The sequence below is a fragment of the Oncorhynchus clarkii genome, chromosome 12, assembly GCF_045791955.1.
Source record: "Oncorhynchus clarkii lewisi isolate Uvic-CL-2024 chromosome 12, UVic_Ocla_1.0, whole genome shotgun sequence".
In the NCBI taxonomy this organism is placed as follows: domain Eukaryota; kingdom Metazoa; phylum Chordata; class Actinopteri; order Salmoniformes; family Salmonidae; genus Oncorhynchus; species Oncorhynchus clarkii.
In genome coordinates this window covers 72,300,825-72,445,003 of record NC_092158.1, presented here as the reverse complement: position 1 = coordinate 72,445,003, position 144,179 = coordinate 72,300,825, and the positions used below count along the sequence as shown (strand labels likewise).

General features: G+C 42.0%; 5 protein-coding genes and 1 non-coding gene across 10 annotated transcripts in view; 2 read left to right on the top strand and 4 right to left on the bottom strand.

The window, feature by feature from the left end:
- Nucleotides 1-44,274: 44,274 nt before the first annotated feature.
- Nucleotides 44,275-51,065, bottom strand: LOC139421209 (rRNA methyltransferase 2, mitochondrial-like). The gene is made up of 2 exons (XM_071171874.1): nt 50,696-51,065; nt 44,275-44,887 (listed from the first exon to the last, which is right to left on the bottom strand). Exons 1-2 carry the CDS (start codon nt 50,994-50,996, stop codon nt 44,454-44,456), a joined length of 735 nt encoding a protein of 244 aa, XP_071027975.1. The 5' UTR covers nt 50,997-51,065; the 3' UTR covers nt 44,275-44,453.
- On the top strand, nt 50,707-54,061 carry LOC139421210 (nudix (nucleoside diphosphate linked moiety X)-type motif 1). 3 transcript variants are annotated; one of them, XM_071171877.1, is made up of 4 exons: nt 50,707-50,958; nt 51,977-52,133; nt 52,365-52,510; nt 52,710-53,505. In XM_071171877.1, exons 2-4 carry the CDS (start codon nt 51,982-51,984, stop codon nt 52,880-52,882), a joined length of 471 nt encoding a protein of 156 aa, XP_071027978.1. In that variant the 5' UTR covers nt 50,707-50,958; nt 51,977-51,981; the 3' UTR covers nt 52,883-53,505. The 3 variants fall into 3 exon arrangements, with proteins under 3 accessions (XP_071027978.1, XP_071027977.1, XP_071027976.1); XM_071171876.1 differs by lacking the exon at nt 50,707-50,958 and adding an exon at nt 51,536-51,704 and having other exon boundaries at nt 52,710-54,061; XM_071171875.1 differs by lacking the exon at nt 50,707-50,958 and having other exon boundaries at nt 51,964-52,133.
- LOC139421208 (sorting nexin-8-like) lies at nt 53,499-68,288 on the bottom strand. 2 transcript variants are annotated; one of them, XM_071171872.1, is made up of 14 exons: nt 68,228-68,288; nt 66,401-66,515; nt 64,371-64,498; nt 63,517-63,646; nt 60,357-60,547; nt 59,712-59,832; nt 57,901-58,037; nt 57,712-57,792; nt 57,455-57,615; nt 57,082-57,211; nt 56,917-56,985; nt 56,419-56,568; nt 55,764-55,913; nt 53,499-55,501 (listed from the first exon to the last, which is right to left on the bottom strand). In XM_071171872.1, exons 5-14 carry the CDS (start codon nt 60,495-60,497, stop codon nt 55,412-55,414), a joined length of 1,230 nt encoding a protein of 409 aa, XP_071027973.1. In that variant the 5' UTR covers nt 60,498-60,547; nt 63,517-63,646; nt 64,371-64,498; nt 66,401-66,515; nt 68,228-68,288; the 3' UTR covers nt 53,499-55,411. The 2 variants fall into 2 exon arrangements, with proteins under 2 accessions (XP_071027973.1, XP_071027974.1); XM_071171873.1 differs by lacking the exon at nt 66,401-66,515.
- On the bottom strand, nt 56,709-56,783 carry trnaa-ugc (transfer RNA alanine (anticodon UGC)). Its single transcript has one exon. It is a non-coding gene; the product is annotated as a tRNA-Ala (tRNA).
- A 1,335-nt stretch (nt 68,289-69,623) lies between the features above and the next one.
- Nucleotides 69,624-134,506, top strand: LOC139421207 (protein tweety homolog 3-like). Of its 2 annotated transcripts, XM_071171870.1 has the most exons (15): nt 69,625-70,715; nt 92,177-92,346; nt 107,276-107,387; nt 107,627-107,847; nt 108,906-109,001; nt 111,848-111,920; nt 112,496-112,571; nt 118,976-119,031; nt 120,331-120,423; nt 121,295-121,387; nt 123,960-124,096; nt 126,163-126,339; nt 126,953-127,031; nt 127,514-127,618; nt 130,884-134,502. In XM_071171870.1, the coding sequence occupies exons 1-14, from the start codon at nt 70,590-70,592 to the stop codon at nt 127,595-127,597; spliced, it is 1,593 nt and encodes a 530-aa protein (XP_071027971.1). In that variant the 5' UTR covers nt 69,625-70,589; the 3' UTR covers nt 127,598-127,618; nt 130,884-134,502. The 2 variants fall into 2 exon arrangements, with proteins under 2 accessions (XP_071027970.1, XP_071027971.1); XM_071171869.1 differs by lacking the exon at nt 127,514-127,618 and having other exon boundaries at nt 69,624-70,715; nt 130,884-134,506.
- Nucleotides 134,507-143,810: 9,304 nt separating this feature from the next.
- Nucleotides 143,811-144,179, bottom strand: part of LOC139421202 (beta-1,3-N-acetylglucosaminyltransferase lunatic fringe-like) — an 8,148-nt gene continuing 7,779 nt past the window's right edge. Inside the window, exon 7 of the mRNA XM_071171857.1 lies at nt 143,811-144,179. This exon is cut by the window's right edge and continues 1,251 nt beyond it. The gene's annotated coding sequence lies outside the window, so the exon portion shown is untranslated.

Here is a 144,179-nt window from a genome sequence, read left to right as displayed (position 1 = left end):
AACATGTACTAAGTGTTTACCTCTCTCAGTAACAACATGTACTAAGTGTTTACCTCTCTCAGTAACAACATGTACTAAGTGGTGACCTCTCTCAGTAACGACATGTACTAAGTGTTTACCTCTCTCAGTAACAACATGTACTAAGTGTTTACCTCTCTCAGTAACATGTACTAAGTGATGATCTCTCTCAGTAACAACATGTACTAAGTGTTGACCTCTCTGAGTAACAACATGTACCAAGTGGTGGCCTCTCTCAGTAACAACATGTACTAAGTGTTTACCTCTCTCAGTAATAACATGTACTAAGTGTTGACCTCTCTCAGTAACAACATGTACTAAGTGGTGACCTCTCTCAGTAACAACATGTACTAAGTGTTTACCTCTCTCAGTAACAGCATGTACTAAGTGTTTACCTCTCTCAGTAACAACATTTACTAAGTGTTGACCTCTCTCAGTAACAACATGTACTAAGTGGTGACCTCTCTCAGTAACAACATGTACTAAGTGTTGACCTCTCTCAGTAACAACATGTACTAAGTGGTGACCTCTCTCAGTAACAACATGTACTAAGTGTTTACCTCTCTCAGTAACAACATGTACTAAGTGTTTACTTCTCTCAGTAACAACATGTACTAAGTGTTTACATCTCTCAGTAACAACATGTACTAAGTGGTGACCTCTCTCAGTAACAACATGTACTAAGTGTTTACCTCTCTCAGTAACAACATGTACTAAGTGTTTACCTATCTCAGTAACAACATGTACTAAGTGAGGACCTCTCTCAGTAACAACATGTACTAAGTGGTTACCTCTCTCAGTAACAACATGTACTAAGTGTTTACATCTCTCAGTAACAACATGTACTAAGTGTTTACCTCTCTCAGTAAAATGTACTAAGTGATGATCTCTCTCAGTAACAACATGTACTAAGTGTTGACCTCTCTCAGTAACAACATGTACCAAGTGGTGGCCTCTCTCAGTAACAACATGTACTAAGTGTTTACCTCTCTCAGTAACAACATGTACTAAGTGTTTACCTCTCTCAGTAACATGTACTAAGTGGTGATCTCTCTCAGTAACAACATGTACTAAGTGTTTACCTCTCTCAGTAACAACATGTACTAAGTGGTGACCTCTCTCAGTAACAACATGTACTAAGTGTTTACCTCTCTCAGTAACAACATGTACTAAGTGTTTACCTCTCTCAGTAACAACATGTACTAAGTGGTGACCTCTCTCAGTAACGACATGTACTAAGTGTTTACCTCTCTCAGTAACAACATGTTCTAAGTGTTTACCTCTCTCAGTAATAACATGTACTAAGTGTTGACCTCTCTCAGTAACAACATGTACTAAGTGGTGACCTCTCTCAGTAACAACGTGTACTAAGTGTTTACCTCTCTCAGTAACAACATGTACTAAGTGTTTACCTCTCTCAGTAACAACATGTACTAAGTGGTGACCTCTCTCAGTAACAACATGTACTAAGTGGTGACCTCTATCAGTAACAACATGTACTAAGTGTTTACATCTCTCAGTAACAACATGTACTAAGTGTTTACCTCTCTCAGTAACATGTACTAAGTGGTGATCTCTCTCAGTAACAACATGTACTAAGTGTTTACCTCTCTCAGTAACAACATGTACTAAGTGGTGACCTCTCTCAGTAACAACATGTACTAAGTGTTTACCTCTCTCAGTAACAACATGTACTAAGTGTTTACCTCTCTTAGTAACAACATGTACTAAGTGGTGACCTCTCTCAGTAACGACATGTACTAAGTCTTTACCTCTCTCAGTAACAACATGTTCTAAGTGTTTACCTCTCTCAGTAATAACATGTACTAAGTTGTGACCTCTCTCAGTAACAACATGTACTAAGTGGTGACCTCTCTCAGTAACAACATGTACTAAGTGTTGACCTCTCTCAGTAACAACATGTACTAAGTGTTGACCTCTCTCAGTAACAACATGTACTAAGTGGTGACCTCTCTCAGTAACAACATGTACTAAGTGTTGACCTCTCTCAGTAACAACATGTACTAAGTGTTTACCTCTCTCAGTAACAACATGTACTAAGTGTTTACATCTCTCAGTAACAACATGTACTAAGTGTTTACCTCTCTCAGTAACAACATGTCCTAAGTGGTGACCTCTCTCAGTAACAACATGTACTAAGTGTTGACCTCTCTCAGTAACAACATGTACTAAGTGTTGACCTCTCTCAGTAACAACATGTACTAAGTGGTGACCTCTCTCAGTAACAACATGTACTAAGTGTTGACCTCTCTCAGTAACAACATGTACTAAGTGGTGACCTCTCTCAGTAACAACATGTACTAAGTGTTACATCTCTCAGTAACAACATGTACTAAGTGTTTACCTCTCTCAGTAACAACATGTACTAAGTGGTGACCTCTCTCAGTAACAACATGTACTAAGTGTTTACCTCTCTCAGTAACAACATGTACTAAGTGTTTACCTCTCTCAGTAACAACATGTACTAAGTGTTTACATCTCTCAGTAACAACATGTACTAAGTGTTTACCTCTCTCAGTAACAACATGTACTAAGTGGTGACCTCTCTCAGTAACAACATGTACTAAGTGTTGACCTCTCTCAGTAACAACATGTACTAAGTGTTGACCTCTCTCAGTAACAACATGTACTAAGTGGTGACCTCTCTCAGTAACAACATGTACTAAGTGTTGACCTCTCTCAGTAACAACATGTACTAAGTGGTGACCTCTCTCAGTAACAACATGTACTAAGTGTTACCTCTCTCAGTAACAACATGTACTAAGTGTTTACCTCTCTCAGTAACAACATGTACTAAGTGTTTACCTCTCTCAGTAACAACATGTACTAAGTGGTGACCTCTCTCAGTAACAACATGTACTAAGTGTTTACCTCTTACAGTAACAACATGTACTAAGTGTTTACCTCTCTCAGTAACAACATGTACTACGTGGTGACCTCTCTCAGTAACAACATGTACTAAGTGTTGACCTCTCTCAGTAACAATATGTACTATGTGTTGGCCTCTCTCAGTAACAACATGTACTAAGTGTTTACCTCTCTCAGTAACAACATGTACTAAGTGTTTACCTCTCTCAGTAACAACATGTACTAAGTGTTTACTTCTCTCAGTAACAACATGTACTAAGTGTTTACCTCTCTCAGTAACAACATGTACTAAGTGGTGACCTCTCTCAGTAACAACATGTACTAAGTGTTTACCTCTCTCAGTAACAACATGTACTAAGTGTTTACCTATCTCAGTAACAACATGTACTAAGTGAGGACCTCTCTCAGTAACAACATGTACTAAGTGTTGACCTCTCTCAGTAACAACATGTACCAAGTGGTGACCTCTCTCAGTAACAACATGAACTAAGTGTTTACCTCTCTCAGTAACAACATGTACTAAGTGTTTACCTCTCTCAGTAACATGTACTAAGTGGTGATCTCTCTCAGTAACAACATGTACTAAGTGTTTACCTCTCTCAGTAACAACATGTACTAAGTGGTGACCTCTCTCAGTAACAACATGTACTAAGTGTTTACCTCTCTCAGTAACAACATGTACTAAGTGGTGACCTCTCTCAGTAACGACATGTACTAAGTGTTTACCTCTCTCAGTAATAACATGTACTAAGTGTTGACCTCTCTCAGTAACAACATGTACTAAGTGGTGACCTCTCTCAGTAACAACATGTACTAAGTGGTTACCTCTCTCAGTAACAACATGTACTAAGTGTTTACCTCTCTCAGTAACAACATGTACTAAGTGTTTACATCTCTCAGTAACAACATGTACTAAGTGTTTACCTCTCTCAGTAACATGTACTAAGTGGTTATCTCTCTCAGTAACAACATGTACTAAGTGGTGACCTCTATCAGTAACAACATGTACCAAGTGTTTACCTCTCTCAGTAACAACATGTACTAAGTGTTTACATCTCTCAGTAACAACATGTACTAAGTGTTTACCTCTCTCAGTAACATGTACTAAGTGGTGATCTCTCTCAGTAACAACATGTACTAAGTGTTTACCTCTCTCAGTAACAACATGTACTAAGTGGTGACCTCTCTCAGTAACAACATGTACTAAGTGTTTACCTCTCTCAGTAACAACATGTACTAAGTGTTTACCTCTCTCAGTAACAACATGTACTAAGTGGTGACCTCTCTCAGTAACGACATGTACTAAGTCTTTACCTCTCTCAGTAACAACATGTTCTAAGTGGTGACCTCTCTCAGTAACAACATGTACTAAGTGTTGACCTCTCTCAGTAACAACATGTACTAAGTGTTGACCTCTCTCAGTAACAACATGTACTAAGTGGTGACCTCTCTCAGTAACAACATGTACTAAGTGTTGACCTCTCTCAGTAACAACATGTACTAAGTGGTGACCTCTCTCAGTAACAACATGTACTAAGTGGTGACCTCTCTCAGTAACAACATGTACTAATTGGTGACCTCTCTCAGTAACAACATGTACTAAGTGTTTACCTCTTACAGTAACAACATGTACTAAGTGTTTACCTCTCTTAGTAACAACATGTACTAAGTGGTGACCTCTCTCAGTAACAACATGTACTAAGTGTTTACCTCTCTAAGTAACAACATGTACTAAGTGGTGACCTCTCTCAGTAACAACATGTACTATGTGTTGACCTCTCTCAGTAACAACATGTACTAAGTGGTGACCTCTCTCAGTAACAACATGTACTAAGTGTTGACCTCTCTCAGTAACAACATGTACTAAGTGTTGACCTCTCTCAGTAACAACATGTACTAAGTGTTTACCTCTCTCAGTAACAACATGTACTAAGTGTTTACCTCTCTCAGTAACAACATGTACTAAGTGTTTACTTCTCTCAGTAACAACATGTACTAAGTGTTTACCTCTCTCAGTAACAACATGTACTAAGTGGTGACCTCTCTCAGTAACAACATGTACTAAGTGTTTACCTCTCTCAGTAACAACATGTACTAAGTGTTTACCTCTCTCAGTAACAACATGTACTAAGTGAGGACCTCTCTCAGTAACAACATGTACTAAGTGGTTACCTCTCTCAGTAACAACATGTACTAAGTGTATACATCTCTCAGTAACAACATGTACTAAGTGTTTACCTCTCTCAGTAACATGTACTAAGTGATGATCTCTCTCAGTAACAACATGTACTAAGTGTTGACCTCTCTCAGTAACAACATGTACCAAGTGGTGACCTCTCTCAGTAACAACATGTACTAAGTGTTTACCTCTCTCAGTAACAACATGTACTAAGTGTTTACCTCTCTCAGTAACATGTACTAAGTGGTGATCTCTCTCAGTAACAACATGTACTAAGTGTTTACCTCTCTCAGTAACAACATGTACTAAGTGGTGACCTCTCTCAGTAACAACATGTACTAAGTGTTTACCTCTCTCAGTAACAACATGTACTAAGTGTTTACCTCTCTCAGTAACAACATGTACTAAGTGGTGACCTCTCTCAGTAACGACATGTACTAAGTGTTTACCTCTCTCAGTAACAACATGTTCTAAGTGTTTACCTCTCTCAGTAATAACATGTACTAAGTGGTGACCTCTCTCAGTAACAACATGTACTAAGTGGTGACCTCTCTCAGTAACAACATGTACTAAGTGTTGACCTCTCTCAGTAACAACATGTACTAAGTGTTGACCTCTCTCAATAACAACATGTACTAAGTGTTTACCTCTCTCAGTAACAACGTGTTCTAAGTGTTTACCTCTCTCAGTAACAACATGTACTAAGTGCTTACCTCTCTCAGTAACAACATGTACTAAGTGGTGACCTCTCTCAGTAACAACATGTACTAAGTGTTTACCTCTCTAAGTAACAACATGTACTAAGTGGTGACCTCTCTCAGTAACAACATGTACTAAGTGTTTACATCTCTCAGTAACAACATTTACTAAGTGTTTACCTCTCTCAGTAACATGTACTAAGTGGTGATCTCTCTCAGTAACAACATGTACTAAGTGTTGACCTCTCTCAGTAACAACATGTACTAAGTGGTGACCTCTCTCAGTAACAACATGTACTAAGTGTTTACCTCTCTCATTAACAACATGTACTAAGTGTTTACCTCTCTCAGTAACAACATGTACTAAGTGGTGACCTCTCTCAGTAACAACATGTACTAGGTGTTTACCTCTCTCAGTAACAACATGTTCTAAGTGTTTACCTCTCTCAGTAACAACATGTACTAAGTGTTTACCTCTCTCAGTAACAACATGTACTAAGTGGTGACCTCTCTCAGTAACTACATGTACTAAGTGTTGACCTCTCTCAGTAACAACATGTACTAAGTGTTGACCTCTCTCAGTAACAACATGTACTAAGTGTTGACCTCTCTCAGTAACAACATGTTCCCCGACCACAACAGCTCTCTTGTCAACCTGTACAAAAGAATGGACAAATACAGACCTAATTTCTCTGTAACACATTATTATTCTGTAAAACACATTTCCTTAATGTTTCCAGGAACATGACAATATCTCCAACCCTGGGAGAAAGGCATAGACAGCACTTTGCAATTTTACAGATGGTTCAATAGCCTTGTAACAGAGGGGATTGGTGGTGTTAAAATACGCCCATATTAACATTCTGGCTTCTGTACATCCTTCTTTGAGGCATAGCATCTATTTTCTATTCTGTAGCTTTCTCACAGGCACAGCACAACATACTTGTCAATGCATTATCCTGCCAACAACAATAACATGCAAGGTGGGAACATTATACACCAGGCCAACAGCCTATATTATTGTGCTAACACACTGTTTCTTAACACCTTCTAGGTACTAAACCTCTTTTTACACCTAGTTAGTACTGGATCATTTGGAATTGACATTGATTGGGCCATAGTTGCTGCATTATCAAACTATATTCAGCTAAAGTTATGCTAATCATATACAGTGTACAATTTTCTAAATATATATTTAAAAAAATATATGTTTCATGAAATACAAGATGCATTTTCATACTGAGAAAACTTTTATTTATTTTTATTTAACCTTTATTGAACCTTTAGACAGGTGGAAATAACAAAACAAAGGAGATGATCGTGGACTTCAGGAAACAGCAGAGGGAGCACCCCCCTAGCCACATCGACGGGACAGTAGTGGAGAAGGTGGAAAGTTTTAAGTTCCTCGGCGTACACATCACGGACGAACTTAAATGGTCCACCCACACAGACAGCGTGGTGAAGAAGGCGCAGCAGCGCCTCTTCAAACTCAGGAGGCTAAAGAATTTCGGCTTGTCACCAAAAACACTCAAACTTTTACAGATGCACAATCGAGAGCATCCTGTCGGGATGTATCACCGCCTGGTACGGCAACTGCTCCGCCCATAACCGTAAGGCTCTCAAGAGGGTAGAGAGGTCTGCACGCATCACCGGGGGCAAACTACCTGCCCTCCAGGACACCTACACCACCCGATGTCACAGGAAGGCCATAAAGCTCATCAAGGACAACAACCACCCGAGCCACTGCCTGTTCACCCCGCTATCATCCAGAAGGCGAGGTCAGTACAGGTGCATCAAAGCAGGGACCGAGAGACTGAAAAACAGCTTCTATCTCAAGGCCATCAGACTGTTAAACAGCCATCACTAACATTGAGTGGTTGATTCCAACATACTGACTCAACTCTAGCCACTTTAATAAAATTGATGTAATAAATGTATCACTAGCCACTTTAAACAATGCCACTTTATATAATGTTTACATACCCTACATTACTCATCTCATATGTATATACTGTACTCTATACCATCTACTGCATCTTGCCTATGCCATTCGGCCATCACTCATTCATATATTTTTATGTACATATTCTTATTCACTCCTTTACACTTGTAAGGTGTAATAAGGTAGTTGTTAGTTGGTTAGATTACTTGTTAGATATTACTGCATGGTCAGAACTAGAAGCACAAGCATTTCGCTACACTCGCATTAACATCTGCTAACCTTGTGTATGTGACAAATAAAATTTGATTTGATTTCATTTTTATGCATACTCAGCAAATTGGATGCAGTCTATCACAGTGCCATCCGTTTTGTCACCAAAGCCCCATATGCTACCCACCACTGCGACCTCTATGCTCTCATTGGCTGGCCCTCAATACATATTCGTCGCCAAACCCACTAGCTCCAGGACATCTATAAGTCTTTGCTAGGTAAAGCCCCGCCTTATCTCAGCTCACTGGTCACCATAGCAGCACCCACCCATAGCTCGAGCTCCAGCAGGTATATTTCACTGGTCACCCCCAAAGCCAATTCCGCCTTTGGCCACCTTTCCTTCCAGTTCTCTGCTGCCAATGACTGGAACTAATTGCAAAAATCACTGACGCTGGAGACCCATATCTCCCTCACTAACTGTCAGAGCAGCTCACAGATCACTGCACCTGTACATAGCCCATCTGTAAATAGCCCATCCAACTACCTCATCCCCATACGGTTATTTATTTATTTATTTATGCTCCTTTGCAACCCAGTATCTCTACTTGCACATTCATCTTTTGCACGTCTATCACGCCAGTGTTTAATTGCTAAATTGTAATAAATTGCCACTATGGCCTATTTATTGCCTACCTTCCTTATCTTCTTACCTCATTTGCACACACTGTATATAGACTTTTTCTCTATTGTATTATTGACGGTTTGTTTGTTTATTCCATGTGTAACTCTGTGTTGTTGTTTGTGTCGCACTGCTTTGCTTGATCTTGGCCAGGTCGCAGTTGTAAATTATAACTTGTTCTCAACTAGCCTACCTGGTTAAATAAAGGTGAAGTTAAGAACAAATTCTCATTTACAATGATGGCCTACCCCGTCCAAACCCTAACCCGGACGACACTGGGCCAATTGTGCGCAGCCCTATGGGATTCCCAATCACGGCCGGATGTGATACAGCCTGGAATCAAACCAAGGTCTGTAGAGACGCCTCTAGCACTGAGATGCAGTGCCTTGGACCGCTGCGCCACTCGGGAGCCCCGACTTAGAAATGTCCACTGTGTTCCATCCACATGTACATTTCAAGTGCTACTTTGTTTTTTTATGTGGCTTCCCTTTCATGTCTCTGTGTACATGATCAGAAGAGGAACGACAGAGAAAATATATACAAACAGAAGTCAGTGGTGTCTGGTTGCTTCCGAGGTGTATTAGCATAAGCCCATCTGATTGGAATGGGAGCCACACCACGTAGGAAGAGGCATGGGAAAGATGTGGGCTGTGCCGGTGGTGGGCGGTTGTCAGAAGATATAAATGGTAGTGCGAGTAAGAACCCTTAAGCCCTGTGCACACTGGCGGCAGTGGAGCACAAATATAATATATGCAATTCAAAGGATACACTTCCACTGACAGAGGGATTACACCTCAGACAAGCCCAGCAGATAGCCTGGAGAGCAGTACTTTCACATTATTGACCAGTGGCTCTCTCTGTTAGCTCTGTCAGTCACCGGGCAGCTTTGCCATGCATGTGACATCAGTTATAAATTGTGTGACGAGGCATCCTCATGCTAGATTCTATGCCAGATGTAGCAGGGTAGAATGTCAAGTCACGTGACTTAAATGTGTTTTATGAAGTATGACCTTTGTGTGGTTTTGCATTGCAACTCTTCATTTTCACTCATGCTGTAAAAAATGATGTCAATACGTTCTCAATATACGCAAAATTCCAATCACATATAAGTTTACAGGTATGTAGCTAAATGCTTTTTGTTGACAGATATTAATCACATTTAGAGAAAAAGACTTACCTGACTTTTCCTAACTAATTAATAGGAGTCTTATTGGAACAGACGTGTATACAACTGAGTTTCACAGCCAATATACAGAAAATACAACTTGAGATTCACCTTGAAATCCTGACAAATAATTAAGAGTTGTCTCATGTTATTAAAAGTTCAAAGCAGCTGTTTTCATCTGAAAATCAAATCATTTCTGGGTAACGATTAAGTACCTTAAGGTGATTATTTTCTATTAAAATGGTCAAAAATAAACAAAAATAGCAATTTATCAAGCAATAATTTAGCTAGGACTGACAACATCTTGCCTATGCCGCTCTGTACCATCACTCAATCATATATCTTTATGTACATATTATTTACCCCCTTACACTTGTGTCTATAAGGTAGTAGTTTTGGAATTGTTAGCTAGATTACTTGTTGGTTATTACTGCATTGTCGGAACTAGAAGCACAAGCATTTCGCTACACTCGCATTAACATCTGCTAACCATGTGTATGTGACAAATAAAATGTGATTTGATTTGATTTGATTTATGGGAGTGGTCTGAGTGGGAAACTGAAAACTAGCTGTTATATGCAGAGAGGTTAGGAACTCTTTCTTATTGGTCTATTAACTAATTTATCGCTCGGTGATGTCACCAGGCAGACAAACTCCATCCCACCAAAACAGGCTGAAATTTCAGGCAGTCTTTCCAAACAGCTCTCACACCAAAAAGAGCATTATCATAAGTTTCACATTATTATTCCAACCTAATAGTGTGCAAATGTATATAGAACACAGGAAATCACGTTTTTGACTGAACTGGGACTTTAAGCTTTGTCGTTAATTGAGTAGATACTTAGAGGGATCTTATATATCTTATATATCTAATATTAATTTGCTGCTAATATTGGTCTTTACGATCAATTATAAACTTAAACAGATTCTGTTAGTGTTGGCATCAAATAGCCAGGACTAAGATGTCTGTGGCCAGAACATATGTGATATTGTTTTTACAAAAAAATAACAAGTAGAAGTTTGTAAGACATTGAAGGAAACAGTATTTCAACTAAATGACAGGCAACCTTATAACACGACAATCTTAAATAATTGTATATTCATACTTACATTAGTGAAAATAAAGTTATTGAAATGAATCCAACCATGTCAAAATATCTTGTGACTTGAAAGGAGACATGGCAGATGGCAGTGCACCATAATGCCCGTCGTAATATGAAGTGTTTTGGAGAAGACGCACATGAGTATTTGTAAATGTTTTAGTAGATGTTTAAAAAAAAACAGCGAGTTTTTCCAGATTTTCTTAGATTCTCTGGGGAAGGGTCAATCAAAGCAACTTCATATATGAATGTTCTGCATGAGCTGTGCCTATTAAAAGTAATGCATAGTGCATTGAAAACTATAGCTGCAAAATTCTGAGAAATAACATTTTGAAAAATTAGTAGCATTGATATAATTTGATGCAGAAATGCTTAACTTCAATTTGAAGTGGGAAATATCCGACTGAATATATGCCTGTGCGCATGCATATATTGAATAGAAAATCAAAGGGTGCAGTAAGCATGCTGAATATAGAAGAGATGTATATATTCCTGACTATTTTCCACCCCCTATTTGTGAATGTGACCTTTTTTGAACTTGTTTTTCATTTCGTTGAAGAATAGGTCACCATATTCAAAGGGTAGAGACCCAGTTTATATGAATAATAGCTTTGGTACATTGTAGTTCAGTGCAAACTCCTCATTCCTTCTTTTTGACACTTTTTGTTTGGTCTTTTTAGAAGGTAGCACAGGTGCATACAAAGCTCTTTACTATTTTATTGGTTGGTCACCTTCATCGATGCTCAGTCTCAACTAAAGACTTCACAATTAACATTTTGGATTTGGTTCATGTTAGTCTAAATGACATAAGGGGCTGGCATAATAGACACTGTATTAGATGATGTCAATCCCGACAAATGAATCATAATCGTTTTCAAGTTTGCCATGTCACTTTCAATTGCCTTGCACCTCACTGCACAACTGTGATTGTCTTGGATGGGAAAGTACTGTTTCATCACCTAGATCGAGAGACGGATTGTTCCCAGAAGGGAATGCAGCCCTTTTGCTCTTACCAGCCACAGGGAGAACTAGGCTTTAGTAAAGGGGCTAGGATACTATCCTGACAAAACCTCACTGATTTTTATCCTCACAATTATTCAGACAGTTATATATTAAATATGTTTTGTTTCTCTCTGTGTACTCACCCGCCACCCCAACCCCCCACCCCTCAAGACATTAATTCATCCTAGAATAGACAGTCAAATGTTAGATGAGAAAGTTCCCCAGTAACCTAAATGTCAGGCCACCAGTGGTCTAGTTTATTCTGTGTGATATCCTAAAGCATAAAGGAATATAGACTTTAAAATTGAGGTCAAAGTGTCTCCAACTACTCTCAAAGAGGAACTTGGATATATTCTTATCTCAGAGAAGGAGTAGCTTGCACAGCCAAAGTAATGGGGGAAATGATGAAGATGAAAACTACAGTTTATGACCAAAATATACTGTAGAGGTGAGACATTTTCATTAAGATTGGTGTTTTTCATTTTAAAACCACGTAATCACATCCTCTTAAAACAATGGCAGAGCATCTGGAACATACAGTATTTAGTGTTCCTTCATAAAGTTGATAATATAACAAACATTTATCATAATGTTCTAGGAACACCATTCTTTCACTTTTGTAATCTTATGTCTGCATTCCTCTTTATCTGAAAAGAAGAATCTGTCCCTGTCTGGCGCAATATCTCATAAACAACATGTCATTTATTACGGGCTACATCACACCATAAGAAAACAGGCAACAACGTACCATCAGCTATAAACTTTAGGGAAAATGTTTATCTTCCAAAGGACATGTTACATTTGAGTTGAGACATAAATTAATGTGGTCCTAATTTAGGAACAAAAGCAGCGCAAACTGCTGTAGGACACATTGTTTCGGTCAGCTCATTAATTGGCTGACAATTAAGGGAACAATTCCCCCAGGAAGTTTTTCTTCAGTAAATGTACAGTATGTCTGCGTCATACTGCACTCTCGGATCTATTAGTCACAGTGTTGTGTGTCAAACAAAAAATGGCTTTAGCTTGAAGACTTTGTGATAAGTCAGTCATCATTTCAATTCATGCAAGTAAATTGGAGGCGCTTTTGTGGATTAAGTCAGCTAATGTGTGCAGAGTTCCTCCACTGAGAATAAACGAAACAAGAAAAGGTGAGGTGTATCAGACTATATGATTACTAATACTAGCTCCCTTTGGCAATGAATTCCTATATCCATGCCAACCTGAACAACAGTATCCAATTAACACCAAGAAAGCAAGCACAGGGAACGAGATGACATTGGCAGGAGAGTATTGAGTGTCCAATGGATCACATTGTTTTTCATTTTTGTCTTTCATTTGGAGCCAATTGAACTTCAATAACAGGGTTTCATTGCAGGGAAATTAAACCCGAAAGCACCAGAGGAGTGGAGTCTGAAAAATGATGAAATTAAATCTGTGAAATTGGTTGACAATTAAAGTAAACAGTGAGCCAAGTCCCACTCAGGCCTTGTTATGAGGAAAGGGCAGTTTGTTATGTGGAATTATAGGCAACTTAAGATCAAAGTGTTCATTCTATACAAAACACCACTACTTGACTACTCTGTGGTATTGGAATATGATAATAGTAGCATGTGAGTTCTTTCTGCAGCGATCTCCATTTTTGTTTCAGACTCCCTCAATGGGACTTTTCTATGTTCATCCCACATTTAGTTACAACCGCCTCGGTATTAACTCTGTATTTACTCCTTAAGTGAAAAGTGAAGGTGTGTCAAAACTCAAAATATGTATGAAACTTTAAGCCTGTGGTTCTCAATCCAACTCTCGAACAAAATAAGAAACAAATACAGCTGCAACCCAACTCATCAAAACAACACTAAATGAGAACAGTTTTACAATAAGCATGCAATTTCACATACTGTAGTAAATGAGAATATTACAAAATGTATTTGAGAGTTCCATGTTTCACATTCGACTATAACTGCGATCCATTGGAGGTACTGTATCACCCTCAGCCCCCTCTCAGTCAATGCCTCAGCATTAGTATGGAAATAGTGAGAGGATCCAAGGATATGACAAGCAGGAACGTCCCTGTAATTAACTCTAATCCGCTTTAGACCTGCTCGCCAATCTGTTCCCCGAGTCTGGTTGGTACATCCGGCATACAAGCTAGTCACAGCAACCTGCACATTTCAACAATGATTTGAGCATGATCCATACAACACAGAAAGCCGAGTACAAATTGTAAACATGGACAACTTGTTCACCCTTCGTATCAGTGGTGTGGAGTCTGCAATAACCAGCTCCTAGGCTTAACGAGAACAATAGCAGGATGTTCAAGATTGCACCATATATATACTACCTTGGCAACATTGGGTTCCACTGATGATTGTTAGTACATAACACTTCTGAAACGCATGTTTGTAATTAGCTGTTGTTGACAGAGACACTGGCTGCTGTTTTGTCTTCATCATATTTTTTAACACTGGCACTCGAAAGACTGTTGTTTGTTGCATTTTAAAGTACCCAGGACATAGACCTTCTCAAAGCCATATTTATATTTAATCATAGGGTTCCGTTAGAGGTGAAGGTGTGTACAAATGCTTCTCTCTTAATTACTGACTGTGAAAGCCCCGTAGCACCTAGGTGACACTGGTGTCGTTGACTGTTAGACATAATTACAATTTAGCGTCGGCAATAAAGAGGGCCTGTAAATCTGCCCAAGTTTAATTTGGTTTGAGGAAGCATGGTTGGTGGCACGTTCATAAACCCAACACATTCAAATAAAATAAAACCATTTTTTGAAATAAAATATTCCATCCCTGTTTCCTTTTTGCATTCTACAGACTAAGCATCATCACCATCATCAGTGCCTGCAGGCCATTGTTTATTTCAACCACTCTCGTGTGTGCCATCGCTGTAATAAGTATGGTTTTAGGTCAACTACTGTGGCAGTGTCTGTGTACTTTATTTTAGGACAAAGGTGATCACAACCTCTACTTTGACAGGGTGAAGAGTGCAGTGCTTGTTGGCCCACTTGGTCCTCTGAGCCCAAACAAAGTGCATGGCTGTGGAGCCTGAGATGTAGTTCCTGGATGATACATACGCAGGGTGATGCAGGCATTCATTATAAACAACCTGCTGCATTTATATTCAGCAACAGAACATTATTCACTCATCGTTTCCTCTCAAATCTGACATCACATTCATTCACGCGTTATGTTCAAAATCAGATATTGACAATTGTTTCAAGAATATTGATATTTATTTTTTCACACACCCTTAGGCATTGACGCACAGGCCTAGAGTTACAGAAAAACAAAGCGAGTGTGCTTCGAAGCGCATGCAATTCACACAGTCAAACATCACTTCATCCTCAGGAAAATCAGATGGATACATATTGACAGAAGGGAAATGTGTCCAGATTGAGTGAAGGAAGTGAAAATGAACCCCCATGCCACATGCTGCATCTGACCAAATGCAATGTGAAGGCTAACAAACACTTCTCACGTTTACTGCCTACTCTTCTTTTTTCCCATTCTCAGAAACATGGCTATTTTACAACAATGGGGAAGTACAGCTTACAATTCACAAAGTGAAATATCCTTTATACATGTTTACATGCAAATCAAGGCGGTTTTCAGCCATAGTATAGAAAAGTAGCTATATCCAGCTATATGCAAGTCATCCAACCAGAAGGGATTTGTTTGTGTTTGGCTGTCTATTTTCAACCAGCATCCTGATGATTCGTTATTCATCAATTTCCACTGTGATTGCACATCCTGTGCGACAATATAGACTGAGCTCATTTCAATTTTTGTCATGGATAATGCCACTTCATTTTCTGCCACTGAATCACAACAAAACATCCATCAAACTACCCTCATAATATCATCCCTGACAGGGCATTTAAAAACAAATGCAGAAAACACAGGATAACTCTCAATGCTTTGGAAGTGCATTTGACTCAATCTCGGCGTCAGTTATTGGACGTTAAATTCACATTCAGCACCAGCTATTCTACAAATGTATCTCCATCATTACCCAAGATTATACTGATTAACACTGACATTTCATTTCAGTTCTGTAGATGACTTGCAATTGCAATGTTTCTGTGTAACTAAACAAATGTGCACAGTACAATAAAGAGCACAGACAGGATCATTGTGTCATAAAAATCCATATCTTGGGTCTTTGTGCATGTGTCACTAACAACCGAGTACCATTGGTGCATTTTTGATTCAGCAAGCAGGAATTTCAAATAGATTTTGCAATGCTAACTATCCGGTTCTAGAGACCAGAATGAGAAACCACCCTCAGCAGGATGGGCCATGTTTGGATGAATATGTAGAATCATGGTTTCAATAAACACTGATGCAGCCATGCCGTGCAGACAGATTTGCTGTGCTACTTGTTTGAGAAAGCCAAGACCTCTATGTAAGCATAAATCAATAAGTCTGAACTAACATCTTTGCCTGGAATTATTCTTGAATGACTTGGAATAATTCTGACACCCTGACAAGAAGGAAGAGCAGTACACTGTCTTAGAAGACACACACAGAGAGATGCTCAATGGCTGGCTTGTTGCTAAAACAAGATAATAAGGAAACTGTAACATATACACCAGGAGTCAGGACGCAGGTGAGTTTAATAGTGAGTATAAGCAGATAAACAAACCAGGAGACACGTACTGAACGTGAACAAAAGCAATACTGATGGAAAACTGATGGCTAAATAAAGGGGAACAAGTAATCAAGGTAATGATGAAGTCCAGGTGTGCATAACGATGGGAAACAGGTGTGCATAATGATGGTTGCCAGGTGTGCGTAATGTGGGTTGCCAGGACCAGTGGTTAGTAGACCGGCGATGGCACTCGCCAGAAAGATGGAACGGGAGTAGGTGTGACAGAAACTCAGCCTATTGACATAATTCCTAATGTACAGTACGACACGCACAGACTCTACTGTATATGGAAGCACATACCAACTGACACAGATGTATGTCATGGTAAATAAGCACCACCATCAATTATTCCCCATATATATGTACCTAACAGATCAGGTGTTGTGCCCAATAAGAAAATGAAATATTAATCAATAACTCACAATATTGGCAACCAAAACTGGAGGCTTTTTATTTTTGATTGTATAAAATGTATATTCATAACTGAAGCCTAATATGAACAAAGGCCCAGCAGTTATCGTTTGAGGAAAACCGCTATATTTTTGTACCTACTTTTCTCCCCTCCACGATGTATTAATAGATCACAATAAAGTGCTTTGGCTCTCTCCTGATCCCTTAGATATCAATAATAGGCGGTTTAAAGTCAAATCAATAACTTAAAGCAAAAGGAATATAATTGCCTCCATGTTATCACGTAAAACAGACCCTTGAGTCCAGCTACATAATTCAGCTCAAACAAACAGTGTCCAGTTCTGTACAGTGTAGAGCCAATATAGCTAATCAAGAGGTTACTGAAGGACATATACAGTTCTTCATTTGTCTTAGTCTCGTTGCCCATTCGATCTTGAGCTTTAGCTACAATAATTTTCTACAAGAGAGAAAAAAATGAACAACCAAATTACCAGAGCCTGTTAAAGGACTAGTTCACTATTTTACAATGTTATGTTAGACGGTTCCTTACCCTGAAAGTAGTCTATGGACCAGGAGAAACTGTCATCCATGGTTCAGTTATCTTTAAACAGCCATTACGAAGTTCAGTTCACTTTAGCCACCGCTAAAAATCTATGGAAGTGACGGGGATATATGAGCATGTTTAGAAAAACAATGCTCAAATCACCTGAAATGAACTCCATATTTGGTTTGATGTTACTTAATTAAAGTTGATTTGGCCATAAACAAACAACAACATGCTCACAAGCCTCCCATCACTTCCATTGATTGTTAGTTAATGCTGGCTAAAGTTAGCTCAAGTTTGTAGAAAACTGAACCATGGATTACAATTACTCCTGCTCCCTCCCTCCAGTGCTTGATGCCACCGGTCTACTAACCACCAGTCCTGGCAACCCACATTGCGCACACCTGGCAACAATCATTGTGCACACCTGCTCCCATCACTACGCACACCTTCTCATCATTTTCTCCTTGATTACTCCCCCTTTATTTAGCCCTCAGTTGCCATTAGGTGGTATTGTTCTCTCTCACGTTCAGTACACTTCTTATGTTTGTTCTTGTTTATCCTTTCATCATTAACTCACTTGCTTCCCGGCGTATATGTTATACATAGACTACTTTCAGGGTGAGGAACCATCTAACCTCAAGTTGTAAAATAGTGAACTACTCCTTAAACAATAACACCATAGCCTAATAGTGGAAACTACCCTGTGAAAACAGGGGTGCCCTGTCAAAATGTAAAATATATGCTGCTTATTTATGAAACATCAATAATATGGACGTTCTGTCTGCAACTTGGCACTTTGATTAACTCACTTCATTTGGATCATCTCTCTGGGGCTTGCCCTCCGACCCCAGCTTCAGACTGCACTGCAGGCGGGCTCTTTGTGGCTTTGCCAGTTGTGTACTCAAAAGCTTCCTTTTTACAGTATCACTTTTGCAATGGCATCAGTTAGAGTTACATAATGCCCATCAGCAATTTATTGTAGGCATTTATGAGAAACAAATCTCATAAAAATATGAAACAATTAAATACAAAACGTTTCAAGCATTTCTTATTCTTCTTGAACTCACAATGCCTGATGTTGTTGGGCCAGACGATTCACAGGGGCAACTACATTACAATGGCAGTTTCAAGGGTAACTACAATAATAGAGCCAATTAAAGTATGAAGCAAAATGTCTCCTTACTCAGAACGTGTAACAGAAAAATGCAGCAGATTCCAAAGTAGAGAACCTAATAGACCTTCAATCTTCTCTTTACAGTGGCAACCCTAATGACTCCTTGTCGATACAAGGGAGGATCCTCTGGAGCAAAATAGAATAATTACTAAGAGACGTTCTCATCATTAAAATAGCTACCTTTGACATGGGTACCTACTTTATTGATCCCCTGGACTTGCAGACTGAACCACTTCAAAGTCTAGGCCTGGTGAAAAAGCAAGATGTGTCAATATTGTCTCTTATGGAATATTTTGGGGATTTTTCAATGAGAATTCCTGTCTCCTTGTTTAACTTTATCACGTTTTTGCCAGACTAATTATCTTCTACTTTCATGCATCGACGGAGAGAGAGCCTTTGAATTACTTGCTCAACTCTTGTCAAGCTCGGCCTATCAAGAGACAACAGCATGCATTATTCATCTCTACAAAACTCCCTGTGCCGTGTCAGAAACTACATCAACAGCCATGACTAGTCCTCTGATAACTACAGTGCCTTCAGAAAGTATTCATACCCATTAACTTTTTCCACATTTTGTGTTACTGCCTAAATTTAAAATGGATTCAATTGAGATTTTATGTCACTGGTCTACACACAATACCCCATAATCTCAAAGTGGAATTATGTTTGTACACATTTTTACAAATGAATTTAAAATGAAAAGATGAAATGTCTTGAGTCAAAAAAAATATTCAACCCCTTTGTTATGGAAAGCCTAAATAAGTCACATAATAAGTTGCATGGACTCACTCTTTGTGCAATAACAGTGTTTAACATGATTGTTTAATGACTACATCATCTCCGTACCCCACACAATTATCTGTAAGGTCCCTCAGTCAAGCAGTGAATTTCAACCACAAAGACCAGGGAGGTTTTCCAATGCCTCACAAAGGGCACCTATTAGTAGATGGGTTTTAAAAAAAGCAGACATTGAATATGCCTTTGAGCATGGTGAAGTTATTAGTTACACTTTGGAGGGTGTGTATTAATCCACCCAGTCACTACAAAGATACAGGTGTCGTTCCTAACACAGTTGCCGCAGAGGAAGGAAACCACTCTGGGATTTCAACAAGAGGCCAATGGTGACTTTAAAACAGTTACAAACTTTAATGGCTGTGGTAGGAGAAGCCTGAAGAGGAATCAACAACAATGTAGTTACTCCACAATAAATCAAATCAAATCAAATTTGTCACGTGCCAAATAAAACAGCTGTAGACCTTACCGTGAAGTGCTTACTTATAAGCTCTTAACCAACAATGCAGTTCAAGAAATAGAGTTAAGAAAATATTTACTAAATAAACTAAAGTAAAACATTAAATAAAAAGTAACACAGTAAAATAACAATAACGAGGCTACAGTTGAAGTCGGAAGTTTAGGTTGGAGTCATTAACACTCGTTTTTCAACCACTCCACACATTTATTGTTAACAAACTATAGTTTTGGCAAGTCGGTTAGGACATCTACTTTGTGCATGACACAAGTTATTTTTCCAACAATTGTTTACAGACAGATTATTTCATTTATAATTCACTGTATCACAATTCCAGTGGGTCAGAAGTTCACATACAGTAAATTGACTGATCCTTTAAACAGCTTGGAAAATTCCAGAAAATTATGTCATGGCTTTAGAAGTTTGCTAATTTACCTAATTTTAGTCAATTCAAACTCAGTGTCTCTTTGCTTGACATCATGGGAAAATCAAAAGAAATCAGCCAAGACCTCACAAAAATAATTGTAGACCATTACAACTCTGGTTCATCCTTGGGAGTAATTTCCAAACGCTTGAAGGTATCATGTTCATCTGTACAAACAATAGTACACAAGTATAATGGGACCAGGCAGCCGTCATACCGCTCAGGAAGGAGACACATTCTGTCTCCTAGAGATGAACGTACTTTGGTGCGAAAACTGCAAACCAATCCCAGAAGAACAGCAAAGGACCTTGTGAAGATGTTGGAGGAAACAGGTACAAAAGTATCGATATCTACAGTAAAATGAGTCCTATATCGACATAACCTGAAAGGCCGCTCAACAAGGAAGAAGCCACTGCTCCAAAACCACCATAAAAAAGCTAGACTATGGTTTTCAGCTGCACATGGGGACAAAGATCGTACTTGTTGGAGAAATGTCCTCTGGTCTGATGAAACAAAAATATAACTGTTTGGCCAGGATTCTCTGGAGGCTCCTGAACATCCTCAGTGTGTGCTTGTTCCATTATAGCTTCTGCTATAGCAGCACCTTCATCAACACGTTCCCTTCTTTCAGCCTGGGGTCTCTTTACTGCTCCACCGTCCTCTACAGTTCCCTGTGTGTCACTCTCAGGAGCTCTCTGTGCCTGTTCTCTCTCGATTGTTGTGCTGTTTTCCGTGGAATGCATTTGGTTAATGTGACGCCGCCACATTATGTCTGGGCTCACTTGAACCTGGTAAGTTCTGGGTTCCGTTTTTGTATGTACGGTCCCTCTTGTCCATTTCCCTCCTCTTCTGTAGTCTCGCACCATCACTTCCTGTCCTGTTTGGAGATGGTGCTCCCGGCCACCGGAGAGCATCTTGGCTTGTTTGTTCAGCACTTCATTACGCCTGTTTGGCTTCATGATGTCCAGCTGTGTGCGGATAGGCCTCCCGAACATCAGTGCGGCTGGGCTTTCATTTGTCGTGGCATGTGGGGTGTTTCGGTAGGAGGCCAGTAACTTGGCCAGTTTTGTTTGCAAAGTCCCTTCGTCTCGTTTTGCTGCACAGTCCTTGCTTTAGGGTTTGCACATAGCACTCTGCCCGCCCATTGGTGGCAGGGTGGTACGGAGCTGAGTTTGAGTGTTTGATTCCATTTACTGACATGAATCTTGTAAACTCGTCACATACAAAAGCTTGCGCGTTGTCACTTATCCGGAGCGTGCAAACATTGTTCTGAGACACTCTATCGTCTGAGCTGAGGTGGAGGAGTCAGTGCAAAGCACCTCTGGCCATTTGGAATGGGCATCAACTATAACCAGAAACATGTGCTTTTCAAAGGGACCAGCGTAGTCCACATAAATTCTCTGCCATGGCTCTGCGGGCCATTCCCATGGGTGGACTGGGACAGGAGCAGGCATGTGAAGGGTTTCCAAACATCCACTACAGTTCTTCACCATATTTTCTATCTGTTGATCCAGACCTGGCCACCAGAAGTGGCTCCTTGCGAGCAGCTTCATTTTGACAATTCCAACATGACCTTCATGTAGTTGCTGCAAAACCTGATGTTGGCATTTCTGGGGTATCATGACTCTCATTCCCCACATCAAACATCCTTGGTACGTTGTAATTTCGTTTCTCCGCTGGAAATACGGAGTCAGCTCTTTTCTGCCAGTAGCTGGCCATCCTGACATGATGTAGGTGTCCACCTTTGACAAGGTCACATCTTTCCTTGTCTCCTGTTTGATAACTGTGTTTGTGACCGGTAGTGCCTCGAGCTGAGCGGTATGGAAAATGTCCACTGCATCCACACTCCTTTGTCTTTCTCTTGTACACAGCAGTCGGGATAATCCATCTGCATTTGTGTGAAGGGACGACGGCTTAAACTCAATGTCATACATATGACTGGCAAGAACAAGGCGTATCGCTGTAACCTGGCTGCTGTCATTGCCAGAATGCCTTTCTTTGGACTGAAAATGGAAAGCAACGGCTGGTGATCTGTAACCAGTGTGAAACGCTTGCCATATAGGTATGCGTGGAATTTCTTGACGCCCCACACTAGTGCCAGTGCTTCTTTGTCGATTTGTGAGTAGTTTTTCTCTGCATCATTCAATGTTCGTGACGCAAATGCAACTGGCCTCTCAACTGGCCTCTCTGTGTGCCTTTCAGTGTGTGTGAAAGGACGGCCCCTAAGCCATAAGGGGACGCATCACAAGCCAACTTCACTGTCAGGTCAAGGTCGTAATGCATCAGGACCTGTTCAGATGTGATGAGCCGTTTTGCCTCAAGAAATGCATTTTCACACTGCTCTGTCCACCGCCATGTCCTATTCTTCTCCAGGAGCTGATTTAGAGGCTGGAGTACTGCTGAAAGGTTTGGGAGGAATCTTCTGTAGTAATTGATCAGTCCTGTAAAAGATCTCACTTCTGTGATATTTTGTGGTTGTGGTGCCTGTACCACTGCTTAAATTTTGTCCTGTGTTTTGTGCAATCCATTGCGGTCGATTTCATGTCCACAGAAGACCATTTTTTTAAATTTTCTTTGAAAAACTCACACTTCTGTAAGTTTGCCTGTAGACCATACTCTTTCAGTCTTTTCAGGACCTCTTCCAGGTTAGCCAGGTGCTCTTTGTCAGTGCGTCCTGTTATGTTCATGTCATCCAGGATATACTGGGTTCCTGGGATTCCTTGCAAAATCTGGTTAATAATTTGTTGCCAAATGACTGGGGCTGATGCAATGTGTGTGTTTATTATCAGGTACTGTTTGGAGCTTTCTTCAACCGTTAGCTGCAGGTAAGCTTGTTTCAGTTTGATTTTACTGAAGTGTTTCCCACCAGCTAGTGCAGCAAAGATGTCATCCAGACGTGGCAGGGGGTATTGGTCCACATGCAACATTGAATTCACAGTTACCTTGAAGTCCCCGCACATTCTAACAGACCCGTCTTTCTTCACAATAGGAACTATGGGTGTGGCCCATTCACTTCTGTCCACTTTCGTCAGGATCCCTGTATCCTGCAAGCGATCGATTTCCGCTTCCACCTTTGGTCTCAGGGAGTATGGAACAGATCTGGCTTTGCAGAATTTAGGGGTTGCGTCATCTCTTAGTACAAGTTTTGCTGTGAAGCCTTTTACTGTTCCCATCTGATCACTGAAAACTGTGTTGTATTTCTTCCGCAAGTGTTCCAGTGTTTGGTCTGTGCCTTTCTCTTTGGACTGGAACGTGTGGAGCATTCTCAGGTCACACCAGTTCAGCTTTATTTTTGAAAGCCATTCCCTGCCAAATAATGGGGGGCCAGTCCCAGGCACCACATACAGCTGTAACTGCTGTGTTTGCACCCCATAACGCACTCTGACCTGCAACACCCCCATTGGGCTCAATCTCTCTCCTGAGTAGGTCTTCAGTAACACATTTGTGTTCTTCAGCTTGATAGCCTTGAAGTGCTCATTGTAGACAGTAGTGTAAATTATAGACACTGAAGATCCTGTGTCCAGCTCCATTTTGAGGGGTTTGCCTTCGATATCTGATGTCATCCATATTATGCTACTGCTGGGAGAAGTCACTGTGTTTAACTCCATTGTACCAATTAATCGTTCATCTGAATCACTGCCACTGTTCTCTGCTAGTGCCTTCACAGACCCTTTACTTTTCTCAGTTTTCCTGTTGTGACTGAATTTTGAATGTGCCCCCTTCTACTGCATGTGTGACAAATTTCGTCTTTGAAACGGCAGTCCTCTGCTCTGTGACCATCTCTGTCACACCTGTTACATTTTTCGGCCACACGGGGGCGCTGTCGGCTGCGTGAAAACTTGTGCAGGGAAGTTTGTGATAGGTCAGTATTTCTTTTACTTTGCAACTCAAATGCATCTTTAGTCGCGATTTCCATAGCCACAGCAATTTCAACAGCCTTTGCAAACGTGAGATCTGATTCTGTGAGCAAACGTTTCTGAATGTGTTCATGTTTCAGTCTACAAACAAATCTAACCCTTAATGTGTCATTTAGGTTCTCTCCAAACTGGCAATGTTCCGACAGTTTCTTCAACTCTGCTACATATGTACTAACACCCTCCCCCTCATTCTGATCTCTCTTGTGGAAACGAAAACGTTCCGCGATGAGGAGTGGTTTAGGTGATAGGTGATTTTGCAATATCTCCACAATCTCTGTGAATGTTTTATTTGAGGGCTTCAGAGAGGCAGTCAGATCTCTTAGCAAACTGTACGTTTTTGGGCCAATTAAACTCAACATCGCTGGTACACTCTTGTTATCAGCAATGTCGTTTGCAATGAAGTACTGTTCCAGTCGTTCAATGTAAGTTTCCCAGTTTTCTTGCGTGTCATCAAACACATCTATTTCCCCGATGCTAGCCATTCTCTTTACCTCCGGCTCCACGGGTCTTTGATCTGCCGCCTTGTTCTCGTCAGCTCTCCCCTCGTCTTCACTGCTTGCTAGCTGTTATGCTACAGGGTCAAAATCTTCCTCTCTTACAGGGTAAAAATCTTCCTCTCTTCCTTCGAGGTTCATCTGCATTCGTGATGCACACTGCAGGTAATCATACTTGTCGCCATTGTAGTGTCTTAGCTCTTATTACTTATTTATATAATAAGAAAGACTGAATACAAGAGATTTAACTGGAGCTTCACATTTACTAAAACAAGTTACCAGAATAACATAGAACAACACTGTGCATGACCAAGGGTGCTCCATTCTTAAAGGGGACATCAGTAATTAACAGAACATAACAGCCAGAATGACCATCGTTATGTTTGGAGGAAAATGGGGGAGGCTTTCAAGCTTAAGAATACCATCCCAACTGTGAAGCACGGGGGAGGCAGCATCATGTTTTGGGTGTGCTTTGCTGCAGGAGGGACTGGTGCACTTCACAAAATAGATGGCATCATGAGGGAGGAAAATTATGTGGATATATTGAAGCAACATCTCAAGACATCAGTCAAGAAGTTAAAGCTTGGTCGCAAATGGGTCTTCCAAGTGGACAATGACCCCAAGCATACTTCCAAAGTTGTGGCAAAATGGCTTAAGGACAACAAAGTCAAGGTATTGGAGTTGCCATCACACAGCCCTGACCTCAATCCTATAGAACATTTGTGGGCAGAACTGAAAAAGCATGTGCGAGCAAGGAGGCCTACAAACCTGACTCAGTTACACCAACTCTGTCAGGAGGAATGGGCCAAAATTCCCCCAACTTATTGTCGGAAGCTTGTGGAACGCTACCTGACATGTTTGACCCAAGTTAAACAATTTAAAGGCAATGCTACCAAATACTAATTGAGTGTATGTACATTTCTGACGCCAGGGAATGTGATGAAATAAATTATTCTCTCTACTATTATTCTGATATTTCACATTCTTAAAATAAAGTGCAGATCCTAACTGACCTAAAACAGGGAATTTATACTAGGATTAAATGTCAAGAATTGTAAAAAACTGAGTTTAAATGTATTTGGCTAAGGTGTATATAAACTTCCGACTTCAACTGTATATACAGGGGTACCGGTACCGAGTCAATGTGCTGGGGTACAGGTTAGTCGCTGTAGTTTGTACATGTAGATTGGGGTTAAAGTGACTATGCATAGATAGTCACGGGGGGGGGGGGGGGTCAATGTAAATAGTCTGGGTGGCCATTTGATTAATTGTTCACAGTCTTATGGCTTGGGGGTAGAAGCTGTTAAGGAGCCCTTGGGGATAGAAGCTGTTAATTGTACCCACAAACACCAGTCTCAACGTCAACAGTGAAGAGGCGACTCCGGGATGCTGTTAACCTAAGTTCCTCTGTCCAGTGTCTGTGTTCTTTTGCCCATCTTAATCTTTTGTTTTTATTGGCCAGTCTGAGATATGGCTTTTTCTTTGCAACTCTGCATAGAAGGCAGTCGCCTCTTCACTGTTGACATTGAGTGTTTTGCAGGTACTATTTCATGAAGCTGCCAGTTGAGGGCCTGTGAGGTGTCTGTTTCTCAAACTAGACACTAATGTATTTGTCCTCTTGCTCAGTTTTGCACCGGGACCTCCCACTCCTCTTTCTATTCTGGTTAGAGCCACTTTGCGCTGTTCTGTGAAGGGAGCGGTACACAGCGTTGCACGAGATCTTCAGTTTCTTTGCAATTTCTCACATGGAATAGCCTTAATTTCTCAGAACAAGAATAAACTGACGAGTTTCAGAAGAAAGGTCTTTGTTTCTAGCCATTTTGTTTCTAATCGAATCCACAAATGCTGATGCTCTAGAAGGCCAGTTTTATTGCTTCTTTAATCAGAACTACAGTTTTCAGCTAACATAATTGCAAAAGGGTTTTCTAATGATCAGTTAGCCTTTTAAAATTACAAACTTGGATTAGCTAACACAACGTGCCATTGGAATACAGGAGTGATGGTTGCTGACAATGGGCCTCTGTACGCCTATTGAGGATAATCTGTCGTTTCCAGCTACAATAGTCATTTACAACATTAACAATATCTACACTGTATTTCTGATCAATTTGATGTTATTTTAATGGACAAAAAATGTGCGTTTCTTTCAAAATCAAGGACATTTCTAAGTGACCCCAAACTTTTGAACTGTAGATTTGACAAACATGTTTTAGAAATTTGACAAAAATGTTACAATTATTATTATTATTTTTACTTTGTCATTATGGGGTATAGTGTGTGGCTGGGTGAGAAAAAGCCACTGTACACCCATCTACATAACAACACTATATGTCTATATCTATTCAGCATTCATCTTAAAACATTTCCGGCCCTCTCTCTCTTGCTGTTGTTTCATTGTAAATGTGTTGAGGTCTCTAGACATTCATGCTCACATAATGTTCTTATGTGTTTAATGTTGCTTTGCTCCTAACGTTGTATGTTTGCCATCGTAACCATGCAAATCGTTTTTTATTCAATGAAGATGGTCTTGTATAATTAACAGGCATATATTCGGTGGAACTGAATGTATTATGATGACTTGGCCAGTAGAGCCTGGGTCTTTTACATTAGAAGGTGCAAGCTTTCCCAAGTAATCTGACTGTCAGCTCAGCTGTTGTTACCATGGCACCCCTGGCTGGTAAAGGAGGAACCACAAACTGCTGCAGACAGCAAATGCAAGAATAGAATAAGAATGGAGAAGAATGGTTGTGTTCTTTGCATAATTTGGAGACCATTTTGTGAAGACTCTCAAGAGTACAATATGCAAAGTCCAGTTCAGTGAATTCACCTCAGTAGGATAATTTTAAATACATTGACATGCCATATCTTTGAGCCAGAACTGTTCAAATTATGTACATAACACGGTTATTGTATCTAACTTTGCCACATCATTTGGATAATTGTGTCAAGATAAAGAGAGTATATAGTAGTTAATTAAGTTCAGAGAAGGGCAGGATATGAATTGAAACAGGCTATCGTAGAGATACCTTGCACATTAAAGTAAATGGAACTTAAAAAGAATAGACCAAAATAATAACTGGTTTATTTCATCAAAAATAATGCATTAACAATTATTTATTTCTGTCAAGTATGTTTGATAAATGTTTTTCCTTTAGCTATAATTCATTAAGGGAATACCATTCAATTACAGCTGTAAAGGTTTAGAATAACAAAGGCTTTTGGGACACGAGGACAGCATTAAAGAAAAAAAAAAAAAACAGAGCTATCTCAAGTCTTTGAGAATACTGCTGAAACGAGAGATTCTCCAAGCCCACTTTCTTCATCACATGTGTCTTTGAGAGACATGGTGCTGGATCCAAAGAGTTAGGGAGCTTTTCACCAGAGTTTGAGGCAGCTTGTTCGAAACCATTTATTGTGTGGAAAGTATTGGCAGCTTTTCCCCCCTCGAGGACTCAGCAAACTTCTCTTTAATGAAGGGGAATATCAAACACCATTCCCAGCGGTACTCATTGCCTGTAGAGGCTTTCACTTGTTGTTTCACAGCAGTAGAATTACAGTGGAGCTTTTTAGTCTCACCACCAGTTAGCAGTGTGCATTGCACAGCACAGAGTGTAACAAGTCTGTGGGGTCTAATTGAAGTCCGAACAACAGATTGTCTTTGCTCATCCTTCCAGATGGAGAGAAGTACAGAGCGATCTCAATGTCAGTCGCTGGAGCCAAAACCTTTGTCTAATCAAAAAGTCGACCTAACGACACCTCTCACAATGGAGGAAAACCAAGCGATGGCTTTCTGGCATCAGAACATACATACTAATTGTTCCCCCTTGACTCAGAGTAATAGTGACGTAACTAACAACATTAGTTTCAGGTTTTAATGTCACATGGACAAGTACAGTGAAATGCCTTTCTTTCTAACTCAAAACCTAACAATGCAATAATCAGTAACAATGTAATACTAGAAAAAACACATGAGAAATAAGAAGAAATAAAAAGGACACAATAAGTAAGTAGATAAGCATACAGGGTCAGTTCTAATACCATATTTATAATGTGCAGGGATACTGGAGTGATGGAGGTAGATATGTATAGGGGAACTAGCCAACAGGATATAAGATAAACAGAGTAACAGCAGCTTGTGTGTGTGTGTGTGTGTGTGTAGAGTCAGTATACAGTGGGGCAAAAAAGTATTTAGTCAGCCACCAATTGTGCAAGTTCTCCCACTTAAAAAGATGAGGGAGGCCTGTAATTTTCATCATAGGTAGACTTCAACTATGACAGACAAAATTAGAAAACAAAATCCAGAAAATAACATTGTAGGATTTTTAATGAATTTATTTGCAAATTATGGTGGAAAATAAGTATTTGGTCAATAACAAAAGTTTAACTCAATACTTTGTTATATACCCTTTGTTGGCAGTGACAGAGGTCAAACGTTTTCGGTAAGTCTTCACAAGGTTTTCACACACTGTTGCTGGTATTTTGGCCCATTCCTCCATGCAGATCTCCTCTAGAGCAGTGATGTTTTGGGGCTGTTGGTGGGCAACACGGACTTTCAACTCCCTCCAAAGATTTTCTATGGGGTTGAGATCTGGAGACTGGCTAGGCCACTCCAGGACCTTGAAATGCTTCTTACGAAGCCACTCCTTCGTTGCCCGGACGGGGTGTTTCGGGATCATTGTCATGCTGAAAGACCTAGCCACGTTTCATCTTCAATGCCCTTGCTGATGGAAGGAGGTTTTCACTCAAAATCTCACGATACATGGCCCCATTCATTCTTTCCTTTACATGGATCGGTCGTCCTGGTCCCTTTGCAGAAAAACAGCCCCAAAGCATGCTGTTTCCACCCCCATGTTTCACAGTAGGTATGGTGTTCTTTGGATGCAACTCAGCATTCTTTGTCCTCCAAACACGACGAGTTGAGTTTTTACCAAAAAGTTATATTTTGGTTTCATCTGACCATATGACATTCTCCCAATCTTCTTCTGGATCATCCAAATGCTCTCTAGCAAACTTCAGACGGGCCTGGACAGGTACTGGCTTAAGCAGGGGGACACGTCTGGAACTGCAGGATTTGAGTCCCTGGCGGCGTAGTGTGTTACTGATGGTAGGCTTTGTTCCTTTGGTCCCAGCTCTCTGCAGGTCATTCACTAGGTCCCCCCGTGTGGTTCTGGGATTTTTGCTCACCGTTCTTATGCTCATTTTGACCCCACGGGGTGAGATCTTGCGTGGAGCCCCAGATCGAGGGAGATTATCAGTGGTCTTGTATGTCTTCCATTTCCTAATAATTGCTCCCACAGTTGATTTCTTCAAACCAAGCTGCTTACCTATCACAGATTCAGTCTTCCCAGCCTGGTGCAGGTCTACAATTTTGTTTCTGGTGTCCTTTGACAGCTCTTTGGTCTTGGCCATAGTGGAGTTTGGAGTGTGACTGTTTGAGGTTGTGGACAGGTGTCTTTTATACTGATAACAAGTTCAAACAGGTGCAATTAATACAGGTAACGAGTGGAGGATAGAGGAGACTCTTAAAGAAGAAGTTACAGGTCTGTGAGAGCCAGAAATCTTGTTGCTTGTTTGTAGGTGACCAAATACTTATTTTCCACCATAATTTGCAAATAAATTATTAAAAATCCTACAATGTGATTTTCTGTAAAACAAAATCTAATTTTGTCTGTCATAGTTGAAGTGTACCTATGATGAAAATTACAGGCCTCTCTCATCTTTTTAAGTGGGAGAACTTGCACAATTGGTGGCTGACTAAATACTTTTTTGCCCCACTGTAAATGTATGTGTTAGTGTGCAGATGATGGACTGAGTGTGTGTGTGTGTATAGGGCCCTGTGAGTGGGTAAGGCCCTGTGAGTGTGCATAGAGACATTGCACAAGTAAAAGGTAAAAAAGGATACAAGGTTAACTCAGATAGTCTGTGTAGCTATTTTGTTAGCTATTTATCAGTCTTACTGCTTGGGGATAGAAGCTATTCAGGAGCCTGTTGGTGTCAGACTTGATGCACCGGTACCGCTTGCCGTGCGGAAGCATAGAGAAGAGTCTATGGCTTGGTGGTTAGAGTCTTTAATGATTTCCTGGGCCTTCCTGCCACACTGCCTGATATAGATGTCCTGGATGGCAGGGAGCACGGCCCCCGTGATGTACTGGGCTGTCTGCACCACCCTCTGTAGTGCCGTGCAATCGAGGGCGGTGCTATTGCCATATCAGGCAGTGTTGCAGCCAAATACTATCAAAGGTACAGCTGTAGAACTTCTTGAGAATTTGAGAGCCCAAGCCAAACTTTTCCAACCTCCTGAGGAGGAACAGGCGCTGTTGCATCTTCTTCATGACTGCGCACGCGTTTGGACCATTTTAAGTCTAGTGATTTGGACACAGAGGAACTTGAAGCTCTCAACCTGCTCCACTGTGGCCCCATCGATGTAGTCCACGGTCAGATAATTGGTCTTACTGACATTGAGGGAGAGGTTGTTGTTCTGGCACCACACTACCAGGTCACTGACCTCCTCCCTATAGGCTGATTCATCATCTCCAGTGATCAGGCGACCACCGTCGTGTCATCAGCAAACTTGAAGATGGTGTTGGAGTCTTGCGTGGCCAATCAGTCCTGAGTGAACAGGCAGTACAGGAGGGGACTAAGCACACAGCCCTGTAGGGCCCCTGAGTTGCGAGTCAGTGTGGTGGAGGTGATGTTGCCTACCCTCACCACCTGGGGGCGGCCCGTCAGGAAGTCTAGGATCCAGTTGCAGAGGGAGGTGTTCAGACCCTAGGTCCTAAGCTTGGTAATGAGTTTGGAGTGGACAATGGTGTTGAACGCAGAGCTGTAGTCAATGACCAGCATTCTCACATAGGTATTCCTCTTATCTATGTGGGTGAGGGCAGTGTGGAGAGCAATTGAGATTGCGTCATCTATGGATCTGTTGGGACAGTATGCAAATTGGAGTGGGTCTAGGATGTTTGTGATGGTGGAGTTAATGTGTGCCATAACCAGCCTCTCAAAGCACTTCCTGATTACAGAAGTGAGTGCTACAGGGCAGTAGTCATTGTAGTGTGAAGCCTTAGAGTTCATGGGCACGGGAATGATGGCGGTCATCTTTAAACATTACAGTCTGGGACAAGGAGAGGTTGAAAATGACCGTGAATATGCCTGCCAGCTGTTCTGGATGCTCTGAGATCGCACCCTGGAGTACCGTCGGGCCCCTCGGCCTTGCGGCTGTTGACCTGGTTAAAGACCTTTCACACATCGGCCTCGGAGAGCGAGATCACCCAACCCTCTGGGTCGGTGACGGCCCTCACACCCAGCACGATGTTGTCGTTGTCAAAGCATGCATAACATGCACAGTGTTCGTCTGGTAGAGAGGCATCGTTGGGCAGATCACAGTTGGGTCTTCGTTTGTAACCCGTATTAGCTGTAGGCCCTGCCACAGGCATCGGAGCCCGTGTAATATGATTCCACCATATATTATCCTCTTGTTCGTTATACCTCAGATTTACATCACTCTATATCATCCATAGGTTCATATCCATGCGCATTAATGAATGACTTGCCTCATAAATAATGCAGCAATATGGTCAATGCCCTGAATGTAAATAATGTTCACAACTTTTGTGCGAAGCAAAGGCAAGCTCATTTGACTTACCAGTTGTCATTGACTATCACCAACAGTGTTCTGTTAAGCTGTGATTTAAACACAAGATAAGATTTCCCACTGTTCAATGGCAACTTAATGATATATATACCAGCAGGATCAACCTGTTGAAATAACAGATTGTGCCTTTAGGCGGGATATCTGGATTCCTCAGTAAGGGCTTCAGGGTGATTCCCTTGAGTGAGACACTCTGGTTTGATTCTCATCCAGCTCATTCCTGGCATTTCTGAGTGTTTGGCAGCCCCTTCATTTCTCTTGACAATCGATTACTTTAAAGTTCAATGTAATTAGTAATTCTTAACGTTTAAGCTGAGAATAATAGTTCATCTTAACCCTAATGGAAGAATGTGCCATCTCAGACAACCTTTCCTGAGTGAATGCATGCATCATTCTCTCTAATGTAGGATAAAAGGAAACAGTTATTTGTCTACTCAACTTGTTTTGTTAAAAGTCAACCACTTTTCCTATGTTCGATTCCCCCAAACCCCCCAATCCAGATAGTCCCTTGTCAAATAGATGTTGGATTGAACACTCATCAGAGCTGTGTAAATGAAAGAGTTGCTTTGAGGGCATCAATTACATGTTACACCTACAGTGGCCTCTTGATTTCTATACTCCCAGTGCCACGAGATAGCAATTCGATGTCAACTATCTTCAAAGCTATGAACTCTGCATGGCTGGAATGGAAAGGCTAATTAGCCAATTTCCATTGAAAAGATGAAAAGACAGTCAGTGTCTATTTATCCTGTCATTCTAAACCCCTTCTTCTCACTATATGATTGGCAGCAATAAACAAATTAATTCGAAAATATATGGTGCTGTATGCTGCAGTATGGTGTTGGATGCTGCAGTATGGTGCAGTATGGAGCTGGATGCTGCAGTATGGTGCAGTATGGAGCTGGATGCTGCAGTATGGTGCTGGATGCTGCAGTATGGTGCTGGATGCTGTGGAGCAGATATGTTTTTTATGGGATGAAAAAGTTTTCAAAGATTTCATAAACATTAAGACCATGCCTTAGATTGTTAGCAAGCGAACTTCAAAGCCAAACCGAATGCCTTTTTTTGTAAGTTCCTGTGGCAATTAGACAAAACAAGAAACATCCCTGAGCAAATCATGTTTATGCCACTCTGTATATAAACACATTCAGAATATCTTATTAAACACCAGTTGATCATTTTCCCGAGGATAAAACGGGTTTGAAATTGAATTTCTCTGCATGTTTTATTTATTTTACGGCAAATCAAGATTACGTAGTAATTTGCACTTTTCCTCTTTGCAAATGAATCAAAATATCCTTGGCAGAGGCAATGCAAAAGACAGATTAAGCTTAATTAAATGCTCCATTTGGTTAAACATCAGGTGAATAAAGTAGCGATGTGCAACTTGTTTTTTTTAACTTCTTTATATTGAGCCATGTGCAGTTTGTGATGACAAACTGGTACTGCATATCCTATGGTGTTGGCACATTCTGACACATTCTGATTCTGAAGAAAAATCGGTCATTCCACATGAATATTCAAATCTGATTCAAGTGAAGTGCTGTACCTCAGAAATGCAAATCTTTAAAAAAAAAAATCACAGCTAAGCAAGACCAAAGTGTCATTTAAAACAGGTCACATGTATAATTCAAAGCTGTTGTGTAACAGCAAGAAGAGTCGTTTTCCCCCTTCATTTGTAGACCTCCCGCTGCTTTCCCTTCTGAGAGAAATGTTAGATGTCTTACCAAAAAGCCTTGTCTCCTGCTGCTAGCCTGAGAACTATCACCGAAGGTGAGTCAACAGGAATGACCAGCAGAGCACCGTGGGAGCTCTATGGTTCTCCAGACAGCCAGTCAGAACAGTTTAGCAACCAACACCCCTCCATAAACACAGGGAGGCTGTTACAACATACACTTCTCTATACTGACTCGGGCCATATAGTGGAACTTACTGTAGTGCTGTGTGTCAAACTCTGCCTTCAGCATCTTTAGAGAGATGAATGGCTACATGTAGTCCAAAAGACTCCATAGTTTACACTGTGAGTTCCTAAGTAATCCAGGAGGGCATCCAGCTATAACCAGAGAAGCAAAGTGAGGGAATTTCTCTTCAAAAGGGTTTGGATTTGATATGCAGGGATCATTTATAGCAATTAAGACTTGGCATGAAGGTATGAAGGGGATGAACATTTGTACGCTTCAGTGATTTGTGAATAATATTCTTTGGGGAAAAAAACAAGTTCCCTTAACCATCATCAGTGAATTTTAAAAACAGGAATATTTTCAACTGTACACTTACTTACAAATCAGTCAATTAGAATAAATATATTTGTTCAACTATTTTAGTGCTTGCCCTGAGAGGTCCGTTCTATATCATGTTCAAATGACATGTCATGGGCTAATTTGTAGGAGATAGTTAGAAAGTGCAGATAATAAATGTACTTGGTCCGTTTTTATGAATAAATCATCATCTCCCATGTTTTCCTTGTAGTGGGATCCAAATAATTTCCCGTCTGACAGGTAACGAAGCAAGATGCCCCAGAACTAGCCCTTGCACCATCTGTCTCACCACACGCTCTATTCCGGCAGTAACTTCTCATTTACACTGTCCACAGGCCTGCGATCCAGCCCTGCAACCCTAGAAACCAGTTACACACCTGTCCCTTGACAAGTTAATTAAATGAAAGGAATAATTGGTCCATGGCAAAGGATCCTAATAGCTCTGTCAAACTGTCATGCAATTAAAAGAGAAACTTCTAATGGGGACTGTATGGAAGTCCATGTGGCGTATAGGTACTTTATACAGTAAGAACATATCTGAGGTTTCAGATACGACCTGAATTAAAGGAGAAGCTGCCCTCCATCTCTTTATCTCCTCCCTCTCTCCAAGATGGAATTCAGTTGATCTGCCTTAGACTAGCCAGGGAGACAGCTGATGAGGAGAGCTAGCCCTTGAGTACTCCCGGACGGGTGTAATTTTGAACATTTACGCCAGAAAGAGAAATGTCTAATTGAAGAGTGAAGTCTGGACACCTGTCTGAAGCCTTTTGCCTGATTTCAAGACTTCATGGTGTAGAGAGAGCTACTTAAGCACCTACTGTTGTATGTGGGCAACCTAATGCCTGAACGGGTATGCATTTTCAATTGCATGCCTCATTGTACCCTCCCGCATTCTTCAGGAGGGCTTGCACCTAGATGTTTGCAGACAAGTCTCTCAGTGTCTCTGTGCCAACTGGTGTAGCTGAACCATCAAAACTATGAACTGTAAGTGTCAATGATAACACAAAGAAAGACAAATATACATCAAGAGATTTCTGGATAAGAGCATCTGATAAGAGCATCTGCTAAATGTGTAAAATGTCAATTTCAAGTTCATTTAACTGTCAGCGCAGTTATGAATGCTTGGCCAGTCAACCATAATTTGCGCTTGCTTATAAAATTGGATAAGTGGATAATGGCCTAAAAGTCTATTCAACAAGCTAGGGGGTGTGTGTTGGTAATGTCGTTTAACTTCATCCATTTCTTCTTCCAAGAAGTGAATGCAGCATCCTGATGCAGTGAACTGATTATTGAGTCAACTGTGTTGTTCTAATGCAGTCACATTTGATCTTACGCGTTCTTTGATGCCATACAGATGTGAGCACTGTGAATCAATGCTCCAAAAGTTTGTGTTTTTCTGCTGTGTCAGAGTAAGATGAGGTGACTAGTAAATACATACGTTTTCCTGGAAATGTACTTTTGTTTTTACATCACAAGTTTCACACTTTGTTAAGCAAAGGTAATCCATTAACAAATAGTAGCCAAGTGTCAGGATCTGCATGCAATGCTCGGTTGGCAACTTTCTTAGTCCTTCTCTAATGACCGAATCCTAACTTGACAAGCACCAATTTATCACATGTCATCCAACTCTGAACTCAAATGACTGCAGACAACATCCCTTTACATTCAGGCCCAAGCCATTTCCTGAATTTAACCACTAAAAAGAGAGGCTCCTAATCTCCCGGATGCAGGCTTTTAGCATAAAAGCAAATTAACTCATTGCTGACGAAGCCAGGTAGCTAGCTACATCTATTAACAATCCCTGTGGGAATACATTTCCACCACAATCCATGAGAAAGTTTATTGGAAATCCCTAGTGCTGCCTGAAAGAAAGGAAACACATTAGAAAGTTAACTTCAAACAGTTCCTCTGAAGCAGTGGAAGTTTGTTCACAAGCCAGATGATTAAAGAGGTGATCTCATTTCCATAATTGAATTTGAAGGAATTCATAGTCCCTCCAAAATGATTATTTTTTATTTTTTAAGCTTAATTGGCTACTATTTACATACAAGCCACCAGCTGTCTCCACAAAGGTAAATGAACCCGCAAGGCGTTATGCCTAGCCCTTTCAGCAACAGCAGTAACAAGTGCAAAGGAATTGTAGGATTGCATCTAAATATGTGTCAGCAGCACACAGTGTTTAGGGAATAATATTCAAATGTGATCTGAATACCAAACGAAGTGGACGATCAACAAGTAATGAGCAGAAATCAAAAAAGGGGCCAGCTTTTCACATTTTTCTCCATCAACGGACAAACAATTGGGATTCAAGAAGGTTTCTTCTTTATTAACGTCATTTCAGCATGGCCAGAAATGTGTTCAACAAAGTATACTCAGTCATCACTCCTAAAGAAAGTGACAGGTTGCCTAAAGGAAACCAAATAAGCAGATTTAATTAATACATTAACATGATCTATCTATTTCATTGGTGCCATAAATACATGCAAATCAAGTCATAATTAGGTTTAAAAATTCGATTTCATGGGATAATCGGACTTCTAAAAACTCAATTTTAGATTTTAATCAGATTTCAACAAGGATATTAACTCAGTGGTAATTTGAAGGGCATTTATTCATGTAGAGTATATTCAGCCTAAGCCTGAGAGCAGTTGATTAATTAAATAAAATTAAACCGTTGGAGAGCTTTTATTCAGTAGAAATGTTAAAACACTGTTAGGCACTATGCTAAAAGAATGATGTTTTGTTTCAACAATTTAGCATGATAAACCCCAATTGAAAGATACGGTCAAAGGTCTACTTGAAAAATTCATATTCTTTTCAAATTGATTTAAGAGGTTGTTGTGACCCATACAATACTTGCGTGTCTCATGCTTTTGTAACTTATAAAGGCTGTACAATTCTGAAAAGCAGCTGGTAGACATTATACTTGGGGATGGCTGAACCCAAATGCTGGCATCAGAAGTCGTGTTGTGTGTCTATTGAATAGTAGGACTATCTTTACATCAGGGTTTGTAAAGATAGCAAAATGCCCATTTATAAACTGGGAGATTTGAGCTCTGAATGCTGATTGGCTGACAGCTGTGGTACAGATGAAGTTAGATGTTTACATACACCTTAGCCAAATACATTTCAACTCAGTTTTTCACAATTCCTGACATTTAAACCGAGAAGAAATCCCTGTTTCGGGTCAGTTAGGATAACCACCTTATTTTAAGAATGTGAAATGTCAGAATAATAGTAGAGAGAATGATTTATTTCAGATTTTATTTCTTTCATCACATTCCCAGTGGGTCAGAAGTTTACATACACTCAATTAGTATTTGGTACCATTGCCTTTAAATTGTTTAACTTGTGTCAAACATTCCGGGTAGCCTTCCCACAATAAGTTGGGTGAATTTTGGCCCATTCCTCCTGACAGAGCTGGTGTAACTGAGTCAGGTTTGTAGGCCTCCTTGCTCGCACATGCTTTTTCAGTTCTGCCCACAAATGTTCTATAGGATTGAGGTCAGGGCTGTGTGATGGCCACTCCAATACCTTGACTATGTTGTACTAAAGCCATTTTGCCACAACTTTGGAAGTATGCTTGGGGTCAATGTCCATTTGGAAGACCCATTAGCGACCAAGCTTTAACTAATGTCTTGAGATGTTGCTTCAATATATCTACATAATTTTCCTCCCTCATGATGCCATCTATTTTGTGAAGTGCACCAGGTGTTCTTCAACTTGAAAGCCCCCCCCCCCCCCCCCTTTTCCTCCAAACATAACAATGGTAATTTTGGCCAAACAGTTCCATATTTGTTTCATCAGACCAGAGGACATTTCTCCAAAAAGTATGATATTTGTCCCCATGTGCAGTTACAAACTGTAGTCTGGCTTTTTTATGGCGGTTTTGGAGCAGTGGCTTCTTCCTTGCTGAGCGGCCTTTCGGATTATGTCGATCTAGGATTTTTTTTTTTACTGTGGATATAGATACTTTTGTACCCGTTTCCTCCAGCTTCTTCACAAGGTCCTTTGCGGTTGTTCTGGGATTGATTTGCACTTTTCGCACCAAAGTACATTCATCTCTAGGAGACAGAACGTGTCTCCTTCTTGAGCGGTGTGACGGCTGCATGGTCCCATGGTGTTTATACTTGCGTACTATTGTTTGTACAGATGAACGTGGTACCTTCAGGCATTTGGAAATTGCTCCCAAGGATGAACCAGACTTGTGGAGGTCTACAATTGGTTTTCTGAGGTCTTGGCTGATTTATTTTATTTTTCCCATGATGTCAAGCAAAGAGGGACTGAGTTTGAAGGTAGGCCTTGAAATACATCCACAGGTACACCTCCACTTGGCTAAAATGATGTCAATTAGCCTATCAGAAGCTTCTAAAGCCATGACATCATTTTCTGGAATTTTCCAAGCTATTTAAAGGCACTGTCAACTTAGTGTATGTAAACTTCTGACCCACTGGAATTGTGATACAGTGAATTATAAGTGAAATAATCTGTCTGTAAACAATTGTTGGAAAAAGGACTTGTGTCATACACAAAGTAGAAATTTCTGAAGTGGTTGAAAAACGAGTGTTAATGACTCTGACATAATGGAGACTACTGGAGACTTTTATCTCCCTCACCAACTTCAAACATCTGCTATCTGAGCAGCTAACCGATCGCTGCAGCTGTACATAGTCTATTGGTAAATAGCCCACCCATTTTCACCTACCTCATCCCCATACTGTTTTTATTTATTTATTTTTCTGCTCTTTTGCACACCAATATCTCTACCTTTACATAACCATCTGATCATTTATCACTCCAGTGTTAATCTGCATAATTGTAATTATTTGCCTACCTTCTCATGCCTTTTGCACACAATGTATATATAGACTCCCCTTTTTTCTACTGTGTTATTGACTTGTTAATTGTTTACTCCATGTGTAACTCTGTGTTGTCTGTTCACACTGCTATGCCTTATCTTGGCCAGGTCGCAGTTGCAAATGAGAACTTGTTCTCAACTAGCCTACCTGGTTAAATAAAGGTGAAATAAAAAATAAAAAAAATAAAAATAAAAAAAACATAAGTGTGTAAACTTCCGACTTCAACAGTATACAGTGCCTTGCGAAAGTATTCGGCCCCCTTGAACTTTGCGACCTTTTGCCACATTTCAGGCTTCAAACACAAAGATATAAAACTGTATTTTTTGTGAAGAATCAACAACAAGTGGGACACAATCATGAAGTGGAACGACATTTATTGGATATTTCAAACTTTTTTAACAAATCAAAAACTGAAAAATTGGGCGTGCAAAATTATTCAGCCCCTTTACTTTCAGTGCAGCAAACTCTCTCCAGAAGTTCAGTGAGGATCTCTGAATGATCCAATGTTGACCTAAATGACTAATGATGATAAATACAATCCACCTGTGTGTAATCAAGTCTCCGTATAAATGCACCTGCACTGTGATAGTCTCAGAGGTCCGTTAAAAGCGCAGAGAGCATCATGAAGAACAAGGAACACACCAGGCAGGTCCGAGATACTGTTGTGAAGAAGTTTAAAGCCGGATTTGGATACAAAAAGATTTCCCAAGCTTTAAACATCCCAAGGAGCACTGTGCAAGCGATAATATTGAAATGGAAGGAGTATCAGACCACTGCAAATCTACCAAGACCTGGCCATCCCTCTAAACTTTCAGCTCATACAAGGAGAAGACTGATCAGAGATGCAGCCAAGAGGCCCATGATCACTCTGGATGAACTGAAGAGATCTACAGCTGAGGTGGGAGACTCTGTCCATAGGACAACAATCAGTCGTATATTGCACAAATCTGGCCTTTATGGAAGAGTGGCAAGAAGAAAGCCATTTCTTAAAGATATCCATAAAAAGTGTCGTTTAAAGTTTGCCACAAGCCACCTGGGAGACACACCAAACATGTGGAAGAAGGTGCTCTGGTCAGATGAAACCAAAATTGAACTTTTTGGCAACAATGCAAAACGTTATGTTTGGCGTAAAAGCAACACAGCTGAACACACCATCCCCACTGTCAAACATGGCAGCATCATGGTTTGGTGGCAGCATCATGGTTTGGGCCTGCTTTTCTTCAGCAGGGACAGGGAAGATGGTTAAAATTGATGGGAAGATGGATGGAGCCAAATACAGGACCATTCTGGAAGAAAACCTGATGGAGTCTGCAAAAGACCTGAGACTGGGACAGAGATTTGTCTTCCAACAAGACAATGATCCAAAACATAAAGCAAAATCTACAATGGAATGGTTCAAAAATATACATATCCAGGTGTTAGAATGGCCAAGTCAAAGTCCAGACCTGAATCCAATCGAGAATCTGTGGAAAGAACTGAAAACTGCTGTTCACAAATGCTCTCCATCCAACCTCACTGAGCTCGAGCTGTTTTGCAAGGAGGAATGGGAAAAAAATTCAGTCTCTCGATGTGCAAAACTGATAGAGACATACCCCAAGCGACTTACAGCTGTAATCGCAGCAAAAGGTGGCGCTACAAAGTTAACTTAAGGGGGCTGAATCATTTTGCACGCCCAATTTTTCAGTTTTTGATTTGTTAAAAAAGTTTGAAATATCCAATAAATGTCGTTCCACTTCATGATTGTGTCCCACTTGTTGTTGATTCTTCACAAAAAAATACAGTTTTATATCTTTATGTTTGAAGCCTGAAATGTGGCAAAAGGTCGCAAAGTTCAAGGGGGCCGAATACTTTCGCAAGGCACTGTATCAGACCATATATGACAAAACATGTATTTTTACTGCTCTAATTACGTTGGTAACCAGTTTATAATAGCGATAAGGCACCTCGGGGGTTTGTGATATATGGCCAATATACCACAGCTAAGGGTTGTGTCCAGACACGCCGCGATGCATCGTGCATCATTTTATAAATGTTTTTATTTAACTAGGCAATTCAGTTAAGAACAAATTCTTATTTACAATGAAGGCCTACCAAAAGGCTTCCTGCGGGGACGGGGGCTGGGATTAAAAATAAAAAAATAGGACAAAACACACATCACGACAAGAGAGACAACACTACATAAATAGAGACCTAAGACAACAACATAGCAAGGCAGCAACACATGACAACACAGCATGGTAGCAACACAACATGGTAGCAGCACAAAACATGGTACAAACATTATTGGGCACAGACAACAGCACAAAGGGCAAGAAGGTAGAGACAACAATACATCACACAAAGCAGCCACAACTGTCCGGAAGAGTGTCCATGATTGAGTCTTTGAATGAAGAGATTGCGATGGACAGTTCTATCTTTTATCAAGAACAGCCCTTAGCCATGGTATATTGGCCATATACCAGACCCCCTCGTGCCTTATTTATGAATTTGAAATCATTCCCCATTAATGTCTTATAGTTGGTATAAAAAAAAACATTGCTATGAGCCACAGGTAAAGCGGTCTATCAGGGCTCTGGTAAAACTACAGGCACTTCACAACCACCTGTATTGTGGATTTACACTACATTACAGAAACTGGTGACACGCAACATGTCCCTGAAGCTGGAAATTGAGGACTTTTCAAAGACAAGAATGAAAAAGCAAAGGACTAGATACAAGGTAGCTAGCCTAAACTACACGGAGACTATGAGGAAGCTCTGGATCTTCTTACCAAGGCAATGCACCAATATTGGAACATGGAATGCCAAAACAATGTATTTATTTATGATTGTGTTAGGCCTTTCAACCTTTCGCCTCTAAACATGTCTAGTTTACTTCAGAAGTTCCTTGCACACTTTCCTGCTGGAGCAGGTGAAACCTTCACACGTGCTGTGGTTAATCGTACCACAATGACCTCTGCGTCAGCAGCAATAACAAATCGAACTTGGAGGTTACCACGGAGGTGGAAAGAAATCTGGACAGCATATCAGCTCACACAGTGTACAACGTAATCTATTATGTCCCCCTCCTACCTACACACAATGCTTGATGGTAGAGGTGACTGGCTTCAAACCACTCTATGGTGGAACTTGTATAGCCGGTGCTAGTCTCATTTATGGCAGTGAGGTTGAAGGAGTATTGAATAGAAATGCCTTGCTCATTCAGTCTGTTCTAAGGCATTTAACTGGACATTATTTGTGTCTTTGGTCATCAATGATTTGTGAAAAGTCAAGGCTTTTGAAAAACATAGTTCAAGGTCGAGTTCAGTGGTCGATACCATGAAGACGATGTTTAAAACGAGGTTGATTTGTCGCGCACATACCTAATATTTTTATGCAGGCTGATGTCCACATTACTATTCATTCTTTGTGCTGTGTAACACAAGTCATGTGGAACCCAATACGCCAACAATGAACCCTTTACAATCTAGCTGCGGATCACATACAACTGAGGAGATAACAGGGAGGTATCCATGGCTTGAAAGTCACAGCTCACTGGCTAATTGTATGAAGGTTTATAATAGCAGCATGGAGACAGGGCCCCTCCACCAATGTATGGTATCAAATATATGAAATCTTCCATGTGGATCTTTATGGTGAGGTTCTTTTCATCATATTCTCCATTTTAAGGGACATTTGTATCTGTTTCTCCTGGCCCCATCACATTTAATGGTGTTCTCAGTGCATTGCACAGTTCTGATACATTTGTTTCTTTGTTCCTAATAAAATCAGCAGAGTACTTTCAAACGCTGAGAGGCATATAATTACAGCCAAATCAACACTACCGTGGGCCTTCATCCCGTGGTATTTAGCTCTGTATATTTTTTATATATTTCACTAGGCAAGCCAGTAAAGAACAAATTCTTATTTTCAACAAAGGCCTAGGAACAGTGGGTTGTCATTCTGCCAGCTCTGGGATTCGACCTCGCAACCTTTCGGTTATTATTCCAACACTCTAACCACTAGGCTACCTGCCGCCCCCTGAGGGAAATCTCAACCAGTGGCAGTCCACTTGGCAAAAATAATTCAAAATCACATCATTTCAAGCAGAGCATTCAAATGCCAGCCTGATGATGTACTGAAGAGCACATCCCCGCTCTCTGAGAGTGAAGACCAACACTATTTATAATGCACGGCTTCAGTGGCATCAGCCTTTTCATTAGTCATGCTGTCCATGGCTCTTTCATCCAGCCTGTTTTCCCTATACAAGCCCTAAATGAGAGAATGATTACATGTTACTACATGGCTGGCAAAACAGATTATAAGCATTACAAATGGCAAACTGGAATATTTTTATCAAACAAATACCAAATGTACTTTGTAATACTTCAAACATGCCTGACAAAGGAAAAAATAAATAGTTCTGACGTGCACAGAAATTTACTTGAGGAACACGGTGGCTCTGATGATAAGGGCTTGATACATACAATACATTCTGGCCCATAGCTGTTGATATCACCTTGTCTCTCGGTAAAGATGAAAACAGCCCATACGGAGAAATGATTGGCCTGCAAATGCACAGCTTATTGATACCTCAAGGGCGCCATCTTCTGGTAGGCTAAATATTTCAGCTCAATAGAGAAATGAATAATGCATGCTTGATCCAAATTTCTTGTTGTATTTTACAGATGTGGTATGGATGTGACTTGTACTTACAAAGTATGTTTAAAATATTTCAGGGAAGGTTTCAAGAATTGTAGATGTTGAATAATGTAAATCATTGTAGAATATCCATTGATTTTAATGAGTTGGGTAAAGATATCATAGAACACTATAGATTTTTACAAAAAGTACATTCAGGAAGGAGAAATAGAGGGGCTACTCAAGAGCTTGAGCACCTAAAGACTTTCATTGCAGGTGAACAAAGCTTACGACACGCATGAAAATATACAGTCAGACTATTTTATTTTTTCTGTACGACCGGGCAAGGAAAAACAACTCTGACGACTCCTTTCGGCTGGCTTTTGGTTTGACTGTCCTGACGTCACGGAACACAGCTGAAAGCTTCTGCTGAAGCTGGTTCGCCAATGCCCCGTCCCAATACTTACAAATGAGAGAGCCACCGGTCTGCAACACCTTCGCAGCCAAGTCAATCAATGACAATGACATTGTGATGAGTTTTTCATGGTCCATCTCCTTGAAACCACTGGCATTGGGTGCCATATCACTCATAATGACATGAGCCTGGGCACCAGGGAGAAGTTCAAGCAGCTTGGCATGTGTGACTGAGTCGGTGATGTCATGATTGGACAGGAAGTGAGCTCCATCTAGAGGTGCTATATGCAGAAGGTCAATTCCAACGACAGTGCCACGGGGGAATTCTCCATCTGGAAGTAACAAAACATGCAAGAGGTCATGAAGTGTAGAACTGCGGTCATAACTCATTTTCACAGCTTCTTGTGCTAAAAGAACATTGGATAACACTGTCAAGCCTTGACAATACATTTCACTGATGGCACACTGATGTTCTACAGATGATCCTAATGCTTGGCACAGAGCTCTCCACAAGACCAACAACGAACTTAAAATGTCAAAAAACAGAACAATGAGGCATTGATTCCACCCCCAAAGGTAACATTCATATTTATTAGAACAGCGCTGAGAAGGTTCAAGGTTCGGAGGCCAGTTTGGATCAATTTGTACACTACTTCGACCAAATAAAACGTCTTGTTGCTGAACTTAAAACCTCTCCACTGTCACTACCTACAGCAGCCTCCACTCCCTCTGTGCCCTAGAATGTAGTCCCCAGTGTATCTCTTCCTCCCTCGCCTGCAGCAGACACAGCCCTGAGCATGCCTCTCTCACACGGGACACCTGCTGTACCACAGCATCTTCTAGAGGAGGAGATCAGCCTGGTGCTTCAGCATAGGGATGAGGTTTGGGAGCCGCAGTGTGCATTGAATAATGTTGAGGAGGAAAACCAGGCTTTCAGGATAGAAGTGTGTAGACTTGGAGAGGAACTGTCCAGCACAGTCAACACTGGCCACATACACAACCTGCAGAAGGAGCTACATGAGCTAAGGCAGGAATTTCTCAGCCGTAACCATCCACTCTACAAAGAGTCCCACAAAAACCAGGACAACAGCTGAATCAGAACACACCAACCAACCAACCAATGCACTGACCCAACTGACCACTCCATCCCCAACTCACAGCCTGTAATTCTCCAATCACTCCTGCCATCCTTCATAGACCTGACGAAAAACCAGACATTATATTAATGATGAACTCAAATGGGAAGTTTTTATTAGAGAATAAACTTTTCCCAAATAAAAATGTGTCAAAGTTATGGTGCCCCACAACAGAGGGAGCTTTGGAGATGTTGACTGTGGCCCAGCTTGTCTCCCCCAGCCATATCATCATTCACACAGGGACCAATGACTTGTGTCCAATAGGAGCGAGTGGCCACATCACTAAGGGGAGTGATATAAAGGGCCTCCACCATCTTCCCCTTCGCGAACATAGTAATATCTACCCTGCTCCAGAGGAGAGATTTCCACCCTGCCACCATCCAGAACGTAAATGCCAGCCTCTCTCGGGACTGTGTGCTAAGGCCCAACATACACCTGACCCACCATCCCACCCTCAGCCTGGACTGTCTTTATGACAATTCACAAAGAGACAGTCCCCACCTCTGCCAGGATGTTAAATGATGTTGCTCTGGGTGGCAAGTCCACCTCACATGAGCAACAGAACAGGCACCAACTACCTGAGACAAATCAGACGCTCCTTTAGGCCTGCATCTGGTGGCGCCTCACAGAGATTGGAGAACAGCCAGCAACACTGCCCCCCCACACCACCCTCTACCAATGAACTGAATACAGATACTCTGAGCTATGCCCAAGCCGTATGCAGTCAAAGAGGCCCCATGCAGAGTTTGGAGCATTGCCGTCCACACTGCCCTCCACACCACCCTCTTCAATTCCCCTTACAATCTCCCTCCCATGGTACCAGACCAGGCCCGCCTCAGCACAGCTCAACCTGGCCTATCACAGCACAGCTCAACCAGACCTGGCCTATCACAGCACAGCTCAACCAGACCCATCACAGCACAGCTCAACCAGACCCGGCCTATCACAGCACAGCTCAACCAGACCCGGCCTATCACAGCACAGCTCAACCAGACCCGGCCTATCACAGCACAGCTCAACCAGACCCATCACAGCACAGCTCAACCAGACCCAGCACAGCTCAACCAGACCCATCACAGCACAGCTCAACCAGACCTGGCCTATCACAGCACAGCTCAACCAGACCTGGCCCATCACAGCACAGCTCAACCAGACCTGGCCCATCACAGCACAGCTCTACCAGATCAGACCCATCACAGCACAGCTCAACCAGACCTGGCCTATCACAGCACAGCTCTACCAGACCTGGCCCACCTCAACTCAGCCCAGCTCTACACTGCACCGACCACTACCCCCTAGGGTCTAGCAAAACACTGTTGAGGGTAGTGCACCAAATGATGCAGTCCACACCATGTATCATTCACATAATCAGCCACACTGTCCTCCATACCACCCTCCTCAATTCCCCCACAACCTCCCTCCCAGGCTAGTTTTGGTTACACTCCCTACTCCCATCCCAGGGACAGGCCTGGGACAACAGGAGCCACAGCAAGGCCTCCTGTGCACACCCAGAATAGAGCATTGGCAGCCACCTCTTTTGGCGGGAGCTTAATCAGGGTGGACTGAGCTCTGCCAACACTGCTCTCCCAGTTCCCGCCCCAGCCACTGTATCCAGCGACTTGAGAGTGGTCTGTCAAATGCTGTCTACTCTGCTCTCACGTGGGTGGGCCAGAGACCTTGGCAGAGTCTCAACTCACTCAACAAATAGCTGCAGATGACCCTATGCCTGTTATCTCTTATGGGACTGAGCTGAAAACGCCTTTAAATCCCGTAGGGGTTTTGGGCTAATGCGCCTAAATGTGCAAAGTATGGTTTTAAAAAATGGACACAATTAACATTTGGGTGCAGGACTCGTGTCCTGACATTCTGGTTCTCTAGGAAACATGGTTAAATGGTTCTGTATCTGATAAAGACATTGAAGTAAATTATTATAATTTATTTAGATGTGACAGATTACAGAAAGGGGGAGGAGTGCCCATATATGTCAAATCTAATTTCATGGTGTCCCAATCTTTAAATATTTATATTCCCCATAAATGTTAGCTCCTGGTTGTAGAAGTGCACATAAACCAGAATACACACTTATTTGTTGCTGGGATTTACACCCCCAAGCTGCCATGGCAGATGCTATTGGTGCTATATCTGAGTGTTTAACACCTTTTTTTGTCCTCGGAGTTGGTCATTTTAGGGGATTTTAATCTGCATTGGCTATCCCCGGCCTCAAATCAATTTAAGAGCATATACATTGATTTGAATCTGACTCAACTGATCTCAAAACCCACACAAATAAATGTGAAAAACTCTTGTTAACTCCTCATTGATTAATTGAATTCTTACTAATAACCTCAAAAAATATATATTTTAGTATTTGCGTATATCTTGGTGATCATTGTCCCAAAGTATGTATTAGAGATACAAAACAGCAAAATACTCATCCTTGTTTAATTAAGAAGAGACATTTGAAAACATTTTCTCCTCAAGGGTTTTTAAATGACATGTTCAACTCTGATTTAGCCACCATATCCTGTATTCCTGACCCCGAGTTGGAACTACTCTGATTTTAGAGCACTCTCGTCTGAGTGTGCCAGAGTGCAGAATAACTGATTAATTTTGGAATGCTCAACACCCGTTAAATATGGCCGGTGTCAGTAAACCTCAGCAAAAAGTTGTATTTAAAATTGATGCCAGCAGGACAGTTACAGTTTCCAACTCTCTGAATACCTTAAAAACAGCCTAACCAGCTCTGCTAGGGCGAGAAAAATGGTCAGAGTGAGGTGTTCTCTCATTTATGCCTGGAAGTAGCTAGCCTGCTAGCTAACTTTAGCCAGTGAGCTTGGGCGCTTGACTGCCGCTGTGAGGTCAGAACGCTCGGATCAACACTACTCCTCAGCCAGAGCGTCCGGTGTGCACTCTGAATGCTCCGAGAGCGAAATGCTCTGAATTTACAAACGGATAATCTGAAAATGCTCTGAATTTATGAACGCCCAGAGCGCACTGAGCTCTCTCTGGCAATCCAGAGTGAATTTACAAACGCACCCCTGGTGAATCTTTGTTTTCATTTTAAAAATGTACTATCTGTGATGTGCTAGATGCCTTAAGATTGGGCTGATATGCTTGATCCATTTTCTGCTGCAGCTCTCTGCCCCCCTGATAGCTGAATCATTAACCCATATGTTTAACCTGACGATTATATCTGGTACTATCCCCAGGGTTTGGAAGAAGGCCCATGTACTCCCTCTTCACTAAGGTGGTGACCCTAGTGACCTAAATAATTATCAGCCTATTTCTAAACTTTCTTGCCTCGCTAAAATATTAGAATCCTTGATTAATTCTCAGCTAAGAACTTTCTTATCTTTGACATGTATTCTAAATGTACATCAGTCGGGTTTTAGACCAGGTCCTGCATCCCTAGTTATAAATGATGTGGTTAACTGTATGGATAAAAGGCAACATTAAGCTGCCCTCTTCATTGACCTTTTGATACTGTTGATAATTCACTGCTAATTCAGAGGCTTTCATCAAGTGGTCTTAGACCAGGCTGAATGTAACTGGTTTAAAAATGACTTGACACATAGAACTTAATGTGTATCTACTGATGGTGTTAAATCAGGTTTCTTGGATATTAAGAAAGGTGTTCGGCAAGGGTGGATTCTGGGTCCTGTACTTTTTACTGATTACATTAACAATATTGACTGTAAAAAAATATTTTACCTCTACTTGTACACCGATGATACTGTTGTGTATCCTATTGCCCCCAAGGGTGACGAGGCTCTAGCTGAGCTAACAGTCTGCCTTCATTGTATTGCAGAAAAACTTTATTGCCCTGAAATTAGTAGCCTACTGAATGCAGGTAAAACTAAGTACATGTTGTTCTCTAGAGCGCATAAAAATAACTGATGATTTAAGCATGCGTCCTTTGGATGGTTTTCATATTGATCGTGTCCCTGCTTACAGGGATAGATGAAAACTGTCTTTAAAAAGCATACTGATGAGTTAGTAAGAAGCTTCTTCTATAGAAATATAATGGGCTTCTTCTATAGAAATATAATGGGCTTCTTCTATAGAAATAGGTCCTGCCTCTCGCTAAATAGTAGACGTTCCTATTGGTCCTAGACTATGGCAACCTTTTCTATATGAACGCAGCTGCCACTTCATTAAAGCCATTAGATACAACTTATCATAGCGTACTATGCTTTATTACGGGCGACAGTTTTAGTAGTCATCACTGCATTCTCTGCCAGAAAGTTGGTTGTCCCTCTTTGATGTCCCATTGCTATGTTTTAATTTATAAAGCCGATTTACAAAAAGTCCCACTGTACCTAACATCTTGACTAAACTTTAGACATAGGAGTTAGCACACCCGGTCTCAGGGATGGTTAACTCTGGAAATGAACTAAAAGCTAACTAAAAGCTGATTTACCCTTCTTGCACCTTATTTGTGGAACAATCTTCAAAATGTTCTTAAATGTGATGTTCTGGTGCCTCTAGGTCCATTCAGAAAGCTGATTGAGGACCGTATTACTGATGAATGGGATGTTCTGGTGCCTCTAGGTCCATTCAGAAAGCTGATTGAGGGCCGTATTACTGATGAATGTGATGTTCTGGTGCCTCTAGGTCCATTCAGAAAGCTGACTGAGGACCGTATTACTGATGAATGTGATGTTCTGGTGCCTCTAGGTCCATTCAGAAAGCTGATTGAGGACCGTATTACTGGTGAATGTGTTTGTTTTTTAGGACCATGTTGTTCTTTCTGCTTGTGTTTATTTTATTTCTATTGTGCGTATTTTCTGTAGTTTATGTAATTCAGGGCTCATCTGTAAAAGAGACCTTGGTCTCCGTATGACTCCCTGATAAAATAAAGGTTAGATAAATAAATACAAATAAACATGCTAATCAAAAGAATGTCAGACGCAGGAAGATATATATTTGGCCTGGCTGTTAGGTTAATTATAACAGTATGTCATGTGTTAATCTGCCAGTTGGGTAAATAAAAGACGTACTCACTAGCCGCAGTTGAGTTGACCCTGTGAACAGCGATCTGGCTCCAAGCACCCGGTGCAGCACCACAATCTATTGCGTTGAAACCGGGTTTTAAAAGTGTGTATTTGTCATCAATCTCCAGCAGTTTGAAGCCGCTTCTACATCGGCAGTTGTGCACATGGGCAGCCTTCACAAAGGGGTCATTAAGCTGCCGAACTATCCAGCGCTGATCAGCAGTACTCTTTACTTTTAGATTATGCGCAGCCTTTTTTAGGAGATATACAGAGGTATGTAGATATGATTTTTGTAACACTGAGTACCACATTATTTAGCTAAATGTAATGACAACGATGTGCTAATGCTGCTGGCAAACAGCATTTCGTTCGATTTTGTAGTTGCACTTCCTGATCACATGAGTTTGTTGGACACGCTCGATTTAGTCAAAGACAGCCGACTCCGCGATTTAGCTCTCCCGGGAGTCCTGCAGGGCGACATTAGAATCACGCCAACCCGGTGCGCCGCGCGAGCTAAATTGAATGCAGCTAATTCATCTGTCCGAGAACGTCAATGATGCACATAATCTGCGCAGATCGATTTATTTTGGAGAAGTTATAACGGGTGGCAATTATTTTGTTTTCAAAAGTGTTAAATTATATGAGGATGCGTAATTAAAGATGTTACCGTAATACTACAGCAACTGATATCACCAGTTATGGAATTGTTTTGATATGATGTGGCATTATACTTTTGTTTCCAGTCGACAATATTTGAGGGTAACACATTTTCACAGATCTTTAACTAAAACGACCAACTTTATCCTATATTGTTTTTAGCAATGTCGAATGCTACAGGTCAGTGCCCGACACATTGAATACGAACACATGGCAGTGCACGACACATTGACTACGATCACATGGCAGGCATTGCCACAGTCAACGCGGGATTGGAGAAATTCGTTATTTATTCTGGATAACTCAAAATCTACGAAAACCATTTAAAGGACTAGATTGACAACCTAAAAATTGCTATAAAGGCAAGTTACTTGCATGGATTTTTACTTCTAGTCTACTTGAAGAATGCAATAAAAGGCTACTTTAGTTTGCTGCTGTGCACTGTTGTAATGTCTTCTTGCGTACCAGAACTCTTACAAAAGTGTTTTGGCAGAAAATAACTTTACAGAATGCTGCTGAATAATCTGAAATGTATCATTTCTAGAGATACTGTAGCTTCGATGCAACCAAGAGAGTGAGGTCATCCATGGATTGTGGTCTACTGATTATTACACACTGATTATGTATATTACAGGTACAATGTTGACCAACAAGCTGCTGACCCTGGTGCTGGTGGTGCAGCCTGGACGGGTGCTGCTGGGCATGAAGAAGAGAGGGTTCGGAGCAGGGAAGTGGAATGGGTTTGGTGGCAAAGTCCAACCTGGGGAGACTATTGAAGAGGCTGCCAGGCGGTGAGATTGGTTGCAGTCCTCGGTAGATGCATTGTAAGGTTTTCCTACTATTTGGTTGAACAATTTGCTAACATATTCCAGCACTGGGCAGCATCTGATACTACATACCCCCATAAATGTCATATTGTGATGTTACAGTAGGTATGGTCTGATTGCCTGTTATCTGAAGCTTACACACTTTCCTGCTACTTTCTCTCTACTTGCAAACGTTTTTTGTTGTTTTTTTTCCAGAGAACTGCAGGAGGAATGTGGCCTCACAGTGGATGCACTTGATAAGATTGGAAATATCAAATTTGAATTCATCGGAGAAACAGAGCTGCTTGATGTGCATGTTTTCCGAGCTGACAACTACAACGGGGAGCCAACAGAGTCGGATGGTATTCCTTCTCAATCTCATGCATTCTATGTAGGGCATGGTTTGGAGACCAGGATAAACTCATAGCCCAACAGGCTATAATCGTAGACCCCATAGTTTTCCTGGAAGAGACTGCTGACCCTATACTACGTGCCTTTTTATGGATATTTCTTAGACTGTTGTCTGACGAAGTTCACTAACTTATATCTTTTCTCTTATAGAGATGCGGCCACAGTGGTTCGACTCGGACAAGATACCCTTCAGTCAGATGTGGGTTGACGATATTCTGTGGTTTCCACTGATGCTTCAAAAGAAGAAGTTCTTGGGCTACTTCAAATTTCAGGGTCATGACTTGATCATCGAACACAAGTTGGAGGAGGTAGAAATGCTTTAAGACAGACTACTGGCCTCAGACTCATTCATACTGTATCAAAGAGCATTCCCACATGTTGTCTAACTAAAGCATCCCTGGAGAAATACTGCAGAATTCCTACTGATTCCAGCTACCCTTGTTCATATTCAGTGCCAAGAAATCCCCAGGTCTTTGTAAATTTACAAACACTTTGTTGCCAGTGACCATATGCCTGTGAATCAGTAATAATAATTCCCACTGAGCCAAAACGAAATACTGGATGTTTAAATGTTGCTGACATATGTATCCCATTCCACTATTGTGTTTATATTACATTTTTAAAGTATGTGCGAATGCAGTGTGCTCTTTAGTAAAGAATGCATCTCTTTTTTGTTACTTTATCAAACAGTTGTTTGACATCCTGTTTAATTAAATTTAGTATCAGGGTAATTTTTTTAATTGAACCTTTATTTAACTAGGCAAGTCCGTTAATAATAAATTCTTATTTACAATGATGGACCAACTGTGCACCGCCCTATGCGACTCCCAATCATGGCCTGGATTCGAACCAGGTACTATAGTGACGCCTCTTGCACTGAGATGCAGTGCCTTTAGAATGCTGCACCACTCTGGAGCCAAATAATACTAATGAGACGGGTGGGTATGTAATACTTTTTATTGAAGTGAAATTAAACATAACTACAATAGTTAATGGTCCTGTATCCACATCCTTCACCTAGTTCCAATGTTCTTTCTCAAAGATCAGATAAAGCATTTGTTCCTCTTATTATTTAAGACTTGCCAAAAAAATAAGGTTATGACAATATCTTATGTTGACACAATAATAAGAACTTGTGAGGAACCAATTAACAGTTCCACAGAGAAGACAAAAAATAATGCATTGAATAACAAAACGTATTGCCCCAGAGCTCTTTAATATAACTCAGTTCTAATTGGGAGACTCCATTTTGTTACACAGCCTCATTCATGTACTTTAATTACATGTAAAACACATGCAATTTGCACATCCTACAAGAGGGTGAATTTTGCAAGAACGGGTTACGTAAAACCTTCAAAATTGTGAGTGGAAAACTGGATTCTTCATCAGATCAAATAATGAGAAACTTTACCAACATAATCTTATGCTTTAGACATGGAATCAATGTATACTGTTGAATAAGAGGACAATAAATCATTGGGTATATTATTGAAAAAGATAAATCAGAATATTCTTGAATATTACATACACAGAAAAATATTAAATATAGTTTTCTTCAAATCTACATTAAGTCAACACTGAACCACCATTGCAGCTCAATTCAAACTGAAACATTGCAAATATGTCAGAAGCATTAACACAGAGCACATTTAATTTCTACCTGAAATAAAATATTACAGGATAATTACTTCATAATTGCACTAATGACTGTGTGGCATTGTAGCATGTTTCTTTGGTATGTTCACCATTGGTCAGGTGGAGTGTTATATCAGCCATAAATCATTAATTATTTACATTTGATCAAACTTCCTCTTGATAGATTGCTCGGCTCTTGCGTAGAAACTGAAGTAGCTTTTCACAGTACTGCAACTAAGATTCGATTGAAGCGAGGAATCTGAAGTCCTTTGCATGAATATCAACACAACAAGCTAGCAAGCCCAGTTGCACAAGTGCGGTCAGTAGGATGATTAATACTTACATTGTACTTCCCAACAAATCATTGAATAGCATGCTGCTACTACATTTACTTTTATATATATTGGTTTGCCTGTCTTTATCAGAAATGAGGCTTTGCCCTGATTAGAATCTTTCTAAACATTTACGCTAGTCATTTTAAACACAAAAGGTTATATTGCCACCACAGGGCTGCGGCAAGGAAACCTATCGTCTCTGTGTGGCAACATCTTCAATCAGCTTAATTAGTGGATTCTTACATTCTTAAATGTGTCTGCCTGCAATAAGACACTACATTATACCTCAACATAGGCGAATGATCCTCCAAGAAGTGTAGGTAAGAATTCCCTCATATGGTAAAGGCAGTGAGCTACAAAATAACACAGAAAGGTCCAGCTTTTCAACTAAATGTTCCCTATATATCAATTATGAAATCAATATTTTCCTCTCCTCATACAGCAAGGCAGCAGTACACATTCTTCAAAGCACTCTTCCACTTCCCAATGAGCTCCTTTGATCAACCTCTGACATCCCTAGTGAGGATGCACGTACAGCATAATGTATCTCGAGGTGCAGACCACATCCATTCACTGAAATCAGTGATATAGTGGTAAAAAAATAAAAAGTGGGTAAACTGATAGCCGGGTAGCAGAGAAAAAAGTAGCGCTCCCTAAACTTCAATGCATTTTTCCGCAAAAGATGGATAAACTGTCCCACAAAGAAAAAAGTGAGTAAACTACATTTACTCACCACTGATTGATACTTAAGGCACAGTTTGTAGTGTCTTTCAAGGTTTTATGAAAACAGTTCACCATCAGTCCCTTCTGAGACTTTGACTGTCTCTTGGCTTGCAAAGCAGCATATTCGTCGCTCGTTGAGAGAGAAGGGGACATGGGTGTCTACTTGGGTGTAAGAGGAGGGGATTGCATTTCATCGACACCGAAGAGACACCCAAGCTTCTGCTGGAGATCATTCCACACGGCACCCATCTAGTTATCGAACAAACAAAGTAGTCTGTTACAGTGAAAGCATCCTCTGGCCAAAATTACAAGACGATCATCTTATAATTGTGTATCTATTAAAGATTAGAATCCACACTCACTCTCACACACACACACACACACACACACACACACACACACACACACACACACACACACACACACAGCAACCTATGAACTGTGTGCTCCACTACCTCAACTCAAACCTTAGAAATCCATGCCTGACACTATATTTCCAGGTGAGTCTCACCTCTTGGTGACCTTGGACCTGTGAGTTGACGAAGGCTCCCAGGATGTGAGAGGTGATGGGCAGGTATGTGAAGATGAGCTGAGTCTCTTGGTGAAGGCAGAACAGGGAGAAGTAGTTCCGCAGTTCCATGGTCTGAATGGCGTTCTCCTGCTGTTGGGGGAGGATACAAACCATTACTTCACAAACCACAACCATATGATGGTTATCAAGAGGAACAGCCTCATTGATCATAAGACTATGCTGTCATGGCCTTGTCTGTAGAAGTCAGTGTTGAAAAACATGACATATGAGATCCATTCTAAGGGCTGAAATGCCCAAATGTCCTAAAATTGTTTAGTATGAGAAATGTGGTAGGATATACAAGGACATCAATCCTTATACCAGGGTATAAATCAACTCCCCAATGATGGCATATAGGAAAATGCTGTTCCCTCCTTCCTCTCAATGTCAGAGAGGACAGTCTCTCCGAAGGAGGGAGGGTGGGTTGGCCTGTGATGTCAGGATAATGAAGATTAAATAATGTCAACAGTGTTGATTTGACATGTGACAACCCTGAGTAAATGAGGAAGGAAGAGCGTTTTCAAGCACACTGAGTGAGTGAGTGAGTGAGAGAGTGAGAGATAGAGAAGGAGGTAGAATGAATGAGAAAGAGAACCTGCACAATGCGAGACTCCAGTTGCTCCACTGACACCTGCTCTTTGGGCTGCACTGTGGCACTCATCATCTGCCTCTTCATCATACCGTACTTCTGCAGCGCTCTCTGGTGCTCGTGCAATACTCCCTTCTCATGCCGCTCACACAGATCCTATGGGATACAACAACACACACACACTGGGTAAGAAATGACTAAATAACTACTCTATTTTTTAAAACATTATAGTCATTTAACAGACACTCTTGTCCAGCGCGGCTTACAGTAAGTAGTGAGTACATACTTTTTCGTACTGGTCCCCCGTGGGAATCGAACCCACGACCCTGGCGTTGCAAGCACCATGCTCAACCAACTGAGCCACATGGGTCAAAGATGTTTTGCTAACACTAAATTAAGTTGCTGTTATACCTGTGTAGTACATTTGTAATAATACTGGTAACATTGCATTAACATGATTCATAGTTCTTCAGTAACTGCATATTTTACATTTCTCAAACTCACTCTGTATGATTGCAGCAAATCCAAGAATAGATTCAGTTTTTCCACAACATCGTCCTCTTCTCTCCTCCCCTTAAGATATCAATGAATGAATTATGTTTTGCACGCAGGTAGTTTGGCAATAGCACTGTAGAGCAGGTGGTACGTATACAGTGAGCTGGATTGTACCTGCTGAGCACCTTTGTCGGCTAGCAGAGCAAACTCCACGGAAAGGCCTTTCAGAGACTGACGGAGAATGCCCCAGGTGCTTTGGGATGAAGCCAGAGAGGGAATGGGTGAGCTGTCGGAGCCCAGTGTACTGCAACAGAAAGCATAACTAGAGAAGCTGGACCAGTACGGTGTCTTGGCTGACAAAAACGATTTGAAGTGAAACCCGGAAAAGGAAAAGAAAACAAATCCTTTACAATTGCCAACATTTTCTTCCCCAAAACTGTTGTATGGGTGGGGTAGCTAGCATAATACATTTCCTTGGGCCAAAACACTTGCGTAGAGAGGGGCGATAGAGAAAGAGCTTTATGCCCTTAAATGCTGAGTTCTGTACCTGAGCTCCCTTCCAAACATAAGCAAATCAGTGGCGTTTTCCTTGGAGCGCTCGGCCATCTTCTCTGCCCGGTCCCGCAGCTTGTGAAAGCTGTTGTGGATATTCCTGATCAGTTCCCTGCTTGATGAAAACTGGGCCTGGATATCAGCTGGGAGATAATCCTACAGCACAGATGTACCAAGACTCACACTGCTGCGTCTCAGTAGTATATCAAATAGTCATTTGATGCACTATTTCATAATAGAAACAATACAAACCTTTGCCAGAGTTGCCATTGTATTAGTCATGAATTCATCTCCCATTTTCTTGCAAGCATCACGCATTTTCACTTGAACATCCTGAGAGTAAGAGAGAGAGAGTAAAGTTGTGTGAGCAGTACGGTCATTATCCATGGCAAGCCCTAGCAGAGATGAACCAAGGTGGTCTTTTCAGTAGCAGATACGTACCGAGCCGTTGAAGGTGAGAAAGGTCTTGACCAGTTCGTCCTCAGAGAAGAAGGGGTGTCGTGCCACTAGGTTGATGAACCGGCCCAGAGCACGCCGCCTTCCCTCTATAAAGTCCCTCTCAGACATGGAGGTCAGGACTGTAGACAGACAAGAGGTCAGTTAAAGAGCCAGCATATTCAGTTGTTCTGCTTCCGTAAAACAGAAGATATCATACCGTTTTATGTAATACAGTCAGGGTTGGCTCTTGAAGTAACTCATCAACCTGGATTACTTTTTTAAAAGTGTAATCGGATTACTTACATTCTGAAAAACAGCTAATTGCTTGACGGGATTACTTCATCTATCTATTCATCTATCTATTGATTTGATTTGATATACTTCATCTTGATAAAACTTTGTCATCATTGCTGTCATTTAGTGTACCATCAGCACTTCTCACATGCTCTCAGAGATTATATTATTCTGCTGATCACCCATTAAGGGTGGATAGCTTCTTATGTGGTTGAATGAATTGGTAAGGCTTCCAAAACATTGACACCTGGCTCACTGGTCAATGCAAATCATCTGGACTACAGAGTTCCTGCTTGCTGCTTCGAAGCAGTGCAGTTTCAAACTCTCTTTCCTTTATGAAATGCTTTCTGATTGCACAATATTTCAAAATGTAGGCCTAATCATGGGAAAAACACTATTGAATGCCACCAATGTTGATACTGTTTAAAAGAAAAAGGGTCTAAGCTTTCTGGTCTGAATTGTATTTAATATTCAACAAAGGGTACTCACGGCATTCAAGGTGGGTGTATAGGCATATAGATTAAATGTACTGTTAGATATACATTTACATCAATAATACGCTATATTTTGAGTTAGTGATCTAGCTAACCACTTCCTCAGCTGGTGAATTAGTCCCAAATAAACTAGCCTCAAAATGTAAATTAGTGCCCAAAAAGATGTAGACAAATGAATATCTATTGAACAAAAAAAATATAACAATTCTGTAACCCTATTTTCATAGTAAAATAATAACAATTGCCTAGTTGCCAAACCCCAAATCCTTGACAATCACCAGTTGAGGTTGCAAATCAAAATAGCTGGAATCATGCAGTTGTACTTGAACATGATGTTAGAATAAACCGTGTATTTCTTGAATCATACCATGTTAGTAGTCTAGTACACCTCTGAATAAAAAAACGCTGAATTGCTTTATAAGACGATAAGGCTACCATTGTTTTCTATTGCGTGACCCCACAGCAATTGTGGTGCAACCAAATCATGGGCTGGTGCCAACAAGTGACAATGTTAGTATGGAGCTCTGTGACTATGCTCTTACACATAGAATATAACATGAATTATAGGATCTTTAAGCTATGCTCTCACCCCATTTGGAAATAATCATGTTACTAAATTAAAGAATACTATATTAAATCAACAGTTTTAAGCATTTTCAAATATGTATGGATGCTAGAAGTGAAAGTAATGCAAAAGTAATCAAAAATGTAATTGGATTAGGTTACTTAGTTGGAGTAATTCAAATGATTATTTACCATGTAACTGTAATCAGTAACGGATTACATTTTTCAAGTTATCCGCCCAACCCTGAATAAAGTAATAACAATGGTATCTAATAATGGTAATATGAAGACAGAGTTCATGTCTGCTGTGGGAACACAGGTGAAGTTGGATTAATAGAATTGGAGTTTCTTTGGAGCAGCGGGACCCCCAGCTCTGATGCAGAGTGGAACACTATTATTTACAGATCAAAGCCTCACTCTCCTCCTAATAATCAAACGTTCTGACTGACATCCTCCATTTACCTCCTTTCAGCATTCTCTTAGGCGGCAGTGCAGGCACCATTCTGTAGGCAAACCTCTGCAGCAAGAGCTCGTGGAAGACATCGAAATCAGTGTACCGCCGGTAAACAGAGATCTTAAAATGCTGAAAAAGTTCAAACAAATATTATCTGTGAATAACAGAGATGTGCAAAATAACATAATGCTTCGGGTTGTGAATTCAACAAATATATTGACAATGGATGTGTTTGTCATGGGTTGGCTTTAGTTCATACTGTTTGGGAATGCTCACTGCACAGAAACAACACCTGCTCTGTTCAGCTTAGGCATCCAGTGTAAATGTTGCAATGTACTGTATGTATACATTCATTCTTAGATGGACCCTTACCAACAAGCATTAAAGCCATTCGTTTCACCAAGCCAAAAATGCAGAAATAATTGAGGAGCCAGGAACATATCCAGAGGGAATTACAGGCTTTTTGGAGTTATGATCAAAATTCCTATACAAAAATATGTTGCTTGTAATGCACAAATGTGACCTATTTGAAGTAACAAGGTAAATACATGGTAAAGTCTGCGCTTGACCTTTTCTATTAATAATTTCCTTGACTGTTCTTCTAACAAAGGCCATTTATGTTACTCTCATATGTAATTAAATGCAGCCTTCACCTGGCTGGTGATCTGGTACTCCACGTGTTTGAGGAACAGACCCTTCTTTTCAGGAATTAGCTCCACCTGGACTGTCTCCCTGGCAAGCAGCTTGCCCAGGGTCTGGGGCACCGTGAGGGGGCTCTCCTGAGTTGGCTGCATCCTCAGAGTCTGGAGGACCTTGAACTCGCCAAGTTGGGGCTTAGGGAACTCTGTCAAATCAAACATGAGTAACCAATGCTCTCATCTACTCATTTCTCTAGAAGGCAATCAGCACATCTATGCTCACAGACAAAGTGTACACATCCAGCTCGATTGAACTAATAGACATAATTTATGATTTCCTGTAGTGCAGGTTTGAATATTTAAAAAAAATCCTACACACATCCAAGTTGTGTGGGAAAAGCAAGCATGTTCCAGTGTACATTTGACATTTCACCTTAGTTGCCCTCTGATCCCTCAGACACTTGAAATCTCCCACACATTTTTTTGGCTACTTTTATTTAATCAAGGGAGCCCAATTGAGAACAGTGTCTCATTTGCAATGGTGCCTGAGGACACACTTGCGTGAATTCATTTACCAACAGAGTTTTAAACTGCCCTATCGGCACCAGGGAATCCAGGTGGAAATTGTTTGTAAGGTATTCCAGAACTGTGGTGCGTTAAAACTAAAGGCGAATTTACCAAACTTTGTGGAGACAACCGGGACCTCAAGAGTTAAGAAAACCTCGGAGCGGGATCGGTATCTCATATTGAAATATTTCAACAGGGAAGTGAGGTATGTTGGAATCTTGTGGAGCAGAGCTTTGTAAACAAGGAGTAATAAAGTAATCTACAGGATTTTCGTGAGGTCCAGCCAACCTTCTGATACATGATGCAGTGATGAGTACTAAACCTGTCAGTGAAGCGCGCTACGGTAGATAGCAACGGTTTAAGACTAGTGGCTTGCTGCAGTCTGGTAAAAGTAAAAGTATTTGCCCCCTTTCAGATTTTCTCAATTTGTGGCATATTTTTGATACTGAATGTTATCAGATCTTCAACCAAAACCTAATATTAGATAAAGGGAACCTGAGTTTACAAATAACAAAAAAAGTTATACTTATTTTATTAATTTAATTCACATAATTATGCAACACCCAATTCCCCTGCGTGAAAAAATGAATTGCCCCTTACACTCAATAACTAGTGCCACCTTTAGCTGCAATGACTGCAACCAAATACTTCCTGTTGTTGTTGATCAGTATCTCACATCGCCTGAGGCAGAAAAGCATCCCCAAACCATCACACTACCACACTACCACCACCATGCTTAACCGTTGTCATGAGGTTCTTACTGTGGAATGCAGTGTTTGGTTTTCGTCAGCATATGTTATCCAAGTTTGCCAAAAAGCCCCCGGAGACACCTGGATAATCATCAAGACTCTTGGAAGAATGTTCTATGATTGATTCAAAAGTGTAACTTTTTGGACAACATGCCTGAGTATGCCTGACGAAAACCAAAAACTGCATTCCACAGTAGGAACCTCATACCAATGGTCAAGCATGGTGGTGGTGGTGTGATGGTTTGAGGATGCTTTGCTGCCTCAGGACCTGTACGACATCCCTTAATTAAAGGAACCATGAATTGTGCTCTGTATCAGATTATTCTACAGGAGAATGTCAGGCCATCCGTCTGTATGCTGAAGCTGAAGCACAGCTGGGTAATGCATCAAGACAATGATCCAAAACACACAATTAAGTCTACATGGCTAAAAAACAATACATTTTAAGTTTTGGAATGGCCTAGTCAAAGTCCAGACCTCATCCTAATTGAGATGTTGTGGCAGGACTTGAAACAAGCAGTTCATGCTTGAAAACCCACAAATGTTGCTGAGTTACAACAGTTCTTCATGAAAGAGTGGTCCAAAATTCCTCCACAGTGACTTGAGACTGATAAACAACTACACGAAGTGTTTGGTTGGAGTCATTGCAGTTAAAAGGTGGCACAACCAGTTATTGAGTGTAAGGGGGCAACTACTTTTTCACACAGGGGAATTGGGTGTGGCATAACTTTATTTATGAAATAAATGTAATAAGTATGTAATTGTTGTGTTATTTGTTCACTCAGGTTCCCTTCATCTAATATTAGGATTTGGTTGAAGATCTGATAACATTCAGTATCAAAAATATGCAAAAGTAAAGAAAATTAGAAAGGGGTAAAAATACTTTTTCACGGCACTATATAGATACATAGTAAAGAGCACAGGTCCCAATACCAACGCCTGCGGTACACCTTTTGTAATATTGAGGAAACTAGACTTGACACCATTAGAAAGCACACATGACTCTCCCTAAACTCAAATGTCTCTTAAGTCTTTCAAACAATTATGGTGGTGTGATTCATGTGATCCTGAATGTAACCCTCCTTGACATTCCACAGAGATATGAGCAGAGTTAATAGTCCTCCTACAACCTACAACAACCAAGAAACCAGCTCTACCATAGCTCAGCAGAGAAAACCTGACATCAATTTCACAGAAAGCGGTCAGCTGCCATATTGGCAGCACTTGAAATAACACAGAGGGCCTTAAATAATCATATGAGCTTTGGAACAGAGCTCTAACTCAGGGCTGTGTTCGGAGTAATGGCTACCTCTGAAAAACAAAAGACGACGACTCCTCTCCAACTTAAGTACACTGTAACACTCAAAAACCTAGCCGCAGAATGTGAAAGTAAATTGATTCATACAATCAAGAAATACAAGTTAAGAGAGAGGGAAGAGTTCTTCCTGTAACTTTCATTCTGATTTTCACAGAGCTGTTCCAGAGGAATAAAAAATGGCAGGGAAAGGTTGTGTGTCTTTTACAGAGACATGGGAAGGGAGCTGGTGTATTCCCGGACACAATGCCCAGAGGTTAGAGGAAACCGGCCAACAAATACAACACACTATGATAAAACTAGGACCAGCTTTTAAGCACAGCACACTTGCTTATTTTGTGTGCAAATCCAATGTGTACTTTAGCTTGTCACATGCATATTCAACTTCACACAAGAAATATATAGCGAAGTGAACTTTCTCACACAAGCTGTTCATAGGGGTCACAAAGGTTTTTGACCTTAGATACTAAACAGCCAAGCTACTTATTAAGCTACACATTTACTGGTGTGTCCTCCCTTGAAAACAACTAGTTAAAAGGCTTACCTTGTATGCAGTTCTCTAAGAGTTTCGGGCTTGGTTGCTTTCCTTGCTGAGCAAGCGCGATCAACGCCAGTGCTTTATATAGGGACAACTTGCTTAGGAATCCATCAGTGTAGTCAACATGCTCAGCAATCTGAAAAAGACAAGGACATTACAGGACTCTCTTAACAGGTCATTGCTCGATCCAAGGTATAAATTCAGCAGTGGTTGACGAGAAAATGCAGAACACACTTTAGTAATGATATAAAAGAAACATCAAACTGAACCATGTGGTCTCAGCTGAAATACATCAATGAAGCGTTTCCGTGGATAACGTGTGACATGTTGTATTTTTCATGTCCCTTGTGCTCTTGAATAACACAACTTTTAAATGCCATCCCCTCAAATACCATCACTTTCCAGTAAGCTTTACTGAAGCAAATACCACTAATTAAATGGCAGCAAGGAGATAGTTAGCAGAAACCGCCCTTTCTAATAACTGGTGCTGGAACTAGTATTGTAATTACCCCCTTAGTACTTAGTGGTAAAACAAATATAGGCTTGAGAGGGTCTTTGAATAGAGTTGAATGGTTTGTATCAAAGAGCGCTAGATGTTTTTCAATACTTTTCTGTTTAGTGTCTACTTCCTATTCTGCAGAATGTCTTGTTCACTTTTCTTGGAGTTCCAAGAAGGGAAGAGGATAGAAAACCCATAGGTCTAATACATAACAAACCAGCCTGTGCTTCTGTTTCATAACAACAAAAACTTGAGCCTAAAAAAATTTAAAAAAACACAAACAGCCAGAACTCCCTTTCCACATTTGGCGGCCATTCTAGATCACAGATGTGACAACAAGTATAGAAAACATTGTGTTCACCTGGCCCTGCACAGCACTGGGGAGATCTGTTCTGCTGAGCAACCTCTGGAAGACCTCCACCTGCACTCGTTCCTCTATCTTACTCCGGATGGCCTCCTACACCTCCCTGTAGTATGGAGGCACTGATCCTGACAGAGGAGGTGCACAAACCATTAGGCATGGATTTATGTGGATGAAGACATTTTTATTAACTGCATGACTTGTGGTTAAACATCATGGCAAGATCGATTTCATTTAACCTAGACAAAATCAAATGTATTGATCGCGTACATATATTTTGCAAATGTTATCGCAGGTGCAACGAAATGCTTGTTTATAGCTCCAACAGTGCAGTAAAACCTAACAATACAGAAACACACACACTCCAAAATAAATATCAGAATGAGCAACGTCAGAGTCCGACTATATATAGATATTTTACACATTGTACAAAACATTAAGAACACCTGCTCTATCCATGACAGACTGACCAGGTGAATCCAGGTGAAAGCTATGATCCCTTTTTTGATGTCACTTGTTAAATCCACTTCAAATCCGTGTAGAGGAGACAGGTTAAAGAAGGATTTTCAAGCCTTGAGACATGGATTGTGTATGTGTACCATTCAGAGGGTGAATGAGCAAGACAAAATATTTAAGTGCCTTTGAACAGGGTGTGGTAGTAGGTGTCAGGCACACCAGTTTGTGTCGAGAACTGCAACGCTGCTGGGTTTTTCACGCTCAACAGTTTCTGTGTGTATCAAGAATGGTCCACCAGCCAAAGGACATCCAGTCAACTTGACACAACTGTGGGAAGCATTGGAGTCAACATGGGTCAGCATCAACATGGGCCAGAAGGTGTTCCTAATGTTTGGTATAGTCAGTGTATATTTATATAATGGTGTGAAACTATGGACAGTATACGAATAGAAAAAGTGTGTACAGCAGTAGTTATATATGATGAGCCTTGACTAGAATACAGTATATACATATGAAGTGGGTAAAACAGTATGTTAACATAATTAAAGTGGCCAGTGTTCAATGACTATGTACACAGGGCAGCAGTCTCTAAGGTGCAGGTAGGGCTGAATTCTGGGCTTATAAAATGATACCTAGGCTAAAAAATAAGCCTTCAACATAGGAGCCACTAATAATATAATTATTTTATAAAAATAGATTAACCTGCATTTTTGCAAAATCACTGATCTGGCTTTCAAATCAGTCTACGAAAATGCAATTTTTGTTATAATTTTTACCAGAACCATGCACATCCACTAATAATGACCAACTTCTCGTTATGGGCATTATAGAAAAATAAAGGTGTAAAATGTAACTTTTTGGGCAAAACAGCATGTTCACATAGAAATGTGCGTTATAGATCTGACATTCATGGAAAGCAAGTCTAAGAAGCGGTAGATCTATTTTATTTGCGCTATTTCTATGCTTCCTGTACTTAAGTTTAGTTTTTGCGTTTTTGTACATCAGCTTCAAAACAGCTGAACATACAATATTTTTCTTATGGAAAATATATTTCACAGTGGTTAGATGGTACAATGATGCTCTCCACTTTATTTGCTTGTTTTGTCACAAACTGAAATTAAGCAAACTATTCAAATTTTATTAACCAGGAAATGGCTGAGTGATTTCTGCATAGTGCATCTTTAACACAGATCTCATAAACAATCTCAAGCACCAGCCCACCTGCTAGTGAGTAGCCAGATAATCTTTATATTTAAAGTCTAGTCAACTTGGATCTACAGTGCATTTTGTTGTGTTACAGCCTTAATTTAAAATGTATTAAATTGAGATTTTGTGTCACTGGTCCACACACACACACAGTACCCTATAAAGTCAAATTGTAATTTGGTTTTTAGAAATGTTTACTGGTTAAAAATGAAAGGCTGAAATGTCTTGAGTGAATAAGCATTCAAACCCTGTTAATGCAAGCCTAAATAGGTTCAGGAGTAAAGATTTGCTTAACAAGTTACATAATAAGTTGCATGGATTTACTCTGTGTGCAATGATAGTGTTTAACATGAGTTTTGAATGACTACCTCATCTCTGTACCCCACACACTCTGTAAGGTCCCTCAGTCGAGCACTTAATTTCAAACACAGATTCCACCACAAAGACCAGGGAGGTTTCCCAATGTTTCTCAAAGAAGGGCACCTATTGGTAGATGGGTAAAAAAAGCAGACATTTAATATCCCTTTGAGCATGGTGAAGTTATTAAATACACTTTCGATGGTGTGTCAATACACCCAGTCACTACAAAGATACAGGTGTCCTTCCTAACTCAGTTGCCAGGGAGGAAGGAAACTGCTCAGGGATTTCACAATGAGGCCAATGGTGATTTTAAAACAGTTACAGAGTTTAATGTCTGTGATTGGACAAAACTGAGGATGGATCAACAACAATGTAGTTACTCGACAATACTAACCTAAATGAGAGTTAAAAGAAGGAAGCCTGTACTGAAAAAAAATATTAAAAAACTTGCATCCTATTTACAATAAGGCACTAAAGTATAACTGCAAAGAATGTGGCAAAGAAACAAACGTTATGTCCTGAATACAAAACAATGTCTAAGGCACCACTCCAGAATCTCCCATAAGTGTTCAATTGGGTTGAGATCTGGTGACTGAGACAACCACGGCATATGGTTTACATCGTTTTCATGCCCATCAAACCATTCAGTAGCCAATCATGCTCTGTGGGATGGGTAGCCAAAATAATGGCCTGCCCAGCATTTTTATACATGACCCTAAGCATGATAGGATGTTAATTGCTTAATTAACTCAGGAACCACCTGCTTTCAATATACTTTGTATCCCTCATTTCCATTATATGTAATTTTCATAATGAAAAAAAAATACTATCGACAACTTTCCTATGGTAGTCTGGGTACCAACTAACTTTCCACTCCTGTCATTTGCCAAGAGGCTGGTAAAAATAGTAAGAAGAAGCAAGACGGAATCCTCTGCTCTCCCCACACCCAATGTTATGTTTACAATGACATGTATTAAGTCAGAATACCTAACGTTAGAATGTTTCTAATTAAATGTATGAATTAAATGAACGCTTTTCTATTAGTCTAATTTGCATAAATATCGTGATTGGATGATAGCTGTGAGGGTTATCGAATCAGGATCAAATCTTAATGATAGACTGTTCATATGAAGAGTGCCTAAAGTCTCTTAGGCAAATGACAGGAGAGGCATGTAGTGGAATATAATCGCTAAATAGAAGACAACCAGGTTAGTCCTATGCTATGGAACGTTGAATACGTGAGTTGGACAGGTCATAGAAATATAATCTAGATTGTAATCCTTATGGGACAGTAACATCCAAACCAGGTGAGAACATAACAATGAGCAGACCAATGCAACGGTATAGCAGCCTACCCTACTGTATAAAAAAAACGAGTTTATCTGTCAAATCACCCTTAATTACACCTATATGTTCTTGTCTATTACTGTTCTGTACTGTTATGTATTTGTACATTTTACGTGGACCTCAGGAAGAGTAGTTGCTGCATGTGCAGTAGCTAATGGGGAACCTAATAAACTAAACACCCTTGCTAAACTTGTAATCTAATGCTCAGATGAGTAGCCTGCATTTTACAATTCGCAGTAAACCTACTATATTACTGTTGATCTTAAATTGACAGGTTTTATAGTTACATCACGAATCGTAGGCTGCACTATTTAGCTCTGAACACTTCACACCGCGTTCTCTTAGTCTGAATTCAATGAACAAACATACCCCCCCACAAAAAAAGAACATTACTTCGCCTGTCGCCACGTGGAACGTTTACAAAAAGTCGAAAACATATTCTTAAATCCAACATAAAGATGTGGAACATAACATGTATAGCAAATTACCTTCATTGAGCTCGCTTGCCATAGTTCAGATTGTCATGTGAGCACGACAGCACCTCCATGTGATTTCCTGAAGAAAAAAACTCGAATAATTTCCTATTTCTTAAAGTTGTAGTGAACTTTGGACTTTTGCCAGATTTCAGACCTTATGCAGCAGTACTGTATATGTCCAAACATTATTGTAGGCAAGATATGGATTACTGCAAACTGGATATTAGGAATCGCAGGTGAACAAGTGGTATTGTATATGGGCCCTCCCGTGAACAAGTGTTATTGTATATGGGCCCTCCCCCAAAAATGCTTGAAACACCTCAAATATGCCTCTGCCCTAGAATATAATTGCATTCCCATTCTCAGTCCAATTTTGGAAACCGAGCAATTATGACATAGCCTAACCGCAGTGGTGTAAAGTACTTAAGTAAAAATACTTTAAAGTACTAGTTAAGTAGTTTTTTGGGATATATGTACTTTACTGTACTATTTATATTGTTGACTATTTTTACTTCACTACATTCCTAAAGAAAATTTTGTACTTTTTACTCCATACATTTTCCCTGGCATCCAAAAGTACTAGTTACAATTTGAATGCTTAGCAGTACAGGAGAAAAGTGTGTGAATTTGACCTATCAAGAGAAAGTCCCTGGTCATCCCTACTGCCTCTGATCTGGTGGACTCACTAAACATAAATGCTTCCTTTGTAAATTATGTCTCAGTGTTGGAGTGTGTCCCTGGCTGTCAAAAATAATAATAAAAAGGAAATTGTGGCGTCTGGTTTGCTAAATATAAGTAATTTGATCTATAGCATTTACTTTTATTTTGTACTTTTACTCAAGTAGTATTTTACTGGGTTACTTTCACTTTTACTTGAGTCATGTTATATTAAGGTAGCTTTACTCAAGTATGACAATCGAGTACTTTTTCCACCTCTGCCTAACCATAACTTGATTTGAAAAAAACTCTAGCCAAATAAATCAAAGAACATCTCTGAGGACCAGTGCACCAAATCTATTTATTGGATATTGATATACAAATGTGTATATAATTACATTGGGTTCAGATGGTCTACAAGTCTATTTTGGGTTCAGATGGTCTAAAAGTTTGAAGGGTGATTGGTCTCCTCCAATAAATCCCGAAGGAGTGAAAAAAACAGTCAAGTAATTAGCATGACCCTAAATTGATAATTACAAAAATGTTGTTATTGTACAGTATGTGTCATAATGAGTTACAGGATAGAGCCCAATAGTTTGTTCATTTATCCGTTTACGCAGCAGGTCGACTTGATAACTCGCTCTTACTCAAAATATGCCTGGGTGTGTGTAGCTTCACAATCTCGCCACCGGAGGCCACTACACACAAATCATTTGCAACGAGACAGCGGCGCTGCGTGAGTAGTGGGGTTGTTGTGGGTGCGAGCGGGACTGCAAATCTGCATCGGATGGTGTCGAGGTTGCAGCGTCGTAGTCCCCTGAACAGTTCACCGAATTGTTGTTTATCTTTAGTGAATGAACGGGAATTGTCCACTTTAAACTACTTTGCAATACAGTAAAAGACTTGGTCGCAATCAAGGCATTTAGGAAAATTGAAGAAAAGACAAAGGGCGCAAATGGAACTGGAGCAACCACGGAAGGAGCACGGATATATTCGCTAGGCTAGTTAGCAAGCCAACTAGCCTGCTGCTAACTTGATACATTGGAACACGAGTAACAATCAACTGGCTATGACTGATAACGAGGAAAGGACATTCAAATTATAATCCAGAATGAATTATTGAGAATCAAATCAAATGTTTTAGCTACGCATTTTTTCTTACGAAAGTATTTGAATGGAATGGATGCGTTCTGTAGAATTGCTCAACAACAATAGTTAGCCGGCTAGCTAGCTAAGGTTACTTGCATGTTGAGTTGGGAAGCTATCCCGTTAGCAAAATAACGTTACGTCACCTGTACAGTAGTTAACCAGACGGACAGGCAACTACAATACGGTGGATGGACTGTCATCTGCGTGGGGGTGTTCGTGAAGTTAACGTTAGTTGACTGGGTAGCCTATTCCTCCTTCAGATTTTTTGACACAGTTTAGTATTACACATGACAGAAGTGAACATGGTAGTGTTATATGACAGTGGATATAGTTAGCTACACGTTTGTTAGTACCGTAGGGAAGAAGTGACAACCGATATCTCAGGTACAGTTTAACGTTGGACCACAATGCATTAGGTCTGACGTTCTGCTTTAGGACATAGAAATCTCTTTGTTTTTGCTGGGCCGCTTGCTAACAATAACTTTATGACGCGGGCTCAGTCCATTATTTCATTTTTGACTGACCACACCGATCACAGTTTCCCTAAAGCGTCCACAGCCCTCATACCATGGCAGCGGTTGTCAACTACTCACCGCCGTGGTGGGTCAACCTGCTACACCGACTCCCTCATTTCAACCTTCAATTCGAACAGACGAGCAGCGATTTTCGCCCGGAGGACTCGTCATATCAACAGGTAACTTTATGACATACACTTACTTGAACTGTGTATGTGTGTCTTGTGAATCAGAAGCAATAAATGTCTGTCAAACATTATACCTTTGTAAACAAAGGAGTTGCCAGTGGGTTGCTGTTGTTTGATGTATGATAATATTCTGGGATGATGCAATTGATTGAGGATTTTGGGGAGTTTAACAAATGGGGCAGGCATCAGCACAGACCAATGCAATGTTATACCCCGGTGCATTGACAATTCCTATTAAACTTGTTTGGTGCAGAGCCTTTGCAAGAGTACTCAAGACTCCTTATTAACTGTGGTTCCCTAGGCGTGGTACAGTACATAGACCTAGTCCCTACTGAGACTGGAGGGGTGACTGACAACTACTTTTGCAGGCTATATTTCTCAAACTGTTGTCAGGTTGATTTCCCATTGCAGAAACAGCCACTGTTACCTTCTGACAAGACATGACATGTATGGATTTGAGGGATGGGTGGAGGTGGATTAAAGACAGTGGTCTTTAAACCGAGTTATAACAGGGATCCCATATTTCATAAATTGCAGCATAATCATAGCTATTCAGCTAGGTCTGGTTCTCCTAATTTAGTTTCTGTGAGGGGGAGCATAATGCCCATTTACTGTGTGGCCGTTATGGCTTTGGCCTGTGCAACAGCAAACAAACTATGGACATTTTAAGTTAGCTAAAATGGGGATTTCCAAAATGAGCTTGTCTGCCTCCAAAGTGTATGGAGGAGGATGAGATTAACAGATGGCTTCCCCTTCCCTGTCAGCTGCTGTGGGTATCACAACGACAGTTGTCACAACAGGCTCAAAAAAAGGGCTGTGTCTCCTGGCACTGTGTGTGACTGTCTGTTGAGTGCTCAGGGAGAAGGGAAAGGGAGATTGCCAGAGCTGCTCATTCACAGCTTCTAGGACCAAGATAACCTGTCAGTTATCAGACTTAATACTGGGCCGTGGGCCTGCTGACCCAACACTTCATCCAGCCTACACGTCTCAAGATAACCCCAGATTAAGTCATACTGATGGAATTGAATTTACTATCCCCGACCTACAGAAGTTATTTCTCAAATTTCTTGAGATGACTCTGTCCTAACCAAAGGAAGCTGTGGGCCATGTCAGTGTGAATGCGACTCAGTCATGTCTGTAATGTGCCATGTGTTCGCTGATGATTAGTCTGTTAGGCATTATTTGCATTCTTTTCTGCATTCTTGTCACACTAACTCTGTTCCTCAGGAGACAGAGCCCGGCATCAATAGGTCATTAAGAGCTTGATGTATGACCTTTGACCTTAGGTTGTGATCCCCAAGGTCATCTGGCTGCCCGATTTTGACATTTTAGTCACTTAGCAAACGCTCTTATCCAGAGTGACTTAAAGTTCATCTTAAAGAAGAATTTCACTATTTAGAACCATAATCTGTATTTTTTTTTATGTAAATGGAATGTTAATGAAGGTTCCAGACAGTTTTATTTGCAATTTCACTTGATTTTGAGAAACTTATCCCACCAGCAACTTCCCGAGCTGATGCTCCAAATACGTCCTACAAACGCCAAAGCTCTCAGTATCCTGATGCAGGTCTTTAGATGTTGTACACATGACATTTTGTCATACTGAACTTTATCCACAACTTTATAATATATTTTTTTAACATGAGCGATAATTTCTAGCATGCACATATTGGCGTGCATGCGTTTACCTCCTTGTTCCCCTCGCTTCTGCCTAAACCTCAGTGACTACTGCACACCTATAAGTTAAGGGGCGTGTTTCATAAACACACTAGCCAGTCCACAACAACGTGTCCACTGTAAACGCAGAGCTGCTAGCTAGCTGCTGGTCGCTAATCTACCAACCAAGATTTGTTGTTTTTTACTATGCTACCAACACGTCTGACAAGAAAATATGAGGAAATGTTTGAATTTGCAGGCGAGCCTTTTTTATTTGAAGTGGCATACACAGACGAAGATCTTCAACAGATTGAGGATGATCGAGAAAGGGGAGGGTGAGACGGAGCAGGCAGGGGCTCAGGCAGATATTCAACCAGCAGCTGAGATGGGACTGAGGACCTCTGGGAACTGGTGGTATACCGCTGAAGGCGGTGGTGTCTTTGCTGCACGGAGTTGGACCTGCTTATACCAGCTTTGGAAAATCTATACTGAACAACAATATAAACATGTCAAAATGTTTACTAAGTTACAGTTCATATAAGAAAATCAGTCAATTGAAATAAATACATTTGGCCCTAATCTATGGATTTCACATGACTAGGCAGCAGCGTAGCCATGGGTGGCCAATCAATCAGAAAGAGTTTTTACCCACAAAGGGACTCTATTAAAGACAGAAACACTCCTCAGTTTCATCAGCTGTTTGTTTGGGTGGCTGGTCTCAGATGATCCCGCAGGGGAAGAAGCTGGATTTGGAGGTCCTGGGCTGTCGTGGTTACACGTGGTCTGCGGTTGTGAGGCCGGTTGGATGTGTGGTTGTGAAGCCGGTTGGACATACGGCCAAATTCTCTAAAACAATGTTGGAGGTAGCTTATGGTAGAGAAATAAACATTAAATTCTCTGTCAACAGCTCTGGTGGACATTCCTGTAGTCAGCATGCCAATTGCACCCTCCCTCAAAACTTGAGCTGTGTGGCATTGTGTTATGTGACAAAACTGCACATTTTAGAGTGGCCCTTTATTTTCCCAAGCACAAGGGGCACCTGTTCAATTCATCATATGCACAAAAAGCTTATTTCTCTCTAATTCTGTCCACAAATTTGTTTTACATCCCTGTTAGTGAGCATTTCTCCTTTGCCAAGATCATCCATCAACCTGACAGGTGTGGCATATCAAGAAGCTGATTAAACAGCATGATCATTACACAGGTGCACCTTGACGGGATCCTGAGGCCCATTGTCGTTCCATTCTTCTGCCGCCATCACCTTATGTTTCAGCATGATAATGCACGGCCCCATGTCGAAAGGATCTGTACACAATTCCTGAAAGCTGAAAATGTCCCCAGTTCTGGCCTGCATACTCACCAGACATGTCACCCATGCTCTGGATTAGAGGTCGACCGATTTATGATTTTTCAACGGCGATACTGATTATTGGAGGACCAAAAAAAGCCGATACCGATTAATCGACCAATTTGTATTTTATTTGTAATAATGACAATGACAACAATACTGAATGAACACTTATTTTAACTTAATATAATACATCAATAAAATCAATTTAGCCTCAAGTAAATAATGAAACATGTTCAATTTGGTTTAAATAATGCAAAAACAAAGTGTTGAAGAAAGTAAAAGTGCAATATGTGCTATGTAAGAAAGCTAACGTTTCAGTTCCTTGCTCAGAACATGAGAACATATGAAAGCTGGTGGTTCCTTTTAACATAAATCTTCAATATTCCCAGGTAAGAAGTTTTAGGTTGTAGTTATTATAGGAATTATAGGACTATTTCCCTCTATACCGTTTGTATTTCATTAACCTTTGACTATTGGATGTTCTTATAGGCACTTGAGTATTGCCAGTGTAACAGTATAGCTTCCGTCCCTCCAGTTAGCGTGCGTTAACTAGCTAGCCATTTCACTTCAGTTACACCAGCTTCATCTTGGGAGTTGATAGGCTTGAAGTCATAAACAGCGCAAGGCTTGACGCACAACGAAGAGCTACTGGCAAAACGCACTAAAGTTCTGTTTGAATGAATGTTTACGCGCCTGCTTCTGCCTACCACCGCTCAGTCAGATACTTAGATATTTGTATGCTCAGTCAGATTATATGCAACGCAGGACACGCTAGATAATATCTAGTAATATCATCAACTAGTGATTATGATTGATTGTTTTTTATAAGTTTAATGCTAGCTAGCAACTTATCGGCCCTAATTAATCGGCCATTCCGATTAATCGGTCGACCTCTACTCTGGATCGACGTGTATGACATTGTGTTCCAGTTCCCGCCAATATCCAGCAACTTCAATGGCAACAGCTGTTGAAGAGGATTGGGACAGCATTCCACAGGTCACAATCAACAGCCTGGTCAACTCTATGCGAAAGGAGATGTGTCGTGCTGCATGAGGCAAATGGTCATCACACCAGGTACTGACTGGTTTTCTGATCCAAGCACCCACCTTTTTTTTTTTCTTGGTATCTGACCAACAAAGATTACTGGGAATACAGATGTGAAATCCATAGATTAGGGCCTAATTATTTGATTTTAAACGACTGATTTCTTTATATGTACTGTAATTCAGTAAAATCTTTGAAATTGTTGCATTTATATTTGTTCAGTATACATCTCCTCTGTCTAAATGTTCTTATGTGCTGCAGCAGATTGTTAGATGCGCGGGGGTGTAGAGCGCTATAGACTATGGCACTAGTAAAAATCATGTTTTATGTGTGGACTTTCTTTTAAACAAAACATGTTTTCATTGCTTGCTAGTAATTATATAAATCGATCTTTTTAAAAAACGTTTGGATGTGTCTGACCATTCACTCCTAATTTGACAGCAGTCAACAAGGTTGTTCTGGCTCTGAGGAAGCTGATTTAGTTGATCTCGTCACGAACGAGCATCATTTATTTCCCCTTATAAATTGTTTAGGGCGTTCATGTTTCCACGTATATCTAGTAATTCATTTCTTCTAAATGTATATACTGTTGCTTCCTCTTTTGCCAGTGTCATGGTATTTACTGTGCGCAAGGCTAATAATTATGTGTCGCGGAAACGTTTGGTCTCATTGCATTGTCTCATTTCAGTTTCATATTTAATTGCAGTAATTTACCATTTTGCAATCCTCCCAGTGGTTGGAATGTTTGTTTATTTCCATATTGTAATGCGTCCTGTGTTTTCAGGTTGTGCGTGTCTCGGAACTCCATGTCTTGTCGGTTTTCTCTGTGCATAATGGGAGCGCAGCTCCATAAGTAATATGTTTTGCCTCCTGTTGGCCTGCAGAACTATTGTTATGAATTGTGTATTCATTAATGGAAAGTATTCCCGCATATTATTTAGACAGAATATGTTAATGTATGTATAATGAGGAGGTCTGTTACATGATTTCGTATGCCATATTTGGGTTAATGGTATGGTTCATAGGGAGGGGCCATAGGTATAAAGGTACCTGTTTCACCTGTGAGCTTCAGTTATGTTGTAGCTCTGCCATGTGCGCTGTATGGGGCGGCTGTCCATAGTCTGGTATACCCCAACCTGCTATAGTTGGTTTGGCAGGGTAGGCCTGATTTGAGGCTTAGGTTTTTGATTCATATTCAAACCTGTATTTTAAGTCTGTTCATTTTGTAAATACCTTTTTAGTAGGTTATGTGCATTTTCATTGGATTTTGTCATTCAAAGGGGATTTCCTTTCACTGCTACTAAGCTGGACACTATTTTGCACTTGATCTTGCTGCCTGCTACTGACTGCCCTTAAGGCTTCTCCAACATCTGGTCCCCACGACATGTGCCTAATGTTGTGTCAAATGGACAATGAATGCACCAATCCTCTCCAACTTAGCATTGTATAGTTTGATATGGAATATTTTCTTAATTTATAGACTAATCAACGGTGGTCAGCACCGGTCCTGGCCGATATGCCGCCCTAGGCGGAACATAAAAAAAATGCCGCTCTCCTATACTCGCAAAGTAGAATAGTAGCCTAGGCTATACGGTGTCGGCCTGCAATTCACTATTTTATGAATGTCTGTGTAACCCACCGTTTGTAAAACAGGCAATTTACCATTAATTTATGTTAATTCATTTAATCATTAATTTACTGCTCTCATTCTCAGAGTGGAAAAGTTGTTTGCAGATTTCAAAACCTCCTTTGCTTGTGAGAAACAACTTTTGGTTTATTTCCTAACATATTTTACATGCTCCATATGAGCATGTGTCTGGTTTCTCTGTCCTGTTAATGTTGACAGAGCACGCATAGAAGTACCTGGCTTGCTTCTCGCAAATGTAAAATGTAGGAAAGTGGCCAGCTGGGCTTCTCAGTTTTTCTTCACCTCAGACAGTAAGTCAACGAAGTCCGTTTTTTTTTTTTAAATACATTTTTTACATCCATTCAAATTTATAGTAGTTCCTCACAGTATTTAAAAACTCTTTCCAACACTCTCCCCCTTGATAATCAGCATCGCTGATAAATAGGCTATGGACATGTTGCATGGATTCGTTTCTATTTTAATGATGGTCAATTTTTATCTTCATACTATAGCAGAGATGTCACCGTTCATACGCTAATTGTCAATTAATTATCTTATACTCTGCTTTCCAGAAAGTAAAGGTAGGCCTAGGTTTTTTAATACGTTTTAAGGAAAGGAGAAATACTTGCTCTTGTATCTGACATACGCTAGTGGCTTTGATTGACGGGTGCTTTTACGGGGTTGTGAGTACGCTGATTCTCTCTATAGGCCTATATGTCCATTCAGAAAGTTTCCTAAAGAAGCCTGTCTGGACTCCATCTCCTTAATAAGAGTCAAACGCTCCTGTCTTGATTTAATCTTGTAAACGGTCTGTTTTCAGTAGCTTAGGCTACATTATTTCTCTCATTACAGCGTCCTCTCTTTGAAGAACATATGCCACTGCCATTGAATGACTGCAGCAGCAGGGTTTGTGGCATTATGTGACTATTTCGGGAAAGGTTTGAGAACACATCGGACTTCGCTTGAATGGATTTGTGCATCGAAATAGGATCTGTATTAGAAAATGTTATATGCAGAAAAGCCAACAGACACGGACGAGGTAGGCATATATCATTATTTTGACTTGTTATTGTTGTGTCAATACAAAAATGTGACAGGTCCTCTCCAACCTGGTATTTCTTAATTTGTTGAGTAATATTTATAAGTAAGAGCAGGAGTCAGAATCAGCTACAATCTGGGCCTTGTCTGGTCTTGGAACACCAGATATGTTCTTGGGTGGTCGTGTTGGAAGTTGAACATTGGAGAGCGGGTCCTTGTACACCGCTGTCTTGTCCTCCCGTCTTTTCAGCACAGCTCTACCAGGTCCATCCGGAAAGTCTATTTTGTTGGGTCGTAAATGTTTGGAGCAACCCAGGCTTTGTTTTTTGGGGGGGAGAACCATAATATACCTGGGTGTGCCTGAGAAGAAATGAAACCCCAATCAGCAATTTTCTCACTTCCGCATAAGATTTACACACTAAGCCTACCTGTTGTCTACCTTCCCTGAAAATAAGATTACAAAGTATGCACAATGACAGTAACAAGTATTACAGGAAAGAGTGACATGGTGTTACTTTCATCAAGTCTACAAAGACATGAAAACCATGACAATGTCATTAGCTTCTCCCTAACCCTAGACAATGTCTCCATAGAATCCATGACCTCTCTGTTATATAATTCATGACCTGTCTATTGCAAAACCATCACATTTTACCTGCATCAGTGGTTGCCTGTCAGGTGTTGTTGTCAGCGGCTACAACAAAAATGTGTGATGTGGGGGTTACTCGTGAACCAGAGTTGGGGAAACACTGATCTAAAATGTACGGTGCAAATTCGAACACATGTTAAAATCTGAAAAGCTTGTGAGAGTACATTGTAATGCACTCAATTGTGGTGCAGCTTAATGGGTTGGTTCTGGCTGACATGGAGCAGTGGTCAATTAACTTTAGGTTTCCTGTGACATAAAAACCCCCATAAGCAACAAGACAACAATGCCAAATCAGTCTTTTATACATAAACTCAGCAAAAAAAAGACATCTTCTCACTGTCAACTGTGTTTATTTTCAGCAAACTTAATGAAGCTAGGGGGCACTATTTTTATGTTTGGAAAAATAAAGTTCCCAAAGTAAACAGCCTATTTCTCTGGACCAGATGCTAGAATATGCATATAATTGACAGCTTAGGATAGAAAACACTCAAAAGTTTCCAAAACTGTAAAAATATTGTCTGTGAGTATAACAACTGATATTGCAGGTGAAAGCCTGAGAAAAATCCAATCAGGAAGTGACTATTATTTTGAAACCTGTGTGTTCCTATGCATCCCTATTGACCATTGAAAGGGATATCAACCAGATTCCTTTTTCTATGGATTCCCTAAGGTGTCTACAGCCTTTAGACATAGTTTCAGGCTTTTATTTTGAAGAATTAGCGTGAACGACCACATTACGTAAGTGGTCAGGTGGGGGCTCTGAGTGATTTTTGAGCAAAAGAGAGAGGCGGCCATTGTTCCTCCCGGTCCTAGTGAAAAGCCAACTGTCCCAGTTGATATATTATCCAATAGATATTTGAAAAACACCTTGAGGATTGATTATAAAAAAAATATTTGCCATGTTTCTGTCGACATTATGGATATAATTTGGAATTTTTGTCTGCGTTGTCGTGACCGCTATTTCCGGTGGATTCCTGGGCATAACGCACCAAAATAACGGAGGTATTTGAATATAAAAAATATCTTTATGGAACAAAAGGAACATTTGCTGTCTAACTGGGAGTCTCGTGAGTGAAAACATCCGAAGATCATCAAAGGTAAATCGTTAATTTGATTGCTTTTCTGATTTTCGTGACCAAGCATCCTGATGCTAAGTGTACATAATGCTATGTTAGGCTATCGATAAACTTACACAAACACTTGTATTGCTTTCGCTGTAAAGCATAATTTCAAAATCCGAGACGACGGGGTGATTAACAAAAGGCTAAGCTGTGTTTCGCTATATTTCACTTGTGATTTCATGAATATGAATATTTTCTAGTAATATTTTTTGACTGTTGTGCTATGCTATTCAGCGGTTGCTGATGACAAACATACCGGATTCGGGATGAGTAGTTCTAAGAGGTTTTAACACATGTAAATATTTGTATTAACATAACGAGATTCAACAACTGAGACATAAACTGAACAGGTTCCGCAGACATGTGACTAACAGAAATTAATTAATGGGTCCCTGAACAAAGGGGGAGTCGAAATCAAAAGTAACAGTCCGTATCTGATGTGGCCACCAGCTGCATTAAGTACTGCAGATTTGCCAGTTCTTGCTGTGAGAATGTTACCCCACTCTTCCACCAAGGCACCTGCAAGTTCCCGGACATTTCTGGGGGGGGAATGTCCCTAGCCCTCACTCTCCGATCCAACAGGTCACAGGCGTGCTCAATGGGATTGAGATCCAGGCTCTTCGCTGGCCATGGCAGAACACTGACATTCCTGTCTTGCAGGAAATCACGCACAGAAAGAGCAGTATGGCTGGTGGCATTGTCATGCTGGAGGGTCATGTCCGGATGAGCCTGCAGGAAGGGTACCACATGAGGGAGGTGGATGTCTTCCCTGTAACGGACAGAGATTGCCTGCAATGACAACAAGCTCAATCCGATGATGCTGTGACAACACCGCCCCAGACCATAACGGACCCTCTACCTCCAAATCGATATCGCTCCAGAGTACAGGTCTCTGTGTAACGCTCATTCCTTTGACGATAAACGCGAATCCAACCATCACCCCTGGTGAGACACAACCGCGACTCGTCAGTGAAGAGCACTTTTTGCCAGTACTGTCTGGTCCAGCTACGGTGGTTTGTGCCCATAGGCGACGTTGTTGCCGGTGATATCTGGTAGGCCTGTTGTAAGGCAGGTCCTCACAAGCCCTCAGTCCAGCCTCTCTCAGCCTATTGCGAACAGTCTGAGCACTGATGGAGGGATTGTGCGTTCCCTGTGTAACTCTGGCAGTTGTTTCCATCCTGTACCTGTTCTGCAGGTGTGATGTTCGGATGTACCGATCCTGTGCAGGTGTTGTTAAACGTGGTCTGCCACTGCGAGAATGATCAGCTGTCCGTCCTGTCTCCCTGTAGCGGCGTCTCACAGTACGGGCATTGCAATTTATTGCCCTGGCCACTTCTGCAATCCTCATACCTCCTAACTGCCTAAGGCACGTTCACACTGATGAGCAGGAACCTGGGCATCTTTCTTTTGTTGTTTTTCAGAGTCAATAGAAAGGCCACTTTTTAGTTTCCTAAGTTTTCATAACTGTGACCTTAATTGCCTACCGTCTGTAAGCTGTTAGTGTCTTAACGACCGTTCCACAGGTGCATGTTGATTAATTGTTTATGGTTCATTGAACAAGCATGGAAAACAGTGTTTAACCTCTCTAGGGTAGGTGAGACGGTAGCGTCCCACCTCTTCAACAGCCAGTGAAACTGCAGGGCGCCAAAACGACAGAAATCCCATAATTAAAATTCCTCAAACATACATGTATTTTACACCATTTTAAAGATACACTTGTTGTAAATCCAGCCAGTGTCCGATTTCAAAAAGGCTTTACGACGAAAGCAAACCAAACGATTATGTTAGGTGAGTGCCTATTCACAGAATAACACAGCCATTTTTCCAGCCAAAGAGAGGATTCACAAAAAGCAGAAATATAGATAAAAATGAATCACTAACCTTTGATCTTCATCAGATGACACTCATAGGACTTCATGTTGCACAATACTTGTACGTTTTGTTCGGTAAAGTTCATATTTATATCCAAAAATCTGAGTACATTTGCCCCTTACGTTCAGAAGTTCCAAAACATCCTTTGATTTTGCAGAGAGCCACATCAATTTACAGGAATACTCATATTAAACATTGCTAAAAGATACAACTGTTATGCATGGAATTTTAGATGCACTTCTCCTTAATGCAACCACTGTGTCAGATTTCAAAAAAGCTTTACGGAAAAAGCAAAAAAGAGTCGGCGCTCAGAGCCCAATTAAGACACAAATATATCCACCATATTATGCAGTCAACAAAATTCATAAATAGCATCATAAATCTTCACTTACCTTTGCTGATCTTTGTCGGAATGCACTCCCAGGACTCCCACTTCCACAAGAAATGTTTGTTTTGTTCGGTAATGTCCATCACTCATGTCCAAATAGTTACTTTTGTTAGCGCATTTGGTAAACAAATCAACAACAAGTCACGAAGCGTGTTCACTAAAAGCAGACGAAATGTCAAAGTTCCGTAACAGTCAGTAGAAACATGTCAAACTATGTATTGAATCAATCTTTAGGATGTTTTTAACATAAATCTTAAATCATGTTCCAACCGGAGAAATCCATTGTCTTCAGAAGTGCAATGGAACAGAGCTCCCTCATGTGAATGCACATGGTCAGAGCATGGTCAGCTCATGGCAGATCTTACTCATTCCCTTCTCCTTCGGCCCCACTTCACAGTAGAAGCATCAGACAAGGTTCTAAAGACTGTTGACATCTAGTGGAAGCCTTAGGAAGTGCAACATACCAATATCCCACTGTATCTTCAATAGGAGCTGAGTTGAAAATAGACCAACCTCAGATTTCCCACTTCCTGGTTGGATTTTTTTCTCAGGTTTTTGCCTGTCATATGAGTTCTGTTATACTCACAGACATCATTAAAACAGTTTTAGAAACTTGTTTTCTATCCAAATCTACTAATAATATGCATATTCTAGCTTTTATGGCTTTGTAGCAGGCCATTTACTCTGTGCATGCTTTTCATCCGGACGTGAAAATACTGCCACCTACCCCAAAGAAGTTAAACCCTTTCAATGAAGATCTGTGAAGTTATTTAGATTTTTACAAATTATCTTTGAAAGACCGGGTCCTGAAAAAGGGACATATTTTTTTGCTGAGTCTATAAGTGAAAGCATTATTGCTAAATGTTTTGATAAGCAGTGATCTGATAACTACATACAGTGGGGCAAAAAAGTATTTAGTCAGCCACCAATTGTGCAAGTTCTCCCACTTAAAAAGATGAGAGGCCTGTAATTTTCATCATGGGTACACTTCAACTATGACAGACAAAATGAGGGGAAAAAATCCAGAAAATCACATTGTAGGATTTTTAATGAATTTATTTGCAAATTATGGTGGAAAATAAGTATTTCCAAATGCCTGAAATTGGAAATTGCTCCCAAGGATGAACCAGACTTGTGGAGGTCTACAAAAACAATTCTGAGGTCTTGGCTGATTTCTTTTGATTTTTTTCCCCCATGATGTCAAGCAACAAGGCACTGAGTTTGAAGGTAGGCCTTGAAATACATCCACAGGTACCACTCCAAATGACTCAAATTATGTCAATTAGCCTATCAGAAGCTTCTAAAGCCATAACATAATTTTCTGGAATTTTCCAAGCTGTTTAAAGGCACAGTCAACTTAGTGTATGTAAACTTCTGGAATTACCTACTGGAATTGTGATACAGTGAAATCTGTCTGTAAACAATTGTTGGAAAAATGACTTGTGTCGTGCACAAAGTAGATGTCCTAACCTACTTGCCAAAACTATAGTTTGTTAACAAGAAATTTGTGAAGTGGTTGAAAAACAAGTTTTAATGACTCTGACCTAAGTGTATGTAACATTAATATATAAATACATAAGTTATGTATGTACATATCCTCCATAGGAAATCGGATAGATACTACAATAGGCATGATCATTTAAGTTGACATTGCACATTGGGTGGACCGACGGCCATCTTTGTGGCACTAATTTGAAGTTAAAATTACAATTCACTTAAAATGTCAAAGGTGTTGCAGTGGTGTGAAGGGATAGGTCCATTGGTGGTTAAAAAAAAATAACAAATCTAGAATTTAGAAAAGTTTGACAAACCTGTTTTGTAAGCTTTTAAACAATATCGAACTTAAGTATTTATATTTTCGAGTGATGAAGACATGATCTCATGATATGGTGGGGTATGCAAAACTTTAAGTACCTCGATCTCCTGGATGTGTTGGCCTCCAGATCCAAAAAGTCACTTTCTGACCACTTCTTCCATGGGCAAACATGTATGGAAAGTTTAGTTTTGAATCAAAAGAGATGCTGTCAAAAAGTGATTTAATTTATATGGATTTACCCTAAGGTCATTTGCATGAACGAACTGCCCTGGCTATTGCCCACCACCAAGTCCCACTACCATAGATTTAGAGGTTACGCCAATGAGTGTGTAGTAGAAGATGAGTGAGTGCAGCAGCCCAGTGCAAGCGAGCTGCACAGCTGAAGATTGGGGAGGGGAGAACCATCCTCCTGCACTCTGCAGCATGGCACTTGTTCACAGGGTTAGAATTAATGGATATTCTCAGCTCATTTACTTGAGGGTTTCACTCAACCCTCACTGAAGTAAAATCCACTCTGTCCTTGATGCGCTGATCAGTGACCTTTTTCCCATTTTTCTCTTAACGACAAGTGCTAAGAATTTAGTGTTGAAGTGGATTTCAAAATGAGAGATAATTGCCAGTCTGTCGACAGGGTACGACAAAAGCCAGGATTTGTTTTACCCCCGCCTCAAGTGTCCACAAATTGAGTAGGCCTATGTTGCCAAGTACGCCAATTCTCCCCTTAACCTCTGATTTGGCCCACAAAGGAGATCTATAGGCCTAACCAGGCATATATGCAACATTTGTCCTCACACCTTTCATTCTGATATCTAATGATGTCTTAATGATGAGACAGTCATCCACTTTCTTCATTGGTGCTTTATAGTTAGAAATGTTTTGGCAATAGTGAGAAACGAGTGAAGATGGCTGTCTGACAAAATCCTTCGCGTCAGAAGGCCAACATGGAGGGGGGTTGTCAAGAGGCATCTTTTGTAAATTGTGGACCAGAGCCAAGGTTTTCCGAGGTGGAAGAAGAGAGGTAGTCTATCAGTCTATTGCCATTTTGATGGACGGGAGTGGGACTGGAGCTCAGTTTGTTTGGGTGTGGGCAGACTGGGGTGAGAAAAGTAGACAGGGCCAGCATGGTTTCAGCCTCCTACCTGGGTCAGAGAACCAGAACCTGAACCTGAGGAGTGGGAAAATACATATTCTTTAGATTTAGGCCATACTTGGCCAGAAATGCCTTTTTTAAAAGTAGGCTACTTTGGTTAGGGCAAGTATGTTGACATCCACACTGCCAATAGCACAGTGAGATCGATGTATGAGAGAACCAATTTTTATGTACCTGGTGTGGTGGAGTGTTAGCCAAAAATGAAATTGTATTTATCCATTTACTTTTGTCTTTACGTAGTGTCATCTAATGATGTGCCTTCATGCACAGGAAGTGGAGAAGGGCAACAGGGTGATAATCTGTTATGTCAGCTTGTTCACCTGGTGTGACACAAGACTCCTAGCTGTTACAGGAAACAGGCTGTTTGTCACTGCATCCGTCTGCATATGTTCATCAAGCGGTTCATTTTAGATGTGGGGAATTTGACCTGGAAGTGAAACCTGATTGTAATGGACAAAGTGGACAGTTGAGTCAGCACGTGTTATTTTCTCTCTTCCCTAGTCTTGTGATTTGGGTCTGCTATTCTTTCATGGCAATGTGTCTAATTCAAAGCCATACTTAAGTGCCCTTTAATTGAACACATATGGACCACGATTTGCTTTTTTGGTATGTGAAAAACAGAACTCCCATCCCTGAAACTTGAATCGCAACATAGAACAAGGACCATTTCCTTTTCTTGACAATGGGGAGTGAAAATGAAAGAAATCATGACTAAAAGGTAGAGAATTACTTTTAAATTGAAGGTCATTATTAGTCAGCATTGAATTCCCATCATCTTGGATAAGAAGCTGGGAAGATGAGAAGGGGTTGAAACAATGCCAGCATCCTGTTCACAGGATGGTACGGCTCCTCTCCAGCCCCTTTTGAACTTCACTTAGTCAGACAGTGACAATGACTATTTTCCATTTATTTAACCACTCGAGGTATGAATTTTCTCAACTTGCATTTCAGCATATGTAGTATTTGAAAATGTTTGCGCTGTGTATCCATGAAGTAGTGGTATAATATCACTAGGTAACACAGATGGCTGCCCAGGAGATGGAGCTCAGTGAGATACTGTAATTTGAGTTCAGATTTTGTTTCTCCAGGGTGGGGAAACCATCTCAATAAAGCGCTTCAATGGAGAGGCCTCAATTCACCAAGAGCCCAGGGGCAGCCCGTTAGGCTGATCTTATTGAAAAATGCATCTGTTTAGAGAACCAGGGTGCCGGTATTTTCCTGTTTAATATATCCGACTACTAGGGGAGGAGAAACTGTCTGGATCGAAATCTGTGTAATTACAATGAACTCCCAACCTGTATTCCCCCACAGGAATACAAACATGAGCGAGAGGCCTGTGTGAACTACATATGAAGTGCCTGCCCTCTCCCTATGTGCTGCAGGCTGAAGTATGGGACTGGTGCTGGACCTACAGTACTCAGCAATATACCCGTTTCTCTAGGACAATACTTAACATGTCATCAGGCCGTGAGATGCATTTGATAATAGGTGTTATGCTGTTTCTGTTTGATCATACACTGCTCAAAAAAATAAAGGGAACACTTAAACAACACAATGTAACTCCAAGTCAATCACTCTTCTGTGAAATCAAACTGTCCACTTAGGAAGCAACACTGATTGACAATAAATTTCACATGCTGTTGTGCAAATGGAATAGACAACAGGTGGAAATTATAGGCAATTAGCAAGACACCCCCAACAAAGGAGTGGTTCTGCAGGTGGTGACCACAGACCACTTCTCAGTTCCTATGCTTCCTGGCTGATGTTTTGGTCACTTTTGAATGCTGGCGGTGCTTTCACTCTAGTGGTAGCATGAGACGGAGTCTACAGCCCACACAAGTGGCTCAGGTAGTGCATCTCATCCAGGATGGTACATCAATGCGAGCTGTGGCAAGAAGGTTTGCTGTGTCTGTCAGCGTAGTGTCCAGAGCATGGAGGCGCCACCAGGAGACAGGCCAGTACATCAGGAGACGTGGAGGAGGTCGTAGGAGGGCAACAACCCAGCAGCAGGACTGCTACCTCCACCTTTGTGCAAGGAGGAGCAGGAGGAGCACTGCCAGAGCCCTGCAAAATGACCTCCAGCAGGCCACAAATGTGCATGTGTCTGCTCAAACGGTCAGAAACAGACTCCATGAGGGTGGTATGAGGGCCTGGCGTCCACAGGTGGGGGTTGTGCTTACAGCCCAACACCGTGCAGGATGTTTGGCATTTGCCAGAGAACACCACGATTGGCAAATTCGCCACTGGCGCCCTGTGCTCTTCACAGATGAAAGCAGGTTCACACTGAGCACATGTGACAGACGTGACAGAGTCTGGAGATGCCGTGGAGAACGTTCTGCTGCCTGCAACATCCTCCAGTATGACCGGTTTGGCGGTGGGTCAGTCATAGTGTGGGGTGGCATTTCTTTGGGGGGCCGCACAGCCCTCCATGTGCTCGCCAGAGGTAGCCTGACTGCCATTAGGTACCGAGATGAGATCCTCAGACCCCTTGTGAGACCATATACTGGTGCGGTTGGCCCTGGGTTCCTCCTAATGCAAGACAATGCTAGACCTCATGTGGCTGGAGTGTGTCAGCAGTTCCTGCAAGAGGAAGGCATTGATGCTATGGACTGGCCCGCCCGTTCCCCAGACCTGAATCCAATTGAGCACATCTGGGACATCATGTCTCGCTCCATCCACCAACGCCACGTTGTACCACAGACTGTCCATGAGTTGGCGGATGCTTTAGTCCAGGTCTGGGAGGAGATCCCTCAAGAGACCATCCGCCACCTCTTCAGGAGCATGCCCAGGCATTGTAGGGAGGTCATACAGGCACGTGGAGGCCACACACAGTACTGAGCCTCATTTTGACTTGTTTTAAGGACATTACATCAAAGTTGAATCAGCCTGTAGTGTGGTTTTCCACTTTCATTTTGAGTATGACTCCAAATCCAGACCTCCATGGGTTGATAAATTTGATTTCCGTTGATCATTTTTGTGTGATTTTGTTGTCAGCACATTCAACTATGTAAAGAAAAAAGTATTTAATAAGAATATTTCATTCATTCAGATCTAGGATGTGTTATTTTAGTGTTCCCTTTATTTTTTTTAGCAGTGTATTTAGCCTAAACTGATTCACATAAGCTATTCAGTTTGTCAGTTCACTCACTTACACTCCTTTTCATTACTCAAACACCTCGCATTTTTGTTTGCTCGAGCTCTCTTCACCTCTTTCTCTCTTTCTTTTTCTTTCTCTCTCAATTCAATTCAAGGGGCTTCATTGGCACGGGAAACATATGTTAACATTGCCATAGCAAGTGAAGTAGATAATATACAAAAGTGAAATAAACTATTAAAATGAACAGTAAACATTACACTCACCGAAGTTCCAAAAGAATAAAGACATTACAAATGTCATACTATGTGTTGTAACGATGTACAAATGGTAAAAGTACTCACTCACTCACATTCACCCTAAGACTTCCAAGGTTCAGCAGATGGGTGCCCTTTCACATCAAAGTTCTATATTGTAAGATCTGATCCCAGACCATATGACATCTACCTTGCAGCCTAGCCAGGACTTTATGTCAGTATTGAACCCACTTTCTTATCATTTTGATCCACTTTACCCGTAGGTGAATAAAGTGTCTTACTACTACATAAATTGTCATGCTGATATGATTTTACACTCCAAGTTGAGAAGGCTACACTGCCAATAGAGAAGACAAGCTCCTGCTATTCTTTGGACATTAGGCTAAATCGGGGGAGCAAGCATATCCTCATTGATACGGGCCATGCTCCCAGATTGGCTTGTTTTAGCTGCATTCCTGCTCAGTTGCAGCATTCTGTTTCCTGTTCACTTTTGCCTTACTTTTAAGCCAGTTGGCAGTTTCCACATAGACCCTTGTTCTCTTTTCCCTGTTCTGAAATGAGGCTATATGAGAGGGATTAATTTGCCACTATAGCACACTCCAAATCATGTCCTAAATGATTGAATCATGCTTTATAAAGCTCATAACGGGCTCTGCCCAGTTGGTTACAATTTTCAAATCGAACTTTATTTGTCACATGCTTCGTTAACAAAGGTGAAATGCTTACATACAGGTCCTTGTCAACAATGCAGAGAAAGAAAAAATAAACATTATAGAAAAACTTGGCCGTATACACGGGATGAATGTGTAGGGGTACGATGTAATTGAGGTAGATATGTACATCTACGTATGGGTAAAGTGACAAGGCAGCTGGATAGATAAATTAGTGTCTGGTAACTGTTAATTAACACCAAGCAAAATAATTTGTTCATTTAAGCAACAAGGCACAGGGGGGTGTGGTATATGACCAATATACCACGGCTAATGGCTGTTCTTTATGCACGACACAACGCGGAGTACCTGCCAATCAGCTGTCAGCCAATCAGCATTCAGGGCTCAAACCACCCAGTTTATAAAAACCAATAGTGACCAACTTCTGCATATATCCTCTTTCATTTAAGGAATGTGAATTATTTGTTTTCTAAGCAATCTTTACTTGGCATACAGTTGGCCGTATAAAGTCTATTTTGTTTTTCCTGTGCAAGAATTAATGACCTTTTGCCTGAGATGGGCTCGATAAGTAAATGCATCTGAATATCATTAAAGTCAAGAAATCTTAATGGATTTACTTCGAGAGCCTTCATTTCCTTTTATCTACTGTTCCATTTTAGGGAGAATGCTTTGTTTTTTTTGTTCGCTTTTCACTGTCCGCACTCGAGGTCGACCGATTAATCGGAATGGCCGATTAATTCGGGCCGATTTCAAGTTTTCATAACAATCGGAAATCGGTATTTTTGAGCGCCAATTTTTTGTACATTTTTTTTATTTAACTAGGCAAGTCAGCTAAGAACACATTCTTATTTTCGATGACGGCCTAGGAACGGTGGGTTAACTGCTTTGTTCAGGGGCAGAACGACAGATTTTCACCTTGTCAGCTCGGGGGGATTCAATCTTGCAACCTTACAGTTAACTAGTCCAACGCAATAACGACCTGCCGTTCTCTCGTTGCACTCCACAAGGAGACTGCCTGTTACTCGAATGCAGTAAGCCGATATAAGTTGCTAGCTAGCATTAAACTTATCTTATAAAAAAACAATCAATCATAATCACTAGTTGATGATATTCTAGATATTATCTAGCGTGTCCTGCGTTGCATATAATCTGACTGAGCATACAAATATCTAAGTATCTGACTGAGCGGCGGTAGGCAGAAGCAGGCGCGTAAACATTCATTCAAACAGAACTTTTGTGCGTTTTTCCAGCAGCTCATCGTTGAGCGTCAAGCATTGCACTGTTTATGACTTCAAGCCTATCAACTCCCGAGATGAGGCTCGTGTAACCGAAGTGAAATGGCTAGCTAGTTAGCGTGCACTAGTAGCGTTTCAAACGTCACTCGCTCTGAGCCTTCTAGTAGTTGTTCCCCTTGCTCTGCATGGGTAACGCTGCTTCGATGGTGGCTGTTGTGTTGCTGGTTCGAGCCCAGGGAGGAGCGAGGAGAGGGACGGAAGCTATACTGTTACACTGGCAATACTAAAGTGCCTATAAGAACATCCAATAGTCAAAGGTTAATGAAATACAAATGGTATAGAGGGAAATAGTCCTATAATTTCTATAATAACTACAACCTAAAACTTCTTACCTGGGAATATTGAAGACTCGTGTTAAAAGGAACCACCAGCTTTCATATGTTCTGAGCAAGGAACTGAAACTTTAGCTTTCTTACATAGCACATATTGCACTTTTACTTTCTTCTCCAACACTTTGTTTTTGCATTATTTAAACCAAATTGAACATGTTTCATTATTTACTTGAGGCAAAATTGATTTTATTGATGTATTATATTAAGTTAAAATAAGTGTTCATTCAGTATTGTTGTAATTGTCATTATTACAAATAAAAATTTGCCCGATTTTAATCGGTATCAGCCTTTTTGGTTCTCCAATAATCGGTATCGGCGTTGAAAAATCATAAATCGGCCGACCTCTAGTCCGCACGCATGAACAGAAGACTGGAGCCCAGGCGGCGCCTAAAATTAGATCCTTATTTAGCATTTGCCCAAAGGAGCTGGGCTGTCTTGCATTTTGTAAATCATTTCCTATCTCAAAGGAGCTCAGAGCAGCTGTTGTTGAGGGAGGGTGCGGTAATACTGGATTCATTCTCATTTAAGGCGTTACAACAGGAAAAGGTGGAGAAGAACAATAATCCAAAAGACCATTTCCTATGCACGTTTGTTCTCAACCTGATATCCATGAGGTAGTAAAGCCAAATAATTACCACTGCTACCTGGGCATTTTAATAATATACAGTATTTCATTGGGCAAATCACTGCAAATGTACATCTGACAGCAGTAAAGAGTGAGTGAGCGGTGCTAAGCCCAAACGACAGTGGCCTTCCCCTCAGTCACCCCAGGGCCCTGGTCACTTAAGACTTTGTCTGGAGTGGAGTGACAGTCATTCTTCTCTTTTCCCTCTGCTGGAGAAGTAAGTCGCCTCACACGAACCCTGACTCTCTTTACCCCACTTCCTATAAAGTCACAAGCTCTGGTCTGGCCTGAGCCAACACAATGCTCTCTCCAGCACCCCGTTCTGGAAAGGGAAAGATGGCAGCTTGTGAGCGTCCAAAGATTCCAGTGCTCACATGGAAACAGGGGTTCACTGGGCCCACACAAATCAAGTTATTTGATATCAAGCCACGCCCAAATTTCATACAGGATATATCCATTACGATGAATCATAAGACTGAAGGTACTGTACAGCAGACAGATTGGGAGCATAATATGCTTTACAGTATCTTCTGTTTTTATGATTCTGTATATCCTGTTTGAAATTTGGGCTTGATTTGGAATAATTGTGGCCTTCCCCTGTATTATGAGAACGGGCTTTAAGTGAAACTTCAAAAATGAGGCCAGGGAAACACAGATTATTCATGTGTGAGGACGTTAGAGACTAAGATTATATGGTTTCTATGTGTTTCAGTAGGCTTTCTCAGAGTATGCGTCTTATGGTGGTGTGTTTGTGCTTGTTCATGATGGGGGTTTTAATGAGGCTTGAGGTTTTTCTCCTCTGCCTTCTACGTTATTCTCAAAGTTATGACGATAACCCTTAATTAAGTGTGATCTGGTGTAAATGAGCTATGACGAGCCAAAGGGCATAGCTAATAATCAGACAGACCATCTCATTGCCATGTGACTCCTCTGGGTGGTCAGAGTGTATATCTGCTTTAATAGCTTCTCATTCCTTGCAGACTGGATGTGCAAGATAGCCTAGCGGTTAGAGCGTTGGGCCAGTAACCAAAAGGTTACTGGTTTGAAGCCCCAAGCCGGCATTGTGGGACAATCTGCCGTTCTGCCCTTGAGCAAGGCAGTTAACCCCCAACAACAACTGCTCCCCGGTCTCAGATGACATGGTCGTCTTTTTAAGGCAGCCCCCCACACCTCTCTGATTCAGAGGGGTTGCCATAAATGCGGAAGACACATTTAGGTTGAATGCATTGTTGTGCAACTGACTATAAGTATCCCCTTTCCCCCAATATCATTCCAACGGGCAACAGCTATGCAGTAAAAAAAAAAAATGGTCTAAATTAGACTATTGTTCTAGGACCACAAAATGGAAAGTCTCTCTGAAAGCTTTCCACAGCAGGTGTGTGTGTGTGATAACTGTAAAACTTTCCGTTGCTATTATTCATTATGTGTGTGAGATGACGTCTCATCGTCCTCTTGTTCCCCCTCAGTCCATCCTGCTGCTGGGAGGCGTGGCTCTAGCCTGCTTGGCCCTGGACCTCCTCTTCCTGCTGTTCTACTCCTTCTGGCTGTGCTGCCGGCGGAAGAAGAGCGAGGAGCAGCCCAACGCCGACTGCTGCTGCACCGCCTGGTGTGTCATCATCGCCACGCTCGTCTGCAGGTGAGTCCCACATGGAAAGACGTACAGCTCTGATCACTCAACAGACCCTTGGTTCACTACCTAAAATACAGGCCTAGCTGTAAGGAGGTGGGCCATCTCTAATTTCAACATGTAAAGCCTGGGACTGCAGACGACAATGCAAGGATTAGCAATGTTCACCATCACCCCTTAACATCCTCGATTGGCCCTGTAGTGCACCGACATAAGCGCGTTCCATGCATGATGGAGCAGTTTGTGCCTTTTTTAATCTCCTCCTTGATACCTTTGTTATCTAACACATTGCCAGCAGTCTTCCTCTGAGATGAATGAACACCACCCACAGTGTCATACGTGACTGGCTTTAAGACCTCATGCCTAGTCTGCCGGAGGGAATTTATTAGGGGTTTAACGGTACATGTATTCGTACCGGACCGTTCGGTACAGGGACCTCGGTTTGGTCCATACTGTGAACCCGAGTGAATACATAAAAGATATTTACAGTCCAAAATAAAAACACTAGACCTGTGTCTCTTGAGTACATTTCAGGCTATTCCGTTAAAACAGCTAGTTCCTTTGCATAATTTTTTTATCAACATTTTAATTTTAATTGCCGCATATCAAACTGTACTTTTGTGAGGTGCAGAAGTTAATTATTTTTGTATGATGGTGAGTGGTGGGATTGATTAACCAGAATTGGAGGGTCTTCATTCATCGTTTAAATCTCCAGTTTGGGAACATTTTGGCTTCCCAGTAGATTACAGCGCCGATGGACAGAGAGTTGTGGATAAATGCTTAACAGTATGTCGTTCAAGGAGATTAGCCTATGCAGCTGCCAACACCTCATGTTGACACCCCAGTATACCGGAACAAGACAGAAACGCTAAGAAATAATAACAACAACATCGTCTCCCCTCTGCATTCAAGCATTCTTTGGCAGCTGATTCTGACCTGGCCAAAGAAATTACAAGAGCGATTGTAAAAAATAAACAGTCTACCAGTCTTCGGTTTAGTGCTCGAGCAACTATCATGGTGCATTAATAACCAAGAGGGAAGGGTACATTTTATATGTATAGGACTGGGAAAAATCCACTTGAATGGCCCTCAACAGGTAAATTCCCACCTCTCACATAGTTCGAAACGCAGCATCAGAGTGGAAGCTTGAGAGGCCCAACATAACAGTTCTGTCACAACAGACAATGCCAGGAACATTGTGAATGCTGAACATTGTGAACAGCATTTAATTTTCCCACTGTACCGAAACCAAACTGAAACGTGACTCCAAAACCGCAACACGTACCGAACCGTGGGTTTGGTGAACCGTTACACCCCTAGAATTGATGAATAGTTTACTCTGCTGCAGGCTGTGCTCTAAGGAGAACAGAACTGTGACCTGTCTCCGAACTCATAATGGACACAGGAGGTATTTGACACACACACACTGTCAGATGCCACTTTTATTGTTGTTTATACTTCCCCCCCTTCTGAACTGAGGATACAAGAGCAGATCTTCATTTGACATTGGACTTCACAAACCATGGGTTGCATGCTGTAGTCTGGGGATGACAGACAGGACCCCCACAATTCTTCTAAACTTTGACCCGTAAATTTAATCCCTTTGAGAAATTATTCTGTTTTTGTGTAGGTAAACAATTTATCTGCATTAAAGGGATGTAGTTTGGTATCTTGTAGCATCTGAAAGCTGCTGCTGATGGTTTAGTGTCTAACTATTGTGGTGAGATGGTGGTATTTTTAGAACTAATCTTCTGCTTACTTCATTGAAGCTCTCAATTGGAGGGTAGGCTACTTGGGCGCTTGCTGCTTGGTGTTAACCCCTTCCCGTCTGGTGTTCACATTTTTTAAACAATCTAGCATCTACTCAAGCAGAGAATGAGAGGTGCACAGGGTTAAAAGGCTTGACACCACAAATCCCTCTACTAGATACTTTCTGCAGTCTGCCTCATGAAATAATCCTCAATCACGGCTACTTTTTTGTATCTAGGCTGTTAGCTTTCCTTTCTTAGTCTAGGTTATCTAACTACTTACAGTTGAAGTCGGAAGTTTACACACACTTAGGTCATTAACTTATTTTTCAACCACTCCACAAACTTCTTGTTAACAAACTATAGTTTTGGCAAGTTGGTTAGGACATCTACTTTGTACATGACACAAATAATTTTTCCAACAATTGTTTACAGATTATTTCACTTATAATTCACTGTATCACAATTCCAGTGGGTCAGAAGTTTACATACACGAAGTTGACTGTGCCTTTTTTAAATAGCTTAGAAAATTCCAGAAAAGGATGTCATGGCTTTAGAAGCTTCTGATAGGCTAATTGACATCATTTGAGTCAATTGGAGGTGTACCTGTGGATGTATTTCAAGGCCTACCTTCAAACTCAGTGCCTTTTTGCTTGATATCATGGGAAAATCCAAAGATAACAGCCGAGACCTCAAATTGTAGACGAGTCGGGTTCATCCTTGGGAGCAATTTCCAAACGCCTGAAGGTACCACGTTAATCTGTACAAACAATAGTATGCCAGTATAAACACCATGGGACCACGCAGCCGTCACACCGCTCAGGAAGGAGATGTGTTCTGTCTCCTAGAGATGAACGTACTTTGGTGCGAAAAGTGAAAATCAATCCCAGAAATGTCTTCTGGTCTGATGAAACAAAAATAGAACTGTTTGGCCATAATGACCATCGTTATGTTAAAGGAAAAAGGGGGATGCTTGCAAGCCGAAGAACACCATCCCAACCATGAAGCAGAGGGTGGCAGCATCATGTTGTGGGGGTTCTTTTCTGCAGGGGGGGCTGGTGCACTTCAGGAAAATGATGTGGATATATTGAAGCAACATCTCAAGACATCAGTCAGGAAGTTAAAGCTTGGTCGCAAAAGGATCTTCCAAATGGACAATGACCCCAAGCATACTTCCAAATTTGTGGCAAAATGGCTTAAGGTCAACAAAGTCTAGGTATTGGAGTGGCCATCACACAGCCCTGACCCCAATCCAATAGAACATTTTTGGGCAGAACTGAAAAAGCTTGTGGTGCATGGAGACCTACAAACCTGACTCAGTTACACCAGCTCTGTCAGGAGAAATGGGCCAAAATTCACCCAACTTCTAGTGAGAAGCTTGTGGAAGGCTACCTGAAACGTTTGACCCAAGTTAACGTGTTATGGCTGCATCCCTTGTTCTCAATTTCCTCCTGAAGACATACCCTAATCTAACTGCCTGTAGCTCAGCCCCAGAGGCAAGGATATGCATATTCTTGGTATCATTTGAATGGAAACAATCTGAAGTTTGTGGAAATGTTAATTGAATGTAGGGGAATATAACACCAATAGATCTGGTAGAAGAAAAAAACTTCAAAAATGAGCGAGCTACATGACATTGAGCATGAAGTCACCCAGGTGTCCCACACAAATGTACCCAAGTGGCCGAATTGGTACAGTGATTCATTTTGAAGGAAAGAACGATATACAAAATACATAAATGCTATTCTAACACTCACCCCCCCAAAAATATATATTAAAAAATATATATATATTTAGAAAAATAAATAACAAGAGTAACTATTTACACATGTTCTATTTACAATATTGTGAAGACCCTCAGTCCTCTACACAATATTGTGCTGCTGGTGCCATGGCCCATAGCAGTCTCTTTTTGGTGTAAAGCCGAGGCTTACTGAACAGGTGGTGCAGGTGATGGGGCATTTCCTGTTACAAAGGGCACAACGGCATCTCCCTACTGTGCCCTTTTTGCCCTGAGGCACATTCATGCCTGCAGAGATGAATCTGGTCAGGTGAACACCACTGGTTGGAGCAGAAGGGACAGAGGTAGAGGGGACAGAAGGTGCTACAGTGGACTTGCTGTAGCTAGCAAGCTCCTGGATGAGCAGCTCCCTGAAGGCTAGCTGTGAGATGGGAGGCTGTCCACAGACCTTGGCCATTTCCTTCAGAAGGATGAAGGAATTCACCACAGCAATGTCAATGAAATTATAGAAAAATGTCTTGTACCATTTCATGGTCTTGTGGAGAACATTGTAGTATCATATCCTACCTCCCATGCCCTTGTTGTAGTCCTTCACAGCAGCTGGAATGGGGACATTTTTTGTGGTCCATGCCCCGCTACCGTCCTTCACACGCCTGACGACGTGATCGCCACTGGAGGACTTGTGGATAGTTGTGCACATGACCACCTCTCTGGGATCCATCCACTTTACAAAGAGCAGGCCATCTTCACAAATCCATCTCATGGTACCCCGCTCAGCACACTTAGGCATTTTGTTCACCTTTGTTTTTGGAAAGCCCTCTCTGTTGGTCCGAATGGTGCCACAAGCCCACACTTCTCGCTTCCTCAGCTCTGTAAACAGGGTAGGGCTTGTGTAGAAGTTGTCCACAAACAGTTTGTAGCCCTTCCCCAGCATAACGGAATCATAACTCATAACGGAATCATAACTCAGTCCATTACCAGTAGCAAAACTGTTTATCCCCTCATAAACACAAACATTGCAAGTGTAGGCACACACAGAATCTTTCAAAACAAACAGTTTGTAACCCCATTTGGTTGGTTTGTTACGCATGTACTGTTTGATGCTGATTCTGGCCTTTGAGGCTACCATCCTCTCATCGATGAACAGGTTCTGGGAAGGCTGAAAGTAGGTCTTGCAGGCCTCAACGATGCTGGGGTAGAGAGGTTTGATTTTGCAGAGCCTATCAAACCTTGCGGTGCCTCTCTTCTTGTCATTCTCCCCATCAACTTCTGGGTCACTGATGTGAAGCGCCCGTGAGATAGTCAGAAACCTTTTAGAAGACATGACAGTGGTGGGGAAAGGCAGTTGATAGAGAGATGATGTTTTCCAGTAGTCCCTCAGAGTTTTCAACTTCACCAGCCCCATGTAAATGACCAGTGAAAGAAAGCAGAAAAGGTCTGACATGGAAATGGGCTTCCATGCCTCTTTCTTTCCTGCCTGCTTCTTAGCCCCATACTTGTTGATTCCCTGGCGTTGAACACCAATAACTGACGAGGTGAAAAACAGTTGAAAAAGTTGAAGGGGGCTGTACTTTGCAGTCATGTCTAGTTGAGGTGTATTTAGAATTTTAGCGCTCTGCAATTTCACTGGCTATTGGCCAGGTGCCAGAGAGGTTAAAGCTGGTGCGAGAGAGGTTAAAGCTGGTGCGAGAGAGGTTAAAGCTGGTGCGAGAGAGGTTAAAGCTGGTGCGAGAGAGGTTAAAGCTGGTGCGAGAGAGGTTAAAGCTGGTGCGAGAGAGGTTAAAGCTGGTGCGAGAGAGGTTAAAGCTGGTGCGAGAGAGGTTAAAGCTGGTGCGAGAGAGGTTAAAGCTGGTGCGAGAGAGGTTAAATCTGGTGCGAGAGAGGTTAAAGCTGGTGCGAGAGAGGTTAAAGCTATTGAAGTGGTTGTTGTCTGACTGAGAGACGCTATTATGAAGATGAGGACATATTGATTCTGTTTAGAGTAAGTTGATGCCACAGAACACTGAATAAGTGGAACGAGGAAGTTGGAGAGGCATTGTTGTGCAATGTAATCTTCTGTATGATTATGAACAGTGAAGAGTGTTACACAGAAACCTTTTTTTGTGGTCATGTGATGGGTCTCAGCTGTTATTTTTATTTATTTTATTTAACCTTTTATTTAACTAGGTAAGTCAGCTGTTGAACAGCTCTAGGATGAACCACAACTGGTTTAATGGCCAGCCATATTTAGGCTTTAATTTGCATCATTGGTATATGCAAGTTCCTGCGCTGCACTGCAGTCAGCATTGCCGTAGAATCATGCCAGTTTTCAGCGTCTCTGTCTGAAACCTTGGTTCCTTACCAAACACCATGCCAACGCCCCTATTCTCTTGGATAGATGTGATAACCGTGAGGCCTCGTCTCTGCAGGTAGTCCTCCAGCAATGTATTGGAAAGTAACGAAAAAGTTAGGAAAACAAAGGATTTCTCACATTCAACCTGAAATCATGTGACAAATGAGCCCCCACTGTAGTTTCCATGGCAACATCCTCTCAGAAGCCAACTCAGGACACAGAAGAAGACCCAGAGGGGCTGGCTCAGCGCAGGCAGGGCTCTGGCTCAGAGCAGGCAGAGGGATACTCAAGGACTCTGGTGGTTTAGCGTTAGAACCCTTTGAATGACAATATTGTGGTGTCAATCTTGCGGAGCTAATCACACTAGATGGCATACTGTACTGGACAAAATGTAAGCGCAACATGTAAAGTGTAAAGAAATACAAGATCCCAGAAATTTTCCATACACACAAAGATTATTTCTCTCAAATATTGTGCACAAATTTGTGTACATCCCTGTTAGTGAGCATTTCTCATTTGCCATATCATATCAAGAAGCTGATTTAAACAACATGGTCATTACACAGGTGCACCTTGTACTGGAGACTATATAAGGCCACTCTAAAATGTGCAGTTTCGTCACACAACACAATGCCACAGATGTCTCAAGTTTTGAGGGAGTGTGCAATTGGCATGCTGACTGCAGGAATGTCCAACAGAGCTGTTGCCAGAGAATTGAATGTTAATTTCTCTACCATAAGCCGCCTCCAACAACGTTTTATAGAATTTGTCAGTACCGTGCTGTATTTATGTCTGTAATAAAGCCCTTTTGTGGGGAAAAACTCATTCTGATTGGCTGAGCATGGCTCCCATGACTGGGCCCCTGCCCAGTCATGTGAAATGTATAGATTATTTATTTCAATTGACCGATTTCCTTCTATGAACTGTAACTCGGTAAAATCTTTGAAATGTTGCATGTTGTGTTTTATATTTTTGTACAGTATACTTCAATGGGATGGCAAAGTATCACATTGGGGTAAATGCTAAGGACGATATACCCTTTCACTATCAAAGAGTAGCTCTGTGTCTAGTACAGTGGGAAACCAGACCAAACTGTTGTCTGTTTCTGAGTCCTTCTTTCTGGAGTCCCTCCCAACCAATAATTTACACGGCTGTCTGGAATAACAACAGGCTAGTCCACCACAGTCACACAGACAAGCTTTGGAATCCCTGGGTCTCACAAAGGGTCATGTTCTGAGTGGCAGTGACAGATAAGTGAACAGTGCTTGCTGTCTGTCAAAATAATGTTCCTAGAAAAACCTTCCTTTTCGATTATGCAGCCCCTTTGTGAGTGATCTCTTAAGACAAAGCTATTGGCCAGAATGGCCACTCTATATTGTCTGAGGTCTGGGGCACAGCCCAGTATTTATGACTGATGAAAGGTTTTTCGTCTTCTCACCTCAGTCTCCCTCCATCCGTCTGTGGGATAGGCACTTCCCAGCCTTCTGTTTTCAAGGCGCTGTGACCCAGGTGGTACCTCTCCCTGAACTGTAATTGCATCTCTGGTTGAATCTGAATGATGGATATCTGTCCTCCCTGAACCCCAGTGAGTATTGACCATCTGCACCTGTCGCTGCCTTAACAGTGAGCTTCTGGAGTCTCTCTGCCCGCCTCTCCTGCCCTGCCCCTCCTGTGAGAACGAATCCATCCACATGATGCAAGTCTCTGCAAGCCCAGGCAGCTGAAAATATTTCTTCCCGGCTGTGGGAGTCTTATCGACTCCCATCTATGCTTGTAGAGAGAAGAGATTCATCAAACTCTCTTCGCCCTACCCTCCTTTCACAGGCTATGAGAGGGTCTCTCCCCATTGGGAAGGAGCACAACCCATAAAAAGCAGCGAAGATATCATGAATTGAACAAGACTACTCTCTGTGCTTAATATTGTGTAATTCATGTGGTCTGTGCTAGGGATGGGCCCGGTTAACGAACGTTAGTATTTGATTATTTGCGAGTGTACATGTGTAGGCCTATTTTAACATTGAAAAGGCTTTGTCTGAATTAACTAAAATGATCCATGAAGTGACATTACTACATACAAGTAAATACCGTGACATTTGACATTCTTCATTTAATAAAACAAACCTTTTATTATAAAATAGACACACATTAATATTAAAAAAGACACACTGGTAGCCTTCACACATTTCACGTGTGTAAATCGGTAGGCGATGTGAACAAAACCTTTAAACAGGTCAACATTCACAAAGCCGCTGGGCCAGACGGATTACAAGGACATGTACTCAAAGCATGGGCGGGTCAAGTGTCACTGACATTTTCCACCTCTCCCTGACTGAGTCTGTAATACCTACATGTTTCAAGCAAACAACCATTGTCCTTGTGCGCAAGGAAGCAAAGGTAACCTGCCTAAATGACTACCGCCCCATGGCACTCACGTCTGTAGCCATGAAGTGCTTTGAAAGGCTAGTCATGGCTCACATCAACAACATCCTCCCGGACACCCTAGACCCACTCCAATTTGCCTACCACCCCAACAGATCCACAGATGACAAAATCTCAATCGCACTCCACACTGCCCTTTCTCACCTGGACAAAAGGAACATGTGAAAATGCTGTTCATTGACTACAGCTCAGCGTTCAACACCATAGTGCCCACGAAGCTCATCACTAAGCTAAGGACTCTGGGACTAAACACCTCCCTCTGCAACTGGATCCTGGACTTTCTAACGGGCCACACCCAGGTGGTAAGAGTAGGCCACAACACGTCTGCGCGCTAATCCTTAACACTGGGGCCCCTCAGGAGTGTGTACTTAGTCCCCTCCTGCATTCCCTGTTCACCCACGACTGTGTGTACAAACACAACTCCAACACCATCATTAAGTTTGCTTGGTGTCCACATCACCAATGAACTATCATGGTCCAAACATACCAAGACCGTTGTGAAGAGGCCACAACAACACCTTTTCCCCCTCAGGAGACTGAAAAGATTTGGCATGGGTCCCCAGATCCTCAAATGGTTCTACAGCTGCACCATTGAGAGCATCCTGAGCGGTTGCATCACCGCCTGGTATGGAACCTGCTCGGCATCTGACCGTATGGCACTACAGAAGGTAGTGCGAATGGCCCAGTACATCACTGGGGCCAAGCTTCCTGCCATCCAGGACCTATATAATAGGCGGTGTCAGAGGAAAGCCCATAAAATTGTCAGAGACCCCAGTCACACAAGTCATAGACTGTTTTCTGTGCTACCGCATGGCAAGCGGTACCGGAGCGCCAAGTCTAGGACCAAAAGGCTCCTCAACAGCTTCTACCCCAAGCCATAAGACTGCTGAGCAATTCATAAAATCGCCACCGGACAATTTACATTGATCCCCCCCCCCTTTTGTACACTGCTACTCGCTATTTGTTTGTTACCTATGCATAGTCACTTCGCCCCCACCTACATGTACAGATTACCTCAACTAGCCTGTACCCCTGCACACGGACTCGGTACCGGTGTATACAGCCTTGTTATTCTTATTGTTACTTTTTATTTTAGTCTACTTGGTAAATATTTTCTTTGTCTTGAACTGCACTGTTGGTTAAGGGCTTGTAAGTAAGCATTTCACGGTAAAGTCTACACTTGTTGAATTCGGCGCATGTGACAAATAAAGTTGGATTTGGTTTATTGTGAGCCAATCAAAGCGGCACTACAGTCAGAGGCTATATATGTAGCCTAGCAGGTGAGTGGGGACATTTCTAATCCATGCATAAAGGAATAGAAACAACGGAAGTTAGACTGTTTTTTAATCTGAAGCTCGCCGTTAATGTTCCATTGTAGGGCATTACATAGGAGAAGCGTGAGAGATTAGTACTCTGCCAATGACTGTGCCTGTTATAGCAGCACGTGTCCCGCGTTGGACTGTATCCGTAGATGGTTCTGATGGAAAGGTTGCCTTGTGCATGGCCCAGCAGTGCCCAAGAAAGTGTTCAATCAAATAGTTTGATGCCACCACCACCCCTTCAAATGAGAAGCCAACAGCGGGCCGGGACATAACTCTCAAGGTGGGTATACGTTATAAGCTTAGTCCTGAGTTCCACTCTGGGCTAGGAGTTGTTGTACTTGTAGACAAGGAAGGGGAATGTGGTCTCTCACACACTGACCCCTGCCCGTCCCCCTGATACAGCAGCAAACAGTTTTACAAAAAAGCACATGTATTTCAGATATCCGGTATTTAAAAAAATAAAATATTTTTTTGTATTATTCGAATAGGGAAAATATTTCAAATGCCCATCCCTAGTCTGTGTGCATGGAAGCCTTTTTTGGGGGGGAGAAAACAAATCCGGTCTGCCATTAATGATACACAGTAACCAAAGTAGTGGATGGTTTTGTAACAGAGAATCTTAACTGTCATGCACTTTGTGTTGTGTGTTTAATAATCTGCCAATAAAGATTTTGGAGGATGAGGAAACAGCTCCTTCAGCTGTAATTTAGAAAACATGACCTTTGTGTTGTGGGTTCAGCCCCCAGGCCACCCAAACAAGTAAACAGTTTAGTCTGTTTCCTCTCTTTGTTTAGTACTTCTCAGGTCATGGCATCATTGTCAACACAGAGGCCCAGCCAGGAGTCTCAAGGCGCTGAAATGGAAGTCGTTCTGCTCATCTAGGGACGGACAGGTGGACACACAGACAGCAAACTGTGGACAGTCACTGTCTGTAGCTCATACATAGATGATCAAAGCGGAAATAGGAAAGCAGCCACAAACACAGAGCAAAATGGCCTCATGACAAGTGACAGGAGAAGGAAGGACAGACAGATAGACATTTAAAAAGGGCTGATATCTTCTGCTCATTATCTTTTTCAGTGTGTTCCTGTTCACCTGTTGACCACATGGAAAAAGAGGCCTCGGCTCTTCATGGATCCACCCAAATAAATGGACACTTTTTTTTAAAGAATCCAACCATCTGCTTTGTGCAGTTTATGTTCAGCATTGTGAAGGTGTGAGAACACAGCCTAAAAAAAAATTCCACTCCGTATCTGTCTGGAAACGAAGCCTATTCTCTCATGTATAGATGAGAGGCCATCATGGTAAATAAGAATTTGTTCTTAACTGATTTGCCTAGTTAAATAAAGGTTAAATAAATAAATAAAAAATGTATAATAATACTATGTAAGTAATCCTCTGGGATTTGACTGTTAGGCCAGATACTTGTATAAGCATACAGTCTCAGAGGAGTCATGAGAAAGGGAAGAACAACCTGAGAGCAGAGCAAAGAACTCCCACACGTACTGAAAACTGAGTAATGTCTTACGAATGGAAGACGCCCAAGAGAGACACATTAAACGCTTCCATATCCCGAATAAAGAGTTCATTTATTTGGGAGAGCTTGTGAAATCCAAGCATGAGCTTTTTGCTGACTCAATTGTGGAATCTTCCTGTTTTTGTCACATTCATTTATTAAACACTGGGCTTCGCTGAATCCTGTTTTCACTCCCCATGAGTTGGATCAGCTCAGAGCCATCTTGTTGGATTCAGCTGAAATCACTGCAGAGCGGCTCACAAAAGCATGGAGACTTGATGAGCATGTGGGCTGCATGACAATTACTCTCTCCCTGTGTGTCGTCGTCGTGTGTGTGGTGAGAGCGTGGGGAAAGTGGGATTAGAGCAATGAGTAAAAATGCCGCATGTGGAATATCAAATTCAGTTTAATGCCACGTGAATGACAGGCAGTGTAAGTTTATGGTCCAACTGTCATGAAACTTGAGAGAATCTCTGCAATTTTGTTTTACTGAAGTCTTGCACAAAGCTCATGATTTGAGGGAGTCCTCGCAGTCACATGCCCATCTTCTGTCACTTTGTTACGTTTTGGCTGTGAAACTTGAGGTTGTCGAGATCAAAGGAGTTGTTGCTGCTTGCATAATTAAAGATGATGGAAATCCCAGGCAAGAGCCTAGGAAGCAGAACTGCCTTTCATGTAAATCCGTTTTTAGGCTTGACATTGAGTGTGCGATAACATCTTTCTGGTTTGTCTTCAGCCTGCTGTAAACTCACTGTGCTGGTCGATGACAGGGAGATGGAACTCAGATATGTCATTTCTGGCATTTTCTTTGCGAACACCTAAACATAAAGCACTTAAGACGTTGTCTTGCTGCTTTGTCGGTCCTGAATCACTGACATTACAGTGAGAGAAACAACAACGCTCTGTACATTTCTGTGAAACGGCACAGGGGTGTAATATGAACGACACAAACCGGATGTGTCTAGAAAACATTACAAACTCCTAAACTATCAGGGTGGTCGAAGAGAACACTAAACCAACAAACTAGTGGGGTTGTTGTGTATTTAATCTCTGGCTGTGTTTCCTGTTCTAAGTTTCCACCACAGTTTACCAGTCCCCAGAGGGAGATGTGCTTTGTTTGCCCTGAACACAAACCCATAGTTCCAGCTCACCTTTCCATCCCTCAGAGTATGAGAGGAAGAGATTGCCCTAGCTAGCAGCAGTTCAGGAAATGGCCAATCCCATCCACTCATTGGCTGCAGGGTGAAGAGGAGTGGACTGGCTCCCATTTTAACAGGTGTTTCCCTTGTCAACATGACATTTGATTTAATTCCCTCTGACGTCAGATGCTCTTGTGTAAAGAGGACTGGGGATGTTATGTCACAGGCATGAAGAGTTAAGCCTAAACAGACCTGTTTTTAAAAAAAATTACAAAAATAAATTTAAAAAAAAATGGAAAGATCTGAGCTTCAAATTCACTGCTTGGTTTTATGGGGGGGGTGAACATTTGATATTATCTATCTTACTTGTAGGGTGGTTCGTTGAAGTCTGTTTTTTTTCACAAGATGTCTAGACCGTGTAGGAGGGCTAGATCAGCTTAGTCTTCACAATATACACTGAGGGTACAAAACATTAAGAACACCTGCACTTTCCATGACATAGGCTGACCAGGTGAAAGCTATGATCCCTTATTGATGTCACTTATAAAATCCACTTCAATCAGTGTAGACGAAGGGGAGGCAACAGGTTAAAGGACGATTTTTAAACATGGAGACAATTGAGACGTGGATTGTGTATGTGTGCCATTGAAGGTGAATGGGCAAGACAAAAGATTTAAGTGCCTTTGAACGGGGTATGGTACTTGGTGCCAGGTCCACCGGTTTGTGTCAAGAACGGTTTGTGTCCAGCCAACTTGACACAACTGTGGGAAGCATTGGAATCAACATGGGCCAGCATCCCTGTGGAACACTTTTGACACTTTGTCTATAGATTTTACGCAGGGGATGATTGAATGTCTTTCTCCAGGTTTGTTCTGAAGTAGTTTAACTTGTCTTATGTCTATAATGATTGACTCTGCTTCTTTCTCCCCCTCCCTGAGGTAATTGTCATATTGTACTGCTTTAACTTTGCTCAAAAGTGGTTGCCATGGCAATTTCATAAGTCATTGATGGTGCATCAAAATGTGATATCACTTGCTGTGGCTGCATCGTAGAATTCAGTTTCACTCTTTGTTCAGAGATATTCTCCTCATCTGTCCTTGAAGATTCTCTACTTCAACTGAGACATTATGTTGAGTAAGCCTAGTTTCTGTTGATGTAGCCTAGTTATTGCTGCAGCCTTACATGTATGACACTCAAACTTCTCTTTTGAAATGTTCAAAGTTTTGGTTACTACTGGAATGGCCTGGTCTTGGCTCCATTAGTGTTGAACAAGCTAGATGTTTATCAATGCCAGAGGAACCCTTTGTTTGGCCTTACCCCAGACCCACACCCTATACAGATCATCCTGGCAGATGTACTGACTTGCAGGAATGATGGGAACTCTGCTACGGCTGCAGGAAACCATGTAACCATAGCCTTAGATGGCGTCTGTCTGAGAACCACAACTGAACGTACCTGCTTTAAACATACTGTAGGATAATGGCAGTGAAGCTTTGAAATCCTGCAATACAATGTTAAAAGCCAGTCTGTTTGACCAGAACGTCTCCTTTGATACGCTGCCCTCGGGCCTCCTTCCATCTTGCTTGTACAGTTCCTCAAACTGCCTCATAATGATTTCATCATGTAATCGGCCTATTTACTTTAGTTTATAGCTCTGAAGGACTCTGCATGGAGCCTGTCCTCCATCTGATGTTGTGTGTGTGTGTGTGTGTGTGTGTGTGTGTGTGTGTGTGTGTGTGTGTGTGTGAACTGTAAATGGACTGTCCTTCAACAAGCTGCTGTACACATGGAACGCTCCTCCAGTTTGCATGTGTTCAGCTGAGAGTGACCATATGGTCACCAGGCTATTGTTTGGCCTGGCTGTCTGGCTCGGCAGTCTCTCAGTCAGCAGGGAGGCAGTGATTGTGACGCCTATTGAACTGCTCACAATGGGAGGGAGTTAGAGAGAGAATATTTATTATTTTAATTATGTTAATATTGTAAATCTCCAAAGTAAGCTTTGGCAATATGTACATTTTTACGTCATGCCGATGAGCAAATTGAATACAGAGAGAGAGAGAGAGATGCTGTAGTGACCCCTGGTGGTGAGGTATTTGTTTCCCAAAGGGGAAAGAGGTTAAAAGTAGTGACAACTCCTCCTTAGACAAGGTTGGGAACCACTCTAGCGCAGTGGTTCCCAACCTTTTTTTGGTTACTGTACCACCATCTGAATTTTTCTCTGCCTGGAGTACCCCTGAAGTACCCCCTCATGTGCATTTTACCAGTAGACCTATGGTCTCATGAGTCTTCTCAAATACTCCCTGTGGATAGGCCAAGTACCCTCAAGGCTCCTGGTACTCCTGGTTGGGAACCACTGGTCTAGCACTAGCTGGCAGGCAGTAGGTCTTTGTGATAGCCAGGATGGCTCCCCCTATAATCTCTGGCCTTCATGAATGGGCAAGGGTTGATGTCCTGTGTCAGCCTTTGTTAGCTCTGGTGTGGGGCTCTGGGCATTGCTGACCCATTCCTCTTGGTTGCTATGGACTCTGTATAGGGAGGCTTACTGCTGGAGCTCAATGCTGCCTGTTTAGTAGCATCTATCCCTGGCAGAGTTGATGCAGGGTTCACACGCCTACCCCGTATGTCTGTCTGTCTGCCGTGCTGTGCCGACCCCTCTTCCTCCTCCTGACCGCTTCCTCTCCTCCCCTTTGTCTCCCTTCAGCGCCGGCATTGCTGTTGGTTTCTATGGGAACGGCGAGACCTGTGACGGCGTGAACAGGCTGACGTACTCCCTGCGCCACGCCAACCGCACGGTGGCAGGAGTGCAGAAACTGGTAATACTCAGAACTCCCATTGAAATAATGACACCCCAGCAAAATCTCTACTGTCACAGCCATAACATGGGCTGGGCCCACCATTCACAGTCATCATACTGTTGATCACTATAAGGAGCAGTGATTCCCCTGCTAACCCCAAATAGATACGATATAATAAACACTATTGATTTTGTCTATCCCCATAAGGAGTGGGTTGTTTGTGACTTTGGGTGTCCCTCCCTGTGCCTACTGCCTAGGTATCAGACGGCACGGGCTCCCTGAAGCAGACGGTGGATGGCAGTCTGGGGCAGCTGGAGGGCAAGTACGCCAAGCACACAGACTATCTGTCTATCATCCAGAAGCTGCAGGGCCAGCTGGACGAGCTGGTGAGGCAGATGGTGGAGATCCCCTTCTGGGGAAACAGAGACATCTCCCTGGAGGAGCTGGCCGTCAACATCGAGCTCTACGACTGGTACAGGTGAGAGATGGGCAGACTGGGAGACTCAATATATGACATCTCATGACATACAATTTCTATTGTTCACCAAAACCATTACCAGAACCGAGGCCTGTTTGTTTTAATACATCGTTTGGCTATTGTAGGTGAATGTAGTTGGAGTTTGTTTTCCTGTCATGTTGTATGATACATTGCTTGTATTTCAAGTTGGATATTAGGGAGTTTTTATTATTAGCTACTTTTGCTGCTGCCTCATTTACATACAGGAGCTCACAGCAACATGGGTTTAATGGAGTGTGAACAGAACTACACAGCTTCCACTCTGAGAGGAATCCTGCACTAGAGGATTAGCAGTTTACATGAACAGTACGTCATTCCTCGTAGATTGATGTTTATGCTGGTGTCGTGCTGCAGAATTCCACTGCTAGGCCCTTTAGAGAAAGTCATCTCAGTTGATACTCAGAAAAAGCTAAGAAATCTAAGAGACCTCAGATTTTTCTTCAGATGAACCATTTTAGTGGGAGGAGACACTGGATGAAACACACAACACAGTCCTCCCTCCTGTAACTCATGTTAACAACCCTGCAGTGTAAGATTAGTTTATATATCCTCAGTACATTTCACAGTTGGATAGTTGGTCTCCTGGTGAGACCGTCCAGCCAGCCAGTCAGTGATATTCAGTTGGCTCTGTATGAATGTGAAAGTCGTTAACAGAGATGACTGCAGTCAACAGTGGAAAGGCCTTTACAGTTTAATCAGTCTGATTCAGCAGCCGACCCTCCCTGCTACTTCCTCTCGACATCTCAAACACTTCCTCCCTCAGCATCTCGCAGGGGAAGTGGACTTCAAATCACGTCTCCTTCTTGTTTTATGTATGTTTGACGCAATCCCCATGTTTGTATCCTTTTGATTTCTTTAGCAGTACCAATGTGATTTGTACAGTGGTCATAGATAACTTCTCCTTCTTGCTGTACTGTGCTGCGTTTGTCAGCAGGCGTCGGGGTTTCTTCAGTCAGTTGGTCTATAGTTCTGTTGTGTTTGTGGTTGTTCGTGACTGTTATTGTTGTTTTCCACTTCAGGTGGCTGGGCTACTTAGGCCTGCTGCTTTTCAACATCCTCATCTGCCTGCTAGTGCTGTTTGGCCTCATTCGCAACTCCAAGGGAACACTTATTGGGTAAGTCCTACCATGTGAGGGAGTGAACCAAAAAGAACTGTGGGGAGGGGGACCATATTCTGCTGGGCCATATATTTATAGCAATTGTCATGCTATTGAATTATTTAAACAAAATGAAAGCCTCCAACGTGTCAGAAGTTTTATCTCAAGTATCACTTTGTTCGCCCGTTGCAAATGACTTTTGACTGTACGCGGAACACCCTTGTCATTGCGATTATGTGAGACGAATTCACGCTTCCTAAAGTGTCAGCCAGTCACAGTCCATTTGGCACGTGCATTAAAACTAATCTCTCAGAAAATTCCTCTGTCTCAACTCTTGATAATTCTGCAGGGAAGTATGTTAGATCCTTTTTTTAAAGGCTTCAAGGACACAGGCTCAGCGCTGCCTGTCCTCCTCTTCAGTCCCTCCCCTTCTATTTCATTTAATGATCTGTGACTGTGGATACTGCGGGGTCAGTTTGGGAGGCTCATTATCATGTTGGTCAGTTCCAGAGTGTTGGGCTTTATGGTTCCCCCAGGTCCCGCTCTCCTATCCCTCCTATGTCCTTTCATCTCACGCATCCTCAGTGAATCAGACCCAGGCCATCCTCAAGCCCTGCCCAGAGACCAATGAAGGGGTACTTCCTCTAACATAATTAACCCTAACTCTCCTTGTGAGATGAGGGAAACATTATCCCAAGTCCCTGTGTGTGTTTAGGGTTGAAATCAAGGTCTCCCTTTTCATAGCTCAACATTAAACACACAAGCATTTTATTTAGATCAGTCATAATGTGTAATAGCCATCTTTTTGTGTTAAGGCTAAGCAACTCCCAGTCCAAGGCCATGTTCCCTCAATTTTTTTGCGGCATTGAGAACATTTTTGTCTGCTGAGAGCAAACTTGAACGTTATGAAAATTCCAGTGTGTGTTTACTGTGTGATCTGAGCCTGTACCCAGTTTTTTTTGTTAGTTTTAACAGTGGCCAAGTGGGCTGCTGTGGTCAAGTGGGCTGCTGTGGCCATTTGATCATAATGTCGTTCTACCTGAGTGGCCTACCGTAAAAAAAAACAATGGAGAAAATGCATCCCATAACATTTTAGCATAAAATAACTATTGAAATAACTGTTCTATGATACAGGCCTACATCCCATGAGACTTTTGAAAACATGCAGGGCTTGACATTAACCTGTTTAGCCACTTGTCCTTCAGACAAGGAGGTGACTGGAACTGTTGTTGTATTATGTTGAGGCCAGTTTACAAAATAAAAAGTTCTGTTACCTAAATCCCTCATTTGTTTAGGAAAAACATTCCCTATTCCCTTGACCCTTGCTCTTAACGTGACGCATGTATGCATCGCATGCACATGACCAATAAGGCCTGACCTATAGCATATAATAATTACATCAATCAATTAGTTATAACAAACTCTGAACACCGTAACACATGGCAGCAAAAGGGATGCAGAGGACGTGACAAGTAAACTTGAAACCGGAATGTTGACTGGTTGCTCAGGAGGTAAAGGGGAAGTCAAGCGTGTGGAATAAATTTCAGTAGTTGTGGAAAATACTGGAGCTCAAGAAAAAGAAGGTAAGGAGCAAGCACCGAGTGCCTTATTTTATTGAACTAAAATGCTTGATTTGCATTTCAAATCCTTAATGACTCGTATGCTATATGATGACATGAGCAGCTGAATGATTGATACACTGGTGTAGCCTATATAACTATTGAAATCTAGTCCTCGGTGAGTTACGGTATTAAGACCAAACAGGAGGCGCTCTTAGGCCAACAGCTCGATGGTGGTTATACAATACTGCCATACTAAGCCTACTAATGATAATGACATTACTTATTATTATTTTTATAATGATGATCATACTAGTAATAATAACAATGAGATCAAGAAAAGGGAGGGTTGTTATTATTATTTTTTCATTATTATTATTATTGTAAATATAATTTTTCGGACAATTTGGAACCGTGTAAACACTAATAAATGATAAATAATACCAGAGGCTGTTCTAACAAAAAAAATATGTAAAGACTTTATTACAGTATAGCGTAGATTAAAAACAGCCCAATTTGTGAAATTGTTTATCCGACTTGTTGTGGTTGCGTGAGGCTTGGTGCTCACGGAATCAGTAGGCTATTAAGCAAACACTCAAACAGGCAACAGAAGCAGGATCTGTCTTATTTCTGTAGATATATATGGATGATTTATAAAGCCGATCCCATATAACATTTAGGGCTATTGATTACAGACCTAATTAAGATGGCGTTTCCTCTCTCCTCACTTTTCTTAGACAATTAAGGCAAGGGCTGTTTTCTCGTCTCCAAACTCTGCTGCTGCCTCCCACATATGTTGCTTTACTTTGCTATTATGCACATAGCAACATGGTTTAGGAAAAGCACCAATTCAATAGCGTACTGATATTTCAGAACCACGGACAGCAACCTCTATCCAACTCAGGAGAAAGATAATTTGTTATAAAGTAATATTATTTTTATTAGTGTTGCACCTTTGTTGTTATGTAATATAACCATATACAATTTCAGTAGCACTTCTTAGTGATGGACTGTGCCATCCACACAGCCTCCACAATGGATTAGTCCACTCAGACAGGTGCCAATCAGACAGATGTCTTGTAAACAATGATGATAAATCAAAAGAAATCTCGGTCGACCAAACAATCAACCAGTCTACTAAATGGGGTCAGCCCTAAAACGTTGCTAGTGTAAACTAACGGGGTGAATCTATAGTAAACTTGAGTGAAGTTCAATCTCTTGCGTCTCTGTGCGGGCTGATATTTCTTCTGGGTGGCAGTCCTGTTCTAACCTCTGTCCTCGCTCTCTCTCTCTCTCCTTCCGCAGAGTGTGTCTTCTGGGCATCCTGGCTCTGGTTATTAGCTGGGCCTCCCTGGGTCTGGAGTTGGCTGTGTCTGCCGTGAGTGTCTCCATGGGAACATGGCTCTATATCTCTATGTTGAGGCTTGGAACCCAGAGCTGAGTCCAAGTAGTGTGGGAGTTAGAACCTGTACAACCTTTTACCTGAATCACTGCAGTGGGCCAGCTGACACTGAACAAAATAGAATGTTTGGCATGAGGTACTATTATCAGTATGATTCATGAAGTTAGGGTTGTTAACACTTGCCAAGTTTATCTAGGGACAATTGCAAGGCAGACTAGCTACTACAATTTATAGCTGGTACAGTGTGCCGTTCATTGTGCGCGGCATCCCTTTATCAAATATTTAGGACCCAGTGGGATCTGTCTTTATGCAAATCCCCCTCCCACACCATTTCAAATGGATAATTCCCTCCCCTGCGTATGATTCAGAGATGACCCCCCCCCCCCCCCTGCCTCGTCTTCCTTCCGTGACACGATGATGCAGTGAGACTGATTATCCTGCAGACTAAACATTCTCATTATTCTATCTACTGTGTTGTTGGGAAATGTCCTGTTATGCTTTCGGACAGTTTTTTTCCCAGCGTGTGACTGTGTTTTACTCCCTCTCTGCAGACCTCCAGTGACTTCTGCGTTGCTCCAGACATGTTCGTCACCCAAATGACCGAACAGTATGGAGTGCTCAATAAAGGTGAAGATTCATTAAGAGGAATCGTCAGTGTCTTAGATTTGTCACGTTTATTGAGAGATCGATCATAAAGTGAAATCCAGACACAGCAAACTCTACTTTTAAGTTGTTTTGTGAAAGAACGCCGAAAGGCAGGTTTTTGTTCGATTTCTCAGTCACGTAAGCTTTCATATCCTGTTTGTTTTGGAGGAGAACCGTCTGCTGACTATGAATTGCGTTCTCTCTTCAACTTGACAGAACACTACAACAGTTGTAGAAAATCGTTGTAGGGGGAAATGCATAACACCAATGAAAAGTGTGGCTTTAACACAGTCTGTTTGTTTATTTGATCAAATGAGTGTTTCTTTTGTCGTCGGGTACTCATCTGGAGGATGTTTTTGATAGCTCTGACAAATGATTGTCAGCATGCACGCTGGGATATGATGCAGAAATAATGACAGAGCAACGACACATATGCCAAAAGCGCTTTAATATGTGCCAGACAAGCCCAATCACTTTGATGCTCAATCAATTCCCCATCCCACCCTGGGGAGAGAGATAAACCTTTTTATTTTCTCTGGCCAGCGGTGAAATGTATTGCTTTCAGATTTATGGACCTGGGCTGGGGTGCATGAGCTACCTCCTCAAACCTGTAATAGGATTCAATAAATTACCCCCAGAGCATCTGTGGCCGGGCAGACAAGCCAGGGGTGACGGGCTGCGCTGAATTTTAAGTGTCTAATGCGACCTGTGGCGTAATTGGCCAAACTGGTCCCATGATGAGGAGAGAGATGGAGCCAGGGGTGTGTGAAGTAGTGTGTGTGTGTGTGTGACTGAGATAAGACCAGTGGAGGAGGGGGGTGAGGAGAGATGTTATGGTGAAGCAGGCAGGCAGAGTGGGTGGGTGGGTGTGTGTTTGTTCCTACTACAGTTGAAAGTACTGCATCATTTGACACAGTCACCAGTAGGGCTGGGAATTGCCAGGGACGATATAATCACGATACTTAGGTGCCTTCCGATTCTCACAAATCTCACAAGGGAGCCACGAGAAAACAAGTTTTGATCAGTCATGGAAATAAAAGTGCTGAAAACAAATTGGTTCCGTATTTCACAAAATAAGCTATGAAGTAAAAATACTATTATTGCAATATTGTCAAAACGATACGATATATCGTCAAAAATAACACAATATGTAACTATCGATTTAACAATATTTTTCCCCCATCAATAGACCCCAGTTAGTGTCATCCTTTTTCTAAATCACCACTCCAGCTTTCCCTCTCCATTGTCAAGTCATTGCTGGAGAGAATAGAGCTCTCTACCCTGTCATTGTGAATGCCTCTCTGTCTACTCTCCATAGGAATACTAGAGGAGGCGCTCCGGTAAGGAAAGCCTACATTGACTGTAGATCCTGGCTAGTGGAACTGTTGTTAAGACCTACAATTGAAGTCGGAAGTATACATACACTTAGGTCGGGAGTCATTAAAACTCGATTTTCAACCACTCCACAAATTTCTTGTTAACAAAATATAGTTTTGGCAAGTCTGTTAGGACATCTACTTTGTGCATGACATTTTTCCAACAATTGTTTACAATTGTTTACAGACAGATTATTTCACTTATAATTCACTGTATCACAATTCCAGTGGGTCAGATGTTTGCATACAGTAAGTTGACTGTGCCTTTAAACAGCTTGAAAAATTGCAGAAAAGGATGTCATGGCTTTAGAAGCTTCTGACATCATTTGAGTCAATTGGAGGTGTACCTGTGGATGTATTTCAAGGCCTACCTTCAAACTCAGTGCCTCTCTGCTTGACATCATTGGAAATCCAGAGAAATCAGCCAAGACCTCACAAAATAAATTGTAGACCTCCACAAAGGACCGTGTGAAGATGCTGGAGGAAACAGGTAAAAAAGTATATATATCAACAGTAAAAACGAGTCCTATATCGACATAACCTTAAAAGGCCGCTCAGCAAGGAAGAAGCCACTGCTCCAAAACCGCCATTAAAAAGCCAGACTACGGTTTGCAACTGCACATGGGGACAGAGATCGTACTTTTTGGAAAAATGTCCTCTGGTCTGATGAAACAAAAATACAACTGTTTGGCCATAATGACCCTCGTTATGTTTGAAGGAAGAAGGGGGAGGCTTGCAAGCCGAAGAACACCATTCCAACCGTGAAGCACAGGGGGTGGCAGCATCATGTTGCGGGGGTGCTTTGTTACAGGAGGGTCTGGTGCACTTCACAAAATAGATGGCATCATGAGGGAGGACAATTATGTGGATATATTGAAGCCATCATATCTCAAGACATCATGTTAAAGCTTGGTTGCAAATGGGTCTTCCAAATGGACAATGACCCCAAGCATACTTTCAAAATGGCTTAAGGACAACAAAGTCAAGCTATTGGAGTGGTCGTCACAAAGCCCGACAAAACCTGACCCAGTTGCACCAGCTCCGTCAGGAGGAATAGGCCAAAATTCACCCAACTTATTGTGGGAAGCTTGTGGAAGGCTACCCGAAACGTTTGACCCAAGTTAAACAATTTAAAGGCAATGGTACCAAATACTAATTGAGTATATGTAAACTTCTGACCCACTGGGAATGTGATGAAATAAATAAAAGTTTAAATAAATCATTCTCTCTACTATTATTCTGACATTTCACATTCTTAAAATAAAGTGGTGATCCTAACTGACCTAAGACAGGGAATTTTTACTAGGATTAAATGTCAGGAATTGTCATGAACTGAGTTTAAATGTATTTGGCTAAGGTGTATGTAAACTTCTGACTTCAACTGTATGTGCATCACCTCATCTCTGTTCAGTACAGTATCTTCACCCACTGCCTTGAGGCTGGACTCGGGCATTCAGGGATGTTACTGTGTTCTGTGTTTCCTGCGTGTTAACATGCCTGTGTGTTTAAAAGCAGAACTGGAAATTATTGCAAACAAATGTAAGGTGGTTTTAGACTTCAAAGCGAGCTGAACAATTGTGGCATTGCAAGACTTGATTTTAAATTTGTACGCTATTGGTGATATGACTCTGCGAGAGTCTCTTTCACTTCCACATGGTGTCCAGTACATGTTTGTGACCCCTAAGAATGACCTTGCCTTCCACCCCCAAGATTGTTGTTCTCAATTTGCAAAAGGCAGCCTTTGAAAAGGTCACCCTTTTCATTACCTTTATTCCGTTCTATCCTTATTTCATACCTGTCACTCGGCATCAGAAGAGTGGCCGCCCTGGACAAGCCGTTGATTTTATTGCTGCACACGATTTCCTGTTTATTTTGCCCTGGTAAATGAACGCTACAGTGGGGAGAACAAGTACTTGATACACTGCCGATTTTTGCAGGTTTTCCTACTTACAAAGCATGCAGAGGTCTGTAATTTTTTTATCATATGTACACTTCAACTGTGAGAGACGGAATCTAAAACAAAAATCCATAAAATCACATTGTATGATTTTTAATTTGCGTTTTATTGCATGACATAAGTATTTGATACATCAGAAAAGCAGAACTTAATATTTGGTACAGAAACCTTTGTTTGCAATTACAGAGATCATACGTTTCCTGTAGTTCTTGATCAGGTTTGCACACACTGCAGCAGGGATTTTGGCCCACTCCACCATACAGACCTTCTCCAGATCCTTCAGGTTTCGGGGCTGTCGCTGGGCAATACGGACTTTCAGCTCCCTCCAAAGATTTTCTATTGGGTTCAGGTCTGGAGACTGGCTAGGCCACTCCAGGACATTGAGATGCTTCTTACGGAACCACTCCTTAGTTGCCCTGGCTGTGTGTTTCGGGTTGTTGTCATGCTGGAAGACCCAGCCACAGCCCATCTTCAATGCTCTTACTGAGGGAAGGAGGTTGTTGGCCAAGATCTCGCGATACATGTCCCCATCCATCCTCCCCTCAATACGGTGTAGTCGTCCTGTCCCCTTTGCAGAAAAGCATCCCCAAAGAATGATGTTTCCACCTCCATGCTTCACGGTTGGGGTGGTGTTCTTGGGGTTGTACTCATCCTTCTCCCTCCAAACACGGCGAGTGGAATTTAGACCACAAAGCTCTATTTTTGTCTCATCAGACCACATGACCTTCTCCCATTCCTCCTCTGGATCATGGATCATCCAGATGGTCGTTGGCAAACTTCAGACGGGCCTGGACATGCGCTGGCTTGAGCAGGGGAACTTGTGTGCGCTGCAGGATTTTAATCCATGACGGCATAGTGTGTTACTAATGGTTTTCTTTGAGACTGTGATCCCAAGCTCTCAGGTTATTGACCAGGTCCTGCCGTGTAGTTCTGGGCTGATCCCTCACCTTCCTTATGATCATTGATGCCCCACGAGGTGAGATCTTGCATGGAGACCCAGACCGAGGGTGATTGGCCGTCATTTTGAACTTGTTCCATTTTCTAATAATTGCACCAACAGTTGTTGCCTTCTCACCAAGCTGCTTGCCTATTGTCCTGTAGCCCATCCCAGCCTTGTGCAGGTCTAAAATTTTATCCCTGATGTCCTTACACAGCTCTCTGGTCTTGGCCATTGTGGAGAGGTTGGAGTCTGTTTGATTGTGTGGACAGGTGGCTTTTATACAGGTAACGAGTTCAAACAGGTGCAGTTAATACAGGTAATGAGTGGAGAACAGGATGGCTTCTTAAAGAAAAACTAACAGGTCTGTGAGAGCTGGAATTCTTACTGGTTGGTAGGTGATCAAATACTTATGTCATGCAATAAAATGCAAATTAATTACTTAAAAATCATACAATGTGATTTTCTGGATTGTTGTTTTGTCTCTCACAGTTGAAGTGTACCTATGATACAAATGACAGACCTCTACATGCTTTGTAAGTCGGAAAACCTACAAAATCGGCAGTGTATCAAATACTTGTTCTCCCCACTGTACCTCACTGCAGCAACGAGGTCTCTGGGAATCATTTCAACAGCTCTGGTTCCATTCTTCATCTTATCTGTTGTTCCTCGCTGGCTGTAATATGTCTATCTTTACTGCCCTGTCCTAGCCCCAACAGAAAAAAACGTTATATTCTCCCGCTTTCTGCTTAATGTTTCGGCCATTGTTTCTCTTTTACATCACTCTGCCATTGTGGTAGTAAAATCCTGAACCTAATTATTGAATCTTCACAAAGATAAGTTATGAGTCTGTCTTCTCTGACTGGCTGCTTTAAACACTATTACAAGCAGTAAATGAGAGGTCTTCTATTCAGTCTGTTGTATATGGCCATCCAAGGATATCATTGAATGAGCAGTTAATTTCCCTTGTCAGTGCCATAATTCCACTGTTTATGAGACTCACAGGGAGGGAGCTCAGTTTAGAGGAGCTACAGCAGATGTGAACTGGCCCATCCATAACCAGAGCAGACTTGCTCTTCTATCTACCACTCTGTGTGTGTCTGTGCGTGGGTGCGGTGCGGTATATCCGGAACCCATTTGACTGTGTGGTAATCAGTGAACGTCACAGACCAGTGTCACATCAGAAATAGGATGCCATGTGTTATGTTGGTGGTGCTGGTGATATTCTCTATGATTAATACTGGGGACCAGAAGTAGAGCCACTCTGATTCAAACCTGCGCTATGTTTGAGTCACGAACTCCCAAATATCATTATTTATTAAATTGCATGAGTGTGTGGCCCACACAGTGTGGGTGAGAATACATGTCTCCTTCTCACACCGTCCCAGATTGAGTTCCCTAAAGCAGGATACTGTTAATCCTACTGGTACAGTGTGCCTGACCGTGCTGCTAGCTAACCCATTAGCATTGTTTACGGAGCTCTGAACTGTCCCCATCGACCCAGGTTCTGTCCCAAATGGCACCCTATTCCCTATATAACGCACTTCTATTGACCAGGGTGTAAGGTAGGGTGCCAATTAGAGACGCAACCCCAGTCTCCCCTCCTCACAAGCCCCCAGTCTCCTTTCCTCACAAGCCCCCAGTCTCCCCTCCTCACAAGCCCCCAGCTAATCGGCAGCCATTGATTACTCTACAGGCCCTCCCAAAGATCATTATTCACCCTCTTCAGAAAAGCAACCCCAAAAATATCCTTAGTCTGTCTCTCTCTGTCTCTGGGGAAGCTGACCTGAGATGATACCACATCACTGTAGGTTATGGAGTTCCCAGCTGACATTCAGTAGGCTGGGCACTGCTTCAGGCAGTGGCATATAAAGGCTATGGGATATCAAGGTCAGGGAATAGAAATACCATCCAGTAAGTCACCATGGTGGTGAATGAGAGGACCTGCTTTCACAGGGGAAATGGTTGGAGAAAACATGATGTCCTCTGTGAGAATGTGGTAATGCAATTCACCTTCTAGTAGTACAGTGACCCTGCTAGAACTAACTAGACTGAGGTTGTCTGCGGTACTGCTCACATCATCTGATCCAGGCCTGTTGTGTGTGTTTTTCCACAGACATTTTGCAGTACTACATGACATGCAGTGTGGGCCAAACCAACCCATTCCAACAGGTAGGCTACTTCAAACAGACTTTTACTGGCCATCATATTTTAGCAAAGCGCTTTGATATAGGCCTCACAGGCAGCAGGGATGTGTTGGTTTTCTAACATGTTTAGTATTCATATATTTTTCAGTGTACAGTATATGCGTGAATCAGGCTACCATGTAACTTTGATGCGGGTTATAATTTATCTGATCTGTTGAGGCTGAACAGTGTGATGCCTCTCATCTAGCTAATGCGTCTCGCTACCTTGCCCACTGTATAAAGTATGCACATATCTTCTCTCATCTATGACCTCTGAATGACCTCTGCGTGTGAATGAGACGATCCCATTGGACGAAAGGAAGGGCGATGATGATCATATGCGGCCTTTATAGATTCATCTGTGGACTGCCGTCTCAGATGAACATTTCACACCAACGCCTCTGCCTTAAAAGCAGCAGCTTTAACCCAGTGGGTGAAGTTGGTGGAAATGACGTCGTTAGAACACGTTCTGCCTGCTGGCAAGAAAACCTGAGTCTTATTAAGAGGAGTAAGACTAGTCAACCACAGCTACTTCAGAGGGACAATATCGTCTTTTCACTTAGACGTTGTAGCTTTTAATTGACTAATTAAGGTGTCGCAAAGCATTGATGTACAGTAGATGTTTACTGACAAAACATATCTCCCAGAAAAGCTTTTTGTTCAAAGAATACGGGTCAAGGCTGCAAGACTGTTTTTGGGTCACAAAAAGCACATTGTGACGTACACTCTGTACCAGTCCACCTAGAGAGGAGTGGTCTTGCTGGGTAAGACAGAACAGAGTGCACACTCCCTGTGCCTTTCATCTTTTAGGCCAAATGTCAGCTTTTCCCCGGAGGTGTAAATGTAGAACTGTGAAACGACCACTAAGGCCATTGCCAGTGTATTAATGTGATTTGAAGACCCTACCATAACACCCTATCCGTGACTTGCTTTTAATGGACTGTAGTATTTGTTCCCCCTCTTCTCAGTACAGCACAAGCCCAGGCTAGCTTTCACAGCAACATCTGTTAAGAAAAAGGGTTGATATATATGTAATATATCTCACAGGTACCAGGTGTCAATGTGCCGACATTGGGTTGAGTGTAAAGGGACATATTTGACCATCAGAAAGGACTAGAGTTCGCTAGCATGGTTTAAAATATATATATATATATATATATATTTTTTTTTTCTTTTTTTTTCTGTGTTAGGGTCAGGAGGTTTGTCACGAAGACATTGAACAAGTAGCGCAGTACTCAGTGCCATGTCTGATACAGGCGGTCGTGTTTCCCCTCTTGTGTTGTAGAAGTTGTCCGGGAGCCACAAAGCCTTAGTGGAGATGCAGGACGACGTGTCTGAGCTGCTCCGCTCGGCCACCAGAGAGTACCCCCAAACTAAGGTGAGCGTCCTGACTCCTGACATCCGTCACTTTACTTCCTGCTGTGAACGCCACCTGCCAGAGTACTGATGCTAAAAACACCCTGCCTTCACCCTGGTCTGGACACACCGGCTGTACTATTGTAGCAATTCTACGGGTTGCACGGTCCACTGAATGGAACCAGTGGACCAAGAGGCAGAGAGAGAGGAGACGAGTGCACCTGGCCACAAAAGTCTGCTGCCACGTCACCTTTGCGTTATGCTCCTGTTACTTTCACTGACCTCCTCTGTACAGCCCTGTGTTGTATTGTCCAGCGCTTCTCTTTCCACTGTGTGCACAGAGCATACTTCAGTGGGACAGTGAAGAGAGAAAATGTTGAGTTCACGGGAACATTTCACGTTCTGTTGGGCTACCAGAGATGTAGAACTCCATCAACACTCATCAGCCCTCATGTCCCAATTAGTCATTTAAAATAGACCTCTGGACAGACGCTGTTCTCTGCCGGCCGTTACAGCCCATAGGAGAATCCGGACGTGCAGACAGACGGCGGTATAGCCTAAATTTGAGGTTTGGGAGGAAGTACCTTCATTTCAATGGAATGTGGTGCGCACCATTAAAATCCTGGAGTCTGTCTGCACGAGGCGTCAGGGTTGCTGACTCTGTTCTGGTTTGGGAGTTTTCTCAAAGTTTCGCCTGACTCTCTACTTTTGTTGACGTCATACCAATCTTCTTTACTAGTGTAAGTAGGACACGAAAAATTAAGTACTGCCAGTATCTCTCTCACACACACACACACACACACGCTCACTGAGACAGTGGTCTGGCCTAATTTGCTGTGTTAAATGTAGTCCTGGCCCTGTTTTTAAAGTGTTTGTGTGTTTGTGTCTTGCAGGGGAATCTAGAACAGATCCAGGGGGTGCTGAACACCACAGAGATCGGCCTGCATCAGCTCACTGCCCTGGTGGACTGCCGAAGCCTGCACATGGTGAGCTGCCTTCCTGCCTGGGACACCAGGGGGATCATGGCTAACATCCTTACTCCACAGGGGATGTCGTATGGTCTCTGTGTTGCGTGGTCACGGTCTACATGTGTACGTATCCCTCTCTGGGATGTGGTTGTTAGTATGTACGGTCCATTCGGTGCATGTCCAGTCCGATGATGTTGGCAGATGTGTTTGCAAGCTGTGTCTAAACGGTCCAGTGAGTCGTTGTGTGACCCGCAGTTGGCTTTCCCTCTGCCTGTGTGATGGAGAGGACCATGTTCACAGTTCACACTCCTGTGCACGTGCGTCTGTGCTCCGCTTAGCTGAGCGCAACTCTGCTCCACTGCTCTTGGTTCAACCCTGTATTCAGACCTGCTCCTCTCTGCCTGTAGTGCATCCGCCGCCCTGGGCTGAGCTGCATATCTCTCTGATCTGTAGTAGCAGCCCTACCTGACTGCTCTTCACGTCCTCCTCTGTTAACCCCTATGTGGCCGGTGCCCACTGTCACACTGTCAGAACCCTGCCTGGGTCTCACTGTTCCTACTGTCACTCCCACTCTCATCCCCACCACTCACAGCCCTCACAGCGGAGGGCAGGAGAACCTGAGCCAATCAAGCAGTAGCCCAGGAGCTCACATTCAGCCGAAACCAGGGCCACTTTCAGTAGCAGATAGAATGTCATGACGTGAATAGAGCTGACATGGCTTGTTCTTCTACAGAGAGGGATGTTTGTTCTGCATCGTATATTTCTTTCTGATCATTGTGCTGAGCGTGACCCAGGAGGATGGGGTAACGTGCCTGCCACTACATCACATGTAAACATGCTGTACCTAGAGGGAACAACCAAGACGTCTCTCAGTGCAAATGCAGGAAGCAGAAGCGGTCGTCATGAAATGTTTTCTTTAAAAGCTGGACAATATTATTCTAAACTTACTCTGCTTTGGTCATGTTGAATAGCACTCCCGGGTATTGCGCATGTCGTCGAGCTACTTCCTCTCGATAATGACTGTACTTTGCTTGGCTCTGAAGCAGCACAGTCTTGGCCTGCTTTCTCACTCCTCCATGCCATGTATCATTAAATAGTCATGTCTAACCTCCCTCCCCCCAGTATGTGTGTCAGATAGGGCGCTGTGTACAGTAACCCTGTGTAGCAGGCAGGCAGAATGTAGCATCTGTTTGGTAGGTTAGTTGTATTTCTATGACGTGATGTGAACCTCTATCCTGTGCACTAGTTGTCATAGATACATGTATATGACATGGCAACGAACCAGACAGTAGTGATGGGAGGAAAGATCCATGCAGTTACATATCGGGGTATTATTTTTGAAAAGATAGCGCATAGTTTTGACAGTATCGCAGTATTCTCTGTGCGCTAGTTGTCTGTACCTGCACCAAAACTCCACTATTTGTTTTCAGCACTTCTATTTCCATGACTGCTAACTTGTTTTCTCATGGCTCTGTCTTGTCCCTCTGCAGCAGCAATGTTTTTGAATGATCGCCTCGCAATAAAGTCACAGTATCGAATCGCAGTACAGATTACAATTGTGAGGTTCCCAATACATATCATATTGGCACCTAAGTAACGCCCTACTAGACAGTGGAGTATACTATGTGCAGACAGATCTGTGACCATGTTAGTGGTATTGTGTCCAGGCATTGCAAAACTTCACATTTGCTCTTGCACAATTGCATCAATGTCCTGTCGTACAGGCCTACTGTACATGGATGGATGGATGGATGGATGACATCTACTAATGATCTAATGTCATTAACTGTGTTGTGTTCCAGGACTATGTCCAGGGTATAACAGGGTTGTGTTATTAACTGTGTTGTGTTCCAGGACTATGTCCAGGGTATAACAGGGTTGTGTTAGTCCTGGAACACAACGCAGTTAATAACACAACCCTGTTATACCCTGGACATAGTCCTGGAACACAACACAGTTAATATGTCCAGGGTATAACAGGGTTGTGTTATTAACTGTGTTGTGTTCCAGGACTATGTTCAGGGTATAACAGGGTTGTGTTATTAACTGTGTTGTGTTCCAGGACTATGTTCAGGGTATAACAGGGTTGTGTTATTAACTGTGTTGTGTTCCAGGACTATGTCCAGGGTATAACAGGGTTGTGTTATTAACTGTGTTGTGCTCCAGGACTATGTCCAGGGTATAACAGGGTTGTGTTATTAACTGTGTTGTGTTCCAGGACTATGTCCAGGGTATAACAGGGTTATGTTATTAACTGTGTTGTGTTCCAGGACTATGTCCAGGGTATAACAGGGTTGTGTTATTAACTGTGTTGTGTTCCAGGACTATGTCCAGGGTATAACAGGGTTGTGTTAGCCCTGGAACACAACACAGTTAATATGTCCAGGGTATAACATGGTTGTGTTATTAACTGTGTTGTGTTCCAGGACTATGTCCAGGGTATAACAGGGTTGTGTTATTAACTGTGTTGCTGTGTTGTGTTCCAGGACTATGTCCAGGGTATAACAGGGTTGTGTTATTAACTGTGTTGTGTTCCAGGACTATGTCCAGGGTATAACAGGCTTGTGTTATTAACTGTGTTGTGTTCCAGGACTATGTCCAGGGTATAACAGGGTTGTGTTATGATGGACTGGAGGGCCTGATCTACCTGGTGTTCTTCTCCTTCGTCACGGCTCTCATGTTCAGCTCCATCGTCTGCAGCCTACCTCACACCTGGAACAACAAGAGGTCAGAACCCTTCTCCCATACACACTACTATCCTCCAGTACCACATACAGTCCCTCCAATTGGACCTCAATGCTATTTCTGTTTCTATGTTAGTGCTCCATGTCTATGAGCAAAATGGTTCAGAAAATTAACAATGTTTTAGGTATTTCAGGGTTTGAGAAACCGTTTAGAATTGCTTCCAATAGAAATAGCAAAATAGCTTTTGCCTGAATCGTGGACTGTAGCCTCGGAGGCCCATTTTACATTACACGGAAATGACTCAAATGATAATGATTTGCCTGTAGACAGACAGAGACAATACTATTATAGAATTTAATCATTTTTTTTTCCTGAAGAGTTTCTAAACCCCTGACTAAATGTGTTAGCTGATTTTAGTCTTCCGTTGCTAGTGTGTAGAACACTGGCAGTGTGTTCCATGGGACCTGGCCAGGAGGGCCCAGCTGCTTCCCCAAATATCACTTCCTGTTATCCCCCTCTCCCTAATCGTGCAAAGCTTTGCCTAAATCTATTGCAACCATTGCATGGAGTGGTGTAATTTTGGAGGTTGACGTTGTACTTTATGAAATCCATCTGATTTCCCTCCGCTGGGTGCCCCTATCAGCAGCAGATTGATAGGATGAATCATAATGCCTTGTAAGAGAGATGAGAGTTAGCTGTCCCAAGCCACGCCTCCAGTTTAACTCCACTATGTAATTAGCAGAGTTCTGAGGATACTGGTGGATATGTTATGTTCTGCAGTTTTATCTCAGCTCGCTGTTCCTGGTACACAGCAAAGTTTTTTTTTTTTTATATAGGAATGCATCTTCTAAATGACATAGTTGTTTGAGTAATAGCTCATTGTTGTAATGACACATGTAGTTCTTAATAACCCAACATTAAGCTTTACTGCTTTTAATGCCATAAGCCATCCCATTGGTATGTTTTATATATGAACACGGCAATGTTGGAAATTAGTTACGCCCCCCCCCCAGTACATACTCTGTCTTCGTAATGTTCTGTATGGGTGAATGCGTGCTGCCCTGAATGGGATGATGTCATTAATTAGCTGTGTGGAGGAGAACGCTGTGGGTGGTGTGTTGAACACTAGAGGGAGACAAGCACCACCATGTCATCATCATCAGCGCTATTCACTGCAGCGCCACAAGGGCTGTTTTTGTCTTCTTTTGTTGTCCATGTTTTATACCCTGACCGTTGTGCTACAGGGGGAAATGTCTTTCGTTTTTTTGAAAGTGTGACAATGTGGGCTTTCAGTGGTGCCCTTGCGGTAGTCACGATCACAGCTCATGTTTGAACAGAAATGGCGAAGTGAACCAATCCGTATTGTAGCAGATCAATCTGTAATATTCGTGTGGAAACTGAATACATTTCTATCTTAGTGGAGCGTGATTTTATTCCTTAAGCTCAGTGGGGATTTGCTGCTATCCCTTTTTCAAAGAGAAGACTTCTTTCGTCTCCCCTTGGGCAGTGAAGTGAATTGAATAGAAACGTGGCTGTGGATGAATGCAAAACGTGACTGTGAATGTGCCTGTTATTGTGCCGCTGCTGCTCTCCCCATCAGTGGGAGAGGGGCTCCCTCTTGTGGCCGTTTTGTCACTCTGCAGGGTTGTAGTCAATTCCATTTCAGTTTGGAAATAACTGTCATTCCAATTTTTGTCCCCCATGATGAAATTGAGAATGGGACTGTGGATGTGGCCTTGTACGTTTGTCAGACAACGCTGGCCCGATTTTGACTAAACTTGGGTGAATGGTGCGTCTTTCCATAGAGATCCGACATTTACAAAATGACACTGATTTGCCCAAGGCAGGAGCTATAGTAATTAACTGATATGTGTTAGTCACATGTAATATCTAATTTGGTCCAAGCAGGAGGCGCTGCATCCTTCTTAGGGTATGACATGTTTTCTGTTGCCTTTTCCTCAATGATTTTCTATGAGAAAGTGTGGAAGTCGAATTGTAATTTCTGTTTTCTTCCTGAATTGAAACGGAATTGACTCCAACCCTGGTCGTATGTGTCCTGGTGGACCTGTGACTCAGCAGTGTCTCTCTCTATTTCTCTGTCTCTATAGGAACGAGGCGGACAGCGAGGACGAGTCCGTGTCCCACGGCGGCAGACTGCAGAACCATGACAACCTGTACCGCGTCCACATGCCCAGCCTGTACAGCTGTGGCAGCAGCTACGGCAGCGAGACCAGCATCCCTGCTGCAGCCCACACCGTCAGCAACGCCCCCGTCACAGAGTACATGTGAGTACAGTAACACCAGTCCCGTGGAACACTCGTCTCAAAGAGAATCACTGGGGAACAGTGGGTGCACTTCCCCTCCACTTTCTCAGTGTTGAAAGGTTCAAAGCAGGCTGTGGTGGTGAGGATTGAGGAATGTGAGATACCATGTGACCCAGGGCTGTGCTAGCACAGAGAACGAGAGGAGCGGTGCTCTGCTCTCCCATAGAGGGTCACATTCTGGCGGCCACGAGCGATGCAGCTGTTGCTCTCCAGCTGTGGCCCTTTGAAACCCAAGGCCAACAGCCTTATGAATGGACCTCTTAGGATGGGGGCTGGGGGAGGGGATTTGTTGGTACTTCTGGTTTTGGTGGATTGTACAGCACAGTACAGCCTGGGATGTACTGTGGGATTATGTGTCTGTGGTGCCTGTAGGGGTTTAAATGGTATCATGAACTATTTGTATATGTGGGTGTACGTGCTTCTGTGGCATGGAAAGTATATTTTGAGGGTCAGTAAGTCATGTACGTGTTTGCACCTGTTTCTGTGCGTGTGTGTGTGCGCGCAGGTCCTGCAGCTGTAGTTCCATCCCCGCCTGTGTTTAACCTTGGGAGTGTGTGTTTGTTCTGTTACACAGGACCCAGAATGCCAATGCCTTCCAGAACCCGCGGTGTGAGAACACCCCACTGATAGAGAGAGAGTCCCCTCCTCCCTCGGTAAGTGTCCCAATGTCTACGTTATACACTGATGGACAGAACACCTCCACTGACTGGGTCATTTGGCAGCCGTTGTGTAGGACACGATAATGATGATGATGATGATGATGATAATGAAAGATCTTCCGATGAGATCTTTTTTTAAAGTAAACAGTCTGCCAACGGGGTCTGGTTTTGGAAATGATGTCTCAGTGTAGTAAGTGCATTGTTTTTGCCTCTTATTTTGACATATTCAAGTGAGTTTGGCTCACAGTAAGGGCTAGAGTCAACATAACAATCCTAGCTACCAGTCTTCACAGGTTGTGTGTTGTAAGTGAACCTGAATCCCTCCGTCAGTGGTCCTCCCTGGCCGGTCGCCCTCCTGTCCTGGAGGCTGAGCCCCTCCTTGGTGTCAGTGTGTCTGCTTGGGCCTAGACTCTGCGCTGTGCATCTTCTCTATACTGTCTTGTCGCTGTTGTTTTCTTTCCTGCAAACCCACACAGTTGTATTTGACTGCCGACATGGACAGTTACAGCCGCAACAGCTGGCAGTTAAAGCCCTCGGCGAGTGAGAGATCGTTTTGGTAACCTCCTCCGCTATGCTAACAGGTACAGACAATGCCCCCCCACACCTTCACTTACTGGCCTGTGTTCCCCCCCAAACCAAGTCTCCCACCCCAACCACCCACGCCGTAACCAGAGTTACCTGCCACCCCACTGCCCTCCTGTGTCTTGCTAGTGTGACCCCTCACCTAACGCGTGTCCCTGACTGTGGCCTTGGGCAGCATGCCTTCCTATCCCCCATCACGGCAGCTGTTTTAGGTGGTACACATCACGTTCTTGTCCTGTCTTCAGGCCCACCATGGCCTTTCTTTCAGGAACATTTAAGCCTACGTCCGACAGAAAACGGCATTCACGTAACTGCGTTGCAGAAGGTTGCAGTCTGCCGAGCCCTTCAGACTGTTGCATTCCCCTTTCCACCGGAACCAGGGAGGGTCTGGAAAGGAGTGGACACTGTGAATGACATCTGAGTGGACTTTTTTACTGTAGAAGTTAATTACTGTAGAAGAGAACAACTTTATCCAGTTTGTTGCCAGGAGATTCCCCTGGTCCAGGACTTGTACTGGTTCATTTTGGAAGTCTTGACTTATTCTGTGAGCCAGAACATCTTTCTGCTACTGTCAGGTTGTTCCACCTATGTCTCTGTCTCTCTCCTGGCCTTCAGAGCTCATAGATGTACACTATAAAGGGTCAAATGGCTCCTGAGTGTGGAGTGGGATGATCTCCACTTCAATTTAACTCTAAGTCTAAGAGACTCCCATTGAAAGTCACGTTGATCTGGCAAGGCCACTTTTCAGTACAACCGTGTGCAGGATATAACGTCTGGTTCTATCCAGTTGGCCGAGCATGGCGCTGGCAACGCTGATGATCCTGGGTGCACACATGACTGCAAGTCACTTTGGATAAAAACTAAATGGCATGTATATTATATAGGAGCTATAGGCAAGTGGAATAAGTCCTGTTAGTTCTGTAAACCTGTCACATCCTTTCACAGAGTATGTACTGCAAGTGCACCTGGTTTTGTGTCTGCTCCTTTGCAATAAATACATTGTAATGTACACCGATGTGACAACCCAATTCTAGTGTGGTTTATTATCTCTAAGTACAGTATGATAAGCCCTTACTTTCCCATGCAGATACATACTATATATACACTGGATAAATGGATGGATGGATATATATTGTTGATATGGTAGATGCAATGGATACGGTCGGTATATACGATAGATGGATACAGTAGATAGATGGATACGGTAGATACGATAGATAAATATATACTGTATCTATTGATCGTATCTACAGTTGAAGTCGGAATTTTACATACACTTAGGTTGGAGTCATTAAAACAAACTATAGGTAAATACTGTTGATACTGCAGATAGAACTATAAATAGATACTATAGGTACTATAGATAGATACTGTAGGTACTATAGATAGTTACTGTAGGTACTATAGATAGATACTGCGGGCAGATAGCGCGGGCAGATACCGTGGGCAGATAGCGCGGGCAGATACCGTGGGCAGATAGCGCGGGCAGATACCGTGGGCAGATACTGCAAGTAGATACCGCGGGCAGATACTGCAAGTAGATACCGCGGGCAGATACTGCAAGTAGATACCGCGGGCAGATACTGCAAGTAGATACCGCGGGCAGATACTGCAAGTAGATACCGCGGGCAGATACTGCAAGTAGATACCGCGGGCAGATACTGCAAGTAGATACCGCGGGCAGATACTGCAAGTAGATACCGCGGGCAGATACTGCAAGCAGATACCGCGGGCAGATACCGCGGGCAGATACTGCAAGCACTGTAGATACTGTAGATAGATACTGTAGGTAGATACTGTAGGTAGATACTGTAGGTAGATACTGTAGATACTGTAGGGAGATACTGTAGATACTGTAGGGAGATACTGTAGTTACTGTAGGGAGATACTGTAGGTAGATACTGTAGTTACTGTAGGTAGATATTGTAGATACTGTAGGTAGATACTGTAGTTAGATACTGTAGATACTGTAGTTAGATACTGTAGATACTGTAGGGAGATACTGTAGGGAGATACTGTAGTTAGATACTGTAGGGAGATACTGTAGTTACTGTAGGTAGATACTGTAGTTAGATACTGTAGATACTGTAGTTAGATACTGTAGATACTGTAGGGAGATACTGTAGTTAGATACTGTAGATACTGTAGGGAGATACTGTAGTTACTGTAGGGAGATACTGTAGGTAGATACTGTAGGTAGATACTGTAGTTACTGTAGGTAGATACTGTAGATAGATACTGTAGTTACTGTAGGTAGATACTGTAGATACTATTGGTAGATACTATTGGTAGATACTATTGGTAGATACTGTAGTTAGATACTGTAGTTACTGTAGGTAGATACTATTGATAGATACTGTAGGTAGATACTGTAGTTACTGTAGGTAGATACTGTAGATAGATACTGTAGTTACTGTAGGTAGATACTGTAGTTACTGTAGGTAGATACTGTAGGTAGATACTGTAGTTACTGTAGGTAGATACTGTAGATACTGCAGGTAGATACTATTGGTAGATACTGCAGATAGTCTGTAGTGAAGCCTATCTCTATCTCTGTGGTAGAATTCCAAATGGTATACAGGTAAAGCAGTTAAGGGACAAAATGATCTATATTTCAGGTTTACATCACAGACTGAGCATGCAGTTCATTCTTTCCATTTCCAACCAAAATGCAGACTGAAGCTTGATTTTATGCACCAGGCAGTTACATTTCTGATCTCACACACAGACTGTTCAGAGCCATATCTGAGGGTAGGGGAATCTGAGATATTGTGAACCTACTGCTGATCCTAGGTGTTCACAATAGGCTGGCCAAATGACTCCCAGGGTGACATTCCCCCAAGGCAAAACCCCAGTGCTGTATCCCACATGCATTTGTTTTGCAGCGTCAGAATGGGGGACCCTGAATGTTTTCTCTGTTGGTGTTGTGATGTGTGGAGCTTGTTCATTCTCCAGCCCTCAAAACCAAACCCTCTCTATTGATTTGTTAAGGTGACCTGTTGTTCTCAGCTTGTTACATTAGTCATGCTTTTTTGATGTCAGGGCAAAGACCTGCACTTTCAAACATAGAAAATATCAAATATACACCCCTGAGGCAGAGGCAACATGTAAAGACTACGGTCTTCATTACAATGTTTTCCGGAGGCCCTTTCATGACTTTTCCATTTTATACAGTTCTTTATTGGATGAAAATGTTTTATCTGTGAATACACGGGTCATCCCATGCTGTTTTGTTACGCCTTACTTTTCTCTTTCTCTCAACAGTACACCTCCAGCATGAGGGCCAAGTACCTGGCCAACAGCGGACCGGGTCCCAGTACCTCCACCCCCGTACCTCCACAGCACCCATCACAGCACCAAGAACACGACTCGGCACACCACTCACGACAGCACACTCCACACCGCCCACCACATCACCCAGCGGCGCAGCTCTAGACAACACCGAGGGCGTGACCCACCAACAGACACACCAGTCTGGAACCACCTAGCCTCTGGAAACTCTTCTCCAATGCCCCTCAACATCTCTGTGACGTCATCGCCATCCTCATCCAGGCTACAGTCCCCATCTCCTTTCCTCTTCACTCTTACTGGCCCTCTCCCCCAGCAACAACTTCAAACATCTGAGCCAAATATGTCTTTTGAAGTGTGCTTGATGGCAGTGCAAAGAAAGGAACGCGCAAGGCAGACGCATCGTGTAAATAGTTCTGTCGTCATTACAATGTTTTCCGTAGGCCCTTTCATGATGTTTCCAGATGGCCAGTCTGGGCTGGGCCACAGCAGAGCAGCTAGCCAGTGCAGGGTGAGGGCCAGTGGGAGGTTATTTCCAGCATCGTGGGATCGCTGTCATCTGTTCCATGGGCTGCTAGTGGACTGACTGAGTTGGTGGCCCTTGTTCCCCTGCTACCACCGCCTCGCCTCAGTGCTGGGCCATCCTCGTGGCCCAGGGACAATACAGACTAATGAGGCAACTGGCCTCCAGCTCTTCATAAACGATCTCTGCTCCTTTTCCTCCTCCTCTGCTCAGTCCACCAAATATCATCTTGAACGGAGTGATAATGTCTTTATGAGGATATGTTGCTCAAACAACATATTTTGGTCTTATTTGTCTGCCACTTTTGGGGTCTCCCTGTATTTGATATTGTATGAAGGAGATATCCACAATCAAATGGTCTCCGTGTTAACCACTGCAAAAACCACTAGTTATGGTGCTGTGAAGGAGAGAACACATGACTAGATAATGAAACTAAACTGCCATTGCTTTGGTGAGGACTGAGACAGTTATGGGAATATCTAGCACTGATAACTATTGATAGTGATTTTGTTCAATATGTTGCTATGTACTGTACTCTCTCTCTCATTGCTGGAGGAGATGTTGAGCAATGCCTTACACAGAGAGCTGTGGAAAGGCCTAGAAACTGCTGTTCCCTCACACCCTTTTACAGAACTAGGCCTCTGTCATGGCAAGTTGGGATCCATGCACGGTTCCTCCAAAGGTTGGATGTACCTCAACAATACTATGGCCCTGATATGTCTGAACGACAAACACCAGTGTTTCTCAAGCATTCTGTGTGAGTGTTCTTCATTATAGTGAAACATCTCAGTTCCTCGTGTAATCCTGTTATCTGGAGGACTTGCAACACGACCAGTAGAACTCCGGATCGAGGAAATGGCATTAACATCAGTTGTATTGTCCGGTCTCTCAATCCTTGTGTCTGACGAGATCACATTGACATATCATTACTACTGTCTTTTCAAGCTGAGAGACTACTGATTACTCATCTACGTAGCCATCAGCTTGTTATTGCATTTGTCTGTACAAACGGACTGTGAGTGGGACCAGTTATCTTATTTCACCATGTCTTATAGTAGTAGGTCTATGACTGGAAAAGACTGGGACCTCTTAACTCTTACATTAGTCCTGACCTGCATGTTTGTGGCTGTTGTTGTCGTCCCCCCCCCCCCCCAGGGGGAGGTTTTTCATTGGAGTGATACAGTATGCCACTATTCCTGGAAAATGACTGAAGCTACATGGATTTTGAACTGGAGTTTTGCTGTTTCGATTCCAGCGTCTGCTCTTGGATGGTGTGAACTGAAAAGACGGATGAAGCTCACTAAAGAAGAAGAGCTGTGAACGGTGGGACCCGCTGTCCTCTCATCAATACCACAGACCACTGTTATCAGAACTGTAATTCTCATTACAAAATGTTCACACTTCTATGGTAAGGTTTTGTTCTCAAACGGAAGACTATTCAGACGAGGAAAGGAAACCTTATGAAACTAACGGAAGCACAAGCTTTCTTTTCAACAGACAGATATGAGGACTGGTTCCAGGTTGCTGAGAGACCAAACAAAAGAGGAGTTTTCCTCCACCATTATAAGACTCATTTAAAATATAATTTGCAGTAGTCTTCTGTTAGCCAGGTATCTTGTGCTGGTGTTGGTGTTCGTCTGCGTACAGTGGTCGGTGTGTTTGCTTGCCAGTCTCCTGTCCTCCCAACAGACCTCTGACCGCCTCGCACAGTTCTCCTCTGCTGAACCCTATGGATATAGTCACAGACTGTAACATCATGTTACATCCAGTGTCTGGAGGCTGTACATGAATTAGTATGTATTTATTCTAAAGAGGGGTAGAATACATGTATTCTAGTGTACAATTATGCATGTTACAACAGCCAAGAGAACTGGACATCCTAATGCGCCAGCATTTCATTGTCACAAAGATGTGTTTTGGCGTAAATAACTATTTTGGAGAGAAAAAATGAAACTGCAGGAGTTGTTTCACAATGGGTAAATTGAAGAAATGCTGTAGTGACACGGGTTCATTTGTACTATTTACCTTTTCAGCAAGAGCATCCTACTTCTCTGTGGACTCCTAAAGCATGGTGCCCCTTCAAACGTAGAGTGAAATATTGTTGTACGTTGTTGCTACCGACGCTTCTCTTGGCGCCCCTTCGTCCTGCGTTGTGATCAATATGAGAGGTGTGGTTCTTTCTTCAGACTGTGCCAATAACCAAACACAACACCTTACCTTTACTAGGATCTTTTTAAATGTCTCACGTAGGCCTGTTTGTACAGTTCACAGCACTGTGGTTGCCTGAGAAACCAAATTAGGAAAATGAGCCCTACATTTTGAACTGAAAATGTCTTGTTCTTTTATTCTCTGTGTGAAAGACCATTTATTATAGTAAGGATGCATTTTTACCGTTTTAGAGTAGTCATATTCTCTTTGTTAATATTGTAATGCTAGACCAATGTACAGACTTTAAAGGGATACTTCAGGATTTTGGCTATTAAGCCCTTTATCTACTTCCCCAGCGTCTGATGGTCTAATAGACCACCGTCTCTGCATCCAGTATGAGGTAGATCTGCGAGCCAATGCTAACTAGCGATAGCTGAATGAGTGGAAGTGTGTGGTATCTACTAGCAAATGCGCTTACGCTAGTTAGCAACTTCCTTCAAACTGCACGCAGAGACATAAAAATGGTATCCACGAGTTCACCTGACTCTGGAGAAGTAGATAACGGGCCTTAATTGACAATATCCCTTTAAAACATGTTTGCTAAATGAGCTGGTGAAGTTGACATTTCCTTTGTCATTGTGATGAAATCTCTTTTTGCTTCATACAAAAAAAAGTAATTTACCATTGATTCTTTTTAGTGTTCATTGCATATATTACGATGTGTAGCAAGCAGAAAATGTTTGTTTCTTTTATGTGAATACGATATAATTAGTCTTTCATTGCTTTGTTTTGAAAACATTTCCCTGTAGATTTACTCATTTGTTTTTATATTATTTTAAAGCAATTACTAAAATATTGTACATGTTGAACCTGTGGTTTTATTGAGCTTGAACTGTGTTTTGAAATTAAACCAACCTTAACTGTTGAACCCTGACTTGTCTTTACATGTAAGGAATAGACAATGTTGATCATAACTGTTTTCAAATGGACAGAAATGCATGATTTATACGAGAGTTTGATTTGAACTTAGCTGCACATAGGCGTCCACTGTAAAATAATGTAGGCTATCAATGGTGAACAAAGATAACAGATTGTTTGCTCCACTTGGCTGACATTGTGACTAGCACTAGGTAGCAGCAGAACTACACAGTGTCTCAGTAAATATATCTGTGCTATATAGTACCCTGAGGTGATGGTTGTACAAGTATTTTGATATTCAACACATCAGGCTTTGTTTCAGGCAGTAATATAGCTCAAATGTATTTCTGGGATGTGCTATTGTTCTCTATAGTGTGCAGATTGAAAGGCTATAGGACTGGAGGAGAAAGGCTGTGTTGTCTGTGTAACCTCACTGGGCCGACGGCAGGCGAGAGGCCAGTGTCACAAACAGGACAGACGTCCAGCATTGTCTCCTTCCTGTAGGGCAGAACGTCAGGCAGCTGCTGTCTCTCCAAGACTGGCGTCCTGTCTAGTCTAAGGGGGGTTGGAGGGATGGGAACGGGGATGGATGAGTGAATGGTCCCTCGATCCTGAAAGATCATAAGCCAAAGTACTTTAATCCTAGTATTTTGTTCATCCCATTTTACAACAAATGTAATGTTAGGAACTCAGACTTTACGATACATGAATTTCACAAACATGACAAATGTCCAACAAATCCTTTTAAATCAAATCGGTTTTGTCACGTGTTCTTCCAACATAGTATGAACAAAGAGAACTGGTCAACACTTCTTCCTGGGTCGTAGGATGATGATAAGTGAACAGCTGGAGAAGTAGATGAACTCAACAGCTGTCCGTTCCTTCTGGCCACTCACTGCACTGTCATCAGTTTGGAAGGTCCATTTAGTATCTTTTTGGTAACCCTTTAGGATATACATTAAGTATGCATGGAGACAACGATGCCTATCAGATGATATTATTTGGTCTTACATGTAAATGGTTTATGATGCTTACGATATTCGCTGAATTAAACAAAAAAACTTTCCTAATTCAATATTATTGTCTGAATATATAGCAATCACATCTACCTCCTTCCTTCCCTGCATCTCAAAGTTTCAGTTTGACTGAGAAGTAAAGAAACTAAGCAGAACGGTGTTTAAATAGTCTCGTTTCTCCTGAAGAGGCAGCCAAGTTTTTCACAAATGCACCGGAAATGTATTCAGCGAGAAGGAGCGCGCTAATGAAATTTCACACAGCCTTACTCTTGAGGAAATTGAATTACTCCCCATTGTTGGATTGGAGGAATGCATTGCTAATGCATTGAGGTGGAGGGCTGAATAGCGGAGCGGGGCGCGATGGTGCCAGGGCCCTCTGACCCCCAGCAGACACTTCATGAGTCGGGCCTGGGCGCACAGCCAGATGCTCCTACACTAGCACAGCTCTCTCTCCTCTGGAGGATTCTAACCCCAGCTATCTCTCCTCTGGAGGATTCTAACCTCAGCTATCTCTCTAGGACTCAGAGCAGCTGCATGACAGACCAGACGGAAGAAGCCTATTAGTGTAGATGCCTCTCTAAATTGTCATCCCTTTTAGCTAGAATTAGAAAAGTCTAATTCTAGAGGATGTCTCAGTGTATTCTGAGCCACCCTTTTTTAACACAATGTACAGTAGTGTCCTGTGGGACTGAGCCAGGCAGAGAGCAGTGAATGCAGGTCTCTGGGCATCTTTGACTGGAGGGACGTCCTACCAGGCACATTGTAGTTGGAGTCATGGGAGGGCCTGGGAGTCAAGGAGACAGGGCGTGTTGCTTGTCCCTCCTTTGTGGCTGGACTCAAAAGAGAGGGGCAGCTGTATCCTGGGGGGGTGTCTGTGTTACTCACATCCCACACACACCAGGAGGGGGGAATGAGGGATCGCTGGAGCTACTCTGTTACCCACTCCCTAACCTTTTATTCCATGGCTGTGTGGAAACCCAGTCATTTCAAAAGCAATCATTGGTATTGGTGCAGGGTAGTTAACTTCTCGAGCAAATCCCCTCCCTCTCCTACTTTTAACATTGATCTAAACCGTATCCCTTTTCATTCCTAGGCTTTGAAGGGCGTCTTGCCTCCTGGGCAAAACTAATGCCTTGAACCAATGTTTTTCCACCACCTCTGGTTTAACAAGGTTCATTTTCACATTAGTTTGCCACACTTGCCGTGAATGTGGCCACATTCCTCCTGTAGAAGCAACAATAGCTGGAAATGGCATTTACAGAACGAGCTATTGTGTTAGAAAGCAGGGAGACTTCTATATCGCTACAAAGAACGGGTCTTCTTCTGTGGTGACGATTGTGTTGTTGCTGGTTGGTTGCTGGTTGGCTCTTAGGCCTGATATATGGAATGATTGAACTGAGCCCCATTTGAAGTGTGGCACACCTATAACAGTAATCCTAGATCACAGATGTATTAGTGGGATTTGGTATAGGTTATGAATAAACAGCATTATGCAATAGCTGTAATATACTGTATTTAAACTGAAAATCTCATGAGGCATACATGGCAGTAATCAAGCTTCAGTCAACACTCGTAGCTTGGAGTCATATATCTCTCTTGAGTGCCTGCCGGGGCAGAGGCCTGGGGAAGGTGCTGTCTGTCCAGAGAATTCATTTGCATCCAGATTTGCATTCCATGCAAAAGCTTGTGTCTCGCACACCCCTAAGACACTTACACAAGAAACCAGACTTCTTCAGTTCAATGTGTGCTCGAGTCCCTAAGTTAGGACTGTTTCCCTACATGTGTAAAGGAAATGTTCTATTTTGTTGCCTCCACTATCAAATGAACCTTTCTTGCGTATCTCTGCTGAAGATCTCTTTGGTGTTATACAGTAAGAACAGGCCTCCTTCCTTGTGTACATTTCAGAATGTGTTGTAATGGGGGTCAAATTATTCTAGGCGTGTCAACCTAGTGTTCAGCTGGTAAAGATGGTCAGTCTTCATCTCCCCAACATCCAGCATGTCTTTTACGCGACACAACCTGGGGTGTAAGAGCTGACGGTGATATTTGCATATCTGAGAGTAGCATGGTTTGAAATACTGATCTCCTCTGCTATTACTGTTATGATGTTAACGCAGAGGGTGTGAGCCCAAGCGTCACTCAACAGCCCTGCAGGTGCCAATGTTATCACTGTAGAACACTGGAGTGGAAAGAGTTAAACCCCAGGGCATAAAGTACTGACTTCATGAGCTAATCCTTGTTCCCCAAGTATGATGGAGTTAGCGTTTCTCCCTCGTTTCTCCCTCGGATGCTGGCCCATGTTGACTCCAATGCTTCCCACAGTTGTGTCAAGTTTGCTGGATGTCCTTTGGTTGGTGGACCATTCATGACACACACGGGAAATACACATGTTGAGTGTGGTTAAAAACCCAGCAGCATTGCCGTTCTTGACACAAGCTGATGCGCCTGGCACCTACTACCATTCCCCATTCTAAGGCACTTAAATCTTTTGTCTTGAAATTTCACTCTCTCAATGGCACAATCCTTCTTTAACCTGTCTCCTCCCCTTCATCTACACTGAGTGGATTTAACAAATGACATCAATAAGGGATTGTAGCTTACACCTGGATTCACCTGGTCAGTCTATGTCATGGAAAGAGGAAACGTTCCTAATGTTTTATATACTCAGTGTATGTTTCTTTAAGTGTCGGAAAGTACTTTGGGCCTAGGGCAGCAATGGTATATGAGTGAGGAATAGGCGGGACAGCCTTTCATGTCTTGAAATAAGTGGATGTTTTCAGATAATTCAAATGATTCAATGTCACGGAAAGTGTTTGAGTACATTATCATTGTCACTATAAGTCTGTTGATGGATAATTCAATTACAGCTTGTGCCAACAGGATCAAATAATTCTATAATAATAGTTACAGGCACAGCCTTTCTGGATGGGGGGGATTAAGCTATTGGCTGAACACACAGGAACTGTTTTACCTGCTGTGGGACACTGTAGAAGGTCCCTTACCTTACCCAATGGACCTTTCAATAGGCTACGGTATATACAGTGCCTTGCGAAAGTATTCGACCCCCTTGAACTTTGCGACCTTTTGCCACATTTCAGGCTTCAAACATAAAGATATAAAACTGTATTTTTTTGTGAAGAATCAACAACAAGTGGGACACAATCATGAAGTGGAACGACATTTGTTGGATATTTCAAACTTTTTTAACAAATCAAAAACTGAAAAATTGGGCGTGCAGAATTATTCAGCACCCTTAAGTTAATACTTTGTAGCGCCACCTTTTGCTGCGATTACAGCTGTAAGTCGCTTGGGGTATGTCTCTATCAGTTTTGCACATCGAGAGACTGAAATTTATTCCCATTCCTCCTTGCAAAACAGCTCGAGCTTAGTGAGGTTGGATGGAGAGCATTTGTGAACAGCAGTTTTCAGTTCTTTCCACAGATTCTCGATTGGATTCAGGTCTGGACTTTGACTTGGCCATTCTAACACCTGGATATGTTTATTTTTGAACCATTCCATTGTAGATTTTGCTTTATGTTTTGGATCATTGTCTTGTTGGAAGACAAATCTCCGTCCCAGTCTCAGGTCTTTTGCAGACTCCATCAGGTTTTCTTCCAGAATGGTCCTGTATTTGGCTCCATCCATCTTCCCATCAATTTTAACCATCTTCCCTGTCCCTGCTGAAGAAAAGCAGGCCCAAACCATGATGCTGCCACCACCATGTTTGACAGTGGGGATGGTGTGTTCAGCTGTGTTGCTTTTACGCCAAACATAACGTTTTGCATTGTTGCCAAAAAGTTCAATTTTGGTTTCATCTGACCAGAGCACCTTCTTCCACATGTTTGGTGTGTCTCCCAGGTGGCTTGTGGCAAACTTTAAATGACACTTTTTATGGATATCTTTAAGAAATGGCTTTCTTCTTGCCACTCTTCCATAAAGGCCAGATTTGTGCAATATACGACTGATTGTTGTCCTATGGACAGAGTCTCCCACCTCAGCTGTAGATCTCTGCAGTTCATCCAGAGTGATCATGGGCCTCTTGGCTGCATCTCTGATCAGTCTTCTCCTTGTATGAGCTGAAAGTTTAGAGGGACGGCCAGGTCTTGGTAGATTTGCAGTGGTCTGATACTCCTTCCATTTCAATATTATCGCTTGCACAGTGCTCCTTGGGATGTTTAAAGCTTGGGAAATCTTTTTGTATCCAAATCCGGCTTTAAACTTCTTCACAACAGTATCTCGGACCTGCCTGGTGTGTTCCTTGTTCTTCATGATGCTCTCTGCGCTTTTAACGGACCTCTGAGACTATCACAGTGCAGGTGCATTTATACGGAGACTTGATTACACACAGGTGGATTGTATTTATCATCATTAGTCATTTAGGTCAACATTGGATCATTCAGAGATCCTCACTGAACTTCTGGAGAGAGTTTGCTGCACTGAAAGTAAAGGGGCTGAATAATTTTGCACTGCCAATTTTTCAGTTTTTGATTTGTTAAAAAAGTTTGAAATATCCAATAAATGTCGTTACACTTCATGATTGTGTCCCACTTGTTGTTGATTCTTCACAAAAAAATACAGTTTTATATCTTTATGTTTGAAGCCTGAAATGTGGCAAAAGGTCGCAAAGTTCAAGGGGGCCGAATACTTTCGCAAGGCACTGTAGATGGATCGGTCTGGGTGGAGTCTGCAGCACTCCTCTTAAGGCTGGATCTTCACTATAGTCTGTTCAAGGACAGTGTCTTCACAAATAACAGCCACTCTATAGTTCATGCGAGCTTTCACTTCTAGAGATAGTTGACACCTGGATTATGGTAAAGACAGCCTTCCCAGTTTTTGAGTAAATGTTGAGAAAGCAGATTAAGCCCTCAGCCAGTTGCTGTGAGTGCTCCCTCCCAGTGGGGCTATACAGTACCGTCCTCCCACTCCAGCCACTCCTAATCCTACAGACACCGTGGGCTGTTAATTGGAGACTGTCTGGGTGGGTGATCTGCAGGGGAAAGCCATGGTGACAGCGTGCGAGTCACCAGCGTCTCCACAATCCCCGGCGCGCTGTGGAATGTTTGTCTCCTGGCAGTTGTTCTAACGAGGCCTTCCATACCTCGCCAGATTTGAGCCTTAAGCCAGGATTCACCATGAACATCACTGCAGGAGTTTCCTAATCCACACCACCACTGCCCCACTGCCCAATGCCATTCCATTGTCAGACAGTCATTTATTAATTGACACATAAATGTAGATAATACCCACTGGGTACAGACGTAAATTCATCGTCTATTCCACATTGGTTCAATGTAATTTCGAGGCTGTAACACAACCAGCCGTGACTGGGAGTCCCATAGGGCGGCGCACCATTGTCCCAGCGTCCTCCGGGTTTGGACAGTGTAGGCAGTCATTGTAAATAAGAATTTGTTCTTAACAGACTTGCCTAGTAAAATAAAGGTTTAATAAAACAAATATTTTAAAAATTGAATTGAAATGTGGAAACAGCATTGACTCAACCAGTGTGTGCCCAGTGGGTCTGAATGAAAACAAGGCAGACCTCCCTAATAAAACAGACTTTTCGTGTGTACTTTGACACATCTGAACCAACAGCAGGCAGTGAGGTGCGAGATGTAACGCCTATGAGGCTATAGATTCTCCGAGGTGTTAAAGTGTCTTATCAGCAGGATACAGACAGTTCCAGATCGTCACCGTCTATAGCCATCTCTGACACTTCTCTGTAGATAAAATTATAGTTGGATTAACTGTTGAATGTGTCTACCAAATGAGTCAGAGTGAGTCACAATGCAACTATCTTACCTCAGGAGTGTTTAACAGGTTTGCTTTCATGTTTCATTATCAAGGCATCAGTTGTTCTGGTGTTTACATTGCACATTTTTTTTGGGGGGGGGTTTCATGATTTAAATATAGTTGTAGTTGTAATGTTTGGAACCCTACTCGCTCTATTATTGGCCTACACGTTCTCAAGTAGGTTGGGAGCTTTTTTAGACAGGAAGCACCCATTAAATGGACCGTCTGGGAAAAGGCGGAACTCAGACAGTCTGTAGCGTCTGAAGTGGAGGGGAACCAGTCAAAACAAATAGAAAACCTTTAAGTCCGTTTGTGTTTAAAGTACTTCTGAATTCATGTCAACTGCCACATGGGAATTCTCAGAACTAACTATCATTAAAAGGGTGGCAGAGCAGACAGACAGAGTCTAGATACATCAGCTATTCCTGATGACTGACGCCCAGGGTTAAAGCCACAAGTACGGCGTGGGTGAGGGCAGACAGTTTGACTGACACGATTCTGGAGAAGCTAACACAAGGAAGACTGGAGATCGAGTGTCGACTGGCATCAGTGTGTGGAGAAACAACATCCACTATGCAGACAATTCATCATTTAAAAAACGGAATTTGGATAGTGGACTGGTTTGGTTCCTAAAATCTTTATCAGTGATAACAGGATGAGGCACAACATCCCCCCCACCCCGGTTCTGTTTCAACATTGTGTCTAGTCACCAGAAGAGATGAGGTTACAGGGCTGTAGCATCCTGTTGTTGCTCTCTGATAACCCTCTCACCAGTTACACGTCTTTCTGTTTGTCATCTGTCACCTGCTGTGGTGTCTGTAACTACACGTCTAAGGTTGTCTGTCTCATACACTCAGGACTTCCATTCAGTGGGACTGTAGCTTATCTCTCAAAGCATATTTCAATCTTTTGACTCACCCACTTTACATTTACAGTCATTTGTCAATTTTGGAAACATTTCATGTGAAGGGATGAAGGACCTGTCAGTGAAGCTGAGCATGTGAGACAAATTACCAGAGAAAACATCCAGACCACAAAGCCATAATCATAGCTTGGCTTGGTGATATGTAGTGGGAAAAGTTACAGGCCCTTAATGTGCCTGAAGCTCAGTTTCAAACAGACATCTGTCATCAAGCTTTCTCTCTCTCTCTCTCTCTGTTCTCTCCTCTCCAGTGACACATGAAATGATAACTGACCCTCCAATATTTATGGAGGTTTGAACTGAGGGTGAAATGTATTATATGACACAGGCGTGTTAAAGCCATCACTCAAGTAACCATATCCATTTAACCAGTGGCTATTGGTTGGGTAAAACTGTATCCTGACTAACCCAGAGGAAGGAAGGGGTTCTTGACTGGCACTGGACCCATGTGAACAGCATAAAAATGGCTAAAGTACATAAACTCTTGTACAATTAAGTGGTAAGTCGCGGATGTGTCCTCATAATAACATGTCTTCTTCGGCACTGAGAGCGGTTTGATCTTTCACTTCGAAAAACAAAGGTTTTTATATGAATAACAAATCCTTAATTGAAGAGTAATGTCATCTCCTACAGCTTTGGCTCTAAAGTCTGGTCTGACTCACAGGGTTACAGAAACGTTACCTTGGTCAGTCGCTTCTTAACCTAGAGGGATGAAATCTGAGCTTTTCTGCACTTTGATACAGGTGAGACTGCATTGGTTGAGTGATGGACGTTGTTGGGTCTAGTATCCTTCAGATCAGGCAGGGCTACTGTTTATTTACAGTAAGAGGGGTACAATATGGGATACACAATGCTTTACCCACAATTCATCATTGCCAAACTGTTTTCCCAAGGCTCTCTGTCACACTGTAGGATGAATGATTTCCTCCATCTTGGCATAGAATTCTAATGTCTGAAGAAAAGCAGTGGCTCGGTCTGTCAGACACACAGAAATGTCACATCTGATCACAACTTCAGTGGAATTAGGATTGTGACACATGGAGAACTGCGGTTTGTTTATTTTCTCGCAATCCTTTCGATTGCAACAATGTCCTTTCCCATACCCAGTGTTGTAGACTAATAAATAAAGTCGGAGTTGTGGCTTTTAAGTGCTTCCAATTAGCATTATAATTTACACCCTGGGCCTCGGCCAACATTCAGACTCACTGGGTGAGGTTGTTTGCCTAAATGCTTTAGTGAGACAAGCACAGAGCTTTAGACAGAGTACATAAGTGTTTGGGCATTACCATTTCGCCCTTTTCTTTGGCATGGTTGTGAGAGATGACCGAGTTCACAATGATAGTTTTTAATCATCATGCCTGGGTGTGCCCTCTGACAGTTACATATCAAATCATGGCAAGTTATGACACCCTATGTCATCCCTTCTAAATAATGACGTGATTGAATAAGCTGATATTTCGTTCACACACAAACACCATCTGTAAAATACAAGGATGGTTTATTCCATTCTAGCCTTTATGTAGAAGGAGATCTGTAATCTCATGCTATGAATGGAATGTAATAGAAAAAAACACAAAACAAAGATCGTTTCTCAGCGGTTATCCAACTTTATTTCAAACTGTGTCGTGTTCAGGCACCACACGGGTTCCTATGGTAATAACATCAGGATTTGATCAAAATCCCTGAGAAGCAAACAGAACCATCCAGACACTGGAGGATAAATAACAGCCCTTTAGCGCAGTTACAACAAGCAGTAAAAAACATGTCCAGGTCATCAAAATCATTTACATTCTAATCCTCAATATACACATTTAGCATTTCAACAAAAAAGGCACAGTACACAAATACTGCTTTATAATTAACATGTACAGTCCTACCCAATATGGGTTGTTTACAGAGGAAGAACACCTCTGTGTGTGTAAACACTGGTGTTGCTCTTGCAAAGCTCAATACAA

Excerpts from the sequence above, each read along its gene's own strand:
- LOC139421209 (XM_071171874.1), bottom strand. The coding sequence starts at position 50,996 with ATGTGGTACTCAGTGTTACAAAAATCATATCTACATACCTCTGTATAT. Across the intron at positions 44,888-50,695 it reads GGTCAACTCAACTGCGGCTA|ATGGAGAATTCCCCCGTGGC; the intron begins GTGAGTACGTCT and ends TGTTACTTCCAG.
- LOC139421210 (XM_071171875.1), top strand. The coding sequence starts at position 51,964 with ATGTATATTACAGGTACAATGTTGACCAACAAGCTGCTGACCCTGGTG. Across the intron at positions 52,134-52,364 it reads ATTGAAGAGGCTGCCAGGCG|AGAACTGCAGGAGGAATGTG; the intron begins GTGAGATTGGTT and ends TTTTTTTTCCAG. Across the intron at positions 52,511-52,709 it reads GGAGCCAACAGAGTCGGATG|AGATGCGGCCACAGTGGTTC; the intron begins GTATTCCTTCTC and ends TTTCTCTTATAG.
- LOC139421208 (XM_071171872.1), bottom strand. The coding sequence starts at position 60,497 with ATGCAGCCAACTCAGGAGAGCCCCCTCACGGTGCCCCAGACCCTGGGC. Across the intron at positions 56,569-56,916 it reads ATTTGCTGCAATCATACAGA|GATCTGTGTGAGCGGCATGA; the intron begins GTGAGTTTGAGA and ends TGTATCCCATAG. Across the intron at positions 55,914-56,418 it reads TGGAGTCTCGCATTGTGCAG|CAGGAGAACGCCATTCAGAC; the intron begins GTTCTCTTTCTC and ends CTCCCCCAACAG.
- LOC139421207 (XM_071171869.1), top strand. The coding sequence starts at position 70,590 with ATGGCAGCGGTTGTCAACTACTCACCGCCGTGGTGGGTCAACCTGCTA. Across the intron at positions 92,347-107,275 it reads ATCGCCACGCTCGTCTGCAG|CGCCGGCATTGCTGTTGGTT; the intron begins GTGAGTCCCACA and ends GTCTCCCTTCAG. Across the intron at positions 120,424-121,294 it reads GAGAGTACCCCCAAACTAAG|GGGAATCTAGAACAGATCCA; the intron begins GTGAGCGTCCTG and ends TGTGTCTTGCAG.